The 125,125-nt window shown below is 44.2% G+C and overlaps 1 protein-coding gene and 1 pseudogene across 4 annotated transcripts; one reads left to right on the top strand and one right to left on the bottom strand.

Annotated features, from left to right (window-relative positions):
• The first annotated feature begins 27,883 nt into the window (after positions 1-27,883).
• On the top strand, positions 27,884-34,661 carry LOC140198433 (paraneoplastic antigen Ma2 homolog; annotated as a pseudogene).
• A 9,087-nt stretch (positions 34,662-43,748) lies between these two features.
• Positions 43,749-122,298, bottom strand: LOC140198103 (uncharacterized). Of its 4 annotated transcripts, none has more exons than XM_072259009.1 (10): positions 122,213-122,298; positions 93,692-93,997; positions 80,472-80,726; positions 71,169-71,285; positions 67,394-67,474; positions 59,440-59,562; positions 59,268-59,351; positions 52,996-53,100; positions 50,442-50,488; positions 43,749-46,135 (listed from the first exon to the last, which is right to left on the bottom strand). In XM_072259009.1, the coding sequence occupies exons 1-10, from the start codon at positions 122,259-122,261 to the stop codon at positions 46,037-46,039; spliced, it is 1,266 nt and encodes a 421-aa protein (XP_072115110.1). In that variant the 5' UTR covers positions 122,262-122,298; the 3' UTR covers positions 43,749-46,036. The 4 variants fall into 4 exon arrangements, with proteins under 4 accessions (XP_072115110.1, XP_072115109.1, XP_072115111.1 ...); XM_072259008.1 differs by lacking the exon at positions 122,213-122,298 and adding an exon at positions 114,693-114,850; XM_072259010.1 differs by lacking the exons at positions 71,169-71,285; positions 122,213-122,298 and adding an exon at positions 114,693-114,850.
• Positions 122,299-125,125: the final 2,827 nt, after the last annotated feature.

Below are 125,125 nucleotides of genomic sequence, written 5' to 3'. Positions count from 1 at the left end.
CAGCTAGTTAATACTTCCTCTATCTGTTCTAAACACTCCCTAATTCAATTTAAAGTTGTCCATACAGCACATATGTCTAAAGATAAATTAGCTCGTTTTTATTCTCATATTAACCCTTTCTGTGACAGATGTCATGGGGAGATAGCTTCCTTAACTCACATGTTTTGGGCCTGCCCCACTCTGGAAACTTTTTGGAAGGATATTTTTAATATTATTTCAAAAGTATTGAATATAGATATTTCTTCCCATCCTATCACTACTATCTCTGGATTACCTAAAATTTCCAGTAATCTCTTCCCTTCAGCTCGTAGATTGATTGCATTTCTTACTTTAATGGCGAAAAGATGTATTTTACAACATTGGAAGGAGATTAATGCTCCAACTACATTCTTTTGGTTTTCCCAGATGATACTATGTTTAAATCTGGAGAAAATTAGAAGTAATCTTTATGATTCTTCAGTTAAATTTGAACAGACTTGGAGATCTTTTATTCAACATTTTCATTTAATGTAACTTTTTTTTTCTTTCTCTGGCCATATTTACATTACCTTTTTGCTTTTTAACTGTCTTTAATGGAGGTCGGGTTTGAGGACGTGATTATTTTAAATTGTTTAACTCTACTTGATACCTAGTTGGCCCATTGCTTTGCTTTGCTTTTTAGTTTAGTTGCACGGTGGGTTTTTTTGGGGGTTTTTTTTTCCTCATTGACATATTTGAAAATTAGTATACTATTATATTACCTGGTTATTTTATATCTAAACTGCACTGTTTGTTCTAACTTTTTTTTGTGTATTAATGTCTCTTGTAAAGTTATATTGCAACTGTGTGTCAGTGCCTATATGGTTTACATTTTGTGAACTAATTCAATAAAAAGATTTTAAAAGAGTGGATTGGAAGACTTGCACCTTTGGGGCCCGATTGTACGCCGGTGTCGGCAACTGAAGTGTCGCGGGTGATCGATACATCGAGACCGCGGGTGCGGCTGTCGTAGATCTCTTGCACTCAGTGATCTCTGCACCTCTCTCCCTCTCCAGCAAACTCGAATTAAAGCCATGCTGCAGACTGTAATATTCACACAGTGAGCTAAAGGAATGATACCTTTCTTCCCCACTAGAGCCTGTGGCACGTCAAAGTGCTGGGTTATGTACTGTAGTTTTTGATCGACACTAGATCATGGTCTCTTTGGGGGCTTTGCTCTTGCTTGCGTGGTGGGGACTGACGCTTTGCTGGAATAAGTGGAAGGGGGGTGAGGGGGAGGTTTGATGCTTTGCTGCTGTTTGAGCGTGGAGGAGGGAGGGTGGCTTTGGGGCTCTAACAGAGTCACAGAGAAGTACAACACTGGACTGGGACCTTCTGCCTACTTAGTCCGTGCGGAAACCATTTAAACTGGCTACTCCCATGGACCTGCACCAGGATCCCAGCCCCTCATATCCTTACTATCCATGTACCTATCCAAACTTCTCTTCAACGTTGAAATCGAGCTCGTGTGCACCACTTGTGCTGGCAGCTCATTGCACACCCTCACCACCCTCTGAGTGAAGGAGTTTCCCCTCATGTTCCTCTTAAACTTCTCACCATTCATCCTTAAGCCATGACACTGGTTGTAGTCCATTCAACCTCAGTGGCGAAAGCCTTTCTACACCCCTCATAATGCTGCATACCTCTATCAAATCTCCCTTAATCTTCTACGTTCTAAAGAATAGTCCTTACCCATTTAATCTTTCCTTCTAACTCAGATCGACCAGACCCGACAACATCCTTGAAAATTTTCTCTGCACTTTCAATTGCCTTTCCATCTTTCCTGTGGGTAGGTGACCAAAACTACACACAATACTCCGAATTAGACCTTACTAATGTCTTATACAACTTTTTCTGTCAGACATTCTTTGGGGTTTTCTTCTGTTCCTGGATGTCTGCAAAGATTCATTTCAGATATTGCACTGCATCCATTTTCTGATTATTAAATGGAACCACTGAATGTGAGCCAATTACCCGTTGTGTAGTCAAACTCGTCAATGTCCTCGATGTAGTCAGCAATTTCTCATTTTTTAAAATGATTATTATCATCTGGTACTCACGCTTTATAGAAACATAGAAAACCTACAGTACAATACAGGCCCTTTGGCCCACAGAATTGTGCCGACCATGTCCCTATCTTAGAAATTGCTAGGCTTATCCATAGCCCTCTATTTTTCTAAGCTCCATGTACCTATCCAAAAGTCTCTTAAAAGACCCTATCGTATCCGTCTCCACCACCGTTGCCAGCAGCCCATTCCACGCACTCACCACCCTCTGAGTAAAAAACTTACCCCTGACGTTTCCTCTGTACCTTCTCCCCAGAACCTCAAACCTGTGTCCTCCTGTGGCAACCATTTCAGCCCTGATAAAAGCCTCTGACTATCCACACGATCAATGCCTCTCATCATCTTATACACCTCTGTCAGGTCACGCCTCATATTCCATCGCTCCAAGGAGAAAATGCCGAGTTCACTCAAGCTGTTCTCATAAGGCATGCTCCCCAATCCAGGCAACATCCTTGTAAATCTCCTCTGCACTCTTTCTATGATTTCCACATCCTTCCTGTAGTGAGGTGACCAGAACTGAGCACAGTACACCAAGTGGGGTCTGACCAGGGTCCTATATAGCTGCAACATTACCTCTCGGCTCCTAAATAAAGGCCAATACACCGTACGCCTTCTTGACCACAGAGTCAACCAGCGCAGCTGCTTTCAGCGTCCTATGGACTCAGACCCCAAGATTCCTCTGATCCTCCAAACTACCAAGAGTCTTACCATTAATATTTGACCTACCAAAATGAACCACTTCACACTTATCTGGATTGAACTACATCTGCCACTTCTCAGCCCAGTTTTGCATCCTATCAATCTCCCGCTGTAACCTCTGACAGCCCTCCACACTATCCACAACACCTCCAACCTTTGTGTCATTAGCAAACTTACTAGCCCATCCCTCCACTTCCTCATTCAGGTCATTTATAAAAATCACAAAGAGTAAGGGTCCCAGAACAGATCCCTGAGGCACTCCACTGGTGACCGACCTCCATGCAGAATATGACCCATCTACAACCATTCGTTGCCTTCTGTGGGCTAGCCAGTTCTGAATCCACAAAGCAATGTCCCCTTGGATCCCATGCCTCCTTACTTTCTTAATAAGCTTTACATGGAGTACCTTATCAAATGCCTTGCTGAATCCATATACATCTACTGCTCTTCCTTTATCAATGTGTTTAGTCACATCCTCAAAAAATTCAATCAGGCTCATAAGGCACAACCTGCCCTTGACAAAGTCATGCTGACTATTCTTAATCATATTATACCTCTCGAAATGTTCATAAATCCTGCCTATCAGGATCTTCTTCATCAACTTACCAACCACTGAGGTAAGACTCACTGGTCTACAATATCCTGGGCTAACTCTACTCACTTTATTGAATAAAGGAACAACATCCGCAATCCTCCAATCCTCCGGAACCTCTTCCGTCCTCATTGATGATGCAAAGATCATTGCCAGAGGCTCAGCAATCTCCTCCCTCGCCTCCCATAGTAGCCTGGAGTACACCTCATCTGGTCCCAGCGGCTTATCCAACTTGATGCTTTCCAAAAGCTCCAGCACTTCCTCTTTCTTAATATCTACATGCTCAAGCTTTTCAGTTTGCTGCAAATCATCACTACAATCACCAAGATCCTTTTCCACAGTCAATACTGAAGTGAAGTATTCATTAAGTACCTTTGCTATTTCCTCCAGATCCATACACACTTCCCCACTGTCACACTTGATAGGTCCTGAATCTTCCATTTTCCAAGTTTCCTTTTTAAAAAAATTCGATCGTGTCTTTCCTTGCGAAGTTTGCTGCTTTTAAATAAAAACTCGACCAGTCTGTGGACGTGCTGGCTGGTTCTTTTTACCCACCATTGCTCACGTTAAATTTTTAGTTCTAATATCTCATTCCGCTTCAACGGGTTCGTTTTAAAAATACCTCATCACCAGTGTTATGTTTCAAAACTTCAAACCATTAAGCTAACTCAAAGAAACTCACGGGTTTCTGAAAGCACAGGTGTAAACCATAAGACACAGGAGCAGAATTGGGCCATTCAGCCCATCGAGTCTGCTCCACCATTCCATCATGGCTGATCCCAGATCCCCCATCCACCTGCCTTTTCTTGCTATAACATTTGATGCCCTGACTGATCAGGAAACGATCAACTTCCACCTTAAGTATACTGATGGACTTGGCCACCACCGCAGTCTGTGGCAGAGCATTCCACAGATTAAGTAGTCTCTGGTTTAAAAAAAAATCCTCCTTCCCCCCGACAGCACCCCCCCCCATTCTAAAAGGGCACCCCTCAATTTTGAGGCTGTTCCCTCTGGTTCTGGATACCCCAGCACAGGAAACATCCTCTCCACATCCACCCTATCTTGTCCTTTCAACATTTGGTCGGTTTCAATGAGATCCCCACGCATTCTTCTAAATTCCAGTAAGTACAGGCCCAAAGCCACTAAAAGCTCCTCATATTAACCCCTTCATTCACAGAATCATCCCTGTGAACCTCCTCTGGACTCCCTCCAATGACAACACATCCTTTCTGAGACATGGGGGCCCAAAATTGTTGACAACACTCCAAGTGCAGCCTGACTAGTATCTTGTGAAGCTTCAGCATTATCTCCTTGCTTTTATATTGTATTCCCTTTGAAATAAATGCCAACATTGCATTTGCCTTCTTTACCACAGACTCAACCTGTAAATTAACCTTCCGGGAGTTTTGCCCAAGGAACTCCAGGTACCTCTGCACCTCTGATGTTTGACCCTTCTCCCCATTTAGAGAATTGCTCACACTATTGTTTCTTTTACCAAAATGCATTATCATACATTTCCCAATATTGTATTCCACCTGACATTTTTTTGCCCATTCTTCCAATTTGTCTGAGTCCTGCTGCCATCACATTGCTTCCTCGGCACTTCCTACCTCTCCACCTATCTTCGTATCATCTACAAACTTTGCCACAAAGCCATCAATGCTATTATCTAAATCATTGACAAACAATATGAAAAGTAGTGGTTCCAATACTAACCCCTGAGGAACATCACTGGTCACTGACAGCCGACCAGAAAAGGCACCATTTATCCATTGTCTCCTGCCTGTCAGCCATTTCTCTATCCATGCCAGTATCTTTCCTATAACACCATAGGATTTTATCTTGTTAAGCAGCCTCATGTGTGGCACCTTATCAAATGCCTTCTGAATATCCAAGTAAATAACAGACACTGTCTCTCCTTTGTCCAGCCTGCTTGTTACTTCCTTGAAGAATTCTAACAAATGTGTCAAGCAAGGTTTCCCTTGCCAGACACCATGCTTTGACTTATTTTAGTAGTTTCCATAGAACCATAGAACACTACAGCATAGAAAACAGGCCATTCGGCCCTTCTAGTCTGTGCCAAAACTTTAGTCCCATTGACCTGCACCCAGTCCATAACCCTCCAGACCTCTCCCATCCATGTACCTATCCAAATTATTCTTAAAACTTAAGAGTGAGCCCACATTTACCACGTCAGATGGCAGCTCGCTCCACACTCCCACCACCCTCTGAGTGAAGAAGTTCCCTCTAATGTTCCGCATAAACCTTTCCCCTTTCACCCCAAAGCCATGTCCTCTCATATTCATCTCTTGTAATCCAAGTGGAAAGAGCCTACTCGCATTTACTCTATCTATACCCCTCATAATTTTGTAAACCTCTATCAAATCCCCTCTCATTCTTCTATGCTCCAAAGAATAAAGTCCTAACCTGTTCAATCTTTCCCTGTAACTCAACTCCTGAAGACCCGGCAACATCCTAGTAAATCTTCTCTGCACTCTTTCAATCTTACTGATATCTTTCCTATAGTTAGGTGACCAGAACTGTACACAATACTCCAAATCTGATCTCACCAATATCTTATACAACCTCACCACAACATCCCAACTCCTATGCACAATATTTTGATTTATGAATGCCAGGATGCCGAAAGCCTTCTTTACAACCCTGTCTACCTGTGATGCCACTTTCAGGGACTTATGTATCTGAACTCCCAGATCCCTTTGTTCCTCCGCACTCCTCAGTGCCCTACCGTTTACAGTGTATGTCCAACCTTGATTTGTCCTTCAAAAATGCAACACCTCACACTTGTCCAAGTACCCAAAAACCGCAGCCTTAACAATAGATTCCAATATTTTCCCAACCACTGAGGTTAGGTTGACTGGCCTATATATTTTTTTTCTTTTGCCTTCCTCCCTTCTTTAAGAGTGGAGTGACATTTGCAGTCTTCCAGTTCTCCAGGACCATGCCAGGATCAAGTGGTTCTTGAAAAATCATGATTAAGGCATCTGTTATCTCTTCAGTGACCTCTGTCAGGACTCTGGGATGTAGTCCATCTGGACCAGGTGACCTATCCACTTTAAGACCTTTGAGTTTGCTTAGCACCTTTTCCTTTGTAGTACCAATGACTCTCACTTCTGCTCACTGATAGTTACAGACCTCTGGCACTCTGCCAGTGTCTTCCACAGGGAAGACTGATGCAAAGTACCCAATAGGTTCATCTGCCATTTCTTTGTCCTTCATTACTACTTCATTACTACCTTCATTTTCCAGTGGGCTGGTTTGCCCTATCATTTCAATTTTCCCTCTGATAGCTTTTTGATTTTTTTGTTGGATTTTAAATTCTTCCCAATCATCCAACCTCCCGTTCACTTTTGTTATCTTACATGTATGCCCTTTCCTTGGCTTTTATGCAGTCCTTAACTTCCCTTGTCAAGCCATATTTGCCTACCTCTGCCATTTGAGAACTTCTGTGGGACATATCTATACTGCACCTTGTGAGTGATTCCCAGAAACTTCAGCCACCTCTGCTCTGCCGTCGCCCCCACCAGTATCCTCCTCCAATCCACCTGGGCAAGCTCCTCTCTTATGCCTCTGTAATTCCTATTATTCCATTGCGATACTGATACATTTGACTTATGCTTATCCCTCTCGAATTGCAGTATGAATTTAATCTTATTATTATCAGTATCTCCTCAGGGTTCCTTTACATTAATCTCCCTAATAAGATCTGGGTTATTACACACCACCCAATCTAAAAGAGCCTTTCCCCAAGAAGGCTCATACACAAGCTGCTCTAAAAAGCCATCGCATAGACATTTAACAAATTTCCACTCTTGCAATCCGACGCCAACCTGATTTTTCCAATCCCCTTTCATATTGAAGTCCCCCATTACAATTGTGTCATTGCACTTATTACATGCCTTTTTCTGCTCCCTTTGCAATCTGAACGCCACATCTTGGCTACTGTTTCGAGACCTATACACGATTCCCATGATTTTTTTTTTACCCTTGCAGTTTCTGAACTCCACCTCCAAAACTTCAAGATTTTCTGACTCTATGTCACCTCTTTCTAAAGATGTAATTCCATCTCTTACAAACAGAGCCACACCACCGGCTACGTCTTCCTGCCTGTCCTTTCAATACAAAGTAGATTCTTTGATGTTAAGCTCCCAACTACAGCCTTCTTTCAGCCACGATTCAGTGACGTCCACAACATCATACAGACCAATCTCTAATTGTGCCACGCGTTCGTTCCCTTAATTCTGAACGCTGCACATATCTAAATACACTTTCAGTCTTGCTTTCGTTGCTTTTTTAAAATTAGGTCTCTGTGCTACAATTTAACTCTTTGCTCTGTCTGTATTTGCAGCCAATCATTGGCTTGTCCTTCCTTACATTCATATTACATCCAGCTCATCCTCAGCTCTGTCATACCGGTTCCCAAACCTTGCCTTATTAGTTCGAGGTTACTTTAAGCGAGGCGATCACGTATCACGTGGTAGCATAATGGGGTATGCAATTAATTTATTTTTACATATACCCTGTAATGATTTATTTTAACGAACAAGAATATATACAAATACAAGATGACTCAAATATTATTGAAATATCAAATACACAGCTCTGATGATGCAGTCTCGTGTAGAGGTGGAATAGTAAATTATGTTGTTAGAAAAATGCAGATAGCTATTGATCAAGTCGTGGAATTGGAAAGTCGGTGCGGGTTTCAGTTTTCTGTGGCAAAGCCTCAAGTTAGTTGTTTTTTTCCGAAAGAATCATTATACACACAATTGATCTCAAGTTATATGGTAAATCTTTTAAACAACAGTCAGTGATAAAGTTTCTAGGTGTGTGGATGGACACAAGGGTAACAGGTAAGGTATGTGAAGTAAATTCTGGAGAAGTGTTAAAACAAACCTTCACGTAATCAGGTGCTTAGTTGCGTGAGGTTACGGTGCGAGTGGGAGGTCCCTTAAACGATATCTATTGTTTTAATCAGAGCCGTCTTTTCATTATAGGCATTTTGCTTATGAGTCAGCTTCACCAGCTCCGATTTGAAGTGCTGACTCAAGAATAGAGATTCTTGAATTGATAACTAGATTATGCTGTGGTGCTGTAGTGGCGACTGCTCGCACAAACCAACACCGCTGTCAGAGACCAAGCACGGGTAGTTAATCCAGTAGATCGCGCCTTCCGATCCAAACCAATCCAATTATAGTGGTCAAATCCAAAGAATTGTATTCGATTCTTTATTAACCAGCTAGTAACACAAACAATCTTGAAGCGATAAAACTAAATAAACTAAAACTAGCGATATTAAATTTAATTAAGCCACTTTAAGAGTCAATGAGTGATTTAAAGATAATTAAGCAGTCAACAAAATGACATCATACCCAGCTGGCTCTGACTGCAGCCTAAAAAAAACAAAGAGTGAATACGTAATACAAACCCTTTTACCACGCCCCCACCCGTGACTAACTACCATAATATACATAATAAAGGCGTTACACAAATTTTATCTCATATATATAGATATATACAAATATATAATGTACACACACACATACACCAAATATAATGTTTCCTCTGGCTATTACATCGTCCCCAGTTTCAGCATTACTGGTAGAAATGGGTGAAGTACCTTATTACGAATTGTAACGTTTTAGAAACGAAACAGTAGCAAGAGATTTCACACTGAGTCAGGTTTTAATGTTAAAACTACTATATTTATTAGTATCTACTTATAATATAGAACCAGGATAAACAAAAGTTAACAGTGTCATGTGTTATATGTGTGTGAATATTACTCCCAAACTATTGAGCTCGGGGGAACAAAGCTTAGAGTTCTGAGATGGTAAAGTAGGAAAGTTCAATAATCCACGAAATAAATGATAGGAGAGAGAGATATTTGTAATCCAGGGTGAAACGTAGAGGAAAGGTAAATAAGACCATAAGACAAAGGAGCAGAAGTAGGCCATTCGGCCCATCGAGTCTGCTCCGCCATTTTATCATGAGCTGATCTATTTTCTCCTATTTAATCCCACTCCCCTGCCTTCTCACCATAACCTTTGATGCCCTGGCTACTCAGATACCTATCAATCTCTGCCTTAAATACACCCAATGACTTGGCCTCCACTGCTGCCCGTGGCAACAAATTCCATAGATTCACCACCCTCTGTCTAAAAAAATTTCTTCGCATTTCTGTTCTGAAAGGGCGCCCTTCAATCCTTAAGTCATGCTCTCTCGTACTAGACTTCCCCATCATGGGAAACAACTTTGCCACATCCACTCTCTCCATGCCTTTTAACATTTGAAATGTTTCTATGAGGTCTCCCCTCATTCTTCTAAACTCCAAGGAATACAGTCCAAGAGCGGACGGACGTTCCTCATATGTTAACCCTCTCATTCCCGGAATCATTCTAGTGAGTCTTCTCTGTACCATCTCCAACGTCAGCACATCCTTTCTTAAATAAGGAGACCAAAACTGCCCACAGTACTCCAAGTGAGGTCTCACCAGCGCCTTATAGAGCCTCAACATCACATCCCTGCTCCTATACTCTATTCCTCTAGAAATGAATGCCAACATTGCATTCGCCTTCTTCACTACTGACTCAACCTGGAGGTTAACTTTAAGGGTATCCTGTACGAGGACTCCCAAGTCCCGTTGCATCTCAGAATTTACAAGTAATCCACAGATTCCATGATGGTAAAATAAGATAACAGTGGCCGTCGATCTTATCCGTTGAATTCGTCAACACGCGAATTAACACCAAACTTAATCTGTCACAGGAATATCGTCTTCACAGGGTTTACCACACAACATACCCAAGCAAGGGTTAACACAAGTGGTCCCCCAAAATGTTCCCAAAAATCCACTCCTATGGATTATACGAAGTGGCAGCCACACATTCTTTGTCCACCGTGTGCTGACGTTTAACCCACCCTTGTGGGCATAGAGAGTTCCAAGCCTGAAGCTACCAACTGTGTGTGTGTAAAAATCTGAAGCAAAACTGTTTCAGCCTGCGACTGACGTCATAGGCCCGCCTCCTGCAGACTCTCTTAAAGAGACAGTCCATACGAAACCTGTGGGTTCGTAACATACCTTTAAATCTATGCAGTTTACAGTTAACAATTTCTGTGGGTTTATGTAAGAAGACATACAGATTCAATATTGGCAAGATTAGGAGAGTACTGGGAGCACTGCATTTGTAAGGTCTTCTGTTTTGTGTGGGTAGGAAATGAAGGGGTACAAAGTCTTCATTGTTTAATGCGGAATATCGTCCCAGGGTACACCTTTCTATCAGACCTTCATGGATTTTCCCCCTGCCTATGGTTGATTTAAGCCTTAAGAAAAATCAGGTGAAGACTGATTGTATATCAGTGGCACAGGAAGTTCAGCAAATTCAGGCAAGGCAGATATTGTGTTTTCTTCCATATCGAATCAGATGGTTCAAAAGATCAGGGACAGGACATTCAGATGTTTCAGTTTATAGTTCAAAGTTTCAGGTAACTCAGGAAAAGATTGTTAGACAAAATCGCAGTATTCACATCTGAGAAGTTTGCTAACTTTTTAGTCTTGGAATGGACCAAAGAAATACCCCCGGGTTATGTGCTATGATTCATTCTCAGTTTAGACATCAATTTAAACAGCTGTTTCAAATTGTGGGCTGGACATCTGAATTTTGGAAGTGGGTGTTGGTGGACATACTTCCTGTCTCTTTGCTCCACACTCTGCCTCAATAGGTGGCAGTAATGCACTGCATGCTGGCCTGACAACTGCCATTAAACATTACAAGAAGAAACTTAACCTCTCCATGTGCGGTCACGGAGGAGCCCAGACCGTGGTCTGTCCCCACACTTTCCACCGGCTGCACCAAGCTTCAGTGCATCCCTCAGCACACACATAGTCCTGTCACCTGCAATGTGCCAGTCAGCAGCACTTCTTTACAGGCAGGTCGCTGTGCTGCAAGACCAGCAAGTTACAGTCAGACCAAAGGACTGATGACTGATCTATGGGCTCTTTCCAAGGACACTCCTTGGAAGGTCACCAACACCAAAGAGACACACTGCTGGAGGGCTCACTGGGTGGAGACCCTGCATCAGGACAGGGGGCAGACAACAGAGTATAAAGAGGAAAGAGGGCCAGGGTGTGCAGACACCTACTGAGGGGCCGGTAGGTAACAGCAGCTGGTGGCTGATGAGATAACACAAAGGCTACCAGTGCTGGAGTCTGATAATTAAGAAAGGTGAAACATTAGGGTGAGATGAGAGCCAGACAGAACCAGGTAGTGAGATGACATGATGGGCAGAGGGTTGAAGCACCAGTGCAGGGATAAGAGATAGATCATGGGTGGTGTGGCGTTAGGGTGGGGGGGGGGAGAAACAAATCGGAAAGTAAATAAAATATTTGTATAACTCTCTGAACAGGGGGAACAAGGGTTGGTGAGTTCATGTGCCCGGAATTTGAGGCCTGGATTTTGGGGACCTGTCATTGGTTAGTGGGGTGTGGGAATCATTACTGAAGATCAAAGCTAGAAGGTTGATAGGAAGTTTGAAAGTTGATGCCCAATAGCCAATGACCCAGAAGCCTCCTGGTTTTGGAGGAGTGTCTGTGTTAGTGGGAGGGAGGCAGGAAATGACCTGTCATTGACTTGTTGCTCCGACATTCTCCAAACTCAAGGCTAACCACGGGCACTCGTATGGGCCCCAGCTATGCCAGCCTCTTGTTGGCAACATACAACAGTCCACGTTCAAAGCCTTCCCCAGTTATACTCCCCAATTCTTCCTCCACTACATTGATGACTGCATTGTTGCTGCTTCACACACCCATGCTGATCTCCTCAATTTTATCAACTTAGCCTCTAACTTCCATCATGCCCTTAAATTCACTTGGTCCATTTCTGACACCTCCTCCCTTTTCTCATCCTGTCTGTCTCCATCTCTGGAGACAAACTCTCAACCAACATCTTTTATAAACCTGCTCATTCCCATGGTTATCTCATCTATACCTCCTCCCATCCTGTCTCCTGTAAAAATGTTACATAAAAATGTCAAGAAAGTTTATTCCTTTTCCATTATCTAATGTTATCTTTAATTTCTTCTGAACCATAAAGGGCTAAAATTTCCATTGGAGTCTGCCATTCTTCTGCTGTGAATCATGTAATAAATCCATAAACATTATCTATTGTTTGCCGACTGTGATTACTTTTAATGTATGTTCTTATTTTACCTTTGTAGTTTGTACAATATACCTACATTCTTTTTTTCTTTTTTAAGATACTGGCTTGCAATCTCAGTTCAGAATTATATCACATTCTGATCAGTTTTGTACACAGGCCTCTAAATTGCAAGATTATTAATTAATGAATACTTTGTGCAAAATTCTGTCCCTATCTAGTCTGTTCAATTGAAGTGTCCAGAAAAATCAACTGTGTACTCTTTTCCATAGATATTACCTAGCCTGCTGAGTTCCTCCAGCATTTCATGTGTGTCACTTCAAGTTTTGACATGTTGTGGGTTCAGATATGCTCTTCTGCACATCACTGTTGTAATGTGTGATTATTTGAGTTACTGTCGCCTTGTATAAAAATGCTGATGACTGTAGAGCACTGCATGGACTGTCTATGGATTTCAGTCAGGCATTTGTTAAGGTTCCCCATGTAAGGCTCATTCAGAAAGTAAGGAGGCATGGGATCCAGAGGTACCTTGCTTTGTGGATCTAGAATTGGCTTGACCACAGAAGGCAAAGTGTGGTTGTAAATGGTTTGTATTTTGCATGGAGATTGGTGACCAGTGGTGTTCCACAGAGATCTGTTCTGGGACCCCTCCTCTTTGTGATTTTTTTTATAAATTACCTGGATGAAGAAGTAGAAGGGTGTGTTAGTAAGTTTGCTGATGAGACAAGGATAGTCTGGAGGGTTGTCAAAGGTTACAGCGCGACATCTATAGGATGCAGGACTGGGCTGAGAAGTTGCGGATGCAGTTCATCCCAGATAAATGTGAAGTGGTTCATTCTGATAGGTCAAATTTGAAGGCAGAACATAGTATTACTGTAATGGCAAGACTCTTGGTAGTGTTGTGGATCAGACAGATCTTGGGATCTATGTCCATAAGACACACAAAGCTGCTGCGCAGGATAACAGTGTTGTTAAGAAGGAGTGTGGTGTGTCAGCATTCATCAGTCATGGGATTGAGTTCAAGAGCCGTGAGGTAACGTTACAGCTATATAAAACATTGGTCAGATCCCACTTGGAGTACTGGTCACCATTTCTGGTCACCTCACTACAGGAAGGATGTGGATACGATAGAAAGAGTGCAAAAGAGACTCACAAGGATGTTTCCTGAATTGGAGAGTGTGCCTTTGGAGAATAGTTTGAATGAACTTGGCCTGTTCTCCTTGGAGCGATGGAGGATGAGAGTTGTCCTGATAGAGGTATATAAGATGATGAAAGGCATTGATCATATAGATAGCCAGGGCTTTTCCCCAGGGCAGAAATGGCTAAAATGAGGGTGTACAGTTTTAAGGTGCGCGGAAGTAGGTGTGGGGGGGTGTTATAGTTAAGTTTTTCACACAGAGAGTGGTGGGTGCATGGAATGGGCTGCCAGCGGTGGTGATGGAGACAGCTTCAATGGGGTCTTTTAAGAGGGCATGGAGCTTGGAAAAATAGAGGGCTATGCTGCAGAGTAATCCTACCGAGTTCTAGAGTAGGTTACATGCAGCGGCGGCGCCAGATAATTTTTCTTGCTGGTGCTACAGTGGGGCTGAATTATTCAGTGATGGTGCTGAGGGATGTACTGATTGGTAATATGTATTCGCAAGGCCAGAAGTTAGTTTCAAACATTATGTGCCTACTATAAATGCCTCTGTTGATTCACAAGCAACAGCAATTGACAGATCTAATATAGAATTGAACTGTGACATTGTCAACAGCATCGGAGACTACCCGGGCTACACAGAGCATAAACAAACAAACCAACAGAGCATCCGACCCACAGCGCACAACGTGAATCACGCACCAATCCCACAATCAGCGTCAAATGAATGCTTTTCAACTGAAAAACACAACATTAACCCACAATATCCACTGCTATTCTCATTACAAGTTCCAAGGGGACTGATGATGCGAATGTGAGAACTGCAAACACATCGACAGATACGGTGGGACGTACCTACAGAGTGGGCAGATGTTTAGTGTGTCAGGTGGTACCTGTGGAGATGGCAGATGTTTAGTGTGTGAGGAGGTACCTGTGGAGAGGGCAGATGCTTAGTGTGTGAGGAGGTACCTGTGGTGAGGGCAGATGTTTAGTGTGTGGGGAGGTACCTGTGGAGAGGGCAGATGTTTAGTGTGTGAGGAGGTACCTGTGGAGAGGGCAGATGTTTAGTGTGTGAGGAGGTACCTGTGGAGAGGGCAGATGTTTAGAGTGTAAGGAGGTACCTGTGGAGTGGGCGGATGTTTAGTGTGTGAGGAGATACCTGCGGAGAGGGCAGATGTTTAGTGTGTGAGATGGTACCTGTGGAGAGGGCAGATGTTTAGTGTGTGAGATATCTGTGGAGAGGGCAGACTGCAGAGAAGGCAGATGTTCAGTGTGTGGGAAGGGACCTGTGGAGAGGGCAGATGTTTAGTGTGTGAAGTGGTACCTGCCGAGAGGGCAGACGTTTAGTGTGCGAGGAGGTACCTGCCTGGAGAGCAGATGTTTAGTCTGTGAGTTGGTACCTGCCGATAGGGCAGATGTTTAATCTGCAAGGAGGTACCTGTGGAGAGGGCAGATGTTCAGTGTGTGAGGTAGTACCTGTGGAGAGGGCAGATGTTTAGTGTGTGAGGTGGTACCTGTGGAGAGGGCAGATGTTTAGTGTGTGAGTAGGTACCTGTGGAGAGGGCAGATGTTTAGTGTGTGCGTAGGTACCTGTGGAGAGGGCAGATGTTTAGTGTGTGTGGAGGTACCTGTGGAGAGGGCAGATGTTTAGTGTGTGAGTAGGTACCTGTGGAGAGGGCAGATGTTTAGTGTGTGAGATATCTGTGGAGAGGACAGACTGCAGAGAAGGCAGATGTTCAGGGTGTGGGGAGTGACCTGTGGAGAGGGCAGATGTTTAGTGTGTGAGGTGGTACCTGTGGAGAGGGCAGATGTTTAGTGTGTGAGGTGGTACCTGTGGAGAGGGCAGATATTTATTGTGTGGGGAGGGACCTGTGGAGAGGGTAGATGTTTAGTGTGTGAGTAGATACCTGTGGAGAGGGCAGATGTTTAGTGTGTGAGGTGGTACCTGTGGAGAGGGCAGATGTTTAGTGTGTGGGGAGGGACCTGTGGATAGGGCAGGTGTTTAGTGTGTGAGGAGATACCTGCGGAGAGGGCAGATGTTTAGTGTGTGAGATGGTACCTGCGTAGACGGCAGATGTTTAGTGTGTGAGGAAGTACCTGCGGAGAGGGCAGATGTTTAGTGTGCGAGGAGGTACCTGCCGAGAGGGCAGACGTTTAGTGTGCGAGGAGGTACCTGCCTGGAGGGCAGATGTTTAGTCTGTGAGTTGGTACCTGCGGAGAGGGCAGATGTTTAATCTGAAAGGAGGTAACTGTGGAGAGGGCAGATGTTCAGTGTGTGAGGTGGTACCTGTGGAGAGGGCAGATTTTTAGTGTGTGAGGTGGTACCTACAGAGAGGGCAGATGTTTCGTGAGGGAAAAGGTACCTGTAGAGAGGGCAGATGTTTAGTGTGTGAGGTGGTACCTGTGGAGGGGGCAGATGTTTAGTGTCTGAATATGTACCTGTGGAGAAGGCAGATGTTTAGTGTGTGCGTAGGTACCTGTGGAGGGGGCAGATGTTTAGTGTGTGAGGAGGTACCTGTGGAGAGGGCAGATGTTTAGTGTGTGAGGAGGTACCTGTGGAGAGGGCAGATGTTTAGAGTGTAAGGAGATACCTGTGGAGAGGACAGATGTTTAGTGTGTGAGGAGGTACCTGTGGAGAGGGCAGATGTTTAGTGTGTGAGTAGGTACCTGTGGAGAGGGCAGATGTTTAGTGTGTGCGTAGGTACCTGTGGAGAGGGCAGATGTTTAGTGTGTGTGGAGGTACCTGTGGAGAGGGCAGATGTTTAGTGTGTGAGTAGGTACCTGTGGAGAGGGCAGATGTTTAGTGTGTGAGATATCTGTGGAGAGGGCAGATGTTTAGTGTGTGCGTAGGTACCTGTGGAGGGGGCAGATGTTTAGTGTGTGAGGAGGTACCTGTGGAGAGGGCAGATGTTTAGTGTGTGAGGAGGTACCTGTGGAGAGGGCAGATGTTTAGAGTGTAAGGAGATACCTGTGGAGAGGACAGATGTTTAGTGTGTGAGGAGGTACCTGTGGAGAGGGCAGATGTTTAGTGTGTGAGGAGGGACCTGTGGAGAGGGTAGATGTTTAGTGTGTGAGGAGGTACCTGTGGAGAGGGCAGATGTTTAGTGTGTGAGGAGGTACCTGTGGAGAGGGCAGATGTTTAGAGTGTAAGGAGATACCTGTGGAGAGGACAGATGTTTAGTGTGTGAGGAGGTACCTGTGGAGAGGGCAGATGTTTAGTGTGTGAGGAGGGACCTGTGGAGAGGGTAGATGTTTAGTGTGTGAGGAGGTACCTGTGGAGTGGGCGGATGTTTAGTGTGTGAGGAGATACCTGCGGAGAGGGCAGATGTTTAGTGTGTGAGATGGTACCTGTGGAGAGGGCAGATGTTTAGTGTGTGAGATATCTGTGGAGAGGGCAGACTGCAGAGAAGGCAGATGTTCAGTGTGTGGGGAGGGACCTGTGGAGAGGGCAGACGTTTAGTGTGCGAGGAGGTACCTGCCTGGAGAGCAGATGTTTAGTCTGTGAGTTGGTACCTGCGGAGAGGGCAGATGTTTAATCTGCAAGGAGGTACCTGTGGAGAGGGCAGATGTTCAGTGTGTGAGGTAGTACCTGTGGAGAGGGCAGATGTTTAGTGTGTGAGGTGGTACCTGTGGAGAGGGCAGATGTTTAGTGTGTGAGGAGGTACCTGTGGAGAGGGCAGATGTTTAGTGTGTGAGTAGGTACCTGTGGAGAGGGCAGATGTTTAGTGTGTGCGTAGGTACCTGTGGAGAGGGCAGATGTTTAGTGTGTGTGGAGGTACCTGTGGAGAGGGCAGATGTTTAGTGTGTGAGTAGGTACCTGTGGAGAGGGCAGATGTTTAGTGTGTGAGTAGGTACCTGTGGAGAGGGCAGATGTTTAGTGTGTGAGGTGGTACCTGCAGAGAGGGCAGATGTTTCGTGTGGGAAAAGGTACCTGTAGAGAGGGCAGATGTTTAGTGTGTGAGGAGGGACCTGTGGAGAGGGCAGATGTTTAGTGTGTGAGGAGGTACCTGTGGAGAGTGCAGATGTTTAGTGTGTGAGGAGGTACCTGTGGAGAGGGCAGATGTTTAGTGTGTGAGGAGGTACCTGTGGAGTGGGCGGATGTTTAGTGTGTGAGGAGGTACTTGTGGAGAGGGCAGATGTTTAGTGTGTGGGGAGGGACCTGTGGATAGGGCAGGTGTTTAGTGTGTGAAGAGGTACCTATGGAGATGGCAGATCTTTAGTGTGTGAGGAGATACCTGCGGAGAGGGCAGATGTTTAGTGTGTGAGATGGTACCTGCGTAGACGGCAGATGTTTAGTGTGCGAGGAGGTACCTGCCGAGAGGGCAGACGTTTAGTGTGCGAGGAGGTACCTGCCTGGAGGGCAGATGTTTAGTCTGTGAGTTGGTACCTGCGGAGAGGGCAGATGTTTAATCTGCAAGGAGGTAACTGTGAAGAGGGCAGATGTTTAGTGTCTGAGGTGGTACCTGTGGAGAGGGCAGATGTTTAGTGTGTGAGGAGGTACCTGCGGAGAGGGCAGATGTTTAGTGTCTGAGTATGTACCTGTGGAGAGGGCAGATGTGTAGTGCGTGAGGTGGTACCTGTGGAGAGGGCAGATGTTCAGTATGTGAGGAGGTACCTGTGGAGTGGGCAGATGTTTAGTGTGTGGGGAGGTACCTGCCGAGAGGGCAGACGTTTAGTGTGCGAGGAGGTACCTGCCTGGAGGGCAGATGTTTAATCTGCCAGGAGGTAACTGTGGAGAGGGCAGATGTTCAGTGTGTGAGGTAGTACCTGTGGAGAGGGCAGATGTTTAGTGTGTGAGGTGGTACCTGTGGAGAGGGCAGATATTTAGTGTGTGAGGTGGTACCTGTGGAGAGGGCAGATGTTTCGTGTGTGAGGTGGTACCTACAGAGAGGGCAGATGTTTCGTGAGGGAAAAGGTACCTGTAGAGAGGGCAGATGTTTAGTGTGTGAGGAGGGACCTGTGGAGAGGGCAGATGTTTAGTGTGTGAGGAGGTACCTGTGGAGAGGGCAGATGTTTAGTGTGTGAGGAGGTACCTGTGGAGAGGGCAGATGTTTAGTGTGTGAGTAGGTACCTGTAGAGAGGGCAGATGTTTAGTGTGTGGGGAGGGACCTGTGGAAAGGGTAGATATTTAGTGTGTGAGTAGGTACCTGTGGAGTGGGCAGATGTTTAGAGTGTGAGGAGGTACCTGTGGAGAGGTCAGATGTTTAGTGTCTGAGTATGTACCTGTGGAGAGAGCAGATGTGTAGTGTGTGAGGTGGTACCTACAGAGAGGGCAGATGTTTCGTGAGGGAAAAGGTACCTGTAGAGAGAGCAGATGTTTAGTGTGTGAGGAGAGACCTGTGGAGAGGGCAGATGTTTAGTGTCTGAGTATGTACCTGTGGAGAGGGCAGATGTTTAGTGTGTGAGGTGGTACCTGCGGAGAGGGCAGATGTTTCATGTGGGAAAAGGTACCTGTAGAGAGGGCAGATGTTTAGTGTGTGAGGAGATACCTGTGGAGAGGGAAGATGTTTAGTGTGTGAGGAGATACCCGTGGAGAGGGCAGATGTTTAGTGTGTGAGATGGTACCTGCAGAGAGGGCAGATGTTTAGTGTGTGGGGAGGGACCTGTGGAGAGGGTAGATGTTTAGTGTGTGAGTAGGTACCTGTGGAGTGGGCAGGTGTTTAGTGTGTGAGGAGGTACCTGTGGAGAGGGCAGATGTTTAGTGTGTGAGGTGGTACCTGTGGAGAGGGCAGATGTTTACTGTGTGAGGTGGTACCTACAGAGAGGGCAGATGTTTCGTGAGGGAAAAGGTACCTGTAGAGAGGGCAGATGTTTAGTGTGTGAGGAGGGACCTGTGGAGAGGGCAGATGTTTAGTGTGTGAGGAGGTACCTGTGGAGAGGGCAGATGTTTAGTGTGTGAGGAGGTACCTGTGGAGAGGGCAGATGTTTAGTGTGTGAGTAGGTACCTGTGGAGTGGGCAGATGTTTAGTTTGTGAGGAGGTACCTGTGGAGAGGTCAGATGTTTAGTGTCTGAGTATGTACCTGTGGAGAGAGCAGATGTGTAGTGTGTGAGGAGGTACCTGTGGAGAGGTCAGATGTTTAGTGTCTGAGTATGTACCTGTGGAGAGAGCAGATGTGTAGTGTGTGAGGAGGTACCTGTGGAGAGGGCAGATGTTTAGTGTGTGAGGAGGGACCTGTGGAGAGGGCAGATGCTTAGTGTGTGAGGAGGTACCTGTAGAGAGGGCAGATGTTTAGTGTCTGAGTATGTACCTGTGGAGAAGGCAGATGTTTAGTGTGTGAGGTGGTACCTGCAGAGAGGGCAGATGTTTCGTGTGGGAAAAGGTACCTGTAGAGAGGGCAGATGTTTAGTGTGTGTGGAGGGACCTGTGGAGAGGGCAGATATTTAGTGTGTGAGGAGGTACCTGTAGAGAGGGCAGATGTTTAGTGTCTGAGTATGTACCTGTGGAGAGGGCAGATGTTTAGTGTGTGAGGTGGTACCTGTGGAGAGGGCAGATGTTTAGTGTGTGAGGTGGTACCTGCGGAGAGGGCAGATGTTTCATGTGGGAAAAGGTACCTGTAGAGAGGGCAGATGTTTAGTGTGTGAGGAGATACCTGTGGAGAGGGAAGATGTTTAGTGTGTGAGGAGATACCCGTGGAGAGGGCAGATGTTTAGTGTGTGAGATGGTACCTGCAGAGAGGGCAGATGTTTAGTGTGTGGGGAGGGACCTGTGGAGAGGGTAGATGTTTAGTGTGTGAGTAGGTACCTGTGGAGTGGGCAGGTGTTTAGTGTGTGAGGAGGTACCTGTGGAGAGGGCAGATGTTTAGTGTGTGAGGTGGTACCTGTGGAGAGGGCAGATGTTTACTGTGTGAGGTGGTACCTACAGAGAGGGCAGATGTTTCGTGAGGGAAAAGGTACCTGTAGAGAGGGCAGATGTTTAGTGTGTGAGGAGGGACCTGTGGAGAGGGCAGATGTTTAGTGTGTGAGGAGGTACCTGTGGAGAGGGCAGATGTTTAGTGTGTGAGGAGGTACCTGTGGAGAGGGCAGATGTTTAGTGTGTGAGTAGGTACCTGTGGAGTGGGCAGATGTTTAGTTTGTGAGGAGGTACCTGTGGAGAGGTCAGATGTTTAGTGTCTGAGTATGTACCTGTGGAGAGAGCAGATGTGTAGTGTGTGAGGAGGTACCTGTGGAGAGGTCAGATGTTTAGTGTCTGAGTATGTACCTGTGGAGAGAGCAGATGTGTAGTGTGTGAGGAGGTACCTGTGGAGAGGGCAGATGTTTAGTGTGTGAGGAGGGACCTGTGGAGAGGGCAGATGCTTAGTGTGTGAGGAGGTACCTGTAGAGAGGGCAGATGTTTAGTGTCTGAGTATGTACCTGTGGAGAAGGCAGATGTTTAGTGTGTGAGGTGGTACCTGCAGAGAGGGCAGATGTTTCGTGTGGGAAAAGGTACCTGTAGAGAGGGCAGATGTTTAGTGTGTGTGGAGGGACCTGTGGAGAGGGCAGATATTTAGTGTGTGAGGAGGTACCTGTAGAGAGGGCAGATGTTTAGTGTCTGAGTATGTACCTGTGGAGAGGGCAGATGTTTAGTGTGTGAGGTGGTACCTGCGGAGAGGGCAGATGTTTCATGTGGGAAAAGGTACCTGTAGAGAGGGCAGATGTTTAGTGTGTGAGGAGATACCTGTGGAGAGGGAAGATGTTTAGTGTGTGAGGAGATACCCGTGGAGAGGGCAGATGTTTAGTGTGTGAGATGGTACCTGCAGAGAGGGCAGATGTTTAGTGTGTGGGGAGCGACCTGTGGAGAGGGCAGATGTTTAGTGTGTGAGGAGGTACCTGTGGAGAGGGCAGATGTTTAGTGTGTGAGGTACCTGTGGAGAGGGCAGATGTTTAGTGTGTGAGGAGGTACCTGTGGAGAGGGCAGATGTTTAGTGTGTGAGGAGGTACCTGTGGAGAGGGCAGATGTTTAGTGTGTGAGGAGGTACCTGTGGAGAGGGCAGATGTTTAGTGTGTGAGGTACCTGTGGAGAGGGCAGATGTTTAGTGTGTGAGGAGGTACCTGTGGAGAGGGCAGATGTTTAGTGTGTGAGGAGGTACCTGTGGAGAGGGCAGATGTTTAGTGTGTGAGGAGGTACCTGTGGAGAGGGCAGATGTTTAGTGTGTGAGGTACCTGTGGAGAGGGCAGATGTTTAGTGTGTGAGGTACCTGTGGAGTGGGCAGATGTTTAGTGTTTTAGGAGGTACCTGTGGAGAGGGCAGATGTTTAGTGTGTGAGGAGGTACCTGTGGAGAGGGCAGATGTTTAGTGTGTGAGGAGGTACCTGTGGAGAGGGCAGATGTTTAGTGTGTGAGGAGGTACCTGCGGTATGTGGTCTCCGGCAATTACTCAAGGTGCCGTTTGCCGCAGACTTCCCCGCTAAACTGCCTAGTCATAGCGCCCGTCCTTCATCGTTCACGGTCCAGGTGAAATTAAAATTATTTTACACGTAAGAAAGGCTTCCAATGTTGCCAGTAAAATGAGTGCCTGATGGTGGTGGTGAGGGAAGCGTTTTGAAAGTCTGCATAGGATCAGCAAGGAAGTCAAAATAGGAAATGCCGGAAGCAAGGTAACAGACCATGAGCTAATGTAGGTCGGACAAAAGGGGAGGGGTGAGGGGGGGAGAGGGAGGGAAGGGGGAGGGAAGAACGATGGGGACAGGGAGCGGGGAGAGGAGATGGAAGGGGCTGAGGGTGTTGGTAGAGGGAATGGGTACAAGGAGGGGGAGGGGAGGGGGAGAAGAAAAGTAGGGAGAGTGAAGGGGAGGGGCAGAGGGAGAGTGAAATGTGAGAGAGAGGGGAGAGGGAGGTGGGAGGTGATTGAGGGACGGATGAGTAGTGAGAAAGAGGGGGTGAGAGAGGAAATGGGAGTGAGGGGAACAGGGTGAGGGTGGAGAGGGAAGGGGTAGAGGGACAGGGAGGGTGGGATGAGGGGGATGCAGTAGTGAGAGTGATGGAGTAGTGAGAGAGGGGAGAAGGAGGTGGCAAAAGGGAGAAATCAACCAACCCACAATAGTTTCCTGATTGGTCAGGGCATCAAAGGATATGGTGAGAAGGCAGGTGTATGGGGTTGATTGGAATCCAGGAACAGCCATAATAGAATGGCAGAGCAGACTCGATGGGCTGAATGGCCTAACAGTGCTGCTATTTCTTATGGTCCTATGATTGCTGCAAAACTCCTTCCTTCCAAGATATCACATTTATATCTGGACAAGATAAGGTTTGTGCAAGTGTCATAACAGGGAAGGCAAGATTCAAATAACAGGATCTTCATCAATTATGTAGAATCAATTACATACAATTATGTATGTTATCTCCATCTCTGCACAAAGTATGTCGTTCCATGAATTCAACCTGTTTCTTAGTTATTGGAAGGAACCTTGGATTGTGATATTATAATGAACATTGTCAATGAAAATTGCAGAGTCATTATTATGTTCAGATCAGCAATATCTGTACTTGCAAGAACTACTTTGAGGTTATCTTTAGAACTGATGCAAAAGGCAGCCTTTACAGTGAACACCTGAAAGGACGTAACCTTATCATCGATGTCAGGTTTGAACTTTGGCATACCATACCCAGATGAATGCATTAGTTCTGGACTAGACATAACTCAATAGATGAGACAGATAGTGTTGGCACAAATGATCCAGATTAAGATGGTGTGTGACACATGTGGTTACTGTGTTTCCATAATACCTGTGAGAAGAGTGAAGGAAGGATACCAAGTTGTTAGATTGCAATGCTGGATGAGGAAAAGAACATGTGATTGTTAAGGGTCTACCTAACATCAGTGAGTTTTGTAATGTTTCTTCCCCGAGGATTGTCACCTTGTCATGATGGAGAGGTCTGGGAGTCCCTGAGATCCCATGGGCAATGCCATGTGGAGTTTAACCATCTGGCTCTTAGTCGCTGGTAGTGTCACCCAAGCCATCAAGGTCAAGGGAGAGGTTACATACAGCGATCCAACCAAGACCTCAGTTGTGCAGCTGGCAGCTGAAGATGCATCACAATGGCAGTGAAGTGGAGGAAGGCTGTAGTGGTGAAGCATCCCCTATCATCTTCCATTCCCAGTTACTAAACACTGACCCTGATCTGCCAGGGACTGTGTGTGGCTGCCCATGTATCAGACTCCCCACAGTAAACAAGCTCACACACAGGTGTTCTCAATTAAGGGAATCCCCCCTTCACATCCTGGATTAAGTCCTGTTGTATGATGATAAACAAGTAGCGATGGGAACAGGATTGTGAGACCAGAATACTGTATGTGGGTCTTGGATTGGCACCTACAGTCACCTGAAGACCCTCCAATAGACAACTTTGGAGAAGATCATACACAACACAAGTGATTGCATTACTACATTTGGAATGTGTCTGGTATGTATTGGGATATCCGACATCCAGAGAAATTAACAGCATCTGGAAATCGATGTGATACCTGTAAGAATACTTTGTGAGTTATTTCATCTGGCACATGCTGAGTTGACAAGATTGGTAACAATCAAAAATAACAACATTAGACTGAGCTTTGTCATGTTCAGTGATTCAGGAATTTGTTCAACATCTTCTGGCTGGTTAGTGATTTAATCACTGTAGGTTAATGGGCTAGGCACTGAGGAATAGGTTCCTAGTACAAACATACATTAACCTCAGTGTTTGCTATCTGCATCTTTATTGCCTGGTGCCATCTTTGCTCACTTGCAGTGCTTCGTGTGCATCCATTTAATTTTTTTTTCCTTTAACCTTTACTGCTGAATTAGTAAGTGATAGCGTGTGATAAGGTTGTTCCCACAAAGCACCCAATGGGTTCTTGATCAGGACACACTCATGGAAATTGTGTGTCCTCCTTCCACTGGAGAACTATTCAGAAGCAGACTGAAGAGCTTGGGTTGGATTTACAGAATATTCAACAAAGCTGACTATTGTACTTAGAACAACAGTCCAAGGAGAACAGAGAGCCATAGTACACCCTCCTCATAATACTTGATCGGTATTTGTTTGATAGTCCCCTTCATTTGCTCCACCTGTTCTGACAACTCTGGATGATGTGGACTGAGGGAGAATCATCCAATGTTCATCAGGCAACATAGAGTCAATACAACATGACAATCCACAACTAGTGCTGTGGTCATAGAACCATAGAATCATAGACACTACAGCACAGAAACAGGCCCTTTGGCCCTTCTTGGCTGTGCCGAACCATTTTCTGCCTAGTCCCACTGACCTGCACACGGACCATATCCCTCCATACACCTCCCATCCATGTAACTGTCCAATTTATTCTTAAATGTTAAAAAAGAACCCGCATTTACCACCTCGTCTGGCAGCTCATTCCATACTCCCACCACTCTCTGTGTGAAGAAGCCCCCACTAATGTTCCCTTTAAACTTTTCCCCCCTCACCCTTAACCCATGTCCTCTGGTTTTTTTCTCCCCTTGCCTCAGTGGGAAAAGCCTATTTGCATTCACTCTATCTATACCCATCATAATTTTATATACCTCTATCAAATCTCCCCTCATTCTTCTACGCTCCAGGGAATAAAGTCCTAACCTATTCAACCTTTCTCTGTAACTGAGTTTCTCAAGTCCCGGCAACATCCTTGTAAGCCTTCTCTGCACTCTTTCAACCTTATTTATATCCTTCCTGTAATTTGGTGACCAAAACTGAATACAATACTCCAGATTCGGCCTCACCAATGCCTTATACAACCTCATCATAACATTCCAGCTCTTATACTCAATACTTCGATTAATAAAGGCCAATATACCAACAGCTCTCTTTACGACCCTATCTACCTGTGATGCCACTTTTAGGGAATTTTGTATCTGTATTCCCAGATCCCTATGTTCCACTACACTCCTCAGTGCCTTACCATTAACCCTGTATGTTCTACGTTGGTTTGTCCTTCCAACGTACAATACCTCACACTTGTCAGTATTAAACTCCATCTGCCATTTTTCAGCCCATTTTTCCAGATGGTCCAAGTCCCTCTGCAGGCTCTGAAAACCTTCCTCACTGTCTACTACACCTCCAATCTTTGTATCATCAGCAATCTTGCTGATCCAATTTACCACATTATCATCCAGATCATTGATATAGATGACAAATAACAATGGACCCAGCACTGATCCTTGTGGCACACCACTAGTCACTGGCCTCCACTCAGAGAAGCAATTCTCTACCACCACTCTCTGGCTTCTTCCATCGAGCCAATGTCTAATCCAATTTACCACCTCTCCATGTATACCTAGCGACTGAATTTTCCTAACTAACCTCCCATGCAGGACCTTGTCAAAGGCCTTACTGAAGTCCATGTAGACAATATCCACTGCCTTCCCTTCATCCACTTTCCTGGTAACCTCCTCGAAAAACTCCAACAGATTGGTCAAACATGACCTACCACGCACAAAGCCATGTTGACTCTCCCTAATAAGCCCCTGTCTATCCAAATGCTTGTAGATTCTGTCTCTTAGTACTCCCTCCAATAACTTACCTACTACTGACGTTAAACTCACCGGCCTATAATTTCCCGGATTACTTTTCGATCCTTTTTTAAACAACGGAACAACATGGGCCACTCTCCAATCCTCCGGCACTTCGCCCGTAGACAGCGACATTTTAAATATTTCTGCCAGGGCCCCCGCAATTTCAACACTAGTCTCCTTCAAGGTCTGAGGGATCACTCTGTCAGGTCCCGGGGATATATCCACTTTAATTTTCCTCAAGGCAGCAAGCACCTCCTCCTTTTCAATCTGTACAGTTTCCGTGATCTCACTACTTGATTCCCTCAATCCCATAGATTTCATGCCAACTTCCTTAGTAAATACAGACGCAAAAAACCTATTTAAGATCTCCCCCATTTCCTTTGGTTCCGCACAAAGCCGACCACTCTGATCTTCAAGAGGACCAATTTTATCCCTTACAATCCTTTTGCTCTTAATATACTTGTAAAAGCCCTTTGGATTATCCTTCACCTTGACTGCCAAGGCAACCTCATGTCTTCTTTTAGCTCTCCTGGTCCTCAATCATTTTTTACTCTTATGTGTAGCAGTGGCTTTCCTTGCTGGAACAGGCTTCACCCACGTTGAGAACATCTACTATTACTAGTATGTCTGAGTATCCTTGGCAATTTGTTCATGTAAATCACTTGCAGTAAGAGGATCTAGATGGGGTTGGAGTACAGTACTTAAGCATGTTTATTTTTCAGTATGGCTTGGATCTCTCCAATATTTGTTAAGCTTGGTGACTTGAATTACGGATTCCACTTCCACTAAGAGAATTTGCTAGTCATGTTTTCCTCTCCAACATATCCTAGTGAGTGTATCTGCAGTGCCCGTAAGGCAGCAATGTCGCTAAGGCTATCAGTCTGTGACTGGTGTTATATCTCCATGCCCAGTTGTTGTTCAAATTCCAAGCATATAGTACAACTTTTTTCTGTTAGTACATTGAACTTGCATTTCTCAGATATGCTGTATGTTTCTATGTGCTGGAGAATTCAAGTTTGTTCTCACAGATTTAGTTAATGGATTCACTTCCTTCATTTCTTTTACTCCTGTAAGGGGTTTCTTCTTTTATGTTACTGCATATGTTAGTTAAAATGGCTTCTTTGTTATGTTAAATGCTGATAAAGTCTCTAGCTAGCACTTTGCTTGGGTTATAATATAGATAACAGTGTAAATGAACCAATGGGTGTCTATGTTATTCTTTCTTGGGGTGATATGCTGTCTCATATGGCTGGGAAGCAGGGGGTTTTGGAGGAGAGACCGTGAGGACGACGGACGTGCGGGGAAAGCTCAGGCTGATCACTCCGGGTAGTCCCGAGCTGCGAGTCAAAGGGATCTGAGTGGTCCCCGAGCTCCACCGTGTCCACAAAGAAATTGAACTTTGATAAGTCTGGCGCCTTTTCCATTCCTTTTTTGTATTAAACTTCTATTAATTATATAGTTCCAGTAATATATAGAAACTGTAATACATTTAATCGTATCTGGTGTATTGTCTGTTATTTGGCAGGGTGGAGTACATCACACCAAGTTTATTTTATTACCAAGTTTGGCAAGGCCGAGGGCTGTTTCCCTAGACGGCAGTGAGCTGAGCGACCCTGAGGCTTGCCAGGGGGGCTACCATTGGGGGCTCGTCCGGGATTGGATTTTCGGTAAAGCTGTATAAGTTGCCACGTTAAGTAGTGCAAAGATGGATCGAGATAAGATTGTAAGCTGGTGTGAGTTAGAGGACGTACCAGTGAATCATGGGGTGGATTTCCGCATTTCGGGAGATGTACTGGTGCGAGGGTTGAGTTTGATCAAAGGTATAGGGGAGGTAGAACTGGTAGCTAGAAGGTGTGGTAAAGAAGTGGAATCTAGCTGGGCTTTGGTTCAGATGAGTGCTGACATCATGACGTTGAAACTGTCAGTGACGGTCGGCGTCCAGGGCCTCCACACCTCCCGGAGGAAGAAAGTGAGGAGATACCGGAGGAGGAGCTAGATGAGACCCCAGGGGAGGTGGCAGTAGCTATTGGTAGAGGGTCAGAGAGGGAAGGCTTGGCCAGGACCCGTCCCCCATCTAGGGGTGAGACCCCCGAGTTAGCAGCCGCCATTACCTCCCTGGTGAGAGGGGCCGAGGGGCCCTGCCCGATGTTGAGAATTTTCTCAGGAGCCACGCCTACCCTGGAAGTGGAGGACGGCTACGAGATATGGATTGAGAATACGTCCCAGTTGTTAGAGGCGTGGCCAAATTCGGATGAGGAAAAGAGACAGCGATTGGTAGAAAGTTTGAGGGGAGGGGCGGCTGGTGTAGTCCGGGAGCTGAGGGCGGAACGGCCCTTGGCTTCCCTGGCGGAGTATCTGGAAGCATTGGAGGGAGCGTTTGGAATGTCAGGAGATCCCTGGGAACTTTTAGCGGAGTTTCACCACATGGGGCAGGGTAGAGGGGAAAAGCTCTCAGAAAACATTTTTTGGCTGGAGAGAATGCTTACTGGGTTGTGGCATTGAGAGGTAGTGAAGGCGGAAGAAGTGGCGAGGTTGAGGATGAGTCAGATATTTAGTGGTTCCCTGGAGGAGGATGAGGTGGCTTGGAGTCTCCTATAAAAGTAGCCCCCCCTCCATCATTCGGGCAGCTGGCAGCGAGACAAGCTTGGGCCCCGACCCGGTGCAAGCTCCAATCGCAGTTGCATGTAGGCTGACTGACGAGGGGCGGAAGGCTGGCTGTGTTTTGCTTGATGCATGAATGTAGTTTGGAACCTGTTGAGGGAAAGAGAGTGGGGAAGGAACGGAAATTGCTGGGAGGGGGTCGTGTGGGTCCGGTAATGGCGGACAAGATGGGGGGGGGGGTTGAGGGAAAGAAAGTGGAGAAGGAGCAGGATAGGGACTTGGGATCAGAGGTAGGCAGCTGGGGAGAGATGGATTATTGTGAAGGGAGAAACAAAGGGAATGAGGAGGTAGTGAGGGGTTGGATTAATAAAAACCAAGACAAAGGGAATAAAAGAATAAGAAATGATAGTGGAGAAAGCTCTGAAAGTGAGGAAAATGAACAAGCTCAGAGAGCAGGTGTTGTCATAATTAGGTTTAATGAGAAGGCTCAGGGACATATGAAGAAAATTAACCCGCTTGTGCTAACAACAACTCTGGCAAATAAGATAGGGGAAATAGTATTTGCAAAAGTCCTTAATAATGGCAACTTATTGGTAAGATGTGCGAATGAGGAACAACTTGAGAAAGCACTCAAGCTAAAAGGGATAGGAAAATGCAAGGTGGAATACACTGGGAGGGTGGGAGCACAAAATAGTGGTTGTAAAGGAGTGATCACGGGGATACCAATGAGTATAAATATGGAGGAGATAAAGAGGAATATCAAAGGAGGGAAAGTAATGAATGTTCAAAGACTGAAAACAATAAAGGAGGGAGTGAAAAAGGAAAGTGAATCAGTATTGATTGAATTTGAAGAAGAAAGAGTGCCAAGGAAGGTGTTCCTGGGTTTCATGAGTTACCCAGTAAGGGTGTATGTGCCAAAGCCACTGAGGTGCTATAATTGTCAAAGGTTTGGACACATAGTTAAAAACTGTAAAAGGCAGAGGAGATGTGCTAGATGTGGGGGTGATCATGAATATGGAAAGTGTGGAACAGGAGTTCAACCAAAATGCTGCAATTGTGGAGCAGCTCATAATGTTGCATATAGTGGGTGTGAGGTTGTGAGATGGGAGAATAAAATTCAAGAAATAAGAGTGAAAAGAAAGATCACTTATGCAGAAGCTGTAAGAATGTCAAGAGGACAGAATAATGCTCCTAATGAAGAGGAAGCAATAGGGATACGAGAGATGCAACGAAGAACAAATGACAGGATTTATGTAGACAAAAAGGCTCTAGTAACATTCATTGCAGGAGTGATTAATAGTACGACTGAAGTAAAGTCAAAAGGTGACAAAATTCAGCTGGTGGTAAAAGCAGCAGTAAACCATTTAGGGTTAGTAGGACTGACATGGGAGGAAGTGAGGGAGAACCTCACTAATCAGTCAAGCCAGGAAGTGTCATGAGTTGCTTTATACTAATTATGGTGATTCTTTTGCAATGGAATGCAAGGAGCTTACTGGCCAATAGCCAGGGATTCAAGCACTTTATTAAAGAAATGGTTGTAAAACCGGATGTAGTGTGTATTCAGGAAACTTGGTTGAAACCAACTTTAAACTTTGTGGTATATGGGTATACAATGATAAGGAAAGATAGAAATCTAGGGGGAGGAGGGGGTTGTGTTATGTTAATCAAGCAAGGTATACCATATAGGGTGCTGGAAAAAGGAGATGATCAGGAATACATAGCGGTGGAAGTGTGGGAGAGAGGGGAGGGAGTGGTTATAATTAACTACTACAATCCATGTAAAAGGTTGGATTTGGTCCGCCTATTAAAGATACAAGGACAAAACAGACATAAAGTAGTGTGGTGTGCAGATTTGAATGCTCATAGCACAATATGGGGGGATCAGATCACAGATCCAAATGGAAAGGTAATTGAAGATTTGATGGAAGAAAGGGATTTGGTGTGTATGAATGATGGTAGCGGCACAAGGATAGATATAACAACAGGAACTGAGTCAATGTTAGATATTACGTTAGTGTCTAATACCTTGGCTGGCATTAGTAACTGGGGAGTTTGGACTGCTTCAACAGTAGGCAGTGATCACTGCCCAGTTTTGTGTTCAGTGGGTGAAAGAGTTGAAGTAAGACCAGGTGGTGGAACCCCAAAGTGGGTGTTTGGAAAAGCAGATTGGGGTAAGTTCCAGAAGTTAAGTAAAGTATGATTGACAAAGATTGATATTTCTGGAAATGTAGATGAATTAAACAGTCAGGTGACTTCAGCAATTATCATGGCAGCAGAAGGATCTATACCCAGGAGTAAAAATAGGATGAATAGGAAACTGGTACCATGGTGGACAGAGGAATGTTGTCAGGCAGTAAAAAACAGAAATAGAGCATTCAGGCTAGTTAAAAGAACCCATAATATACAGCATTTGGTTCAATATAAGAAAGCACAGGCAATGGTGAGAAGAACTATACGTCAAGCTAAAAGGGCAAGTTAGAGGGGTTTTTGCAACAAGGTAGGAAGAACAACACCTGTGGGAGAGATATGGGGAATGATTAAGAGGATAGGAGGAGATAGAAGGGAATGGGAATATCCAGTACTGATATCTGAGGAGGAAACTGCAGTCTCCAGTAGGGATAAGGCTGAGATCATGGCTAAGTCATTTGTACTGATACACAGTTCAGAAAATTTGTCTGAAGAAGGGAAAAGGAGAAGGGAAAGAATAATGAGCCAACACCCACGTGTGTTAAACAGGAGGGAAGGGACAGATGATATAATTGATGATCCATTTACATTAGCAGAAATGGTGAGAGCAATAAAGAGATCAAGACCAACCTCCCCAGGGAAAGATCTGATATGCTCTGTGATGCTAAAAAATCTAGGAGAAGGAGTGCTCTTGAAGTTGCTGCATTTTTATAACAGAGTGTGGGAGGAGGGAAGATTACCAAGTGCATGGAAAGAAGCAGTAGTAATTCCAATAAGGAAACCTGGCAAGGATCTGTCAAAACCCACTAGCTACAGACCAATTGCATTAACATCAAGTATATGTAAGATAATGGAAAGGATGATAACAGAAAGGTTATCGTATGAGCTTGAGAAGAGGGGGATGCTGGCAAGTTATCAGAGTGGTTTTAGAAAGGGAAGGAATTCCATGGACTCAGTGATAAGGTTAGAGACTGAAATAAGGAAGGCCCAGGCAAATAGAGAGTCAGTAGTGGCAGTGTTCATTGACATTGAAAAAGCCTATGATATGATGTGGAAGGAAGGATTATTAATTAAACTGCACAAGATGGGGGTTGGTGGGAGAGTTTTTAATTGGATTAAAGATTTTTTGTTTGGTAGAAAAATTCAAGTTCGGATTGGATCAGAATTATCAAAACAGTACATAGTGGAAAATGGCACACCTCAAGGTAGTGTGATTAGCCCGTTACTTTTCATCATTATGGTCAATGATGTCATCACAAAGGTACCAGTGGATATAGGTAGGTCACTGTTTGCGGATGATGGGGCCTTGTGGAAAAGAGGCAAGAACATGGACCATATAATCAGGAAACTACAAGAAGCAATTGATGAAGTGGTGGAGTGGGGTTATGATTGGGGATGTAGATTTTCAGTAGATAAAACTCAAACTGTATTTTTTACCAGGAAAAGAGTTGAGGTAGGGAAGAAGTTAAGGATGTATGGGGTTGAATTAGAAAGAGTTGCATCATTTAAATTTCTGGGAGTTATATTTGATTCACGATTAACATGGGCAGACCATATCAGGAAAGTTGAGGAGAAATGTAAGAAAGTAATACATGTGATGAGATGTTTGACTGGTAGGGAATGGGGAGCAAGTTGTTCAGCTTTGAAGAGAATGTATGTGGCTTTAGTGAGATCTGTGTTGGACTATGGAAGTATAGCATATGGATCAGCAGCTAGGTCTCTTATAAGGAAACTGGATGTGATTCAGGCTCAGGCCTTGAGAGTGTGCAGTGGGGCTTTTAAAATGTCACCAGTGTTAGCTCTACAGGTAGAAATGGGAATAATGCCTTTGGAACTAAGAAGGATGCAACTGATGGCAAACTACTGGACTAACTTGCAGGGGCACAATGATTCTCACTCTGCTAAAGGGGTGTTGCAGGAGTGCTAGGAAAATGGGAGGTTTCAGAGGGATACCTTTAGTCAGGTAGGGAATGATATCGCGAAAGAATGTGGAGTGTTTGATCTAAGGATAAGTCCTTCAGTAGTTTATCCGGTTGTAGCTCCATGGAAGCTTGTATGGCCTGACATAGACTGGCATTTGTTAGAGGTAAAAAGGAAAGGAAGATATAAAACAGATTTGGTAAATGCATTTAACTGTCATGTGATGGAAAAGTATAGTGATTATACTCACATTTATACGGATGATGCGAAGGAACCTGAAACAGGAGTGATAGGGTTTGGGGTGGTTATACCAGCAAAAGAAATTGGAATCAGCAGAAGAACATCTAATAAGTTAGGGCTGTTTACAGTGGAGATGCTGGCAGTGTTGGTTGTGTTGCAATGGGTGCAGAAAGCCAGACAAGTCAAAGCATTGATATGTTCAGATTCATCCTCAGTTCTAACAAGTTTATGGTCTTTTCACACAAACAGTCGGCAAGATGTACTTTATGAAGTCCTTCAGTTAGTTACAAGAATTGCAAATCAGAGAGGTCAGGTAAAATTTCTATGGGTTCCAGCACATGTCGGGGTGAAGGGGAATGAGAGGGTGGATGAGTTGGCAAAGAGGGCGTTAAAGAAAGAAAATATAGAAATGCACATTAGTATCAGTAAAGCAAAGGTTAAGTGTGTAATCTGGGAAAAATTCAACCAAATATGGCGAGAAAGATGGGACAGGGAGGGGAAAGGGAGACATTTATATCAAATACAAAAGAGTGTTGCAGGTACTAGGGTAGGTAGTGGAAACAGAAGAGAGGAGATTGTGTGGACTAGGTTAAGGCTGGGGCATTGTGCATTAAACAAAACATTGAAAATGATAGGGAAACACCAGACAGGATTGTGCGAGGAATGTCAGGAAGAGGAGTCAGTAGAATATGTAGTTCTGTGTTGCAGGAAATATGGGATACAGAGAGAGATGATGAGAATTAAACTAAGGGAGTTGGGGGTGCAGGAATTCACATTAAAAGGGTTGCTGGGCATACGTGAGAGAGCACAAGTCCGGGTATTTTTAGTGTTCTTAAGGGGTACAGGGTTTTTTTTATAGGATATGACGGATAAACAGGAATAGAGTACTAGGATGGTCAAAGGTGGGAGGGTAAAGTGTAGGTGTGTGTGTGTGTGTGCGCGCACGCGCGCGCACGCATGAGCGAGATTGGGTGAAGGGATTTAGAATATATGTCTAGTGCACATTCCGGAGCAGAAGGTGGCGGTAATGCACCATTAAGCTGGATGCCAACCGCCGTAAAACAAGACACAGACAGGCAGACAGACAGACAGACATTCGGGCAGCTGATGAGAGAGGTGCGAGAGGAGGAGAGCACTTTGGGCCGGAAAAGGGGCTCGGGCCACTGGGAACGGTCCGCAGCGGTTCAGGAGGTGGTAGCTGAGTTGAGAACCGAGAAATCCAAGGGGTCCCAGGGGGTAGGAACCCCCCGCTTGAGGGGATGGACAGGGAGAGTACCCCCTTCGGGGGACGGCCCGCACCATGGTCTGGGAGTGGGGGGCATCCCGGGAGGAGAGGGGCGGCGGGTAACCTGTGCTATAACTGTGGGAAAGAGGGGCATTTCCGGCTGGAATGTAGGTGGCCGGGGGTGTGCTACAGCTGTGGGGAAGCGGGTCACTTTCGGAGGGATTGTGAGAGACAAGGCGCCCTGCGGAGGGAAAGCCGACGGGCCACTAGAAAGGGAGAGATGTCGGGAAACTTAGGAGAGGCTCAGTGAGAGAACGGACTGGAGTCTCAGGGGGAACACATTCCCAGAAATCAGCCATGGGACCCCCGAAAGCCCAAGCCCTTATTCTGGATGGACCGGTGGGGCCCCGTACCAGCGTGTCCCTAGGGATAGAGGGAATCTTTGCAAGAGCCATCCTTGACACAGGAACGCAGGTTACCTTATTGTACTGGTCATTCTACAACAAATATCTGAAGCATTTGCCAGTAACCCCGCTTCATGCGCTGGAGATTTGTGGTGTAAGTGATGGTGATCACCTGTATGATGGGTACCTGTCAGTGAGATTGGAATTCTCGGAGGGCGATGTAGGAGTGTCGGAAGCCCTTGGGACGTTGGTATTGGTTTGTCTGGACCTGGTGGAAACCGGTGGCACTGTCCTGCTGGTGGGGACTAACTCCCCTCTAGTGCGACAGCTCCAGGGACCCTGTAAGGAGAAGGCGGAAGAGAATTTTCTGAAGACCCTCTCCGTACACCCAGTGTTTCGAGCAGTGTTCGAAGAAGTGGGTGACTCCCAAGGGCTGGATCCAGAGTGCAAACGAGGGACGGTGTGGTGGACTCAGGCGAGGCCTAAGGTGATACGGCCAGGGGAGGTGGCACTAGTGATGGGGACCCCCAGATTCCCAGGAGTACCAGCGGGTGAGGCCCTGTTAGTGGACGCCCCGGAAGACCTTGAAGGGGAGTCCTGGTTCCCGGCTGGAGTACTGGTGAGACCTGAATTGCAGAGGCCCTCGGTTGTTCAGGCATGCCGGATGGGGGTGATTGTAACAAACACAACGGAGAGGGAGATCACCTTTAAGCGCGGGATGCCTCTCACGCACTTGTTCCCGGTGACGGTGATGTCCAGCGCCCCCATGAAGCCCACTGGAGGAAAACTATTGGAGAACAGGGGACGGCTGACCGAGGAGGCCTTTAATTTTAAAGACTCCCCTGTACCGCCGGAGTGTAAGAGTAGGCTGGTGGAGAAGATGCTGAAATTAGGAGATGTCCTTTCTCAGGGCGAGTTTCATGTGAGATGTTCCAAGAGCACTCGGCACACTATCTGGGTGACAAATGACACCCCGTTTAGAGAAAGGTTGCGGCGGATGGCCCCAGCAGATGTGGAAGATGTGCAGCAGCACTTGCAGCTGTTGAAGGATGCAGGGATTATCGAGGAGTCCCGGAGCCACTATGTGTCCCCCAAAGTAGCGACTGGGAAGAAAAATGGGAAGGTACGCATGTGCGTGGACTATAGGACCCTGAACCGGCGCACTGTCCCGACCAGTGTACGGTCCCGAGTGTTGAAGACGCGTTGGCCTGTTTGGGTGGGGTGCAGTGGTTTAGTGTCTTGGATTTGCGGAGTGAGTATTACCAGATTCCGATGAGTGAGGCTGATAAAGAGAAGACGGCCTTTATCTGCCCCCTGGGATTTTTCCAGTTCGAACGAATGCCCCAAGGCATATTGAAAGCCCCAGCCACCTTTCAGAGGCTCATGGAGAGGATGGTGGGTGATATGAACCTGCTCGAGGTGTTGGTGTATCTGGATGACCTGATAGTGTTTGGATCTACTTTGAAGGAACATGAGGAGTGGCTGCTGAAGGTGCTGAGTCGGCTGAAGGAGGAAGGGTTGAAACTTTCCCTGGATAAATGCCAGTTCTGTAAGCCGTCGGTGGGCTATGTCGGACACATAATCTCGCGAGATGGAGTGGCTACTGATCCGGCTAAGATAGCCGCAATGACCACCTGGCCGAGACTCCAGAAGGTGAGCGCACTGCGCTTGTTTTTGGGGTTCTGTGGGTATTACCGGCTATTTGTGAAAGGATACGCTAAAACAAGTCACCCCTTGAACCGGCTGTTGTGTGGCTATCCACCTGTGGGAAAGAAAAGGAAGAGAGACCGAGGGCCGGAGGCAGGAGGACACTTGAACCCGGTGGAGCCTTTTGGATTGAGGTGAGATGCTCAATGTGAGGAGGCGTTCCAATCTCTGAAAAGGGCGCTGACACAGGCCCCGGTGTTGGCTTTTGCTGATCCCTGGAAGCCGTATGTGTTACACACTGAAGCCAGTCACGAGGGTCTGGGGGCTGTCCTGTACCAGGAACGGGGCAACGGATTGAGGCTGTTGGCGTTTGTCAGCTGAAGCTTGTCGCCATCTGAGAGAAACTATCCCACTCACAAGTTGGAGTTCCTGGCGCTGAAATGGGCGGTGGTGGACAAGTTGAGTGACTATCTATACGGGGCCAAGTTCGAGGTGAGAGCGGACAACAACCCTCTCACTTATCCTGACCTCGGCAAAACTGGACGCTACTGGGCATCGGTGGTTGGTGGCCTTGTCTGTCTATGAGTTCAGCCTGAAGTACCGGCCGGGGAGTCGGAACATTGATGCAGATGCTCTATCTCATCGGACGCATGACGAGTCGGACACGACTGAGGAGTGAGAGAGTGTCCCTGCCCCGGGAGTGAAGGCCATGTGTCAATTTGCGAGCGATGTGGAAGCAGGAGCCCCGATGGGGCTGAATTGGGCAGTGGATCAATTGGGGGCTGATGATGACACGTTACCCACTGTTTACTGTAATTTGACTGCTGTGAGGAACAGGCAGTTGCCAGAGTTGAGCCCCCAGGAAGTGGGGGCGGCTCAGCATGATGACATGAACATTGGAACTATCTGGTACGCGGTTAGACAGGGTGATATGGCTCAGGCGGAGAAGGCAAAGCACGCCTCAGTGCCCCTACTACTGAAGGAGTGGCCTCGGTTGAAGCTGAAGAATCAAATCTTGTACCGGGTCACGTCACCCCCGGACCACCCCAGCGCTGGCAGCTGGTCATGCCTGAGAAGCATCGGAAGACCGTGCTCCAGGCACTACATGATGATTCCGGGACTTGGGGGTGGAAAAGACCTATGGATTACTCAAGGACCGGTTTTACTGGCCCCGGATGAGGGGGGAGGTGGAAGAATACTGTAAGAAATGCAGTCGATGCATCAGGAGGAAGACCTTGCCTGCGCAGGCGGCTCCTTTGTCCCACTTGCAGAGTGCGGGACGCATGGACCTGGTGTGTATGGATTTCCTGTCTGTTGAGCCAGACAGCAGCAACACCGCGAATGTTTCAGTCATCACGGATCACTACACTAAATATGCTCAGGCATTTCCCACTAAGGACCAGAAAGCGACTACAGTGGCGAAGGTGTTATGGGAGAAGCACTTTGTTCATTATGGCCTCACCCGGCGGATCCATAGTGATCAGGGACGGGACTTCGAGAGCAGGTTTATCCATGAATTACTGAGTATGCTCGGGGTCAAGAAATCCAGGACCACCCCCTATCACCCGCAGGGTGATCCTCACCCTGAGAGGTATAACCGGACCCTGCTGGACATGCTCGGCACTTTGGAGGTCGGACAGAAGAGTAAGTGGAGTCAGCACATTGCCCATTTGGTTCACTGTTACAATTGTACTCGCAACGATGCTACGGGGTACTAGCCCTATTATCTGATGTTCGGACGGGAAGCGAGGTTGCCCATTGATCTGTGTTTTGGGACTGAAGCGGGTGAATTACCTTCGAAGCCATATCTGAAGTACGTGTCCGATATGAGGAGAGAGTTGAAAAGGGCATACGAGTTGGCTAAGGCGGCGGCCACCAAGCAGAATCAGAGGAATAAGAAGAGGTATGATCAGAAAGTAAAGTTCGCCCAAGTATGGTCGGGAGACCGGGTCCTTATCCGGAATTTAGGAATACCTGGTGAGCACAAGTTGGCGGATCGCTGGGCGGCCACCCCCTGTGGGGTAGAGAGTCAGATGCCGAAGCTACCTGTTTACCGGGTGAGACCAGAGGATGGGAAGGCACCTGTCAAGGTACTCCATCAGAACCACCTGTTGCCTCTGGGTTGAGAGGTGCAGGTAGGCCAAAAACCCGAATGGGAATTTAGGACTAGTACAAGGACTCTGCGAGGGCACGGCCCACTACGAAAGAGATGGGGCCGGTCCCCACCCTAGAAAGGGATACGCCATCGGAAGACGATAATTTGGATGTGTGACATCTGTTTCCGTTCGCTAATTCCCCGGTATCCGGAATTATGATGTAGTGGCCATTACAGAGACTTGGCTGGCACCAGGGCAGGAATGGATTCTCAATATTCCTGGATTTCAGTGCTTTAAAAGGGATAGAGGGCGGAAAAAGGGGAGGAGGGGTGGCATTACTGGTCAGGGATACTATTACAGCTACAGAAAGGGTGGGTAATGTAGCAGGATCCTCTTTTGAGTCAATATGGGTGGAAGTCAGGAACACGAAGGGAGCAGTTACTCTATTGGGGGTATTCTATAGGCCCCCTGGTAGCAGCAGAGATACAGAGGAGCAGATTGGGAGGCAGATTTTGGAAAGGTGCAAAAATAACAGGGTTGTTATCATGGGTGACTTTAACTTCTCTGATATTGATTGGCACCTGATTAGTTCCAAGGGTTTAGATGAGGCAGAGTTTGTTAAGTGTGTCCAGGATGGATTCCTGTCACAGTATGTGGACAGGCCGACCAGGGGGAATGCCCTATTAGATCTAGTACTAGGTAATGAACTGGGTCAGGTCACAGATCTCTCAGTGGGTGAGCATCTGGGGGACAGTGACCACTGCTCCCTGGCCTTTAGCATTATCATGGAAAAGGATAGAATCAGAGAACACAGGAAAATTTTTAATTGGGGAAAGGCAAATTATGAGGCTATAAGGCTAGAACTTGCGGGTGTGAATTGGGATGATGTTTTTGCAGAGAAATGTACTATTGACATGTGGTTGATGTTTAGAGATGTCTTGCGGGATGTTAGGGATAAATTTGTCCCGGTGAGGAAGATAAAGAATGGTAGGTTGAAGGAACCATGGGTGACAAGTGAGGTGGAAAATCTAGTCAGGTGGAAGAAAGCAGCATACATGAGGTTTAGGAGGCAAGGATCAGATGGGTCTATTGAGGAATATAGGGAAGCAAGAAAGGAGCTTAAGAAGGGGCTGAGAAGAGCAAGAAGGGGGCAGAGAAGGCCTTGGCAAGTAGGGTAAAGGAAAACCCCAAGGCATTCTTCAATTATGTGAAGAAAAAAAGGATGACAGGAGTGAAGGTAGGACCGATTAGAGATAAAGGTGGGATGATGTGCCTGGAGGCTGTGGAAGTGAGCGAGGTCCTCAATGAATACTTCTCTTCGGTATTCACCAATGAGAGGGAACTTGATGACGGTGAGGACAATATGAGTGAGGTTGATGTTCTGGAGCATGTTGATATTAAGGGAGAGGAGGTGTTGGAGTTGTTAAAATACATTAGGATAGATAAGTCCCCGGGGCCTGACGGAATATTCCACAGGCTGCTCCAAGAGACAAGAGAAGAGAATGCTGAGCCTCTGGCTAGGATCTTTATGTCCTCGTTGTCCACGGGAATGGTACTGGAGAATTGGAGGGAGGTGAATGTTGTCCCCATGTTTAAAAAAGGTAGTAGGGATAGTCCGGGTAATTATAGACCAGTGAGTCTTTACGTCTGTGGTGGGAAAGCTGTTGGAAAAGATTCTTAGAGATAGGGTCTATAGGCATTTAGAGAATCATGGTCTGATCAGGGACAGTCAGCATGGCTTTGTGAAGGGCAGATCATGTCTAACAAGCCTGATAGAGTTCTTTGAGGAGGTGACCAGGCATATAGATGAGGGTAGTGTAGTGGATGTGATCTATATGGATTTTAGTAGGGCGTTTGACAAGGTTCCACACGGTAGGCTTATTCAGAAAGTTAGAAGACATGGGATCCAGGTAAGTTTAGCCAGGTGGTTTCAGAATTGGCTTGCCTGCAGAAGGCAGAGGGTGGTGGTGGAGGAAGTACATTCAGATCGGAGGATTGTGACTAGTGGTGTCCCACAAGGATCTGTTCTGAGACCTCTACTTTTCGTGATTTTTATTAACGACCTGGATGTGGGGGTAGAAGGGTGGGTTGGCAAGTTTGCAGGTGACACAAAGGTTGGTGGTGTTGTAGATAGTGTAGAGGATTGTCAAAGATTGCGGAGAGACATTGATAGGATGTAGAAGTGGGCTGAGAAGTGGCAGATGGAGTTCAACCCAGAGAAGTGTGAGGTGGTACACTTTGGAAGGACAAACTCCAAGGCAGAGTACAAAGTAAATGGCAGGATACTTGGTAGTGTGGAGGAGCAGAGGGATCTGGGGGTACATGTCCACAGATCCCTGAAAGTTGCCTCACAGGTGGATAGGGTAGTTAAGAAAGCTTATGCGGTGTTAGCTTTCATAAGTCGAGGGATAGAGTTTAAGAGTCGCGATGTAATGATGCAGCTCTATAAAACTCTGGTTAGGCCACACTTGGAGTACTGTGTCCAGTTCTGGTCACCTCACTATAGGAAGGATGTGGAAACATTGGAAAGGGTACAGAGGAGATTTACCAGGATGCTGCCTGGTTTAGAAAGTATGCATTATGATCAGAGATTAAGGGAGCTAGGGCTTTACTCTTTGGAGAGAAGGAGGATGAGAGGAGACATGATAGAGGTGTACAAGATAATAAGAGGAATAGATAGAGTGGATAGCCAGCGCCTCTTCCCCAGGGCACCACTGCTCAGTACAAGAGGACATGGCTTTAAGATAAGGGGTGGGAAGTTCGAGGGGGATATTAGAGGAAGGTTTTTTACTCAGAGAGTGGTTGGTGCATGGAATGCACTGCCTGGGTCAGTTGTGGAGGCAGATACACTAGTGAAGTTTAAGAGACTACTAGACAGGTATATGGAGGAATTTAAGGTGGGGGCTTATATGGGAGGCAGGGTTTGAGAGTCGGCACAACATTGTGGGCCGAAGGGTCTGTACTGTGCTGTACTATTCTATGTTCTATGTAAGAGGCTCATACAGCCGGCATTAGGGGAAGAGAGGCTGGAACCAGAACCCGAGGCAGAGGGTCACAGGTGCCGAGGGGTCCCAGTGAGGGTGAGGGTCCGACAGGTAGGCCCGGGGTGTCACCTGTGGTGTTTGAGCCGGAAGAGTCAGCAGAGGAGGTACAGAGGTCTCAGAGAAGTGGGCACCCCCCCCCCCTCAGGTGAGGTTGACCTATACAGCGCCGGGAGAACAGGGTATGATCTCTACAGCCCTGGGAAGTTATGTCACTGCTTTCCTAGGTTGGGTTTTGTGTTTTGCAAGGAGCAATAGTGAACTCTGTTGATGTTATTCCTCTGTTAATGCCGTTTTATTTGCTGGGGGAGAGTGTAAAGGGTTTTTTCTCTTATGTTACTGCGTATGTTAATCAAACGGCTTCTTTGTTATGTTAATCTTTTATGTTACTGCGTATTTTAATTAAAATGGTTTCTTTGTTATGTTAAATGCTGATAAAGTCTCTATCTAGCACTTTGCTTGGGTAACAGATAACAGTGTAAATGAACCAATGGGTGTCTATGTTATTCTTTCTTGGGCTGTTATGCTGTCTCATATGGCTGGGAAGCATGGGGTTTTGGAGGAGAGACCGTGAGGACGACGGACGTGCGAGGAAAGCTCAGGATGATCACTCCGGGTGGTCCCGAGCTGCGAATCGAAGGGATCTGAGTGGTCCCCGAGCTCCACCGTGTGCACGAAGAAATTGAACTTTGATAAGTCTGGCGCCTTTTCCATTCCTTTGTATTGAACTCCTATTAATTATATAGTTCCAATAATATCTATAAACTGTAATTCATTTAACTGTATCTGCTGTATTGTCTGTGATTTGGCGGGGTGGGGTACATCACAAAGTTTGGTGGGGCCGAGGGCTGCTTCCCTAGACGACAGCGAGCTGAGCGACCCTGAGGCTTGCCAGGGGGGCTACACTCCTTTCTGTTCTCTGCTTTTTCCCTGCCTCATCCGCTGGTCCATTTCCACAGCTTTCATCTGTGTCCATTTTGCAACAGCTTCTACATTTCAATACAGCCGCTGCAAAATGGACACAGATGAAAGCTGTGGAACTGATGGAAATTGTATGATCTCCATTAACTCTTGTACCATCTGGCCACTTTTGTTTGGGGTTCCTGGAGCTATAAGAAATCCTCTTTGCCCCATAGATTTCCAAAATTGTGAACAACTCCGAAACCCTATTGTGAGTCTGTGTAGATATGACATTTTTTTCCCTCCTTCCATCCCAATCAGGGTTTTTAATTGTGTCTGTTGCAGAGAGGTACCAGGAGCCATACTTGCTGATAACTACACTTCATATTCAGAGACAATAACTCATTCAAACATTCTAACATTTTAAATCATCAAGGAGCTATCTTGTAATTTGTCACAATTTTCTTTTTCCTTTCTCACTTTTTCAGTTAACACACATATGTATTCTTTAGGCTCTTCAGTCTTTATTATGCTGACATTTTTACTTAACACATTCTCTCTTAGTTGTGATAAAACTACGAAGGTCCATTGGGCTTTCTTCTTTTCCTCGGGCATTCTCTGGATTTTACCCAATGCCTTGTTGGTATCATCCACCTGATGTATTACATTAGCGACCTGGCGAATATTACATTAAAGTCAGCATTGATGGTATATTTTGTTCTGATTTCCTCACCAGTCTTATCTAGTTGAATCATTGAGCGCGTATGCTCAGAAAGTGTCACCATATTGAAGAACAAACAGATCTGAGGAATCAGGTACACAGACATCCCACCTCTCCCAGAAGCTCCAGGGAGTCTCCCGCATATTGATCGTGGCTCCCTGACTTCCACAAATTATATACAATATCCCGGAAATCGATTTTTTTTGAGAGGGAGAGGAAGAGGAAGAGCGAGAGGGAGCATCCTGATCAGTCTCGCTTTGTGCTAAGTAGACCTATCAGTTTTCTCTGTGGGTGGGCTTTACAGACAACCTCAAAAATAATGACAGTGTTGTTCGCTGCACTGTTTGCAACAGTGACTTTTCTATTGCCCATGGTGGATTAAAATGTAAAAGACATGCTGAGGTGAGTTTAACAGGTGTCATTTGTTCATTAGTATAGCTAATGTTATTTAAACTAGCTGGCTAGCTGCTAAGGAGCTACCCTATTGATGTCCTACGTGATGAGGCCAAACTCCCTGTCGATTTGCTTAAAGTTGTAATAGAATGAAAAAATGACTCCATGATAATATAAATATATTTTTTAATGTCACATTTGCTGCATATACCCAACTTGGTTTTCAGATTAGACAAAATCACTAAACAAAGTATTACATACACCCTTGGAGGTTGACGGGGGGGGGGGGCACGGGGGTGCTACCTCCCTGAGATGAGTTGAGTTTTTGCAGCGTGGGATGTCTGGAAACATAATTTGTTGGTAGTGGCAAAACTAAACTACAAAAGAAAGAAAGTGGCGTCACAGGTAGATAGGGTCATAAATTGAGTTTTTGGCACATTGGACTTCATTAATCAATGTAACCAGGTGACCATTCATTGTTCTTTTTATTGTTACAGTGCACTTAAGTATTCACACTGGCAATGCTAAAATAGTTGCTTATGCCTTTAAGAGAAAGCAGTGATGTCATCATGCACCTGCAGAGTCAGAAAAGGAGTTAGTGTTCTAGAAAGAATGTCAAGTACCAGATGTATGGTGAGGAAATGTGTATAATAGGAGGGAGGAGAAGATGGCGGTGCAACATAGCACACGCAGCCGTTCCGAATTGATATCGTATCTGTGAAGTAGGATGCCATGCACAATCCTGATTTGATAGAGACAGACATGAAGAAGCACGGAGGAACATCTGAAATGCCTGCTTCGCTGCCGCTGCTACTATGCGATCGAGAATCTCCAGAGGGAAAGCCCCAAATCCTCCGCTTTGCCTGTTGCAACGGCCGGGGTCAAAGCGCTTGGCGGAGATGGTGCTCAATGCATCGGTGTTAGGAAGCTGGTCGGAGGCTCAGAGTTTTCGGATGGACTCAGAGTCAGACTGTGGTCGGATGCTTCCGGGATGCTGCATCGGCAAGTTTGCGGCGCTGGAGGTTTACCGTCTGCGTGAGATGATGGGACTTTTGAGAGACTTTGAGACTTTACCGTGCCCATGGTCTGTTCTTATCAAATTTCAGTATTGCTTTGCACTGTTGTAACTATATGTTATAATTATGTGGCTTTTATCAGTTTTTCAGTCTTGGTTTGTCATGTGTTTCTGTGATATCATTCTGGAAAAACATTGTATCATTTCTTAATGCATGCATTACTAAATGACAGTAAAAGAGGACTTCGTGTCCTCATAATCTAATATTTGATAATATCCATGCAAATTCATTTATACTTGTTTGTAAATCAAGAATATCGATGATTTGGCATGTTTTACATGTGGATGCTTTAGATTTTTGCGAATAAGTTATTGGCACTGGATAGCATGGTTGTGCAAAGTTCCTTATCGGTTTAGTAGGTTAGTCCTTCTTATAATTTAACTACAAGACAATATATTGTAAACGTTTTTGTGAAAGTTTATTTTTGTTCATGACCAAATGTGAATGTAATGGAGTAATGTGATAATCTCTGTTCATATAGTGTGAGCAAGAATTCGTTTCAGGGACTAGACAATGCGTGTTTGGAAGTGAGGTATTAGTGTGCCGAAGTTAGTGTACCTCTAGTTAAGATGAGATGTATTTTTTCATATTTTTGATATCGTATACGTACAGGGTTGGTGGGATCCTAATGTTGGTTTGTATTTTTTTTTAGAATTGGTTTTATATATTTTGTTTTATAGATTTTCATACTGCAGAAGTTACTAGTTGATATACAAGGGTGCGGACCAAAATTAAGCTGAGATTGTAACAGCAGGAAATGTGTTATTTTAAATATATTTTATTTTTATTTTGATACCCTCTTTCTTCATTAAAACACCTAAAACAGATAAAGTAATTGATGACCTGAAAAACTATTTGTTGTGCTTAGTGTGTATTTTTCCCAGGCTACAAAATCAATGTATTGAGTATGAGAGATGGGATGTTATGTTGAAGTTGTACAAGACATTGGTAAGGCCTAATTTAGATTAGATTATGAAGACACGCAATCCTCTTTTTATTGTCATTTAGTAATGCATGCATTAAGAAATGATACAATATTTGGATTACTGTGTGCAGTTTTGGTCACCTAGCTACAGGAAAGATGTAAACGAGGTTGAAGGAGTACAGAGAAAACTTACAAGGACGTTCAAGCAACACACACAAAATGCTGGTGGAACGCAGCAGGTCAGACGGCATCCATTGGAAAAAGCACAGTCGACGTCTCAGCCCGAAATGAGGGCAAGGGTGCTTCTTCCATCTGACACTGACCAAGTAATACATTCTAACAGTGTTTTGAAAGAAACAATGCTGAAATAATTTGTAATGCTGTAACATTGTGCTTCAGATAACAGTGCCATTCCATGGAAGTGAAGGCAAGTATTCGCTCTATTGATGGACAAAGTTTTTCCTCTGGTACTTAAGTCCAGACTAACACCCATCATATCCATTTTGAAGAGTCTGAAGCAAATCAGATGTAGCACCCTGTTCTGAGTTAGTAGTAGCGAAATCTGATGATTCTTCATTATTCTAAAAAGAGCAAAGCATACTTGTTATATGTAGGGATCAACAGTTTCACCCAATTGCCAGCAGTAAATAACCATACTGAACAAAATAGATGGTGGGAGGTTTACAACTATCCTAGTGACCAGGCAAGACAACTAAATGCTGGAGGAGCTCAGCAGGCCAGACAACATCTATGGAATAGAGAACAATCAACATCTTGGCCTGAAACATCGATTGTACTCTTTTCCATAGATGCTGCCTGGCCTGTTGAGTTCCTCCAGCATTTTGTGTGTGTCACTTAGATTTCCAGCATCTGGTTACTTTCTCTTGGTTGAGCTTAGTAGCCAGATGCATTGTGGGGAATATTCTAATAAAAGCAACCATTTTAAGAAGGGAAAGCAGATGTCGTCTGCATGGATTTTCAGGAACAAACAAACCATTAGTCAGCAAAATTAAGGTGCATGAAAGTAAAGGTTCATATTTGACTGGGGTAGCAATAGACTAAAAACAAGAAACATAAAGGGGGAGGTGTGGCCTGGGGGCAGACACTGCCAACCCTGACACACCAGGCAAGGTGATTTGATTCCAAACAATTAGTTTGTTGATCATTACAGAATGTCTCTCTGGGACTTCCCACTCCATCCTGTCTCACGGCCCCTTTACCCAACCATGATTCCCCTCTCCTTGTCCCCTTCGAACTCTCAGTCCACAATAGAGACCCATATTAGAATCAGGTTTATCATCACTCATCTATCATGAAATTTCTTTTTTTTTTCAACAGTAGTAGTACAGTGCAATATATAAAATTTGTGTAGTTCTGTGCAAAGGTCTTCAGCAGCCTAGGTATATATATATGCACCTAAGAATTCTGCACAGTACTGTATGTGAAAATGTCAGAGCATGTTCAGTAGTAATTAGCAAAGGGTACAAACTCCAAGTTTTCATAATGAAAAGCATAGAGTACAAAGGCAGGGATGTTATATTGACTCTGGCTAACTGGTAGACTCCAACTGGATTATTATATCCATTTCAGGGACTGAGACACCATAGAGAGGACGTAAAGTAGTATTTGCTGGAATTAGTTCATGAATGATGTATTCAGAGTGCAAGGTTAGATGGTGAACTGCCATTTGCTATGGAGCAGAGAAAGCTGAGAAGGTATTTCAGACGTCTGTATAATATCATGAGTGACCTAGTTAGGTTCAGTGGAGCACAGCTGTTACCCGGGCAGATGTTTCAATGGACAGGAAGTACAATTTGTTAAAATGGGTATAGATGCACATCAGATCATAAGAGACCATAAGACTACCAGAAGTAGGAACCGAATTAGGCAATTCAGCCCATCAATTCTGCTCCACCACTCCATCCTGTTGATTTATTATCTTTCTCAACCCTTTTCTTCTGGCATCTACCCGCCACCTTTGATGCCCTGACAATTCAAGAACCTGTCAACCACCTCTTTAAAAATACTCCATGCCTTGGCCTCCACAACTGTCCATGGCAATGAACTCCACAAATTCATCATCTCTGGCTAAAGAAATTCCTTCTCATCTCTGTTCTAAGAGGATGACCCTCTATTCTGAGGCTGTGACCAATGGTCCTGGACTCACCATCTATAGGAAATATTCTCTTCATATCCACTCTATCTAGCTCTTTCACTATTGATTAGAGTTCAATGAAATTACTCCTCATTCCTCTAAACTCCAGCAAGTATAGGACCATAGCCATCAAACGCATCTCATACATTAACATAGTCATAGTCATACTTTATTGATCTCGGGAGAAATTGGTATATTCGTTACAATTGCACCATAAATAATAAATAGTAATAGAACCATAAATAGTTAAATAGTAATATGTAAATTATGCCAGTAAATTATGAAATAAGTCCAGGACCAGCCTATCGGCTAAGGGTATCTGACCTTCCAAGGGAGGAGTTGTAACGTTTGATGGCCACAGGCAGGAATGACTTCCTATGACGCTCTGTGCTGCATCTCGGAGGAATGAGTCTCTGGCTGAATGTACTCCTGTGCCCACCCAGTACATTATGTAGTGGATGGGAGACATTGACCAAGATGACATGCAACTTAGACAGCATCCTCTATTCAGACACCACGGTGAGAGAGTCCAGTTCCATCCCCACAACATCACTGGCCTTACGAATGAGTTTGTTGATTCTGTTGGTGTCTGCTACCCTCAGCCTGCTGCCCCAGCACACAACAGCAAACACGATAGCACTGGCCACCACAGACTCGTAGAACATCCTCAGCATTGTCCGGCCGATGTTAAAGGACCATTTCATTGCCAAAATCATTCTTGTGAATTTACTCTTAACCCTCTCCAATGTCAGCACAATTTCTTAGATAAAGGGCACAATACTGCTCACAATACTCCGTGTAGTCTGACCAATGCCTTAAAATGCCCCAATCTTATATTCTAGTCCTTCAAAATGAATGTATACATTGCATTTGACTTCGTTACAACTTACTCAACTTCCAAGTAAACCTTTCAAGCATCCTGTACAAGGACTCCTAAGTCCCTTTGCACCTCTGACATTTGAATTTTCTCTCTGTTTAGAAAATATGCTGCACCTTCATTCCTTCTACCAAAGTGCATTTCCCTACACCGTTTTCCATCTGCCATTTCTTTACCCATTCTCCCAATCTGTCCAAGTCCTTCTGGAGACTCATTGCTTCTTCAAAACTACCTGCCTGTCCACTTATCTTTGTGTTGTCAGCAAACTTGGCTACAAAGTCACCAATTCCTTCATACAAATTATTGACATACTGTATAATGTGAAAAGAAACAGTCCCAACAACCACCACTCTGGAACACCTTTAGTCACCGGCACCAGCTAGAAAATGTCACCTTTATTCCTATGCTTTTCCTCTTGTCAGACAGCCAGTCTTCTATCCATGCTAGTATCTTTCCTGTAATACCATGGCTGTCATCTTACCAACAGAGCCACCCCACCCCTCTGCCCACTTATCGATACAATATTTTCTTGGATGTTAAGCTCCTAACTAGGATCTTTCAGCCACAACTCAGTGATGCCTGTAATATCATACCTGCCAATCTCTAACTGCGCTACAAGATCATCTACCTTATTCCGTATACTGTGTGCATTCAAAAATAACACCTTCAGTCCTGTATTCATCACACTTTTTGATTTTGTCCCCGTTACACTTCACCTCATCCCATTGATTGCAACTTTGCCCCAGTATCTGCCTGCCCTTCCTCACAGACTCAGTACACAACATTTCAACTTGTATAGGAACTGCCCCATCCTCGGCTCTATCACTCCAGTTCCCATCCCCTGCCAAATTAGTTTAAACACTCCCCAACAGCTTTAGCAAATCTGCACAAATGATTTTGGTCCATCTCCAGTTCATGAGTAACCCACCGTTTTTGTACGGGCCCTGCCTTCCCCAGAAGTGATCCTAATGATCCAGAAATCTGAAAGCCTGCCCTCTGCACCACTTCCCCAGCCACTCATTCAACTGTACTATCATCCTATTCCTGTCCTGACAAGCAGACGCTAGGGGTACTCTAGAGATTACTACCTTGGAGGTTCTGATCTTCAGTCTCTTCCTTAACTCGCTACACTAACTGTGCAGGACCTCTTACCCCTTTCTACTGATGTGTCAATGTGCACCACAACGTCTGGCTGCTCACCCTCTCTCTTGGGAACTTTCTGCAGCCACACAATCTCATGACTGTCATTGTAACTATAGAGTCTCTGATGACTATTGCTCGGCCTGACTTTACCCTTCTCGGCTGGGCCTCAGATCCGGACAGAGTGCCACTGGCCTGGCAGCTCTGCTGCATCCTGATAGGTCATCTGCCCTCCACCCAGCAGCAACAAGGGGCACACTTGTTAATGAGGGGAATGGTCAGAGGGGAGCCCTGCACTGACTGCTTCCTCCCCTTACCCTTCCTGATGGTCATGATTATAGTTGGAACTCATACTTGTAGCGTGGTTAAAACTGTATTAGTCAAGGCTTTGAGAAGTGTATTATTCAGACAAATAAGGAAAAATAACTTGCAAGTCAGCGGGTGGTGGGGCGCAGAAAGCAGTGGAATGAAACTCATGGGATTTCTGTAATAAATCTAATGAGCCAAATGGCTTCCTTTTGTATTTTAAGAATTCTATGAAACTGCAGATTTTAGAAATTAAATTATCAAACATTTGATACATGCTCAGTGATATTGAACCCCCAAACCCACGCTCTGGCCAAAGCCTGATTTGCATCTTTCTTTTATAAATGCACATTAAACTGGCCTTGTAACAGAGCTCTAGACAATTGCAGACATTTAGATGATAACATACCTGTTGTCTTACTTCAATGCTTGTATCTTCGTTTCTGTCTATAACAACTAAAATACACCATTATAAATTTCAGATAGTTAACAATTAGCCTTGTTTCTCATCATCATTTTTCTGTGGAAAAGTCAGATTTGACTCAATCTCTCATATTTTGGTCCAGGTCAATGTGGTTTCCTTATAATTGTAGTTGAACGTACTGTGGGGATCTCAGGGACAACTGACATTTTCCTCATTTTGTGGGGCTGATTTCATTGGGTGCACTATGAAATTATACTCATGTGGTCTGTGACTTTATTTGGATATAAACTCCTGGGCTCAACAGAGCAGAGAATATGGATGTAGAGTAGTGTCCTGTTGTGCCAGGACTCTGGAGCAGGTGATCCAGGCAGCGGCTCCTTTGCTCCATGTTGGCAAGGGGTTGCGGGTTGGTGCTTATGTGTGACAAGGTTGAAAGAACATAGCAAGCTGGGGCTGGGGCTGGGGCTCAAAAGCTAGAGGTAAGGAACAGAAACTGGTGATATGGTATGATACTTTCATAACTATATTATTTAAAGTCTCTGAGGTAGCAGATCCACTTTGTACTGCATTGTGGCAGGGCTTGGAAATACCATGAAGACATCTGTGGAAAGTAGAGAGATACAGGACAAATACAGAAATTGGTGGAAAGCATTGTCCCAAATCAGCAGTTGGAGATGATGCAGTGAACCAAACCATTTCTCCATTTTCAAACCAAGGAGTTTAGTCTCCCTCTCTTCCACAGTCCCACTCACCCTCTTTGCCCCCCTCTATTCTCAGCAGCAGGAGCTTGTTTCTACAATCCAGGTTATTCACAGGTCAGGATCTTTTCATTCCCAAAATTGAGTTTGATAAGATGTGTCAAGACAGAAGCCTGGTATAAGACCATAAGACAAAGGAGCAGAAGTTGGCCATTCCGCCCATCGAGTCTGCTCCGCCATTTTATCATGAGCTGATCCATTCTCCCATTTAGTACCACTCCCCCGCCTTCTCACCATAAACTTTGATGCCCTGGCTACTCAGATACCTATCAATCTCTGCCTTAAATACACCCAATGATTTGGCCTCCACTGCCGCCCATGGCAACAGATTCCATAGATTCATCACCCTCTGGCTAAAACAATTTCTTCGCATCTCTGTTCTGAATGGGCGCCCTTCAATCCTTAAGTCATGCCCCCTCGTACTAGATTGTGTAGTGATTGTGTAGCCTTGGGGCAGGCTGACCTGCAGTATCACCTTCAGGATCAGGGTCTGTGGACAGTGAGAGTCTTTAAACAAAATGGGAATTCAGGGGAACGCGTAGTGGCCTTTGGTTTCAGGGAAAGTTGGATACACATGTGACTCGTAATAAAGACTTCTAGCCTTGTCCATTTGCTAACCCCAAGAACAGGTATTTAGTGCAACAACCTGTGCTAGGGATTTGACATTTCTACAATGACATTGTGGGTATAAAGGAAAGGAAGATAATGTACTGAGACAATTTCTTCACAACTGTTCTACTTTAAAAGTTAAAGACAAAATAGTGTAACAGGGTCCTGAATTACCCCTATAGACTGTGCTTTTGAAGAGACAGAGAGGTATTTACCACCGATATCTTGTTTTGAAAGGAGAGAGAGACAAGGACTAACTGTTGGACTGTCACTTTAAGGCACGAGAAAGAACTGGCTAACTTTTGGATTTCTGCTGAGTTGGAGATGGCACCGGGCAGCTTGTAAGTTGCTATGGTGACCGAAGGCGGTGTTATTTGATGGACAATCGATGTTATGATTTTCTGGCAGTGTGTTTATACTTCTCAAAGACATTTGCTTGCTTGTGCATTTCTTATACAGAGAAGGAGGAGTTATTTGAATGACAGTTGATACCCAGTACGGGTGAGATAAATAGGAGGTCAGATGATATAGACCTCAGACACATGTTTTGGACACTGAATGAGCTTTGTTGTGCCCGCAGAAAAAGTGGGTTTTTGGAGGATCGATCAGGCAGATCGATCAGTTGGCTCTTGCAGCGAAAAGAAACGAGATTGATTGGTGATGAGTTGTCCATGTGTCCACCCTTGCCTGGGTGATAGCTCCACCACAGAAAACTCCTTTGTTGTGGTCACAGTCGGTGACTTCTAAAGGATTTCAGAGGACAATGAGAATATCGAGGGCGTCAACACACCTGAAGACACAAATCTCTCCCTCTCTCTCTCTATCACTACTCAATTCAATACCACGAACTGAACTGAACTTTACTCATCATCGTAAGACTATCTTTTTACCCCTAGACTTGAAGAAGCTTAGTTTTTCATATATATTTCCCCACTTACTGATATACTTATTTATATATAATCATTGCTAACCTGTTTGATTTATCTACATTTATATTACTTTATTGCATAGTTACTAATAAATATTATTAGTTAATGGCAATACTGGACTCCAAAGTGTTTTCTATTTCTGCTGGTTCTTTATTCCCATCACGGGTTACGTAACAACAGTTACGTAAACGTTTTTATTTCCATTCTGAATTCTTGTGGAAGTGGAAAGGATTTGATACTTACGGCATTTACAGTGATGTGTTGCAAAGAACACAGACATAATAACACAGCTGACCAATAGTGCAATCGGTATGCTCCATTCTAAGATGCTGGTGTGACAACTTTGATCTGAAATTGTGTGACAATGAAACACTGTGTAAGTTGAATGTGTCCCAATGCAGCATTTATTTAACACCTTCACCTTGGTAAACCAACCCAAGGAATTTTTTTTTCGGAGCATTAGCAAACCAACGCATAAAATCTTCTCAGGCTTCCAGGTGGGTGCAGGTGTCAATTTTAACCAACATTTCAATGTCGTATTCCACAATCTTCATCTAGATGATGCCTAGGCATGTCTAGCCTTGTGGAATATATACTGAAATCTCGTTGTCCGTCCCTCACAATTGGCTAATTATCAGTTGACCCACATTGTTTAGAATCATATTCCAGTTCTTACTTAGAGCGAGGCTCACATCTTTGTTCAAATTCTTATTCTTGTCTTATTTCAATGGCTTCCTTCACCAGGCAGTCCCAAAAGCCATTGGCATGGCACAGTAGTTCTGTGCCATTGAAGTCAATCCTGTGGTCATTGCATATGCACTGTTCTGCTACCGCCAATTTCTCCAGGTAACCCAAACAGATACACTTCCTATGCTCCTTGATGCAGGTTTCCACCGTGCGTCCCGTCTGGCAGATACACGCTCCTCCACATTCACAGGGTGTTATGTAAATGCCAGCCATCCTGAATCCCAGGTCATCTTTGACCCTGATAAGCTGGAATCTGAGCTTCCTTATGGGTCTGTTAATGGTATTTATCCAATATTTCATCAGAATCCTGCTGATCCTTCCAGAAACTGTGGAAATATCAGGAAGATGGATGGTAGCTATGGGTTCCTCATTGGCGTTAGGTTTCCTGGTTTTTCCACTGGCCCTGTTAAGGGCCCGATTGATTTCTTTTGCCTTGTAGCCATTCTGTAGGAATATTGTGCGTAATCGTCTTAATTCCTCATACAGATTCTCCAGGTGCGAAAGATCTTCGACAGTTGACCAAAGTAGGAAGAACTGGTATACGTTGGGAGGCGTGACGGTGGCTGTTATTGTCATGGCGTAAGTCTGTGTGAGTGGGCTTCTGATAGGTGCCTTGCCTGAGGCTACTGTCTAGTTTCTTTCGTATTAGAATGTCCAGGAATGGGAGGCAACTATTTATCTCCATCTCCATCGTAAATTGAATGTTTGGGTGTATGTTGCTCAGATGGTCGTGGTACTATTGGAGTGCCTGGAGTCCATGTGGCCATACTACGAAGGTGTCATCAACATATCTAAAGAAGCATTTGGAGCTCAAGGGCGATGAGCTCAGAACCCTCTATTCAAAAGTCCTCCATGTAGAAATTAGCAATAGCTGGCGACAAAGGCAAAAGCAGAAAGCTGAATGGCTGAGCACTAACCAATCAGAAAGAACAGATGAGGGGAGTTGAGTATATAGACCAACAGACTAGACATTCCCTTGCATCATCGCTGATGAAGATGGCGGAGTTTGTCATTGAAATATCAGCTAAAATTGACACCTAGACCCGGCTGGAATCTTGAGAAGAATTTATGTGTCACATGTGCTGGAAAAGCACTAGATCCCTTTTCATTGGCAAAGAAACTTGACAACAAATTACAAAAGGAAATGTTATGAAATACCTATGGGCTGGACACCCCACATTCAGCACAGTTAAGTACACTGTAACAAATTGCGAAGGCTGAACTGAATCAAAAAATAGACAAGTAACGGACATACTAGTCTGTAACCATTGCCCCAAAGTCCTTCGTGCCTGGCTAGATCTTTGCCCAAAACGACACACCAGGAAAGCATAGTATGCTAAATAAACAAAAGCCAGGGGCTATAGGGGTCCTCTTTATTGATTCTGAGCTCCATAAATTCCCAAGGCGAAGACAAAGAAGCCTCCTGTTTACCACAGCCTCCCTCAGCTGAGTAATTAGAAAAATTCACATTGAACACCACTTGGAAATGTGATGGAGTAGAGCAAGGAGACAGAATCTACTCTGGTCGGGGTCTTCAATGTCCAATAGTATGGCATCAGGATTGACCTCGCTGAAGGAGTTCATAAGCAGAAAGCTTGTACCAGGGTTGTGGCAAGAGAAAAGGGAACCAAGGTGATGCAAAATCTCTTCAGCCTCATCCACATAAATCAGTAAATTGGTTTCTTATTTTCTCATGTACTGAAGTACAGAGAAAAAATAATTTTGAATCTCATCCATACTGATCATTGTATCAGTGCATTGAGAGCAAGTGAAAGTAAGAACAGATTGCAGAATATAGTGACCCAGTTACAGAGAAAGCGCAGTGCAGGAAGACAAGGTGCAAGACCAGGACAAGGCTGATTGTAAGGTCAAAAGTCCATCTTATCATACTAGAGGGCCATTCAGTAGTATTATAACAGAGGGATACAACCTGTCTTCAGGTGTCCTGGTTCTGGTTTTCAGGTTTTAATATCTTCTGCCAAATAGAAAGGGGGGCTTGGAGCAGGGGGCAGGGATTCAGATTTCTGGATCATTGGGACTTCTTTTGGGGCAGGTGTGACCTGTACAATAAGGACGGGCTGCACTTGAATCCCAGGGGGACCAATATCGTGGCGGGGAGATTTGCTAAGGCTACTGGGGAGAGTTTAAACTAGAATTGTTGGGGGGTTGGGAACCGAACTGAAGAAACTGGGGAAGAGGCGGTTGGCTCACAAATAGAGAAAGCTTGGAGACAGTGTGTGAGGGGGGATAGGCAGGTGATAGAGAAGAGACGCGCTCAGACGGACGGTTTGAGATGTGTCTATTTTAACGCAAGGAGTATTGTGAACAAAGCAGATGAGCTTAGAGCGTGGATCAGTACTTGGAGCGATGATGTGGTGGACATTACAGAGACTTGGATGGCTCAGGGACAGGAATGGCTACTTCAAGTGCCGGGTTTTAGATGTTTCGGAAAGGACAGGGAGGGAGGCAAAAGAGGAGGGGGCATGGCACTTTTGATCAGAGATAGTGTCACGGCTGCAGAAAAGGTGGACGTCATGGAGGGATTGTCTACGGAGTCTCTGTGGGTGGAGGTTAGGAACAGGAAGGCGTCAATAACCTTACTGGGTGTTTTTTTTTTATATATATAGGCCGCCCAGTAGTAACAGAGATATCGATGAGCAGGTAAGGAAACAGCTCCTGGAAGGGTGTAATAATAACAGAGCTGTCGTGATGGGAGATTTTAATTTCCCAAATATCAATTGGCATCTCCCTAGAGCAAAGGGTTTAGATGGGTGGAGTTTGTTACGTGTGTTCAGGAAGGCTTCTTGACACAATATATAGATAAGTCTACAAGAGGAGATACTGTACTTGATTTGGTCAGGTGTCAGATCTCTCAATGGGAAAGCATTTTGGAGATAGTGATCATAATAAAGTCAAAAGTATAAATTATAATTCTATCTCCTTTACAATAGCATTGGAGAGAGATAGGAACAGACAAGTTAGAAAAGCGTTTAATTGGAGTAAGGGGAATTATGAGGCTGTCAGGCAGGAAATTGGAAGCTTAAATTGGGAACCGATGTTCTCAGGGAAAAGTATGGAAAAAATGTGGCAAATGTTCAGGGGATATTTGTGTGGAGTTCTGCATATGTACGTTCCAATGAGACAGGGAAGTTATGGTAGGGTACAGGCACCATGGTGTACAAAGGCTGTAATAAATCTAGTCAAGAAGAAAAGAAAAGCTTACAAAAGGTTCAGAGAGCTAGGTAATGTTAGAGATCTAGAAGATTATAAGGCTAACAGGAAGGAGCTTAAAAAGGAAATTAGGAGAGCCAGAAGGGGCCATGAGAAGGCCTTGGTGGGCCAGATTAGGGAAAACCCCTAAGGCGTTCTACAAGTATGTGAAGAGCAAGAGGATAAGACGTGAAAGAATAGGACCTATCAAGTGTGACAGTGGGAAAGTATGTATGGAACCAGAGGAAATAGCAGAGGTACTTAATGATTACTTTACTTCAGTATTCACTGTGGAAAAGGATATTGGTGATTGTAGTGCTGACTTGCAGCAGACTGAAAAGCTTGAGCATGTAGATATTAAGAAAGAGGATGTGCTGGAGCTTTTGGAAAGCATCAAGTTGGATAAGTTGCCGGGACCGGATGAGATGTACCCCAGGCTACTATGGGAGGCGAGGGAGGAGATTGCTGAGTCTCTGGCGATGATCTTTGCATCATCAATGGGAACTGCAGAGGTTCTGGAGGATTGGAGGGTTGCGGATGTTGTTCCTTTATTCAAGAAAGGCAGTAGAGGTAGCCCAGGAAATTATAGACCACTGAGTCTTACTTCAGTGGTTGGTAAGTTGATGGAGAAGATCCTGAGAGGCCGGATTTTTGAACTTTTGGAGCAGTATAATATGATTAGGAATAGTCAGCATGGCTTTGTCAAGGGCAGGTCGTGCCTTACAAGCCTGATTGAATTTTTTGTGGATGTGACTAAACACATTGATGAAGGAAGTGCAGTAGATGTAGTGTACATGGATTTCAGTAAGGCATTTGATAGGTACCCCATGCAAGGCTTATTGAGAAAGTAAGGAGGCATGGGATCCAAGGGGACATTGCTTTGTGGCTCCAGAACTGGCTTGCCCACAGAAGGCAAAGAGTGGTTGTAGACGGGTCATATTCTGCATGGAGGTCGGCGACCAGTGGTGTGCCTGAGGGATCTGTTCTGGGACCCTTACACTTTGTGATTTTTTTTAAACGACCTGGATGAGGAAGTAGAGGGGTGGGTTAGTAAGTTTGCTGGTGACACAAAGGTTGGAGGTGTCGTGGATAGTGTGGAGGGCTGTCAGAGGTTACAGCGGGACATTGATAAGATGCAAAACTGGCCTGAGAAGTGGCAGATGGAGTTCAACCCAGATAAGTGTGAAGTGGTTCATCTTGGTAGGTCAAATATGATGGCAGAATATAGTATTAATGGTAAGATTCTTGGCAGTGTGGAGGATCAGAGGGATCTTGGGGTCCGAGTCCATAGGATGCTCAAAGCAGCTGCTCTGTGGTTAAGAAGGCATACAGTGTATTGTCCTTCATTAATTGTGGAATTGAATTTAGGAGCTGAGAGGTAATGTTGCAGCTATATAGGACCCTGGTCAGACCCCGCTTGGAGTACTGTGCTCAATTCTGGTACGCCTCAGTGCAGGAAGGTTGTGGAAGCCATAGAAAGGGAGCAGAGGAGATTATACAAGGACGTTGCCTGGATTGGGGAGCGTGCCTTATGAAAACAGGTTGAGTGAACTCAGCCTTTTCTCCTTGGAGCGACAGAGGATGAGAGGTGACCTAATAGAGGTGTATAAGATGATGTGAGGCATTGATCGTGTGGATAGTCAGAGGCTTTCCCCCAGGGCTGAAATGGTTGCCTCAAGACATCACAGGTTTAATGTGCTGGGGAGTAGGTACAGAGGAAATGTCAGGGGTAAGTTTTTTTTAATGCAAAGAGTGATGAATGCATGGAATGGGCTGCTGGCAACGGCGGTGGAGGCAGATACGATAGGGTCTTTTAAGGAGACTTCTGGATAGGTACATGGAGCTTAGAAAAATGGAGGGCTATGGGTAAGCTTAGTAATTTCTAAGGTAGGACATGTTCAGCACAACTTTGTGGGCTAAAGAGCCTGTATTCTGCTGTTGGTTTTCTATGTTCCTAAGTAAGAGAGAATGTCTGAGATCAGGGAGGGCCTTTGGTTATGTTGGCCGCTTTATCAAAGGAGCAAGAAGTGTAGACAGTCTATGATGAGGAAGCTGATTTTTGTGATATACTGAGCTGTATCCAGTTTTTCCTGCAGTTTCTTATGGTCATGGGCAAAGCAGTTTCCACACCAGCCTGTGATGCATCTTGATAGGATGTTTTTCATGGTGCATCTATAAAAATTGGGGAAGTGCCACATTTCTTTCCCCTCCTAAGGAAGCAGAGCCATTGTGCACCTTCTTGGCCATGGCATCTACATGGTTAGACCAAGACAGGCTATTAGCGAGGTTCACTCCTAAGAACCTGAGGCTCTCAATCCTCTCGACATCAGCACTTTAGATGTAAACAGGAGCGTGTGCACTCCCTGAAGTCAACAACCAGCTCGATTGTTTAGCCAACATTGAAGTAAGGCTTGTATATCCACAGAAAATAACATGTACTGATTGCAGATTAATCTGGGTTTAACAGTGGTGATGGGAGTGGCCACATCACGCTGTACTTGTGATTTCAAAACATGCTGAGTACACAGAAATGCCAATGTTTGCAATGTTAGACTCACTGTTTTCCTGAATCTCTTCCTTTAGGAGAGTGAGTGAAATGGGGATTATAATGAAACCACTCATGGCAATGAAAGGTTGAGATCCTGTCAAATGTAAATGATATAATTTAGTTGCAAGTATTGTTTTACTGTTAAACCTAGAAATTTTGTACAATAGTGAACTGTTCTTTACCTTTTTTGCCAAGGAAATTCCCAGTAAAGGAGCAGCCAAATTTCAGAATGACAATGGGTGTAATTATGGCCAAAAACAGAGCAGAGACTGTGCATAATGCAACAACAGATATAAAGACAGCACCTGGAGGGAAGATTCAACAATACTGGTTAGTAATTCAAAACACATTTAAATTTCTTTCAAATTCATATTTCGAGGTTCTGGGTAGACCTTGGGAGTAGGTTGTAACTCCTGGAAAAACAGGTGGTGAAAATTCCAAGGATTCAAAAGATTCAAAGTTTATTGTGTACAGTTCTGGTCACTGAATTATAGGAAAGCTGTCAACGAAATTGAGAGAGTACAGAGGAGATTTACTAGCATGTTGCCTGGGTTTCATTTCCTAGGTTACAGAGAAAGGTTGAATAAGTTGGGTCTTTATTCTTTGGAGCGTAGAAGGTTGAGCGGGGACTTGATATGAAGGGGATAGATAGAGTTGATGTGTATAGGCTTTTTCCTTTGAGAGTGGGGGAGATTCAAACAAGAGGACATGAGTTGAGAGTTAAAGGGCAAAAGTTTAGGGGTAACGTGAGGGGGAACTTCTTTACTCAGAGAGTGGTGGCTGTGTGGAACGAGCTTCCAGTGGAAGTGGTTGAGGCAGGATCGGTGTTGTCATTTAAAGTTAAATTGGATAGCTATATGGACAGGAAAGGAATGGAGGGTTATGGGCTGAGTGCAGGTCGGTGGGACTCGGTGAGAGTAAGAGTTCGGCACGGAGTAGAAGGGCTGAGATGGCCTGTTTCTGTGCTGTAATTGTTTTATAAAGGATATATGCAATATACAACTTTGAGATTCGTCTTTTCCACAGAAAGCCACAAAACAAACTATGGTACCAGTTCACAGAAAAACATCAACCCCAGCCCCGAAATGCAGAAAACAAATCACACAAATGGCAACGTATATCATACACCTCTCCCCTACGCGCAAAGGGGAAGAAGAAGGAATGATCAAAATCACAGAAATATAAAACGCAAAATCAAAAGAGCCAATATTCAGTTCAGCTTAGTATTCATTACCTACAGGCTGCAAAGTTGTACAAAATAGTAACAGATAAAGGAGCTACCAGGAAATACTGTCTAATCTATAAACTGCAGACCCAGAACTTCGGTACCATCCTCTGTCAGCATGGAGGGAGAGCGAGGTCATTCAAGTGCAGGGAATTTTCCATTGGGAGCAGTGAGCAGGGGGGGTGGGGGGAAGAGACCGTCAGATGCGAACAACTTCCTCCGGCAGCAGCAAGCAAGAGGCTGGTATCAGGTGCTGAACACTTGCTCACATTCCTCACTCGCCTCGCTGTTTCAATTCTCTTCAATGCACTCATCGTGAGATTGGTGAAAAATAGTGTTGATCTTGGGCTCGTGCCCATTTCTAAGCTTCTTGGGCGCAAGGCCTCCCACTACCTTCTTACAGACAGCAAAGCACCAGGAAATGCTTCCATAGTGACACAAGACTCAGCAACAATGAAAATTAGTGACATTTGCAAATCAGAATCCTTATGACTTGGCAAGGGACCAACTGGTGATTGTGATTTCATACACCTGCTGTCCTTTCCTCAGCAATTTGAGGTGTGGATTTGGAAAGAAATGTCCTTCTAAAATATCAATGTGAATACAGTGTGGGACAACCAAAAGAATTTTCTTTTTTTTGTAATTCATATTTTGTTGAGTTTCATCATCAAACAAACATTTCCATAGGATGTATTTCAGATACTATACATATATATCATATAATCATATTTGTCATAAATCTTCACATAATATTTATCTGAAGTATACTGTTATAAAAAGAAGAGGAAAGAAAGAACAATCAAAAGAAGAAAACTATGTACAGAGTAGGGAGTGATTTTTTTTACAACATATTCATTGATTGTGAGAATAAAATCAGGCCTATGAGATGTTATGTAGTTAAACCATTTTTCCCAGTATGAATAAAATTGTTCCAACTTATGATTAACAGATGTTGTTATCTTCTCCATTTTGTAAATGTCCAGTGTAATTTCCATCCATACACTTGAAGTTGGGCTCTCCTGTGATAACCATTTCCTGGTAAGGGTCTTTTTACCAGCCACCAGCAGTACATCCATTAAATATTTATATTTATCTCTTTTTAACCATTCTTGAGGTATATACCCAAAGTATATGGTCTTACTCTCTAAGTGTATTTATCTGTTAGTATATCATTGAAATTTGCAGAATATAACTTAATGGATCTACTCCCTGAACAAATAAGAATCAAGAAAAGTGAATAATAAAAAGAAAGGTAAGGAGGGTGTGGTTCCAAGGCTGGGGCCTCTAGATGACCCTGGGTTGGGCTAGAAGAAAAGTCTAGCCATGGGGGATAGCCCCTCCTACCTGTGGGTTGAGGGCCCCCGCTGCACTACCTATAAAAGTAAGTAAAAAAAAAACTATGTCTATTACACAGAAATGATTTCCCTGTATATTCCTCCCATGTATATATTCTCATTTAGGTGGAGAAAAAGGAATGAATAAATGATTTTTTAAAAAATTGAGTAATATAAAATCCACATTATAACACGTATTTCTCGAGATAGGTATCTATTTTTGCTTCTGTTTAGTTTATCAGCACTTTTAAAGTTAGCCAAACCTTATGGCTCTTCTGGAGGAGGTGAGGGCTACCCTTGGAGATCTGACAGTCTTTTCCTAAAGTCTCGTCCTGCTCCTGTCCCCTGCTTTCTAGGTTCTCTTACTATTTCCCAAGCAGTTCGGGATAACTGCTCAGCCAGAGTTTCCCTCAGTTTGACCACGCTAATGGACAGTCCTCTGTTCTTCCTGTCTGTAGTCGCCTCTTCCACCGTCTGATATAGTCGCATCCCTTCTTGGTAAAATACCCTCAGTTTAGCAGGGTACGGGGTTTGGAATTTAATCTTTTCTTGCTTTAATATTCGTTTTGCTTCGGAATATTCCTTCAGTTTCTCTAGGACCACCGGGGGATAATCATGATTGAGGTATATTAACTTCCCGTTCCAAAACACCCTCTTCTTACCCCAGGCCCTTCGCAGAATCTTCGCCTTTCTCTTGAATCGAAAGAATCTAAGTACAATGGAGCGCGGTTTATCTTCCCTGTCTCCGGGAGGCCACTGGACAAGCGAATGGTGCACCCTTTCAATTTCAATCTCCGTAGTCTAAGGAATCTCCAGCGCTTCCCGCAGCAGCTTGTCTACAAAGTCCATCATTGACAATCCCTCCGCTCCTTCGGGAACATTATAAATCCTGATATTTTTCCGTCGTGATCTTCCCTCCTGGTCAAGCAATTTACTTTCCTGTTGATTTAATATTTTTATCGTCTTACTTAGTACCTGTTCCACATTTTGCACGCGATCTTCCACCTTCTCAATTTGAGTCTCTGCCACCGCTATTTTCTGATTGACATTGGCGAGCTCTGACTTTATATCATTGAGTTGCTGCTTTATATCTTTTTGGACTTCCCTTATCGCTTCCAAAATCCTTATCATATTTGCCACTTCACCTGCACGAGGCCCATCATTAGCTTCGCCACCACGCGCACGTGTAGGAGAGCCGCACGCTATACCTCTCCCTTCCACAGGCTCCGCAGTGGTGCTTTTTTTTTAAATCTCCATTCTTTCTCCCCATTCTTGCCCCCCTTATCAATTCAGATATTTTCGAAAGATCTTATATTTGATGGATTAACGGGCAAACGTGTGTTTTTCCGGCGGAGCTGTAGATTTAAGCTGCCATTCTGAATGATGATGTCACCGCAACCCCAACCAAAAGAATTTTCATTGGTAGGTTGAAGCATTAAGAATAACATCTGGACCTGTACATTGCTTTGATCTTCTTGACAAAGATAGTTTTAGCCCGATCTAGATACCCTTATTTTTGTCTGAGCCTAAACCTTCTTACATGAGCAGATGAACTACATACATTCTCCACAAGGATTTGGAGATGAACCCAGTAATTATTATTCCATTGCATTTTTCACTTTCCTACTAATCATTCTACTCCTTACTAAATAGTTTTCTCCTTGAATGAAAAATGCAGAATAAGCTTTCAAATTTTGAATACAGGTGGTCCCCGTTTTCCCAACGTTCGCCTTACGACAGCTCGCTATTACGAAAGACCTACATTAGTTACCTGTTTTCGCTAACCGAAGAGTGTTTTCGCTTTTATGAAAAAAGGCAGTGCGCGCCCCGAGCAGCCAAGCTCCTCCCCCGGAACTGCATTCTAGCCGCCATTGCTTAAACATGAGTCTGTGAGCATCTGTGCTTTATCTCGATTTATTTTGTGCTTCCGTTAGCAAGATGAGTTCTAAGGTATCGGAAAAGCCTAAGAGTAAGGGTGTTACACTTAGCATAAAACTGGACGTAATTAAGCATTTTGATCATGGTCAATGAAGGACATTGACGGCGCGTTGAACTTGCCTGTGTCCACCATTTGCACTATTGATACGCAGAGAGAGAATCTTGAAAGCTGCCCATGTTACTGTTGGTTCTGCTCGTAGCAAAATGTCTCTCTTAGTCGGCATCGGATAATGGATAAAATGGAAAGTCTATTGCTTGAGTGGATTGATGGGTGTACAAAGCGTGGTGTTCCCTTAAGTTATCTTATACTTAAGGAGAAATCAGTCAGTCAGTCTTTCTAATAAGCTGAAACAGAAAGCACTGGCTGATGGTGATGAAAGTGTTGTGAAAGTGGAATTTAAAGGTAGTTATGGGTGGTTTGATCAATTTCTGAGGTGAGGGCAGCTTCATAGTTTAACATTTATCGGACAGAGTGCTTCGGCTGATACCGAAGCTGCCGAAAAACTCCCAGCAAAACTGAAGAAAATAATTACAGAAGGTGGTTATTCGTATAAGCAAGTGTTTAACTGTGACGAAACTGCAATTTATTGGAAAAAATTAACGAGCAAGACATTTATTTCGATAGGAGAAAAGCAGGCTAACGGACACAAGGCATCGAAGGACAGGTTTACCCTAATGCCTGTTATGAACGCCACTGGCGATGCTGTCCTTAAGCCTCTACTTGTGTACCATTCAGAAAATCCCAGGGTACTTAAAGGCGTTGATAAGAATACGCTTTCTGTTGTGTTCCGTTCACATCCAAGCGGTTAGAATACCCAAGGGATTTTTTCTGAGTACATGAGTGGATACGTTAGTCCTTTTGTTGAAAAATACTGGAAAGCTCAGGATAGGCAATTTGTCGCCTCCACCTAATGAACTCCTCAATTTGTACAGGAATGATGAACCTATTGCAAACAAGTTCAGAAAGAACATCAGACAATACAATTACCTCTTCCAAATGACATCCTTTGGTGAGAAAGAAGTCATTCCAACTAGGAATTGATGGAATCCTTCTGTGATTATCCAAGGCCAAATCCATCATTACATTGGACATTTAATTCCAGACCCAACCCAGCAAGCCTGATTCCTTCAAGTTTACTTCATGGATATTTAATGTTCATTCTGGTCACATATTTGTCTTGCTATGCGTCTTTCTTCTTTAATAAGCTGAGTTTTCCTTCTTTAATTTCCAAATCAAAAAGATAGCAATAGCATTCAAGAAAATTTAATGTTCATTCGGGTCACATCAGACTGCACTACCCTTCTCTCAAAGGGTGCCCCAAAGGGTCACCCCGTTATCTAGTACAGTGTAAAATTGGCAATCACCGATCTTGGAGATGCTCTCGACAGGCTAACAGTCTCGATGAGAAATGGCGTTTGGAGAAAACTGTGTCCCGAAGCAGTGAACAATTTTAAAGGCTTTGAACCATCAACAATAAATAGAGCAATAGTGACTTTGGCTAAGGAGGCTGGGTTTGTGGAAGTTGACGAAGATGATGTTGAAGAGGTTTTGGCATCCCATGACCAAGAACTGACAGATGAAGAGCTGATGTAATTGCAAGAGGAAAGGATACGAATCAAAACCGAACGCAGTAGCAAAAGTGAGGTTGTCCAGGAACTGATCAAAGAACACTGAGGCTGTCTACAAGAAGGGTCAGAACCGTCACTATTTTCTGAGGAGACTGAGGTCCTTTAACATCTGCCAGACGATGCTGAGGATGTTCTACAAGTCTGTGGTGGCCAGTGCTATCATGTTTGCTGTTGTGTGCTGGAGCAGCAGGCTGAGCGTAGCAGACACCAACAGAATCAACAAAATCATTCGTAAGGCCAGTGATGTTGTGGGGATGTAACTGGACTCTCTCACGGTGGTGTCTGAAAAAAGGATACTGTCTAAGTTGCATGCCATCTTAGTCAATGTCTCCCATCCACTACATAATGTACTACATTCAGCCAGAGACTCATTCCACCGAGATGCAACACAGAGCGTCATAGGAAGTCATTCCTGCCTGTGGCCATCAAACCTTACAACTCCTCCTCTGGAGGGTCAGACACACTGTGCCGATAGGCTGGTCCTGGACTTATTTCATAATTTACTGGCATAATTTACATATTACTATTTAACTAATTATTGTTCTATTACTATTTATTATTTATGGTGCAACTGTAACGAAAACCAATTTCCCCCCTGGGATCAATAAAGTATGACTATGACTAACTGAATGTGAAGCACTTGCGTGAGATTTTCGCTGCGATTGACAGCGCGGCAATGATTGCAGAAAAGTATGACTTTAATTTTGAAGGGGCACGTAGGTTTAGGGCATATTTGCAAGATGGTTTGAGTGCTTACAAAGAACTGTTTGATAGAAAAATGTGTGAGGCTAAGCAGACAAGCATACTGTCATTTTTCAAGCCTTCGACATCAGCCACAGCAGACGACGAACCTCAGCCTTCGACATCGAGGCAGGCAGACATAGAAGACGTTAGTGACCAGTCTTCTGTACCTCCCACCACCGCAACCTCAGCCTAACACACCATCATCAGTGTGCTCGCTGTCTTCCCAATTCCGGTAAGTGAAACTACACTGTACATACATTATTTCTACTTTATATAGGTTTTGTATTTTTGTGTTATTTGGTATGATTGGGTAGGTTATTTTTTGGGTCTGGGAACACGCAAAAATTTTTCCAATATAAATGCAAGACATTTTTGTGAAAGTGGAACTTAAAGGTAGTCATGGGCGGTTTGATCAGTTTTTGAGGCGCCGGCAGCTTCATAGCTTAAAGATTACTGAAGAGAGCGCTTGTGTGAGACTTTCGCTACACTTGACAGTGCTGCAATGATTGCAGAAAAGTATTTCTACTTTATATAGGTTGTGTATTTCTCATATCATTCCTGCTTTTACTATATGTTAATGTTATTTTAGGTTTTATGTGTTATTTGGTATGATTTGGTAGATTATTTTTTGGGTATGGGATTGCTCAAAAATTTTTCCCATATAAATTAATAGTAATTGCTTCTTCGCTTTACAACATTTCGGCTTACGAACGGTTTCATAGGAACGCTCTACTTTTGGATAGCGGAGGAAACCTGTATTATATTTAAATACACATTTTCCATTGCATCAATTATGAATAGGCTCTTGATTAGCCAGGGCATCAAAGGGTATGGGGAAAGAGGCAGGGGAATTGGGATGACTGGAAGAATTGGGTCAGCCATGATTGAATGGCAGAGCAGACTCGATTGGGCGAATGGCCTGCTTCTGCTCCTACATCTTATGGTCTTATGGTCCAATTTGATGTACTGAAGATTGTGTTATTCTTGCACTAACTGGAATTGATTCCCCTGAGGAGTAACCTTATACAGGTTATAAAGTCATGAGAACACATTCCTTTTCCAGGGTAAGGAAATCGAAATTTAAGGTTTCTGAGATTCAAAGAATATGTGAGGTGCCAGTTTTTCCACATAGAGGGTGTTAGACATATGGAATGAGCTGCCAGAGGAAGTGGCAGAGATGGGGACAATAACAATTCACAAAGGACATTTGGAGAGGGTCACTGAGCTTGAGAGGGATATGGACCAAACACATCTTTGTGCTCATACCTTTAATCGCAATCCAGGAGATGAGGGCAATGAAGCTACCAACAACAGACAAAATGTTGCAGTTAACGAGGCTCTGAAACACTACAGAGAAATGAACAATAACATTAGAATGGCTTAATTCCACTTCAACCTACTTGACAGCTATTTATAAATATGAATAAAATGTACACAACCATCATCTCAGGTAATATTGAAGGGACCTGGGTGGGTAAGATTGACAGTGACAGTGATGGCTCATAGATTGTTATGAAATACAAAGCTAACACTCACTTTTACTCTCCCAAATTCACTTTTTTTGTCTCTTATGCTTCACTTTCAATAAAACACTAGGTGCACCTGGATTATTCATTGTTTAAAACCATTAGTTTCTCTGCATCTTCCTTCCTTTCCTCTTTCTTGTTGAACCAACCTCACCAAACATCTTCCACTGCCTAGTATGAAAACTTCTCTAAACACATGCTGATAATATCCAACTCCCAATCACAACACCATTTCAGAGCTCTGTTGGTTCATAATCCTAACAGTGCCCCCTTCTCAAATACAGCTCCTACCATTTACAAATCAGACATCACCATTCTGTATCAAAACTCATTCATAAATATTAGCAGACCATCCCCAAGCTCCACTACCTCTCCAAAGACATGTGACACGAGTAAACAGTTAATGTTTTGAGCCGAGACCCTTCAGCAGGACGGTCGACTGTTTACTCTTTTCCATAGATGCTGCCTGGCCTGCTGAGTCCCTCCACCATTTTCTGTGTGTTGCTTGGATTTCCAGCATCTGCAGAATTTCTGTTATAGGTGTTAGGTGAAACCAGGAGAGGGAGAGAGGTGAAGTAAAGAGCTGGGAAGTTGAATGGTGAAAGAGATAAAGGGCTGGAGAAGGGGAAATCTGATAGGAGAGGACAGAAAGGCATGGAAGAGAGGGAAGGGAGAGCAGCACCAAGGGGAGGTGATGGGCAGGTAAGGAGATAATGTGAGAGAGGGAAATGGGAGAAATGGGAATGGGGAATACTGAAGGGTGGGGCGGGGGGGCTTTACCAGAAGTTCGAGAAATTGATGTTCATGCCATCAGGTTGGAGGCTACCCGGAAGGAATATAAGGTGCTGCTCCTCCAACCTGAGTGTGGCCTAATCATGACAGTAGAGGAGGCCATGGACTGACATGTCAGAATGGGAACAGGCTGTAGAATTAAAATGCGTGGCCCCTGGGGACCCCGCTTTTTCCAGCAGATGGAGCAGACTCCCGATCTATGTTGTGCCTCACCAATATACAGGAAGCTATACTGGGAGCACTGGACACAGTAAATGACCCCCAACAGACTCACAGGTGAAGTGTTGCCTCACTTGGAAGGACTGTTTGGTGCCCTAAATGATAGTTGGGGAGGAGGTGTAGGGGGAAGATGTAGCACTTGTTCCGATTGCAAGGATAAGTGTCAGGAGGGAAATCGTTGGGGAGGAATGAATGAACAAGGGAGTCGCATAGGGAACAATCCCTGTGGTAACAGAAAGTAGGTGGAAGGGAAAGATGTGCTTGGAGGTGGGATCCCACTGAAAATGGCAGAAGTTATGGAGAGTTATGTGCTGGACACAGAAACTGGTGGGGAGGTAGGTAAGGAGAAGAAAACCATATCCCTGGAGGGGTGGCAGGAGATGGGGTGAGGGCAGACGTGTGCGAAATGGAAGAGATGCAGGTAAGAGCAGCATTGATGGTGGAGGAAAGGAAGCCCCTTTCTTTGAAGGAGGAGGACATCTCCGTAATTCTGGAATGAACTGTATATCTACATGCATATTCTGCATTGTTGTATTTTTACTGCTATTCCGTATGGGTTTGTTGACGTATGGGCAGGAACTGAGCATTGTGTCGTGGGGGTGGGGTGGGAGGAGAGGTGGTGGGTGTCAGGACTCTTACTGCGTGATTGATATTTTGTCTGTGTTTACTGTGTGTGACTGTAGTTAATGTGTCTTTGCACCTTGACTCCTAGTAACGCTGCCTCATTTGGCTGTATTCATTAGTATTCATATATAGTTAAATGACAATTAAACTTCAATTGAGTTCAAGTAAACTGAATTGAATTGAATTGAAAAGCCTCATCCTGAGAGCAGATGCAGTGAGGATGAAGGAATTGAGAGAAAGGGGATGGCATTTGTACAACTAACAGGGTGGGAAGTATATTCCAGATATCTGTGAGAATTCACCCCTCCCCACTGACCTCCCTGCTGGCACTTACCTTGCAAGCTGAACAAGTGCTATACCTGCCCCTATACCTCCTCCCTCACTATCACTCAGAGCTCCCAACACTTTCAGGTGAGGTGACACTTCATCTGTGAGTCTGTTGGGGTCATCGACTGTATCCAGTTCTCCTAGTGTTCCCTCCTGTAAATCAGTGACACCCAATGTAGATTGGGATCCCACTTCACCGAGCACCTATGCTCCATCTGCCAGAAAAAGTGGGATCTCCCAGTGGCTAATCATTTTAATTCCACTTCCCACTCTGACATGTCAGTCCATGATCTTCTCTACTGTCGTGATGAGGCCACACTCAGGTTGGAGGAGCAACACCTTATGTTCCATCTGGGTAGCCTCCAACCTGATGGCATGAACATCGATTTCTCAAACTTCCAGTAATGCCACCTCCCCACCACCACCATTCCCATTCCCTCTCTCATGCATCTCCTTACCTGCCGATCACCTCCCCCTGGTGCTCCTCTTCCTTCCCTTTCATCCATGGTCTCCTGTCCTTTCCTATCAGATTCCCCCTTCTCCAGCCCTTTATCTCTTTCACCAATCCTAACTCTTTGCTTCACCCTCCCCCCACTCCTGGTTTCACCGATCACTTGTGTTCCTTCCTCCACACCCCTCACCTTCTTACTCTAACTTCTCATCTTTTCTCCTCCAGTCCTGATGAAGAGACTCGGCCCAATCATCGACTGTACTCTGTCCCATAGATGCTGCCTGGCCTGCTGAGTTCCTCCAGCATTTCGTGTGTGTTGCTTGGATTTCCAGCCTCTGCAGATTTTCTCTTGTTTCTGAGGTGAAATATTTTGAATGTATTTGTCTTAATGTATTGTCTTATTGCACTGGGTACAGAACAGGCTATGAGACCCACAACATCTCACCTATAGTATTGATGAGACCCACAACATCTCACCTATAGTATTGATGAGACCCACAACATCTCACCTATAGTATTGATGAGACCCACAACATCTCACCTATAGTATTGATGAGACCCACAACATCTCACCTATAGTATTGATGAGACCCACAACATCTCACCTATAGTATTGATGAGACCCACAACATCTCACCTATAGTATTGATGAGACCCACAACATCTCACCTATAGTATTGATGATCTGCACTCCAGAAAGGCTACGAACACCATGCTGTACACATATGCATTTCTGCCAATGAAAATGATCCATCATGTTTCACAGATGCCTAGTTTTAAAGCTGCCAAATCTGTTCTACTGCAAGTCAATCCTATTCAGCATGCTTGCAGAGAAACACAACATGATGGAAGGTGCAAAGACTTGCCTTCACAAGGCCTGTGTGGCACTCACTTCCACTAATACTATTGTCGGCAGAAGCATCCACTACAGGTAGATTAGGAAGGACAAAGCCAAGTCAGTTTATCCCTCCCATGCCCCAGACCCATTCTGACAGCGATATCATTCTGGCTAGCTGGTTGATTTATTGAGGTGATACCCAGCAAAACTCGGTGATGGATATTGAAGCCTCACAACCTATTCAACATTGGACACATACATTACCTTGCTTTGATTTCTTCTCCAAACATGACAGAAGCAAGAATCCACTATAAGATACCAAAGATGATACCAGTCCTGTGATTGACGCAATAATAATTATAGAGTCTTTGCCAGAAATACCTGTTATTGAAATATTCACATAATAGAACAGAGTCAGAGAGTTATAAACAACAAAAACAGGTGCTTTGACCCAACTTGTCCATGTCAACCAAAGTATCTTAATGAGATGGTCCCAGTTACCTGGGATTCCCAACCTGGGGTCAACAGAACCCTTGGCAAATTCTATTAGTCCATGGTGTAAAAAGATCCTGAACCCCTGCTCATAATCTTTTCTATACACATACCTCTCTGAATGTATTTTACATTTTGTAATTGACTCTACTGCTTTATCTGACACCTTGATCCATATACCCACCCCCTCAAGTGTGAAACACCTTTCTCTCAGCTCCCCCAAGCCTTTCCCTTCTCACCTTAAACCTATGACCTCTAGTTTTAGACTCCCCTACCTGGAAAAAGACTGCGACAATCCATCTTTCCTATGTTCCTCCTGATTGCTTTTAAAATTCTATTAAGGTCACCCACCTGATAGTCTTTTTGCCAGTGAAAAGAGTCCAAGCCTATCTAATCACACAATTTAAAAAGGCATTTGAGAAAATGACCATTAGTACTCCCATATTTCAATACAGACCATTTGGTAGACTCATCTGTCAGGAAATTGAAATTAAATTAGGGTTGATGTTGCTTCAAGTCCGTAATGAATGAAGGTTCTTGTCTACTGCATTACTGCAACTGAGTTATCATACCTCCAAGAATGCATGGTGAATGTGGTCTATTCAGCGATGCCTGCATTAATTTAGTTGGTTATTCAACTCATCACAGATCTTGGTGAATTTATATGTAGTTATAAAACAAAACCTTGATCTATCCAGTGTATTTTTAGAGAATGTGATGATTTATATGATTTCACTGTTGCAATTTGTAAGAGGAAGATTTAATCTGCTGAAACAGAAAATCTGATTTGTTAATAATGGTTGAGAAATAAATATTCTGGAGCACAAGAGTGAACTTAATCAGAATCAGGTTTAACATCACCAGCCTACATTGTGAAATTTGTTGACTTTACAACGGCAGTACAATGCAATACATTATAATGGGATAAAACACTGAATTGCAGTATGTATATATATGTGCCTTCAGGCTTCTGTACCTCCTTCCTGATGGAAGCAATGAAAACAAGGAATGGCCTGGGTGATAGGGTTACTTCATGATGGACGCTGTCCTTTTGATGCATCGCTCCTTGAAGATGTCTTGGATACTACAGAGGTTAGTGCACATGGTGGAACTGGCCAACTTTACAACTCTCTGCAGCTTACTTTGATCCTCTCCTTCTCTATTGAAAGAAGCACCACACCCAGGGCCATGACCCAGAAAGCACTTTTGGGATTACATGCTTACCTTGCAGTATTTGTAGGCCAATGGGGAAAAACCTAACATCATGTCTTTTGTGATTGGCTGCCAGTGACTAGTGGTTTTCCACCGGGGTCAGTGTTGGGACCACTTTTTTTTTTATGCTGTGCATCAATGATTTTGATGATTTGTAGATGACTTTGCTGCCAAGTTTGCAGATGATACAAAGATTGGTGGAGGGGCAGATAGTGTTGAGGAAACAGGTAGGCTGCAGAAGGACTAAGACAGATTAGGAGAATGGGCAAGAAAGTGGTAAGTGAAGTGCAATGTTGGAAAATATGTGGTCGTGCATTTTGGTAGAAGAAATAAATGTGCAGACTATTTTCTCAATGGCAAGAAAATCCAAAAATCTGAGATGCAAAGGGACTTGAGAGTCCATATGCAGAAACCCTAAAAGTTAACTTGCAGATAGAGTCGGTGGTGAGGAAAGCAAATGCAATGTTAGCATCCATTTCAAAAGGTCTAGAGTGCAGAAACACGGTGTGATGCTGAGGCTTTGTGGAGCACTGGTGAGGCCTTGCCTTGGATATTGTGAACTGTTTTGGGTTCCTCATCTAAGAAAAGATGTGGGAAGAGATGTACTGGCATTGAGGGGGAGGGGTTCAGAGGAGGCTCGCACGGATGATTCTGCAAATGAAAAAATTATCATACGAGGAATGTTTATTGGGTCTAGGTCTGTACTCACTGGAATTCAGAAGGATGAGGCTGGATTCCATTGAAACATTTCAAATGTTGAAAGGCCTAGACAGAGTAGATGTGGAAAGGATGTTTCCCATGGTGAGGAAGTCTTGGACAAGACGGCACAACCTCAGGATAGAGGGGCATCCATTTAAAACAGAGATTTGGAGTAATTTCTTTAGCCAGAAGGTGGTGAATTTGTGGAATTTAATACCACATGTAGCTGTGGAGGCCTGGTCGTTGGGTGTACTTAAGGCAGAGTTTGATAGGTTCTTGATTGTTACAGGGAGAATGCTGGGGAATGGGGCTGACGAGGGGAAAATAAGATCAGCCATGATTGAATTGGGGAGCAGACTCAATGGGACAAATGGCCTAATTCTGCTCCTATATCTTATGGTCTTATGAGTGTCTCTGATGCTTCACTCCAGACGAGCTAAACACCTTTCATGAACACTTTGAAAGAGAGAATAAAACGAGACCTGTGTGAATCCCTACAACACCTGGTAACCCTATAATTTGTCTCAGAGGCCAACATCAGAACATCCTTCATGAGGACAAGCCTCTGCAGAACTTCAGGCTCTGACGTACCTGGTAGGCCACTGAAAACCTGTGCCAACCAGCTGGTGGGATTATTGAAGAACATCGTCAATCTCTCACCGCTGCTGTTGGAGATTCCCAGCTGCTTCAAAAGGGCGACCATTACACTGGCGCCCAAAAAGTCTGGGTGAGCTGTCTCAACAACCAATGCCCAGAGGTACTCATATCTGCTCTGAGGACGTAGACACAACAAAATCTGCAGATGCAGCAATTTCAAGCAACACACACAAAAAATGCTGGTGAATGCAGCAGGTCAGGCAGCATCTACAGGAAGAGGTACAGTCGACGTTTCAGGCCGAGACCCTTCATCAGAACTAACTGAAAGAAGAGATAGAAGGACATTTGAAAGTGGGAGGAGGAGGGGGAGATCAGAAATGATAGAAGAAGACGGGAGGGGAGGGGTGGATCTAAGAGCTGGAAAGTTGATTGGCAAAAGGGACACAGAGCTGGAGAAGGGAGAGGATGATGGGACGGGAAGCCTGGGGAGAAAGAGAAGAGGGGAGGGGAGCCCGGAGGGTGGAGAGCAGGCAAGGAGGTATAGTGAGAGGGACAGAGGGAAAAGGGGGGGGGGGGAAAAAAAAAAATATATATATATATTAAATAAATATATAAGGGATGTGGTGTGAAAGGGAGGAGGGGCATTAACAGAAGTTAAAGAAGTCAATATTCATTCCATCAGGTTAGAGGCTACCCAGACAGAATATAAGGTGTTGTTCCTCCAACCTGAGCATGGCTTCATCTTTACAGTAGAGGCCGTGAATAGACATATCAGAATGGGAATGGGACGTGGAATTAAAATGTGTGGTCACTGGGAGATCCCGCTTTCTCTGGCGGACAAACAGTAGGTGTTCAGCGAAACGGTCTCTCAGTCTGCGTCGGGTCTCACCAATATATAGAAAGCTGCACTGGGAGCACCGGACGCAGTATATCACCCCAGCCGACTCACGGGTGAAGTGTCGCCTCACCTGGAAGGACTATCTGGGGCCCTGAATGGTGGTGAGGGAGGAAGTGTAAGGGCATGTGTAGCATTTGTTCCACTCACAAGGATAAGTGCCGGGAGGGAGATCGGTGGGAAGGGATGGGGGAGGGGTGGGAGACGCGTAGGGAACGATCCCTGCGGAAAGCAGACGTGGGGGGGAAGGGAAAGATGTGCTTGGTGGTGGGATCCCGTTGGAGGTGGCGGAAGTTACGTTGAATTATATGTTGGACCCGGAGGCTTGGTGGGGTGGTAGGTTAGGACAAGGGGAACCCTATTCCTAGTGGGGTGGCGGGAGGATGGAGTGAGAGCAGATGTGCGTGAAATGGGGGAGATGCGCTTGAGAGCAGAGTTGATAGTGGAGGAAGGGAAGCCTCTTTCTTTAAAAAAGGAGGACATCTCCCTCGTCCTGGAATGAAAAGCCTCATCCTGAGAGCAGATGCAGCGGAGACGGAGGAATTGTGAGAAGGGGATTGCATTTTTGCAAGAGACAGAGTGAGAAGAGGAATAGTCCAGATAGTTGTGAGAGTCAGTAGGCTTATAGTAGACATCAGTGGATAAGCTGTCTCCAGAGACAGAGACAGAGAGATCAAGAAAGGGGAGGGAGGTGTCGGAAATGGACCAGGTAAACTTGAGGGCAGGGTGAAAGTTGGAGGCAAAGTTAATGAAGTCAATGAGCTCACCATGTGTGCAGAAAGCAGCGCCAATGCAGTCGTTGATGTAGCAAAGGAAAAGAGGGGGACAGATACCAGTAAAGGCTTGGAATATGGATTGTCCCGCAAAGCCAACAAAAAGGCAGGCATAGCTGGGACCCATAATGGTGCCCATGGCTACACCTTTAGTTTGGAGGAAGTGGGAGGAGCCAAAGGAGAAATTGTTAAGAGTAAGGACTAATTCGGCTTGACGGAGGAGAGTGGTGGTAAAGGGGAACTGGTTAGGTCTGGAATCCAAAAAGAAGTGAAGAGCTTTGCGACCTTCCTGGTGGTGGATGGAGGTATATAGGGACTGAACATCCATGGTGAAAATAAAGCGGTGGGGGCCAGGGAACTTAAAATCATTGAAAAGATTCAGAGCATGAGAAGTGTCACAAACATATGTGGGAATGCCATCCCCTTCTCACAATTCCTCCGTCTCTGCCTCATCTGCTCTCAGGATGAGGCTTTTCATTTCAGGACGAAGGCGATGTCTTCCTTTTTTAAAGAAAGAGGCTTCCCTTCCTCCACCATCAACTCTGTTCTCAAACGCATCTCCCCCATTTCACGCACATCAGCTCTCACCCCATCCTCCCACCACCCCACTAGGAATAGGGTTCCCCTTGTTCTAACCCACCACCCCACCAGCCTCCAGGTCCAACATATAATTCTCTGTAACTTTCACCACCTCCAATGGGATCCCAACCAAGCACATCTTTCCCTCCCCCCTTCTTTCTGCTTTCCACAGGGATCGCTCTCTACACGACTCCCTTGTCCATTTGTCCCCCCCATCCCTTCCCACCGATCTCCCTCCTGGCACTTATCCTTGTAAGCGGAACAAGTGCTACACATGCCCTTACACTTCCTCCCTTACCACCATTCAGGGCCCCAGACAGTCCTTCCAGGTGAGGCGACACTTCACCTGTGAGCCAGCTGGGGTGATATACTGCATCCGGTGTGGCTTTCTATATATTGGTGAGATCCGATGCAGGCTGGGGGACCGTTTCGCTGAATACCTATGCTTTGTCCGCCAGAGAAAGCAAGATCTCCCAGTGGCCACACATTTGAATTTCATGTCCCATTCCCATTCTGATATGTCTATTCACGGCCTCCTCTACTGTCAAGATGATGCCACACTCAGGTTGGAGGAACCACACCTTATATTCCGTCTGGGTAGCCTCCAACCTGATGGCATGAATATTGACTTCTCTAACTTCCATTAATGCCCCTCCTCCCCTTCACACCCCATCCCTTATTTATTTTGTTAATATATTTTTTATTTTCCACCTTTTTTTCCTCTCTCTCTTTTTGCTCCCTCTGACCCTCTCACTATAACTCCTTGCCTGCTCTCCACCCTCCAGGCTCCACTCCCCGCATCTCTTTCTCCCCAGGCTTCCTGTCCCATGATCCTCTCCCTTCTCCAGCTCTGTATCCCTTTTGCCAATCAACTTTCCAGCGCTTAGATCCACCCCTCCCCTCCTGTCTTCTCCTATCATTTTGGATCTTCCCCTCCCCTTCCCCCTTTCAAATCTCTTACTATCTCTTCTTTCAGTTAGTCATAATAAAGGGTCCCGCCGGAAACGTCGACTGTACCTCTTCCTATAGATGCTGCCTGGCTTGTTGCGTTCACCAGCATTTTCTGTGTGTGTTGCTGAACTGTGATGAAGTACTTTGAGAGGTTGGTCATGGTGAGAATCAACTCCTGCCTAAGCAAGGAGCTGTACCACTGCAGTTTACCTATCACCAACATACATCTGCAGTGGATGCAATCTCACTGGCTCTCTACTTAGCCATGCATCACCTGACAACAGTAATACCTATGTAAGGCTTCTGTTTATAAATTACAACTCTGCGTTTAACACCATCATGCCCTCAGTACCAATCGACAAGCTCCAAACTTGGGCCTCTGTACCTCTGTTTTCAACCGGATCCTTGACTTCCTCAACAGGGAATGACTGTCAGAATAGCTTGGAAAGAATGGTCTAGTCTCTCTACACCCATAAATGTGTGGTGAGGCATATGTCAAACACCATCTATAAATTTGCCGATGACATAAATATTGTTGGCAGAGTTTCAGATGGTGACGAGGAGCAAGATAGATCAGCTAGTTAAGTGGTGTCACCACAACAACCCAGCGTTCAATGTCAGTAATTCCAAAGAACTGATTGGGGACTTCAGGGAGGGGAAGTCGAGGGTACACTCATCAGTCCTCATCAAGGGATCAACAGTGGGAAGGGTGAGCAGTTTCAAGTTCCTGGGTGCAACATTTCTGAAGATCTATACTGGGCCCAGCACATTGACACAATTACAAAGAGGGCACAACAGAGGCTACATTTCATTAGGAGTTTGAAGACACTTAGTATGTCACCAAAGACACTCACAGATTTCTACAGATGTACTGTGGGGAGCACTCCAACTAATTACATCACCGTCTGGTATGGAGGGGTCACTGCACAGGATCATAGACAACTGCAGAAAGTTACACACGAGCCAGCTCCATCATTGGAACTTGCATCCCCAGCATCGTGGATACCTTCAGATGGCAAATCTCAAAATGTGGTATCCAGCAATAAGAACCCCCATCACCCAGGACATGTTTCCTTCTCATTGCGACCACCAAGGAGGTCGTACGGGAGCCTGATGGCACATATGCAATGTTTTAGTAACAGCTCTTTGACAACAACCATAGAATTTTTGAATGGAAAATAAAAATAGGTACACTAAATCATTATTTTTGTCTATTTTGCTCTCTTTTGCACTTATTATATAATTACAGGTTCTATTTTTTATTATGTATTCCAATGTACTGCTGCTGCACAACAACATATTTCATGACATGTGCCAGTGATATTAAACCTGGATCTGATTCTGAGTGAGATATTAGAATGAGATCTGAACCCACAATCTGGAATTCAGAGGTGAGAATACTGCCACATCAGGCAGAGCTGACACCAAGGGAAAGGGTCACTGTGGGCAATAAAGAAAAACATTACATTGATTCTCGGGGAACTATCAAATAGAACTGTCAGTGCCTCACTTGTCGAGAGCCTATATTAAGGACTGTGAGCAAATTGTCAATCGATGGAAAGTTGCTGAGGGCATGTTTTCATTGGGTGATACTTCAGTACATTCTCATGAAGTTAAACCAGTACTTAATCTACTTACAAGGGATGCTGATACTATAAGAGTTAAATCAATGAGTTAAAAATTTTCCGAGAAAGAAAAAGAGGCCTCTTGTGATTTTAACGATGATATACAAAACAACTGCTGTCATCATTTATCGAGGAAAGGAGAATTCTTCTTCAAGGACTGAATCTAAGAATGGTTGAAGATATTAGAATCACCTTCTCCTGCTCTTGGTGATCCATTGTGTGTGCACAAGCACAGGAAGATGTACTGTAGGTATCAAAAGCCGAAAATATCAGGTAATTGTTCCAACTGAGCCGCTGTCTAAATATTTTTGGTAGGGAGGAAGAAATAGTCAGGACTGGGAACAAATCAATGAAATTAGTCATACGTGGTACACAGAGTGGGTACTGACTGATCAACAGTGTGTTTATACTACATGTTATTTTTGTACAGGTGCATTATACTGTAGGCCTGAGCTTTATTTTCTCTGTACATTCTCTACAGAGAGTCTAAACCCCTGTTTACCCAAGTAGTCTCTTATCCCATCCAATACTGGCAGTGAATTATTTGTTCTGACACACAGAGCCAATCAGGATGTGATCATTCTTCCACAGACTACATGATAAAAGAAAGTGAAAATCAATCAGTCTCCCAATTTCCAATCACTGTAAAGTAAGTTCAACACAAAAGACTAACAGAGGGTTTTGTCAGAGTGAGGAAGGGTGACTCCTTCTGGCTGGGTAAGAGGATTGCCAATTAGCTATCACTTAGAGAAAGATGAAGGGTAATCAGGAGAAATTGGTGGAACCTGAACTGTTCTGTGACAGGGATTGGGTGAGACGATGCCCAATGATCAGGATAAAAACAAAAAAATCAGTCAGTCTCCCCATTTGCAATCCCCGTAAAGTAAATTCCACACACAGACTGATTATGCATTCCTGCCAGGTGCAGTGCTGTCATATCCAAGAAGCCTGATATCCTACACTTACTGTCAAACCTGCCCGGTTTGTAAGTCGCTTGAGCCCTGATAGCTGAAGACCAAGGAAGCTCTGCTTCAGCATTCTTATGACAGAAAGGATACTAAACAAATCCATATGACAGTTGGTGACGGTGGGGTGCCAAGAGAAAGGTTTGGATATGAAATTCAGAAACTGCAATATTGTAAGACCAAGACGCAACAGATTCTACAGATGCTAGAAATCTAGAGCAACATACACAAAACATGATGGAATGATCATCAATTTCTCTTATTTCCCATAACCACACACTGTTTCCCGTCAACCTCCACTGCTGCCCTTTGTTTTCCCCTTTTTCCAGTGGCCTCTCACCTCACTTCTTCCCCAACACTGACCTTATGACATGTCCGTCACCTCTCTCTGGTTCCCACCTCCTTCCCTTTGTTTCATGGTCTACTATCCTGTCAGATTCCTCCTCCTTCAGCACTTTACTGCTACCACCTTGCTTCTCACATCATTCCCTTTCATCCCTCTTCTCATATTTCCTGCCAGCTCATCATCCTCCCCCTCCCCCAACTTTATATTCTGGATTCTGCCTCCTTCCTTTCCAGTTCATTTCCTTCATATAGTCTGAACTCCTGAGTTGTTCCAGCACTGTGTGTGTGTGTGTGTGTGTGTGTGTGTGTGTGTGTGTGTGTGTGTGTGTGTGTGTGTGTGTTGCTCATGTTGTAAAACTAATTGAATTGCCCTAAACCACATTCCAAAGTCCACGACATAAACTTTTACAATATTGTCTATAAATTAAGCTTACCTGGGGGATTTAAAGTGTAATTTGCCTGCACAGAGCTGACAGGATTGGAGGCAACACAGGTGTACGTTCCACATTCACCGGTCAAGTCAGTCAAGATGATGAGGCTTCTGTTTTCATTAATTAACCAGTGACGCTGGGACACTTCCCTTCCATTTCTCAGCCATTCATATTTCTGAGGTTTTCCGTCAATCTCACAGGTGAGTTGGATGGTGTAACTGGGGGCACTGTAGCTTATCAAAGCTTTCGACAGCTTAGCTAAAGGGAAAAATACTGATTAATAAACTACTATATTTCATATAAAACACCATCCCCTTCTCTCTAGTACTCCATCTCCACTGCATCTGCACTCAGGATGAGGCTTTTCATTCTAGAACTGAGATGTCCTCCTTTTTCAAAGAAAGGGGCTTCCGTTCCTCCACCATCAATGCCGTATCCCTTCCATTTCACGCACGACTGCTCTTACCCTCCTCCCGCCACCCTACCAGGGATAGGGTTCCTCTTGTCCTCACCTACCACCCCAATAGCCTCCGCGTCCAGCACATAATTCTCTGAAACTTCCACCATCTCCAACAGGATCTCACCACCAAGCCCATATTTCCCTCCCCCACCCCGACTTTCTGCTTTCCACAGTGATCACTCCCTATGCAATTCCCTTAATTCCCTTGTCCATTCATCCCTCCCCACTGATCTCACTCCTGGCACTTATCCTTGCAAGCAAAACAAGTGCTACACCTGCCCCTACACCATCTCCCTCACGACCATTCAGGGCCCTAAACAGTCCTTCCAGGTGAGGCAACACTTCACCTGGAAGTCTGTTGGGATCATATACTATGTCCGGTGCTGTACTTCAGTGAGACCCAACGTAAATTGGGAGACCGCTTCACCGAGCACCTACGCTCCATCCACCAGAACAGGCGGGATCACCCAGTGGCTATCCATTTTAATTGCACTTTCCATTCCCATTCCGATGAAGCTGTTGGAGGAACAACACTTTATATTCCATTTGGATAGCCTCTAACCTGATGGCATGAACATTGATTTCTCAAACTTCCGGTAATGCCCCCCAACCCTCCTTTCTCCATTTCCCATCCCTTTTTCCCTCTCTCACCTCATCTCCTTGCCCACCCATTGCCTCCCCCTGGTGCTCCTTCCCGCTTTTTCTTTCTTCCATGACCCTCTGTCTCTTTCACCAATCAACTCCCAGCTCTTTGCTTCACCTATCGCCTGGTGTTTCTCTCTCCCCTCAGCTTTTTTATCTCTCCAATCCTGCGAAGCTTTTCGGCACGAAACGTTGACTGTGCTTTTTTTCCATAGATGCTGCCTGGTCAGCTGAGTTCCTCCAGCATTTTTTGTGTTGCTTAGATTTCCAGCACCTGCAGATTTTCTCTTGTTTATATTTTATCTTTCTTTCCAAATTAGCCCTCACTGGTTGAGTTATGAACAAATAAATGCATTTTACAGTATGATTGTGGATCAACAGAATACTGTAAACCATAAAAACATCGGATGATAAGACAGTTTGAAATTGGAACCAGTGCTTTTGATATGTAATTTGAACAATTTTCCACCCAAAGGACATTTGAAATTTACTTCCACAAAAGGCAAATGATACCAGTTCAAACGTTGTTTCTAAGTTTGTGAATTTACTGCTCGAAATTTGCTGCTGCCACTACACAATGTTACCAGCAGGGGGCCCTCCAGCAGGCAGAGAGATGAGACACCAGTAAATGTATTGATAAAGGCCTTTTTATGGAATGGCAGTCAAGGCTATTTTTCTGTTTTAAGTCCTCAGTCCATGGGCTCCTCACTCCACGGAAATAATGACTGGGGAAAGGAGAAACTGTTATCATGACAATCCTGGGTTTGGCTCTCAATGGCTGTGTGATTGAACCCAACATTTTAATGACAGTCCTGACGAAGGGTTCCGGCCCGAAACGTCGACTGATTGTTTCCACGGATGCTGCCCAACCTGCTGAGTTCCTCCAGCGTGTTGTGAGTGTTGTTAATGATAGGCCTCATTTATGGGTACACCTGAAAACCTGCAAAGCCTGCATGCAGGGGAGATACTACCAGGTTCCAATGAAGGACAAGGGATTTCTACATACTAGTGACAAATCTTTAGTGAAGAAATTAATTCCTTGTCTCCAAAAGGATTTTCTGTTTTAAATACCCAGTCAGTCCCAAAAGGTTAGAGAGAAGTGGTACAGAAAATTTAATAGGAGGGATCAGATATTCGGTCTTCAAACCGGTCTTGCCGTTCAATACAATTATGTCTGAATTGCTATTTTAAACACTGTTGTTCTATCCGTGTGTTTTGAGTGTGTTTTGAGTGTCTAGAAATCTGTTACTGCTTTCTAGAATATATTCAGAGACAGCTCGCAGAGTGAAATTTCACAGGGAACCAGCATGGGCTGCGTTCCAGGGGTGTAAAAACACACAACTTTTAATTTCTTACCCCATATGCAAAGACTATAGCATCTGGTTCCAGACTCCCAACAAGGGGAAACAGATCCCTGTGCCCAGTGTTTCTTGATCTCAGAATTTTATGTTTCAGGTTCAAGTTTTGTTTCTTCTGACTGTACATATATCCAAACAAACAGAACAGCATTCCTCCAGACCACAGTGCACCCATAATACATAATGTATATCACACACACAAACTTAAAATAATATTACCATAAATAATAAACTATCATTCAAAAATACATACAGATAAACTGTACAGTAAAACAGTTCGCTGTCCTTGTAACGAGACCTTGGTGGTAGCCAGGTATTCGTTAGATTTGTAGTTAGGGTTCACCTCACAGCCTGAGGGAAGAACCTGTTACCCTTGTGACGCCAAGCAAAGCTATCAGAGGATTGATGCGAATGAGGGAGATAAGAGAGACAATGGAGAAACGTTTAAAATGCTAATAAGAGAGGAGAGAGGAATTAATGTTAAAGAAACACAATTCAGAATATTGACAGACCGGTTGCTTTGAACCTGAACTGTTTGAAGTTTGATGGACAGGTGATACCCCAGCAGGGGGATAAAAAGAACAGGTTCGCTAAGGCACGCGACACCACGAGATAACGAGACCCTGGAAAGAGCGGTGTGCCCCCACAAGTTGGTGAGAGTTTGGAGGTCCAGTTCGCGGGAACCGACCATAGGCTCACAGGGTGTAAAGGTACGAACGGCGGGAACCTGGTGTGTGTGTCCGCCCTTGTCTGGGTGCCGGGTTCGCCGCGGAAGAACGATCATATCCGGAACGGAGGGGTCACAGTCGGTGACCACAGTGGGATAGAAGACATCAAAGGTCTGCCTGAACCAAGAAGTGTCTGCCCGAAACCAACTGTGAAGACATCAAAGGTCTGACTGAACCAAATTGCATTCCCCCCCACTTTCTCTCCAATGACACAACAGCGATTACTGCAAACTGTACTAAGCTGAGTTGAGCTGAGCTCTGCATCACTTAGTAGACAATAGACAATAGGTGCAGAAATAGACCATTCAGCCCTTCGAGCCTGCACCGCCATTCTGAGATCATGGCTGATCATCTACTATCAATACCCGGTTCCTGCCTTGTCCCCATAACCCTTGATTCCCCTATCCATAAGATACCTACCTAGCTCCTTCTTGAAAGCATCCAGAGAATTGGCCTCCACTGCCTTCTGAGGCAGTGCGTTCCACACCTCCACAACTCTCTGGGAGAAGTTCCTCCTCAACTCTGTCCTAAATGACCTACCCCTTATTCTTAAACCATGCCCTCTGGTAATGGACTCTCCCAGCATCTGGAACATATTTCCTGCCTCTATCTTGTCCAATCCCTTAATAATCTTATATGTCTCGATCAGATTCCCCCTCAATCTCCTTAACTCCAGCGTGTACAAGCCCAGTCTCTCTAACCTCTCTGCGTAAGAAAGTCCGGACATCCCAAGAATTAACCTAGTGAACCTACGCTGCACCTCCTCCACAGCCAGGATGTCCTTCTTTAACCCTGGAGATCAAAACTGCACACAATACTCCAGGTGTGGTCTCACCAGGGCCCTGTACAAATGCAAAAGGATTTCCTTGCTCTTGTACTCAATTCCCTTTGTAATAAAGGCCAACATTCCATTAGCCTTCTTGACTGCCTGCTGCACTGGCTCATTCACCTTCAGAGACTGATGAACAAGTACTCCTAGATCTCTGTATTTCTCCCTTACCTAACTCCACACCGTTCAGATAATAATCTGCCTTGCTGTTCTTGCTCCCAAAGTGAATAACCTCACACTTATTCATATTAGACGCCATCTGCCAAGTTTTTGCCCACTCACCCAGCCTATCCAAGTCACCTTGAATTCTCCTAACATTCTCATCACATGTCACACTGCCACCCAGCTTAATATCATCAGCAAACTTGCTGATGTTATTCACAATGCCTTCCTCTAAATCATTGACCTAAATCGTAAACAGCTGTGGTCCCAATACCGAGCCCTGTGGCACCCCACTAGTCACCATCTGCCATTCCGAGAAACACCCATTCACTGCTACCCTTTGCTTTCTATCTGCCAACCAGTTTTCTATCCATGTCAATATCCTCCCCCCAATGCCATGAGCTCTGATTTTACCCACCAATCTCCTATGCGGTACCTTATCAAATGCCTTCTGAAAGTCAAGGTACATCCACTGGATCTCCCGCGTCTATCTTCCTGGTTACATCCTCAAAAAACTCCAATAGACTAGTCAAGCATGATTTGCCCTTGGTAAATCCATGCTGGCTCGGCCCAATCCTATCACTGCTATCAAGATATGCCGCTATTTCATCTTTAATAATGGACTCTAGAATCTTCCCCACTACTGATGTTAGACTAACAGCATGATAGTTCTCTGTTTTCTCCCTCCCTCCTTTCTTAAAAAGTGGGATAACATTAGCCATTCACCAATCCTCAGGAACGGATCCTGAATCTAAGGAACATTGGAAAATGATCACCAATGCATCCACAATTTCCAGAGCCACCTCCTTTAGTACCCTAGGATGCAGACCATCTGGACCTGGGGATTTGTTAGCCTTTGGTCCCATCAGTCTACTCATCACCGTTTCCTTCCCAATGTCAATCTGTTTCAGTTCCTCTGTTACCCCATGTCCTTGGCCCATCCATACATCTGGGAGGTTGCTTGTGTCTTCCTTAGTGAAGACAGATCCAAAGTACTTATTAAATTCGTCTGCCATTTCTCTGTTTCCCATAACAATTTCTCCCAATTCATTCTTCAAGGGCCCAACATTGTTCTTAACTATCTTCCTTCTCTTCACATACCTAAAAAAACTTTTGCTATCCTCCTTTGTATTCCTAGCTAGCTTGCGTTCATACCTCATTTTTTCTCCCCGTATTGCCTTTTTAGTTAAGTTCTGTTGCTCCTTAAAAATTTCCCAATCATCTGTCTTCCCACTCACCTTAGCTCTGTTCTACTGTTAAGACTGATCATTTTACCCCTAGACTGCGATAGAGCTTGGTTGATCCCTATTACCCTAGTTCTGTGTACATGTGTGTATTATCATTGCTAACCAGTTGCATTTATATCCTCATGATTAGAACACTCTGTTACTTATTTCTTTAATAAAACTTTATTAGTTCCTAGTAATCCAGACTCTAACGAGTGGTCCATTTCTGCTGGTTTGGAAACCCAGTTACGGGGTACGTAACACCCTATCTAGCCATCCTAGTCCTGACAACCTCTAACTCCGTGCTGATGATAGTGGGTCAAAGAGATTGTGTGATGGTTGGTAGGGGTTCTCAACAACACTTCGGGTGCCCAGTCTACAACGCTCCCAGTAAAAGTCACAAACAGGGGACAGGGAGTCTCCAATGACCCTCTCAGTGTTTTTTTTCCTATCCTCAGTAGGGTCTTGCAGTCTGATGCTTTGCAGCTTCCGTACCATAAAATGATGCAGCCGGACAGGACACTCAATGGTACTCCTATACAAAGTTCTTAGGATGGGGACAGAGAGCCTTGCACACCTCAATGTCCTCAGAAAATATAGATGCTACTGCACCTTTTTTAAAACAATTTTTCATGTATTTCAGATATACAAATAAACAATAATAATAATTAAACTAGTGAAAGATGTCCTCATGTTTTTCATCAAAGGAAAAGAAATACAAAATTTCACACACATCACATATTTAACAAGGAAATAAAAACACATCAGAAAAAAAACCATAGAAGCACTCAACAACATACAGCTATTTCAAAATGACTGTGCACCTTGACGTCCAAGAAACTCCAATAAAGGTTTCCACGCATTTTCAAGTTCTCCTCCCCTTCCTCTGGTTAGGTAAGTCAGTCTCTCCAATGCAATACCAAGATGCCATCTCCTTCACGCATACATGTATTGAAGGTATATCAATTTTTCTCCAAGATAAAGCTATCTTCCTCCTGGTCTGCAGGAGTCTAAAGTCAATTAGAGTTGACTGTTTTGAGCTAACAGTAAAGTTCTTTGGATATATACCTAGTACACACATTTTTACTTGGTGAGGCACCTTCACTCCAACAATCTCAGATATAGTCTGAACAACTGTTTTCCAGTATTTTTTTAAAAATTTTGGACAGTCCCATACAGAGTGAAACAGAGTACCATTTTCTTCTAAACATTTAACACAGGTGTCCGGGATGTCAGGGGACCAATGGTTCAGTTTAACCAGAGTAACATAAGCTCTCGTTAATCATTTGTATTGTAATAGCTTCATTCTCGTGTTAATTTATTGCTTTGGGGCTTTTAAGCATGCCATTTCCTACTCAGTTTCTTGTATGCCCTCCTGAACATCCCAGTCTCCATGCCTCTAGCCCGTAAATGGTGGACTCCTTATCATATGACATCAAAGCTGTATGGAATAAAGAAATCTGACTCCTCCCCTTTAGGTTTAGAAGTGTGAGATTTTCAAGATGTGATAGGGATGATTCAGATATTAAATGCTTATATTTTGATAATATGAAATGTTTCAGTTGCAAACATTTTAAAAAATGTTTTTTTTAGTGATAGGGTATGTTTGACACAATTGATCAAATGTAATAAGATTACCATTCATATAAAGGTCCTCTATTTTCTGCACACCTTTGTCTGCCCAGATTCTGAAGCCACCATCTGCTCTTCCTGCCCTGAAGTATGTATTGCCCCATATTGGGGAGAAGCGAGGAATGGGAGGAGTATCTTTAATATGCTGATGTGCTTTATAGCAGATGTCAATAGTATTTTTGAGGAAAGGGTTCTCGGTTGTTTAATGGAAGGTTTGATAATGATGTCTGTTCAATATTCACCCAGGCTGGAAGGGCTTCCATTGAGAAATAAAACATTGCAGAATGTAACTGAGCAGACCAATAATACCATTTCAAGTTCAGGAGCCGGAGCCCTCCCCTTTCATAGGGCAGGTATAGCAGCCTAGGTCTCAGTCTAGATATTTTTATTATTCCAAATGAATTTACTGAAAATACTATTAAGCTTATCAAAAAATGATTTTGATATTGGGAGAGGAAGTGATTGAAAAAGGTATAGAAATTTTGGTAATATATTCATTTTGATCATGTTTATACGGCCAGTCATTGATATGGGCATCGTTATCATCGATCCAATGTCTCCTTCACTTCGCCCACTAGTAGGTCATAGTTTGTTGGGGCGATCGTTTTAATTTCAGGGGTAATTTTGACACCAGGGTGGGTAAACCCTTCCTTTGCATTTATAAACAGGGTTTTTATGACTGGTTTCAATCTTTCTTCTTTGTTCGAAAATAGTACTGATGATTTTGAGTTGTTAATATTATAACCAGAGAACTGCCCAAACAATTCAATCTGTTGCATTAAGTTTGGAACACTGATGGATAAATTTGTTTAAAAAAGGAATCACGTCATCAGCATACAAGGATATTCTATGTTCCTGTTCTCCTAACTAGATGCCTGACAGGCCTGTCTGCGTTCTTATTGCCATAGCCAGGGGTTCTATGGCCAGTATAAACATCGGTGACAAAGGACATTTCTGGCGAGTAGATCGCTCCAAGATGATTGGTTTAGAAACTATACTATTTGTTGAGACACTGGCTATTGGGTTTGTATATACAATCTGAATCCAGTGATAATACTGCTGTATCTTTAGCATCAAATTTTTCATGAATTATGTTAAGAACTCTTCTAATATTGATATCGAATTGATATCGTATTTGTGAAGTAGGATGCCATGCACAATCCTGATTTGATGGAGACAGCCATGAGAAGCACAGAGGAACATCTGGACAAAATTCTGAAATGCCTGCTTCGCTACCACTGCTACGGCGCGATCGAGAATCTCCGGAGGGGAAGGCCCCAAATCCTCGGCAGAGATGGCGCTCGGTGCTCGGTGTCAGAGAGCTGGTCGGAGGCTCGAAGTTTTCGGACGGACTCGGAGTCAGACTGTGGTTGGGTGCTTCCAGGATGCTGCATTGGCAAGTTTGCGGCGCTGGGAGCTCATGGCAGGCAGGGTTTTCTTCCTTCAACCGTCTGTGTGATATGATGGGACTTTTGAGAGACTTTGAGACTGTTCTTACTGTGCCCATGGTCTGTTCTTCTATCAAATTACGGTATTGCCTGTACTGTTGAAACTATATGTTATAATTATGTGGTTTTTGTCATTTTTTTTTAGTCTTGGCTTGTCTTGTGTTTCTGTGATATCATTCTGGAGGAACAAATTGTATCATTTCTTAGTGCATGCATTACTAAATGACAATAAAAGAGGACTGCGTGTCCTCATAATCTAATCTAAAAAATATTATGGAATCCTTGGCGTTTTTGCACAAAGCCATTCTGATCATTATGAACTATATGTGTTTATAAGGATCTAATCTTCCTGCTAAGCCTTTACAAAGTATATTTGTGTCCGATCCAATCAGACTTATCAGTCTAAATGAGAAGCATTCTGTAGGCGGTTTGCCTGCTTTCAAGATCAGCGTTATCATTGCCGGCCTTAAAGAGGGAGGGAGAGTTCCATAAGATTCGTCATATATATTTAAGAGTGGGACTAGTAATTTTTCTTAATGTTTTGTAGAATTCAATTGGTAGGCTGTCAGGTCCTGGAGCTTTACCACTATTAATATTTTGGATAGCCTGGGATATCTCTTCAATTGTTAAACCTCTATCTAACTCCTTTTTTGCATCTTCTGTCTGTGTCTGAAATTAAAACTGATCAAGAAATGTGTCCCGTGCTTCTGAGGCTTGGGGGCATTCTGATCTATATAAATGTTCATAAAATTCTCCAAAACTGTTATTAATTTCCAATGGGTCTACTGTTAGGCTTCGTGAAGAGGTTATTATACTGTTAATTGCTCTATCAGACTGTATTTTTTTAAAATTCTCCATGCCAAGAGTTTCTCAGCTTTTTTTCCTTGATCATAATAAGATTCCTTCAGCCACATTAAACTTTTTGCAGCGTTATCAGCAGATAATTTATTATATTTGGCTCTCGAAAGTAGATCTCTTTTTTTGTTGGATCATCCCTTTCATTTAGTTCTATCTCTAAAGACAGAATTTGTTTCTACAAAGTTTCTATCACTATTTTGTTGTTTGGCCTTGGAGCTTGTACGTATAACTAATGATTTCCCCTCTAATATATGCCTTGAACGCCTCCCATCTCATGCTGGCACTAGTTTGACCTGTATTTAACTCAAACTATCTATTTTAGTTCCCACAAATTTAACAAAGTCTGGGTTTTGTAGCCATCTCACCTGAAATCGCCAGTTAGGGGGACTGTGAGTAAATTTCTCCAGAAGAATACTTAATGAAATAGCAGCATGGTCGCTTACTACTATGCTATCATACCAGCAACTTTTAATCTTTGATAAGAGCTCTCTTGAGACAAGAAAATAATCAATACAAGAATGAGATTTACATGTGCTTGAATGACGAGTATCCTATTTTGCCAGGGTTTTGTGGATATAAATTTGGTTGAAGTATGGAGAGAACAATGTATTGTTTTAGTAATTTTCTAGTTTGTGCCTTATAGGTATCACAGCCGTAAAGTGGACACAGTAAGGAGGAAATCTTCAAAAAATTTAGGATTGTCATTTGGGCCATATACTGTATACTGACTAGGTTTAGTGTGAAAGAGGATATTACCTTGCGTAATAACATACCTTCCGGCTGAGTCTTGGATTGTTTTCATAATTTGAAATGGTATCGTTCTATGAATAAGAATAAGTACACCTCTAGCATAGTTGTTGTATGTTCATATATTACTTGGCCTGGCCATCTATTCCGTACCAATTTAATATCTGAGTCTGTCGGATGGGTTTCTTGAAGAAAAATTATTTTGGACTTAAGCTATTTAATCCTATTTATAACCTCTTTCAATTTGGTTAACTTTAGTCCCCTAACATTCCAGCTTGTGACTTTTATATTAAAGATATTCTGAGTGCTCGTTTATTCCATATATAGTACATGTCAATTATACCAAAAATAGGAGCAAGAAATATTACTGCTGTGTTGGGTGCACGACATACATAAAGGAAAAAAACATGTACATTTACACATATAGACATTTGAACTCTTGAATTCCCCCTCCCTTACTCAAAACAAAACTATAGGGCTTGTGCTGATCCACTCTATGGAGGAGCAGCTAAACTATGCGAACCTAACCCCATAGGCAACTAGTGGTGTCCACCAACCATGCACCTTATTACATCTTGAACATTACATACTTAACCCACTTAGCGTAAAAATAAAATCAAAGTAGCCACTGAACTGTATGCCAATATTGCCTATTATAGATGTTCATTCAGGTCCATGGAGTCCCATCTCAATAGAATTAAGGTTTCAACAAACAAAAATGTTATAAGTAATAAAAATAGGCAAAATAAAGCTATTCTGGTGGCATTAGCAACCTCTTAAATACAGTATCTTTTCAAGAATAGAATAAACGAGGCTAAAGTGGCAGTTCTAGCAAAGAAAAATAAAGGAAGAAAAAAAGATGTCTTTTGGGACTCAGTGTAGGCTTATATCTGTTAAGCAGTCAGTATCAGCCGATTCTCATGGGTATGGAAGTGAACAAATCTCACCACTGCCTTAATCAGACCCCTCAGGTGTGTCCTTGATGGAAATCTTCCGCCTCTTTTGGTGATGAAAACAGGTGTATTTTCCCATTATTGAGGGCCCTCATCTTGAATGGATTATGTTGAAATCCACAGAACGTTCCTTTTTCGATGAAAACTCCTCTGACCGTGTTGAACTCATTTTGCTGTCGCGTGGTCTCAGCTGAGAGGTCCTGAGCGAAGAAAAGCTTGTTTCCCTCATACGTGATATTACGCTGTTTAGTGGAGTGGAAATCAAACTCCTGATCTTGAAATTTTAGGAACTGAATGAGAATCGTTCTGTTCTGGTTTGGTTTCGGTGGTGCTAGAGTCCGGTGAACTCTTTCTAGAATGAAGGATCTGTCGGTGTCCAGCTCCAGCCAGTGCGGTACCATGTTTTGTATGAACTCTAGCAGTGGTTGGTTTCCTTCAGCACTCTCCCGGAGGCCAAACAACCGCAAGTTTTTCCTTCGACTCCAATTCTCCAGGTCTTCAGTCTTGGATTCCAGGTAGGTGATTTGTTTCATGGCATTGGTTAGTTCAGTATTGTTCCTTTCCAGGTGCTCTTCTGCCGTCATTATTCGGTTTTCGGCCTCTTCCATCCGTGTGGTGTTAGAAGCAACATTTCACTTCACCACCAACATATTGTTTTCCAAGGCAGCAACAGAGCTGGCCATCTTACCCAGGCGGTCATCTATACTGTCCAGTTTGGATCCAAATCCTCCAAACTCAGAGCAAAGTAACTTTAGTTCAGCTAGCACCGCTGTTAGCTCCGCCACGCTACTAGTAGCTTCCTCGTCTGTTCTGTCGATGAAGTGTTGATTTTCGGTTTTTGGAAGCTGCATCTTCGGGTGAAGATATCGCAGTCCTTCATCGTAGTCATTTTTGGCAGAGTCCAAGTTCAGTTGGTATTGTTAACTTAGGGTTTTAAATTTGTTTAGTGCAAGGTTGTATGATGCCTCCACGTTAAGCTGCCACCTCGGTTCGTGGCTCCATTGCACCGCCCCCCCCCCCCCCCCCCCCATGGCAGGATAATCGCTGCTGTGCCTTCTTGGCTGTTACTTGTTGGGGTTTACTCATCTGCGCTAAATTGAAGCTGTGACCTGCGACTAATGTTGTGATGAGGCCACACATAGGTTGGAGGAACAACACTTTATATTCCTTTTAGGTAGCCTCCAACCTGATGGCATGAACATTCACTTCTCAAACTTCTGGTAATGCCTTCCAACCCACCCTCCACCTCTCCATTTCCCATCCCTTTTTCCTTCTTTCACCTCATCTCCTTGACAGCCCATCACCTCCCTTTGGTGCTCCTTCCCCCTTTCCCTTTCTTCCATGGCCTTTTGTCTTTCACTAATCAACTTCCCAGCTCTTCACTTTATCCCTGCCCCTCCAGGTTTCACCTGTCGCCTGGTGTTTCCCTCTCCCCTTGCCAACTTTTCAAATCAGCTTCTTTTTCCCCCTCCAGTCCTGACAAAGAGTTTCGGCCTGAAACACTGACTGTTTTTTTTCTCCCCCATAGGTGCTGCCTGGCCTGCTGAGTTCCTCCAGCATTTTGTTTGTGTTGCTTAGATTTACAGAAACTGCAGATTTTCTTTTAGAAACAGAAAACCTACAGCACAATACAGGCCCTTCGGCCCACAATGCTGTGCCGAACATGTCCCTACCTTAGAAATTACTAAGCTTACCCATAGCCCTCTATTTTTCTACGCTCCACGTACCTATCCAAAAGTCTCCTAAAAGACCCTATCGTATCTGCTTCCACATCCATTGCCGGCAGCCCATTCCACGCACTCACCACTCTCTGCATTTAAAAAAAACTTACCCTTGACATCTTTGTACCTACTCCCCAGCACCTTAAACCTGTGTCCTCTTGTGGCAACCATGTCAGCCCTGGGAAAAAAGACCCTTTGGGTTCATCTCACCAGGACAGAAATACATGGTAGATCACAATTCCATAGCAACTCCTCAGGTGGGAGAGTAAATATATATGCAAATACTACAGAGGCTGACTGAACAGCTATTTATTTTACTAATGTTAATCTTCTGGGTGAAGAAACTAATTTAATTTACAACAGTATCAATAATCAAATCCTGTATGTACAGTTCCTGAGCAAATGAGTAAATAATTCAACAGCTTCAGCATTTTCAAGATACACAAAGTGAATACTTACCGAAGAGAAGCAATTCTATTGTAGTTGTTCTTCTCCCATCTACATCAAAATTATAAACACCTTGATCCTCAGATTTTATTCGATCTACCAGCAGACAGCCAGTAGAAGCGTTAAACTGTAAACGGGATCTGAATTGTTCATTTGATTGCTCCACAGGTTCATCTGGAACGTAATCCAAAATAGGAACACAGCATATGTTGCTGCCAGTGAAGGTCCATAAAATTTCACTCCTGCTGAGATCACCTTGGTGTTCAGGATCCAGAAAAACCGATGAACCAATGGTCCCATTTACTACTTTCCATTTCTCTAATTTGGATTAAAAAAAGAAAAACATTCTTTGAACTCTGGTGGTAAAATTCTGATTATTCAGCAGCATAACTGAGGTACAATCACAAATCACAATATATTATATCAACAGACATTTATAGAATGCCATCCTAGAATTTTGGAACTTGGCCATGTGGAACCAGAATTTCCATCAGTCATGTCAACCAAGTTAATGGGTTCATCCACATCGCAGAACAGTAGAGCCAGGAACAGGCCCTTCGGCCCACGATGACAAATGAAAAACTCTGTCCTCCGGCCAGTGCCACCTCAAGCCGGATGTTAATTTGTCCACTTTTTTTGTGTCTGACTAAAAAAAAAACTTGTATAAACTACCTCAGATATACTTAAAAGAGTGGTAACTGAAAGCTATAAAAGCCATTAACATATTATTATATGTAGTTGCCGTTGTCAACACTGCTGCTTATGAACCATACGCAGTGTACGAGTCACGTCAGCACGTCTGAGAGGGTCAGCCTGCCCAAGGCTGCAGTGGAGTGTGGTTGACTTTTTTGTTCTTGTTTCAAGCCCCTCAAGAAATGCCGAAAAGAAAGACTATACTTAACCATGAATGGGCCAAAGAATTTAGATTTATTGCTAAAAGCAGAAAAGATACCTTTCATGTTTTTTGTACACTATGCTGTTGTGATGTGGAGATTGGCAGTAAGGGAAAAAGTGCAGTTGAACGACTCACTACCATAGATAAACATAAAGTTAACACTTGTACTGCCGGTACGTCATCATTGTTATCATTTTTCTCCCCAGCTCAATTAACTCAAGGTGACAAAACCTTAGCTGCAGAACTGTAAAGTGTATCATGCTGTGAAGCATCATCAGTCACACAGAAGTGTTGATTGTGGAGTAAAAGTTGACAAAGAAATATACAGTGACTCATTGGTAGTGAAAGGTGTAATGTGGGAAAACTAAAGCAAAAAGCTCTGTGTGAAAATATTCTAACACCGTATTCGGTACAAAAAGGGTATGGAGGGATATGGACTAGGTGCAGGTCAGTGGGACTAGGCAAAAAAATGGTTCGGCACAGCCAAGGGCCAAAAGTCCTGTTTTCTGTGCTGTAATGTTCTATGGTTCTAAAAGCATGTGGAGTCTATCAAAGAACATGGCTTGCCCTTTCCAGTAGCAACTGATGCTTCAAACAAAGGTGCAACAAAGTGTTTCCCAATACTTCTGAGATACTTTCATTTTGAGAAGGGAGTGCAACATGTGTTACTTGAATTTTACAGTGATAACAATGAATCATCAGGGGACATAACAAATCAGCTGCTGGTTAAACTAGAGACGTCAGGTCTGGATCTGAATAAAGTGTCTGCACACACTGCTGACAGTGCAAGTGTAAACTATGGAAAACACAACAGTGTTTATCAAAAACTGAAAATGGCTCAAAAGAACATTATTGCTGCAAATTGTTTGGCCCATATTTTGTACAATGCAACAAGATTTGCTACAAGAAAACTGGGAATTAATGTTGAAAATATTGTGCTCAAAGTAAACAACCATTTCAGCATCTCAGCTAAAAGAACAGCACAGTTAAAGGAATTCTGTGAATTCGTGGATGTTGATAATTGTAATCTGTTACGGCATGTTGTGACTAGATGGCTCTCTCTTTTGCCATCTATTGACAGAATATTTAAGTGCTGGGAAGTCCTAAAAAGTTATATTCAGTGTCTAGGTGAGGAGGAGTGTCCCAAGGTACTGTGGCAGTGCTTTGGAGATAAAGGAAATGCCTGTGAATCATCAGAAATCTATTTCTTCTTCCTCAGTCACACTCTTAAATTGTTCTCAGACATTATTGAAGCACTAGAAGCCAAGCCATACAGCAAACTTGAGAAAAGAGTGAAGGACTGTTTTTATTTGGCATTGCAGTGAACACCAAGCTTAGCCAGCTTAGCCCTGATGTGTCTAAGAAATGTGAAACAGACTTCATTGTTTTCTATGAAAGACTCAAAGTACTTAAGTGACAGGTATGACTTCTCTGAAAACAGCTTTCATAACAAAGTGTCAAAATTGAGCCTAACAAGTGCCATACCTTTTAGAGAATTCTGTGATGTAGTCAAAGCCTGTAACCTTCAAGATATTGATATGGATGAATTATATGAAGAGTATGGGATTGTGGAGGCAATTATCAATACTCCTAAAATGGTAGATAGCCATAGTGAAGAACATTATCTCAAGCTGTTCAGTAAATCTGAGGTCTCTTTTACAAACCTGAAGAAGGTGAGTGCTGATATCTTCTCTATTCCATGTAGCAATGCTCACACAAAATGAGTTTTTCCAATGATGACCTCAGCTTGGAGAAACAACAGAAATCATCTGTAAGTGGACTCAGTCAAAGCAGAGCTCCAAATATGTAACTACTTCTCAGAAGAGTGCCCAGCCATGTACAAAAAACTCCTGGCCAACAGAGAACTCCTGGAAATGCAAGTAAAAGGCAGTCCATGGTAAGTAGGCTACTTCATTTAGTTTGTGAAGCAAGTTAATTTGATTAGCATATCTGCTTCAGCAGGAGTAAAAATGAATATCAATTTCCTTCTGTTCTTTATTTATACTGTATGAATGTATGTATGTAATATGCAGAATGATGAATCATTGAATAGGAAAAAGGGCTCTGCAGAAAATCACTGATTAATGATGAAATAGCTAGGTTTTTCATGGATTTATATAGACAAAAAAAAGTTAGAATTTTTATTTAATAAGATAACTAAAGTGATCATTTGTTTGCATTTGTTGTTTTTGCAATTCGGTTTAAATTTTATAAAAAATACATTTTTTGAAATATATATGTATTAACCTATGACCACGTATGCAATGTCCTCCTTTTTGGAAATTTGGAAGTGGCCACCCTACCAGACAGTGATGCAGCCTGTCAGAATGCTCTCCACGGTAAATCTATACAAGTTTTTGAGGCATGTACACCTTATACCACTACATGCCAAACTGGTCCTTGCTGATTACAATACTCACCTCCCATTCGTGTGTTTCTTCATTAAAATCAATGTACTATTTAACCCTGTGTGCCTGTGAATGTAAATCTTTTAGACTCCTGATTCTTGTTGGGGTGAGGGCGGACCGGCAGCTAGGGTGGCCATTTCCAAATTTCCAAAAAGGAGGACATTGCGTACGTGGTCATAGGTTACCATATGTATGCACACAGTGTTTCAAAAAAATGTAGTTTTATAAAATTTAAACCGTATTGCAAAAACAAATGCGAACAGATGATCACTTTAGTTACTTATTATAATTCTAACATGATATTTTTGTCTATATAAATCCAGCAAAAACCTAGCTATTTCATCAGTGATTTTCTGCCAGAGCCCTTTTTCCTATTCAATGATTCATCATTCTGCATATTACATACATACAAACTTTGTACATGCATACAGTATAAATAAAGAACGGAAAGAAATGAATATTCATTTTTACTCCTGCTGAAGCAGATATGCTAACTAAATTAACTTACTTCACAAACTAAATGAAGTAGCCTACCATGGACTGCCGGGTATGGATGTCCTGTTTTTGTATTTCTGCCCTTAAAAGCTGTGATTCCGAGCGGGTGGGCAGCGGCACTCGTGTGCTCTGCAGCAGCCAGTGTAGCTCCTCAGGTTAGTACATGAGCGTATTTAGTAAGTATCTGCACCCCATGAGGTGGGAAACTGGAATTCATTGCGGGGGGAGGGAAGAGGGGATGGAAGGGGTGTAGATACAATCACTTTGAACTGTGTAGTTAAACTCGAGACTTGCTGACGTTACTCGTACACTGCGTGCGGTTCACCAGCAGTGTTGACAACGGCAACTACATACAATAAAAATACGTTATCGGTTGTTATAGCTTTCAGTTCCCACTGTTTTAAGTATATCTAAGGTAATTTATGTAAATTATTTAGTCAGACCCAAAAAAGGACAAATTAACGTCCGGCTCGAGGTGGCCAGACTGAGGACAGAGTGTTCAAAAGCCGGACGTCTGGCCTCCATACCGGCAGTGCGATTTACAACGGAGCCACGTACTTACCTGCAACTCCGAAAGACAGCACAAACCATAAAAAAAAACATAGAAAACCATATCCAGTGCTGCGAACCCCTGACAGGGTGCTCGCAAAATATTTCAGATTTTCGCCGTTTCCCCTACGTCACCCTATTATCGCGAGGTTTTCCCCTTTCATAACTAGGCTTTATTCATGATAAACAAATAGAGAGGAAGAAACAATGCAAACAATAAAATTTTGCATTGGTGATCAGTACATTCAGAACTGTAAACTTTTATACAGTTACTTGTCAGTGCGGCGCAGGGCGGACCGTCTCACGAGCTCCTCGACTCGGTGACACAAGCCCGGGCTAGCGGCGTGCGGGGCGATGCTGGAACAGCTTGGGAGGCTAAAATTGCTTCTGCCCTCTCCACCTCTGCCAGTGCCTCGACCAGCAGTGATGGTGATGTCAGGTGAACATACTGCCGAAGGTGCTCCAGCGTCACCTCCTTTACCAAAGCGTGTAGGGCAAGCTCTTCCTGGACCGCGGGAGGAACTGGGGGTAGCTATGCCGAGCACAGTGGCGGAGATCTGCTGCAATCGCCCCAATGCTTTCTCCCGCACGGCGCTGTGTACAGCCCAGTTGTTCCTTCATTGCTTACTCTAATAGACCTTCGCCGTAACGCCGCCCCAGTGGTGCTACATGGGCCCCGTTTTATTGCGATAAGTAAATAAAACACAAAGCTGGCGCTAAGAGCCGAGGAGAGAACCCACTCAGTCACATACAGACGGGGAGGTGATTATTACACGCCCCGGTTATAATTTGGGTGACCTACAAGCGCATAACTTTATAACCCCAGCTAAAATATAACAATAAATAAATTTGAACGTCCCACCATAATCCCATGATAATAAGAAAGAGTAAATAGCGCTGGCCAGTAGGAATGCTGGACCAGGATGACGAACACGACCACGAACTAATTAATTACATTAAACTTTATTGTCATTGTGTCATTCAGGCCTTAAGCAATGTGACTGGGTGTGTGAGTGTTTTCTCCCTGGGTCATAGTTACCTATCTGTTGTTTTGTAGTTGTTACAATAAAATGGCTGTTAGTTAAATGAATTCTTCTCGTCTGTCATCATGGACTGAATGCTCACCACAATAGGAGGGATGATTGATAAGTTCGTGGCCTAATTTTAGAAAACCTAGCACATTTATTTTTCAACATAGTCCCCTCCTACATTTACACACTTAAACCAGCGGTCGTGAAGCATACAGATCTCGGACCTCCAGAAAGTGCCACAGATGGGTGATTGAGTAGGTTCGTGGCCTAAGGTCACGAACCTCCTTCTGCATCAGGGGTCCCCAACCTTTTATGCACTGTGGACTGGTTTAATATTGACAATATTCTTGTGGACCGGTCAACCGGGGGGGGGGGGTGGGTAGGGTTGCCAACGGACAGGAATAGCAGTCAAATACGTTGGGTTTACCCCGAGAAAGACTACAATGACCATGAAGCCTCGCGTGGGCACCAGTGCGCATGCGTATACCTGCCGATCCACGCCGATCCACCCCCCCCCCCCAATCGTTTTTGGCGATTGTTTTTCCGGGGGGTAGGGGTGTTAATCACGACCGGAATATAGGTGATAAGTGGCTAATACACTCAATTTCGTTTCTAAAAGGGTTTATCTAACGAATTTAATATTAAACACACAGCGCATATTTTCCTTGCATGAATATAGTGATAAGTCAATTATCAGGGGAGGTCAGGGGTGCTTGAAGTAAGTGTTGAATGAACTTCCAGTGGAAGTGGCAGAAGCAGGTTCGATATTATCATTTAAAGAAAAATTGGATAGGTATATGGACAGGAAAGGAATGGAGGGTTATGGGCTGAGTGCAGTTCGGTGGGACTAGGTGAGAGTAGCGTTCGGCACGGACAAAAAGGGCAGAGATGGCCTGTTTCCGTGCTGTAATTGTTATATGGTTATATAAGTCACTTATAAGTCAATAGCATCATAACATTTTAAGTAACGTTTGGATATTAAACACACAGCGCATATTTTCCCTGTATAAACATATAAAATCATTGCAATGCACCAATATCACTGAATCAGTGGGAGCCCTGTGTTGAATACTTGTTTTCCTGCAACAAAACGGTCCCATTGAGGAGTGATGGGAGACAGCGATACTCGAAGGGGATTCCTTATGTCCAGTCTATTCCGCAATTTAGTTTTCGTTGCATTCATTGCAGAGATATGTTGGAAATGGAAGCAACATTTTCAGTGCTTTCGGGGCTATCTCAGGATATAGTATTCAGCCTTGACTTTGATCCAGAATGCCGGCAGAGATGTTATGTCAAACATACTTTTCAGCCAGCCGTCATTTGCAAGCTCGAGGAGCTGATCTCCTTCCTGCGCTGACATGGATGACGCGCGTGCATTTAAGCTCAACAGTGAGAGTGACAGGGAATAAGGTGCAGCTGACTCATATTGTCAAATCATACCGTTTCCTCGCAGCCCAGTAGCACATACTTTGCGGCCTGGTGGTTCAGGACCACTATTCTACATCATCTCCTTCGACCTTAGGCCACGAACTTATCAATCACCCCTGAGGAATTATTAACTGATGAGGTATTAACTTCAAAGTTCCTGCACAATCACTCAAAGAGTTCAACTACATGTGTATATAACGAGAGCCGTTTCACTTATCTCCGTCTACCACAGGCCACGAACTTATCAATCACCCCTGCTGTGGACACTTTCTGGAGGTCCAAGATCCGTATGCTCCACGACCACTGGATTAATTTGCATTTTGAGATCCAGGAACTCTCACCACAGCCTAGAACATAGAGCAATGGTGAAAAAGGACACTGGCTGCAGAGAAAAAGCAGTTTTTTTCCAACTGCTTTCATGTTGGACCAACTGGCTGTCTTAATAAATTGACAAGGAGCTCTACCATTTGCATAATATTTTACTGCTCAGTTTGCACATGTAAGCTTGATATTAAATGGACGTGCACATACCGCAGCTCCTGATGCCAGTCACACACCTGGATCACATTCCTGATAACACTTACTCACATTCCCATAGCACTCCTAATAACTGGTTCTGGATAAACATATACCCACATTCCCATTACAATCTTAGAAACACATCCTTCCTGTGCTCTGGATTGTAGCTCCAATTTCATACCTGATCTCAGCTCCGTCTTCCCATCCTTGTATACTGAGGCTATGCCCGCTTAAGGCTCCCCCACTATGGGAAATATCTTCACATCAACTCTGTCTCGACTTTTCAATATTCGATACATTTCAATGCACCTTCCCCCCCCCCACCCCCACATTCTTCTACACTCCACAAACCCACAGCTGTCAAACACTCTTCAAACGCTAACCCTTTTCATTCCTGAGGTCATTCTTGTTGACCTCCTTTGGTGCCTCTCCAAGACCAGCATATCCTTTCTTAGATAAGGGGCCCAAAACTGTTCACCATATTCCAAGTTTTGTCCAACCAATCTGTTATTAATTCTCAGCATTATTTTCTTGTGTTTATATTCTAGTCCTCTCAATATGTACGCTAATGTTGCATTTATCTTGCTTACTACCGACTGAACCTGCAAGTTAATTTTGAGGATATCCTCCACTAGGTTTGCACCTTTGATTTCTGAATTTGATCCCTGTTTAGAAAATCATCTACATCTTTATTCTTTCTACCGAAATGTGCAACTATACACTTCCCTACACTGTATTCGACCTGCCACTTCCTTGTTCAGTGTCCTAATCTGTCAGTCCTTTTGCAGACTCCCTACATCCTCAGCTGCACGTTTAACCACGTCTGCATGTTTTTACACATTGAGTTGCTGTCCCTTGTTTGGCTGATCAGATATTTGCATTATCAAGCAGGTTTACCGGATAAGGTGGCTAAGACAAAGGTATAGAATTCCAAAAAAGGAAAGAATGAACCTTGTGAAGTTAAGAGCCATGTGGAAAAAGGCAGCAAAATTAATGAAATTTTGAGTTCTATTTTGATTCTCGGACACAGAATCAGTACAGTCATTTGTCAGAATCAAGTTTATTAAGACATAAAATTTGTTGTTTTACAACAAAGATATAATACTTTAGAAATTACAAAATAAATACAAAATGCAAAAATAAAGTAAAAATAAGGCAGAGTTCATGTGTTCATGAACTGTTTCTAAATATGTTGGTGGAGGGAAGAAGCTGTAACTAAATCATGAGTGTGGGTCTTCAGCATGAAGAGGGCATGCCTCGAATGTTGTGGGCACTTGGTGATCAACACCCAAAGGGGTCCAATATCCTCGCGGGCAGGTATAATAGAGCTGTAAGGGAGAGTTTACTCTGATTTGGCATGGGAATGGGAGTGATAGGGCTGAAGAAGAAAAACAGAAATAAATCAAAGATAGTGGGCAACAGAGATGATAGAAAGGACGGGCAGGTGATGAGACATAATCACAGCCAGTGGGATGAGTTACAGGCAATAGAGGCATGGTGCAATTAAAACAGAAAGCAACAAATACTGGACTGAAAGTATTATATTTGAATGCACACAGCATAAGAAATAAAATAAATGATCTTGAATTTCAGCTACAGATTGGCAAGTATGACTTTGTCGCCATCACCGAAACTTGGCTAAAGGATGGCTGAGATTGGGAGCTATATATCCACGGATATACAGTGTATTGGAAAGATAGGTTAGTCAGCAGAGGGGATGATGTGGTCCTGTGTATAAGAAATAATATTAAATCATTAGAAAGAGATGACATAGGATCAGAAGGTGTAGCGTCTCTATGGATTGAGTTAAGAAATGACAAGGTTAAAAGGACCCTAATGGCAGCTGTACACAGGCCTCCAGACAGCAGTCGGGATGTGGATTACAAATTACAGCAGGAGACAGAAAAGGCGTGTCAGAAGGGCAATGTCATGATGATCGTCGGGGATTTTAACATGAAAGTGGATTGGGAAAACCAGGCCTGTATTGGACCTCAAGAGAGGATCTGTAGAATGTCTATGGAATGGCTTTTTAGAACAGCTTGTTTTTGAGCCCACTAGGGGATCAGTTGTGCTGGATTCGGTGTTGTGCAAGGATCTGGAGGTGATAAGAGAGCTTAAGGTAAGGAACCCTTAGGGAACAGTGCTCAGAATATGATCGAGTTTACTTTGAAATTTGAGAAGGTGGAACTAAATTCCAATGTCAGTATTTTAGTGGCATGAGAGAGGAACTGGACAAAGTTCACTGGAAAGGGACGCTAGCAGGAAGGACAGCAGAGCAGCAATGGCTGGAGTTTCTGTGAAAAATGAGGGAAGTGCAAGACAGGTGTAAGGGGGTTTCGATTTTTATGTTACTGCGGAGGTTAATTAAAATGGCGTTTTTGTTATGTTTATCTGTGGAATGCGGCTTTGTTGTGCTTTAACGCTGAGAAAGTTTGCGCTAGCAGCTTATTGTGGTTTAGTGTGTGATAAGAGAGTGCTATTAACCAATTGGGATAGTTGTTATGGTTTTGGTGTATTTGAAGATACTGTATGCGCGGGGTTTTGGGGCAGAAGGCGGGTGAGCGAGACAGAGGATGGACCAGGTGCTGTGAGTCCGCTAACGGGGTCGGACCCCGAGCGGGACGTTCGGCGAGGAGACGGAGACGGAGACGGACTCGTGTGGAGCGTCTGGTCGACCACCGTTGTTGGTCCCAGGCGGCCGGTCGAGGTGGTCCGAGGGGTCACAGGGTGAAGAAGAAGGTCCTTGAGCTCCAACGGTTTTGTGCACGAAGAGATTGAACTTTGATAAGTGTGGCGCCTTTTATTTTCCTTTTATATTTTATTCTCTTTTAATTATATAGTTCCAGTAATATCTATAAACTGTAAATCATTTAATCGTATCTGGTGTATTGTCTGTTATTTGGGCGGGGTGGGGTACCTCACACAGCATCCACACAAACGAATTACCCAGTTTGGCGGGGCCGAGGCTGTTTCCCTAGACGACAGCGAGCCGAGCGACTCTGAGGGTAGCCGGGGGGGGGGGGGGGCTACACAGGTATATTCCAAATAAGAAGAAATTTTCAAATGGAAGGATACTACCGTGGCTGACAAGTGAAGTCAGAGCCAAAGTAAAAGCAAAAGGGAGTGCATACAAGGAAGCCAAAGCTAGTGGGAAGATAGAGGATTGGGAAGCTTTTAATAACTTGCCAAAGGAAACTAAGAAGGTCATTAGGAAGGAAAAGATGAATTATGAAAGGATGCGGGCAACTAATATCAAAGATACTAAAAGCTTTTTTTTTAATGTATATAAAGGGTAAAAGAGAGTCGAGGGTTAGATATTGGACCAATAGAAAATGATGCTAGAGATGTTGTAATGAGATGCACAGAGAACTGAATGCATATTTTGCATCAGTCTTCACAGTGGAAGACATCTGCAGTATACCGGACATTCAGGAGTGTCAGGGAAGTGAAGTATGTGCAGCAAAAATTATGACTGAGAAGGTGGTCAGGAAGCTTAATGGTCTGAGGGTGGACCTGATGGAATGCACCCTCGGGTTCTGAAGGAAGTAGCTGGAGAGATTGTGGAGGCATTAACATTGATCTTTCAAGAATCGATAGATTCTGGCACTGTACCGGATGACTGGAAAATTGCAAATGTTGCTCTGCTATTTAAGAAGGGTGGGAGGCAGCAGAAAGGAAACTATAGACCTGTTAGCCTGATATCAGTGGTTGGGAAGTTGTTGGAATCAATTGTTAGGGGTGAGATCACGGAGTACCTGGAGGCATATGTCAAGATAGGCCAAAGTCAGCATGGTTTTTCCTGAAGGGAAAACCCTGCCTGACAAACCTACTGCAATGTTTTGAGGAAATTACAGGCAGGGTAGACAAAGGAGATGCAGTAGACGTGATGTCCTGGATTTTCCGAAGGCTTTTGACAAGGAGACCACCCCTGTCTGCAAATGGAGTAGCAGTAATTTTGTGCTGCTCTTAGTTTTCTTTCTCTCCCCCTAGCTTAAACTTTGAATTTAACATTTTTATTTGCTGATTCTTGAGGGGGAATAATATTCTGTGTCTACGAGGAGTGGGAAGAACCTGTCTGAACCTAGTGACAAAGGTAATGGAAAGGAAAGATGCCAAAGGTCTGATGAAATGCCACCATGAGCTGAAGATATCGTTTGGAAACGGAATTCAATTGAAGACCAACTGGAAAAGAATAGTAATGAAATGAAGCCATTTCTGGGAAAACTTAAAGACTTGGAAACTCAAGTTATTACACATGAAGAGGAATTGAAGATAACTAAGCAAATATTGTTTGAAGCTACAACCCATTTGGAAAGATATCAAAGTAAGATTATAGACCTGGAAACTAGGTCTCGCCAAAAGAATATACGAATAGTCGGACTGCAAGAAGGAGCTGAAGATGGAGATTTAACTGCTTACATTGGTAAGCTTTTTCATACTTTATTTCCTACCATTTTATCACAGCTGCCTGCTGTAGAAAGAGCACACAAAGCGTATACTTCGAAATTTAAGGATCCAAATAAACCAAGATCTGTTCTGGTTTGTTTTCTTCACTTTAAAATTAAAGATCAAATAATGTGACAGGCAAGGAAACGGAGAGATTTTAGATTTAAGGAGTCCGAGCTCCATTTTTATGAAGATTATCTGAGGGAGGCAATGGAACAAAGATCAAAATTTGCTTTGGTATTGAAACAGGCATATGATAAGAAACTGTTTCCTTCTCTGCATTACCTGACAAGAATTAAAGTTTTTCCTCCCAACTCTCCTCCTCGTACATTTTTTGATCCAAAAGCCACACTGGACTTCGTTTAGACTATACCTGCCATCGCTACCGAATGAGCTATCTTAAAGTTTGTTTGGTTATCTGTATATTATTCGCATTTTGGAAAGAAGATTTATGAAGGCTATTTGGATATTCCATTGAGAGACTAATAAAAGAAGGAGATTTGTTCATTGTTGCATACTATGGGTTTTCTTTTGGAAAGAAGATTTATGGTTCAAGTATGACTGTTTAAGTGGTCATTCGGAAATTCGACTGAGAAGATAAAGGGATTTGGTTCTCCAACCTAATACCTGGATTGATTTTTTTTGTTTCTTTCTTAATTAATTGGTAGATTTTTCCTACTAATAGGGCTTCTTTTTTTATATATTTGGGAGGGTTTAATTACTTATGATATTATTAATTAGTATTTTTGAAAATTTAGCTTGGTTAAACATAGTATTAACGCAGACCGAGTGAACTGTGATTGGTCCACTTGGGAGCATCGCTTTTCCCCCTACGCTGCAGTAGCTTCCCATTGGGCGACTGAAGACTCCGGATGATGCTCAAAGTGTTCTCGACAACCTGCCTTCCTCTGCTCAGGGCTAATTAACACACTGTTTTCTTTTTTCTCTTTTTTCTAACTTGCTTTTCATTTTTTTTTTTGGAAAATGAAGAGAAGAGGGCGGCGTGACACAGCGCGCAGCCGCCCTCTCCGGAATGAATATCGGTTATCTGTCAAGTAGGATGCTCAGTGTCACAAGCCCGGGCTTGCGGCGTGTCGGGTGATACTGGAACGGCTTGGGAGGCTGAAATTGCTTCTGCCCTCTCCGCCTCTGCCAGTGCCTAGAGCCGCAATGATCACCTCCTTTACAAAAGCGTGGAGGGCAAGCTCTTCCTGGACCGCGGGAGGGAACTGGGGGTAGCCATGCCAAGCACAGTGGCAGGGATCTGATGTAATCGCCCCAATGCTTTCTCCCGCAGGGTGCTATGTACAGACCAGTTCTTCGTTCATTGCTCAAGGCTGATTTATACTTCTGCGTTAACTCGACACGATTATCTACGCGCGTTGTGAGCATTTATACTTCTGCGTTGGTGTGTCTGCATCGCTCTGCAATTCCGGCACGTCGCACATGCGCACACACCTGCCCGTGCAAGGCTTCATGGTCATGGTAGTCTTTCTAGGGGTAAAGTTTAAAGCGAGCATCTTTTTTCGTAAAAGCCAAATGTGTCCTCCATAATTTTGGAGGTCTGTAAAGCTTTATGGAACGTGTGGGGATCTCACTGAAACCTATCAAATCAATTGAAGTCGCTTTTTATTGTCATTTCGACCATAAACTGCTGGTACAGTACACAGTAAAAACGAAACAGTATTCCTCCAGGACCATGGTGATACATGAAACAACACAAAATGACACTAGACTACAGACCTACACAGGACTACATAAAGTGCACAAAACTGTACAGGGGAGTACAATAGATAATAAACAAGACAATAGGCACAGTAGAGGACAAATTACAATATAATAATAAATGATGTAGATGTCAGTCTAGACTCTTGGTATTAAGGAGTCTGATGGCTTGGAGGAAGAAACTGTTGAACAGTCTGTTTGTGGGAGCCCGAATGCTTCGGTACCATTTGCCAGATGGCAGGAGGGAGAAAGATTTGTATGAGGGGTGCGTGGGATTCTTCACAATGCTGTTGGCTTTACGGGTGCAGCGTGTAGTGCAAATGTCTGTAATGGCGGGAAAAGAGACCCCAATGATCTTCTCAGCTGACCTCACTATCCACTGCAGGGTCTTGCATTCTGAGACGGCGCAATTCCCGAACCAGGCAGTGATGCAGCTGCTCAGGATGCTCTCAATACAACCTCTGTAGAATGTGGTGAGGATGGGGGGTGGGAGATGGACTTTTCTCAGCCTTCGCAGAAAGTAGAGACGCTGCTGGGCTTTCTTGGCTATGGAGCTAGTGTTGAGGGACCAGGTGAGATTCTCCACCAAGTGAACACCAAGAAATTTGGTGCTCTTAACGTTCTCAATGGAGGAGCCGTCAATGTTCAGCGGAGAGTGGTCGCTTCACGCTCTCCCGAAGTCAACAACCATCTCTTGTTTTGTTCACATTCAGAGACAGGTTGTTGGCTCTGCACCAGTCCGTTAGCCGCTGCACCTCCTCTTTGTATGCTGACTCGTCGTTCTTGCTGATGAGACCCACCACTGTCGTGTCATCGGCAAACTTGATGGTGTGATTCAAGTTGTGTGAGCAGAGTAAACAGCAGTGGACTTGATAAGGTAGATGTGGAGAGGATCTTTCCTCTGGTGGGGGCATCCAGAACTAGAAGGCACAGCCTCAACATTGAGGGGCAACCTTTTAGAACAGAAGTAAGGAGGAGTTTCTTTAGCCAGAGAGCAGTGAATCTGTGGCATGCAGTGCCATAGACTGTGGTGGAGGCCAAGTCTGTGGGTATATTCAAAGTGGAAATTGGTAGTTTCCTGATTGGTTGGGGCATCAAGGGATATGGTGAGAGGGCAGGTTTATGGGGTTGAGTGGGATCTGGGATCAGCCATGACTCCACCATTAGGTTAAATGGCCTAATTCTTCTCCTATGTCTTATGGTCTTATTCTCTTTGCCAATGTTTAGCTCAGTAAGGGTCCAAAAGCACTACGGCAAATATTTTCTATCACGGTTGGCTTGAGTTGTTCTGCGATCCAGCAATTCATTTGCAAACGTTTCATCCCCATACGAGGTGATATCATCAGTGCGCTGTTAATTCTCTATCATTCTGCATTCCTAATGTTCATGATACGAAAGCATCTCGAACAATCTGATGTTAAGAAACAGCAGCTTGGCAGTTGATCATTTTCACATGTTCGGAGATAAGAGTGAAAAGTTCATTTTGCTTGCCGTTCGTACAAATCAGGGCATTGAGGTCGTAACAGGGTAAACGTGATCAGAATGCAGAGTAAAAAGTTACAGAGAAAGTGTTATGCAGGCAGATAAGAAAATGAAAAAGGCAGAGTGTGAGGTTAGGAGTCCACTTTATAGTACAAGCGATCAATAATCTTAAAAAAATTCTTGGATAAAAGCTACTCTGAAGCCGGCAGTGCAGGTTTTATTTTCTGGTGGAGAAAATTGAGGGGGGGAGGGGGAGAGGCATACATCTGAAATGTTCACAGGCACAAGGGTGCTATCCAACGGTTATCGGCTGAGCTGCATAAAGAACGTATTAGGTCATTAAAATCAATGAGCCAGCATGGTACTCTGAGGAGGCTGAAGCGAGCTGGTCTGTGCAGAGTAGAGAGCATCCTTACACGCTGCATCACTGAACATGCCCTGTGGCAGGCAGGAAGGCTCCACGATATAGAGTCCCAGTACATCATTGGCACCAGACTACCCGCCATCAAGCATGTATCAAGTTCAAGTTCAGCTTATTGTCATTCAACCGTACGCACATGTACCGCCAAACAAAACCATGTTCCTCTGGACCAAGGTGCACAACACAGTACACGTAACTCATGAAGTCATATTACTACAAATAAATCAATAAAAGTTAAAACGTGAACAGTGTAATGCTACTGGCACTTAAGACATGATGAGAGCAGGGTGGTGGTGTAGGATTTTGTGAATAAAACATGCGACAGTCATTTTATGTGCTTAACAAAAGCTGCGGCCCTTTACTTCCATTACGAACAAGCGGAAAGCGGCCGCCTTACATTGGAGTGATTTGAGTGTGTGAATTAGAAAGGGTCCAATGTGGTATATATACAGAAAGGTGCTGGAAAAGGGCCAGTAATATCATGAAGGATCCCCAGCCACCCTGCCCACAGACTGTTTGGCCCACTCCCATCAGAGAGGAGGCTACGTAGCATCCATGCCAGAATCACCAGTTATAAAGTGTTACTTTCTGCAAGCAGTAAGGCAGATCAACACCTCCACCACTTTATCATTTCATGTACAAACCCTCCTGTGCCTAGCGTCACTGTATGGACATAAAATCAATGCACAGTATACAATCTATCTTAGGTATTTATAGTTATTGTGTTTATTTTGTGCTACATTGGATAGAGAGTAACAATCATTTTGTTCCCCTTTACACTTGTGTACTGGAAATGACATTGAACAACTTGGATCTTGAACCTAGAATGGAAGTGCAGTGGCTAAACGAGGAGCAGAATTAGGCAATTTGGCCCACTGAGTCTGCTGAATTATTCTCTCTCTCAACTCCATTCCTTGCCTTCTCCCTGACTAATCAAGAACCTATCAACCTCAGCTTTCAGTGTACCTAATAACTCGGCCTCCACAGCCAACTGTGGCAGTGAATTCCACAGATTCACGATACTCTGGCTGAAGAAATTCCTCCTCATCTCAGTTCCATTGAGTCTTCCGCACTGCCGGAAACAACCTCTCCACGTCCACTCTATCTAGGACTTCCAGTATGATAGGTTTGAATGAGGACTCATCCATTCTTCTGAGCATCAGCAAGTATAAGCCCAGAACCATCAGACGGTCCTTATACATTAACCCTTTCATTCCTGGGATCATTCACATGAGCCTCGTCTGGCCGGTCTCCCGTGCCAGCACGTGCTTTCTTAGGCAAGTGGTCCAAAACTACTCACAATGTTCCATTCAATGCAGAATGTGGGATGATTTCACGGGAATACACAAGTTTAACAGGCTAAGGATGTTTTCCAAAGTGGAGGGGAATCTGGAATTAAACAAATGAGGAATTCCTTTTCTCAAGAGATCCTAAATATATGGAATTCTCTATTACCAAGAGCTGTGAGGTGGAGTCCATCAATGTATTCAAGGCCAAGGTGGACAGACATTTAGGCAATGGTGGAGGTTGATTGTCAATAGGGAAAGTCTGGAGTTGTGAGAAAGGGTAGAAAAGTGAAGTCAGGATTATATCAGCCATAATCTACCTGAATGACAGAGCAGATTCAGGAGCTGAAGACCCAACACCTGCTTCTATTCCTCCTACAACCAACTTTTAAAGATGAGTGTTCATCTTTCAAATTTTTGGTGACTGTAAGTACTATAAAGTGTGTGATTGTGCTTACTGTGTTTTTCTACACTTGTCCCCAGGAGAACGCTGCTTTATATTTGTGTATGGTTGAATGACAATTAAACTTCAACTTGATGGTCAGAGGCAAAAAAACACATTGGCAACATTTGTACAGAATGAACATCCTAAATCAGAAGCCAAAACGCTGAAGGCACAAGAGGAATTGAAGTATGCACTAATACTTCTGCATCAACTCATCGCCGCAAACCCTACGCAAAGGTGACGCGGAACCCTACGCGAGAGCTTGCGTTGCTGCGACACGCACCTCTCCCAAAATGTAACCGCGCGTCGCAGCAACGCAGAACGTAACAACTATGATTGGTCGGCTTGGTAGCATCATATGTCATCCTACGCTGCAACACTCACAACACACCGGAGGAACTCAGCAGGTCGGGCACCATCCGTGGAAACGATCTGCCAACGTTTCAGGCCAGAACCCTTTGTCAGGACTGTAGGGGGAAGGGGCAGAGGCCCTATAAAGAAGGTGGGGGGAGGGTGGGAAGGAGAAGGCTGGTCCGTTCCAGGTGAAAAACCAGAAAGGGGAAAGATAAAGGGGTGGGGGAAGGGAGGCAGGAAGGTAATAGGCAGGAAAGGTGAAGAAGGAATTGGGGAAAACATAATGCATAGTAGAAGGAGGCAGAACCATAAGGGAGGTGGTAGGCAGCTGGGGGAGAGGGCAGAGTGACATAGGGATAGGGGAAGGGAGGGGAAGGGAATTACCGGAAGTTGGAGAATTCTATGTTCATACCAAGGGGCTGGAGAATACCCAGACGGTGTACGAGGTGTTGCTCCTCCAACCTGAGTTTGGCCTCATCATGGCAATAGAGGAGGCCATGTATGGACATATCCGAATGGGAATGGGAAGCAGAGTTGAAGTGGGTGGCTACTGGGAGATCCTGTCTGTTTTGGCAGACAGAGCGGCGGTGCTCGACGAAGCGGCCCCCCAATCTGCGTCGGGTTTCACCGATGTGGAGGAGGCTGCACCAGGAGCACCGAATGCAATAGAGGACCCCAACAGACTCACAAGTGAAGTGTTGCCTCACCTGGAAGTACTGTTTGGGGCCCTGAATGGTGGCAAGAGAGGAGGTGTAGGGACAGGTGTAGCACTTATGCTTACAGGGATAAGTGCCGGGTGGGAGATCCGTGGGGAGGGACGTGTGGACCAGGGAGTTGCGGAGGGACCGATCCCTGTGGAAGGCGGAGAGGGGTGAAGAGGGAAAGATGTGCTTAGTGGTGGGGTCCTGTTGAAGGTGGCGGAAGTTGCGGAGGATAATGTGTTGGATCCGGAGGCTGGTGGGGTGGTAGGTGAGGACAAGGGGAACTCTGTCCCTGTTTTGGTGGCAGGAAGATGGGGTGAGGGCCGGAGTGCGGGAAATGGAGGAGATGCAGGTGAGGGCATCACTGATGACAGCAGAAGGGAAACCACGATCCTTAAAGAAAGAGGACATTTGAGATGTTCTGGAACGGAAAACCTCATCCTGGGAGCAGATGCGGCGGAGACGGAGGAACTGGGAATAGGGAATGGCATTTTTGCATATGGCGGGGTGGGAAGAGGTATAGTTGAGGTAGTTATGAGAGTCAGTGGGCTTGTAGAAGATGTCAGTGGACAGTCTGTCTCCAGAGATGGAGACTGAGAGATCGAGAAAGGGGAGAGAAGTGTCCGAGATAGACCAAGTGAATTTGAGGGCTGGGTGGAAGTTAGAAGTAAAGTCGATGAAATTAACAAGCTCAGCATGGGTGCAGGAAGCAGCACCAATGTAGTCATCAATGTAACGAACGAGAAGTTGGGGAGCAGTACCAGAATAGGTTTGGAGCACAGACTGTTCCACATAACCAACGAAGAGGCAGGCATAGCTAGGGCCCATGCGAGTTCCCATAGCTACACCTTTGGTCTGAAGAAAGTGGGAAGAGCCAGAAGAGAAGTTATTGAGTGTGACAACCAGTTCTGCCAACCGGAGCAGGGTAGTGGTGGTGGGGAACTGGTGAGGTCTATTATCCAGAAAGTAGCGGAGGGCTTTGAGGCCTGCCGTATCTGCTCCGAGAATGAGGTTTTCCGTTCCAGAACATCTCAAATGTCCTCTTTCTTTAAGGATCGTGGTTTCCCTTCTGCTGTCATTAGTGATGCCCTCAACCACATCCCCTCCATTTCCCGCACTCCAGCCCTCACCCCACCCTCCCGCCACCACAACAGGGACAGAATTCCCCTTGTCCTCACCTACCACCCCACTAGCCTCCGGATCCAACACGTTATCCTCCGCAACTTCTGCCACCTTCAACAGGACCCCACCACGAAGCACATCTTTCCCTCTTCACCCCTCTCTGCTTTCTACAGGGATCGGTCCCTCCGCGACTCCCTGGTCCACACATTCCTCCCCACGGATCACCCACCTAGCACTTATCCCTGTCCCTGTAAGCTCAAGTGCTACACCTGTCCCTACGCCTCCTCTCTTGCCACCATTCAGGGCCCCAAACAGTACTTCCAAGTGAGGCAACATTTCACTTGTGAGTCTTTGGGGTCATCTATTGCATTCGGTGCTCTCGGTGCAGCCTCCTCTACATCGGTGAAACCTGACGCAGATTAGGGGACTGCTTCGTCGAGCACCTCCGCTCCGTCCGCCAAAACAGACAGGATCTCCCAGTAGCCATCCACTTCAACTCTGCTTCCCACTCCCATTCAGATATGTCCATACATGGCCTCCTCTATTGCGATGATGAGGCCAAACTCAGGCTGGAGAAGCAACACCTCATATACCGTCTAGGTAGTGTCCAGCCCCTTGGTATGAACATAGAAGTCTCCAACTTCTGGTAATTCCCTCCCTCTCCCTCCCCTATCCCCATGTCACTCTGCCCCCTCCCCCAGCTGCCTATCACCTCCCTCATGGTTCCGCTTCCTTCTACTACCCATTGTGTTTACCCTATTCCTTCTTCAACTTTCCTGCCTATCACCTCCCTGCTTCCCCTCCTCCACCCCTTTGTCTTTCTCCTTACTGGTTTTTCACCTGGAACCTACCAGCCTTCTCCTTCCCACCCTCCCCCCAGCTTCTTTATAGGGCCTCTACCCCTTCCCTCTACAATCCTGACGAAGGGTTCCGGCCCGAAACGTCGACTGATCGTTTCCACGGATGCTGCCCGACCTGCTGAGTTCCTCCAGCGTGTTGTGAGTGTTGCTTTGACCTCAGCATCTGCAGATTATTTTGTTTCTATCCTACGCTGCAATAGCTTCCCATTGGGCGACTGAAGGGCAGGGAAGGAACTCTGGCTTCAATGCTTTCCATAAAGCTTTGCAGACCTCCGAAATTATGGAGGACACATTTCGCACGAAAAAGGACGCTAGCGTCTTGTTTACCGAGACTACCATGACCATGAAGCCTAGCGCGGGCAGGTGACTGTGCATGCATGTGTGCACGAATTGCCGAACGACGCACGGACACCGAGGCACATACCTTCGCCGTAACGCCGCTCCAATGCTGTTACAGGGGTCCCGTTTTATTGCGATAAGCAAAAAAAAACAAAGCGAGCGCTAAGACCCGAGGAGAGAACCCACTCAGTCACATACAGACGGGGAGGTGACCATTGCACACCCCGGCGACAGTTCGGGTGACCTACAAGCGCATAACTTTATAACCCCAGCTAAGATGTAACAATAAATGAATTTGAACGTCCCACCATGATCCCATGAACGCATTTTAAAATAAGAATAAATAGTGCTGGCCAGTAGGATTTCTGGACCGGGTTAACGACCACGGCTTCACCCGAACCCCACAACCACGAACTAATAGTTGAGCGCTTACATTTGGACAAATTTGTCAATAGGTACTAAGATGAGAATATTTTTTCCACCGTCCCGTGGTGGTTAGAATCTTACCTGAAGTTCCTAGTGACAGCAACAGAAAGAGCGAGAGGAAATGAGAGCAGAACAACATGTCGAATTACTGATGCGATATAAATTACTCCAAAACACTGGAAGTAGAGTAAATACTGAAAGGCTTTTATTAACAGTAAAATACGTCCTCGTCCAAGCTGTGCCCGTCCTGGACTGAGGGAGGAGCAGTGACACAATTGCTTTTATTCAGGGTACTGTGGGAGGAGTCACAGGAGCGGTGAGCAGAGGAGAATGTCCAGACCGGAAACCCAATTACAATTTTTGTTTGGTTTACCACAATTACCAAATAAAGAGGAAACCAGTAAAAATGGAAATTCCATCTCAATGTTTTGCTGCGTGGTGGTGTGGGTAAGAGTGGCAGGATTAGGAGTATGAATATGCATCAGTATTCGCCTCTGGTGGTTTCTTTGTTCTCTACTATGTTTTATTTCCAATCCGAACCTCAACAACGCCCCCCGCCCCGCTGTCGATTTCCGCTTTGGGGGCATAATTCTCACTGGCGATATTAAGTAAAATATGCAAGTCGGGGTCCGCAGTGCCTGCATAACAAAAGTTAAATATCTGATTGTAAGCTGGTTTATATTTAATACACTCTTGAGAAAAGATATTTTTTCTCAAAGTCAGGAGAAGATGGCGGCGTGACACAGCGCGCGTGGCCTCTCCAGTGATGAATATCTGTAATCTGTCAAGTAGGATGCCGTGCACAATTCTGATTTGATGGAAGCAGACTTGAGAGCACGGAGGAACATCTGGAGAAACTTCTGAAATGCCTGCTTCGCTGCTGCTGCTACTGTGTGATCCGAAATCTCCAACCGGGAAGGCTCCGAATCCTCGGCTTTGCTTGTTGCTTGGCGGCCAGGGACGGGATCGAAGCGCTCGGCAGAGATGGTGCTCGGTGCTCGGTGTCGGAGGGCTGGTCGGAGGCTCGATGTTTTCGGACGGACTCAGAGTCGGCTGTGGTCGGGTCCTTCCAGGGTGCTGCATCGGCAAGTTTGCGGCGCTGGAGGTTCATGGCAGGGAGAGTTTCTCCTTTCTACTGTCTACGTGAGATGTTGGGGCTATCGGGACTTTGAAACTCTTTTTTACCGTGCCCATGGCAGACATCCCACCCTGCAAAAATTTATTTCAGGGAGGTAGCATCCCCACCCCCGGCAACCCCATATCCACCCAACCCCCACCCCCCGTCGACCTCCAAGGGTGTATGTAATACTTTGTTTAGTGATTTTCTCTAATCTGTAAACCAAGTTGGGTATATGCAGAAAATGTGACATTAAAATATGTACTTATATTATATTATCATGTTTATTCTATTACAACTTTAAGCAAGTCTACAGGGAGTTTGGCCTCATCACGTAGGACATCAATAGCGTAGCTCCTTAGCAGCTAGCCAGCTAGTTTAAATCAGGGGTCCCCAACATTTTTCACATCGCGGACCGGTTTAATATTGACAATATTCTTGCAGACTGGTCGACCCGGGGGTGGGGGGGGGGTGGGTATTAAACGTGACTGGAATTTAGGTGATAAGTCAACTATAAGTCACTTGTAAGTGGCTAATACACTCAATTTCAATTCTAAAGGCGTTTATCTAACGAATTTAATATTAAACATACAGCGCATATTTTCCTCGCCTGAATATAGGGATAAGTCAATTATAACAGTGGTCCCAAACCTCTGGGCCGCGACGAATGCAGCGGTACAGCGGTAGCCAGAATGCACCCAATGCATCTTTAAGAAAAAGGCCGAAATAAACAAGCTAATTGATTAGGTGCCGCCCGGTACGTAAATGTCAGCCCAGGTCAGGGACAACACAATTGGCAATCGCTTCTGATCTGGGCCGCCATTTACGTGCCAGGTGGCACCTAATTAATTAGCTTGTTTATTTCCGCTTTTTTCTTAAAGATGTGCTGGGTGCGTTCCGGCCACCGCTGTATTCTTCACGGCCCGGAGGTTGGGGACCACTGAATTATAAGTCACTTATAAGTCAATAGCATCGTAACATTTTAAGTAAGGTTTGGATATTAAACACACAGGGCATATTTTCCTCGTATGAACATATAAAATCATTGCAACAGCAATATCACTGTCAGTGGGAGCCCTGGGCTTGTTTCTCTGCAACAAGACGGTCCCATCGAGGGGTGATGGGAGACAGCGATACTCGAAGGGGGTTCCTTATGTCCAGTCTATTCCGCAATTTAGTTTTCGTTGCATTCATTGCAGAAAACTCCGCTTCGCAGCAATATGATGTTGGAAATGGAAGCAACGTTTTCAGTGTTTTTGTGGCTATCTCAGGATATTCAGCCTTGACTTCGATCCAGAATGCCGGCAGAGATGTTATGTCAAACATACTTTTCAGCCCACCGTCATTTGCAAGCTCGAGGAGTTGATCTTTTTCCCGCGCTAACATGGATGATTCACCGAGGACATTCACAAATGGGTCACAGAATGAGGAAACGTGCAGCTGACTCATATCGCCAAATCATAGTGTTTCCTCGCAGCCCGGTGGTTGGGCACGAAGAGAGACCAATCAGGATGGTTGCTCTTACTCTCAAAAAAATCTATTTCTGGGATATTGTATATAATTTCCGGGTGTCAGGGAGTCACTATCGATATGCAGAAGACTCCCAGAACTTCCGGGAGAGGTGGGATGTCTGGAAATATGCAAGTTGGGGTTCGCAGTGCCTGCTTTACGAAAGTTAAATATTTGATTGTAAGCTGGTTTATATTTAATACACTCTTGAGAAAAGCTATTATTTTTGGTAGCACGTGCGAAGTTATTAAATTACACTCGTAAACAGCAATGGAAAAGTGTATTCAGTTCAGAGGCGTAGATTATGCATTTTAAATTATGTTGAAAGAAACCAAGGTTGTTCTTGTCCTTTTCTCCAATTGTTTTTATGCAAATCCTATATTGGTTTTTTCCTACAGTATTTGTTGAGAATGACTGCTCTACTCCTGCTTGTGTGTGTGTGTGTCTTTATCGGCTATGAATATTGGTGCTCCAACTGCATAGATCGGTTATTTAGCAACGACCGCCAGTGGGTTTCGGAATGCCTTAACTTATTGCTTTATGGTACAAAGGAAATACTAATTTTTACAGCAGCCAGTCTTCAGACCTCAATGTGGATTGTAGATTGAATTTAAACTGCGGCTCTGAATAATCTGCATTTTGGGGGTTGGTTGCAGACAAAGAAACACTCTGTTTGGTCGCAGAAGCCTGCATGTGTATGAATGCAGCCCCGGGTTGGTGGGAATTAACATTTATTTTGGGTGCCTGGAGCGTGGGTGTTCAGATGGAGGTGTTTCAAAATTATATGAAATTCAAAGGGAGCAGTGTAGAAACATTGTGACTATAGAATTATCCTGCTGTTACCTTTGATCTTAGCTTTTAAAAATGTTATATAACATTGGCAGGCCTCTCCTTCCAAGAGTGCCTCCGATGCTGAATGATGCCTGTTGCTCGTTTTTTGCTAAACATATCCACTAGCTTCAGTGTCTCTGTGGTGACATTGTTCACTTTACAACACTGCTATGGTAAGCAGGAGGGACAGAAGCCAACTTTCTGACAAATGTGAGGTTCTTGAATCGCCCTGCACAGCCCAACCCTGCCTCAGCAATAACACTATGGACCATGTTTCGCATGACCGCTACCATGGACTTGCCTCTGATTGTCTTTTTTTTGCATCATGATTATTATGCACCCTGGTAACAGTTAGGGTGACCCACAAGCAAATTAACCATATAACCCCAGCTAAAATGTAACAATAAATGAATTTGAATATCCCACCATAATCCCATGAACGCATAGGCATGCTGGACCGGAATGACGATGACAACCCCACAACCGTGCCCCGTCCCACCACGAACTAATAACAGAGCGCGTACATTTGGACAAATTTGTCAATAGGTACTGCAATGATAAGATAAGAGCTCCCACCGACGGCAACAGAAAGAGCCATAGGCAATGAGAGCAGAACATGTCGAATTACCAAAAATGGAGATTGAAATAACGGGGAAAAATTTCAGTTTCTCGGTTTTTTTTTGCTGCATGGTGGTGTGGGTAAGAGTGGGAGGGATTAGGAGTGCGGATATGCATCAGGTTATTTCTTGCCTCTGGCGGTTTCCTTGTTCTCTACTTTGTTTTATTTCCAATCTACACCCCAACCCCCACCCCGGTCGATTTCCGCTTTGGGGGCGTGATTCTCACAGGCGACATTAAGTAAAATGTGCAAGTCGGGGTCCACAGTGCCTGCGTTACCAAAGTTAAATATTTGATTGTAAGCTGGTTTGTATTTAATAAACTCTCGAGAAAAGGTATTATTTTTGGTAGCTCGTGCAAAGTTATTAAATTACACTCGTTAAACAACAATGGAAAAGTGCTTTCAGTTCAGAGGCATAAATTATGATTTTTTAATAATGTTGAAGGAAACCAAGGTTGTTCTTGTCCTTTTCTCCAATTGTTTTTATGCAAATCCTATATCCGTTTTTTTCCCTGCAGTATTTGTTCAGAATGACTGCTCTACTACTGCGTGTGTGTGTGTGTGTCTTTGTGCCTTTATTGGCTATGAATATTGGTGCTCTAACTACATAGATCGATTGTTTAGCAACGACCCCCAGTGGGTTTCGGAATGCCTTAACTTGTTGCTTTATAGTATAAAGCAAATACTAATTTTTACAGCAGCCAGTCTTCAGACCTCAATGTGGATTGTAGATTGAATTTAAACTGCGGCTCTGAATAATCTGCATTTTAGGGGGTGGTGGCGGACAAAGAAACACTCCGTTTGGTCGCAGAGGCCTGCATGTGTATGAATGCAGCCCCGAGTTGGTGGGAAGTAACATTCATTTTGGGTGCCTGGAGTGTGGGTGTTTAGATGGAGGTGTTTCAAAATTATATGTAATTCAAAGGGAGCAGTGTAGAAACATTGTGACTATAGAATTATCCTGCTGTTACCTTTGATCTTAGCTTTTAAAAATGTTATATAACATTGGGTCTGACAGGCCCCTCCTTCCAAGAGTGCCGCTAATGCTGAATGATGCCTGTTGCTCGTTTTTTGCTAAATAAAACACTTCTATATCCGCTAGCTTCAGTGTCTCTGTGGTGACGTTATTCACTTTACAACACTGTTATGGTAAGGAGGGACAGAAGCCTGCTTTCTGACAAATGTGAGGTTCTTCAATTACCCTGCACAACCCAACCCTGCCTCAGCAATAAACACTATGGACCACGTTTTGCACGACCACTACCATGGACTTGCCTCTGATTGCCCGTCTTTTGCATCCTGGTCTTGTTTTTGCAGTTCTTTCACCTCCTCGCTTCAGAGTCCTGTATATTTTATGTGATTTACTGTATATGCTGTGTGTTGTCTGTATCTACATACCTGTTGGTGGAATCGTGGATATTGAGAAAGGTTGTCAAGTGATGCAGCAGGCTATCCTTTAGAATCATTAAAAATTTGAGTGGAGATATGATAGATATGAGTTATTGAATTGAATTGACTTTATTACTTGCATGGCTCACATACATGAGGCATAAAATCTTTACATCTCTGTATAAATGTGCAATGTATAGTAATTTGTAATAAATAGCATATACAACAGAACAGTCAATATAACATAGAAATACAATTGTATCAGCATGAATTAATCAGTCTGATGGCCTAGTGGAAGAAGCTGTCCCTGAGCCTGTTGGTCCTGGCTTTTATGCTGCGGTACTGTTTCCCAGATGTTAGCAGCTGGAACAGTTTGTGGTTGGGGTGACTCAGGTCCCCAATGATCCTTCAGGCCCTTTTTATACACCTGCCTTTGTAAGTGTCCTGGGCTGGGCCGTCTGCACCACTCTCTGCAGAGTCCTGCGATTGAGGGTAGAGTTCCCATACCAGGCAGTGATGTAGCCAGTCAGGATGCTCTCAAGTGTGACCCTGTAGAATGTCTTAAGATTTGGGGACATATACCAAACTCCTTCAACCATCTGAGGTGAAAGAGGCGCTGTTGTGCCTTTTTCACTATAGCCAGTATGTAGAGACCATGTGAGATCCTCGGTGATGTGGATGCCGAGGAACTTGAAGCTGTTCACCCTCTCAACCCCAGATCCATTGATGTCAATAGGGTTTGGCCTGTTTCCATTCCTCCTGTATTCCACAAAACTGCTCCTTAGTTTTTGCGACATTAAGGGAGAGGTTGATTTCTTGACACCACTGTGTTAGTGTGATGACTTCTCAAATAATAATGAGGCTGCCCACAGAGATTAGGCCAATCACTGTGGTTATCAGCAAATTTAATTAGCAGATTGGAACTGTGGGTGGTGAAACAGTCATTCGTAAGCAGAAAGTAAAGGAGGGAGCATAGGACACAGTCCTGGGGGGCTCCTGTGCTGAGAGTCAGAGAGGCAGAGGTGAGGGAGCCCACTCTTACCACATGCCGGTGATCTGACAGGAAGTCCAGGATCCCACTGCACAAGGCAGGGGGAAGGACGAGGTCTCCGAGCTTCTTGTTGAGCCTCGAAGGAATTATGGTATTGAATGCTGAACTGTAGACCAAGAACAGCATTCTCACATAAGCAGCCCTCTTCTTTATTTGGAGAGGCCAAAGATATAAGGATACAGTAAATGGTATGATTGACTCTTAGGATATGCAGAAGAATATTGTGTAAGTCCACAGCTCCCTGAAAGTGGCAACACAAGTAGATGGAGCAGTAAAACCAAAGCAATTGGCATGCATACTTTCCTCAGTCAGGGTAGAATGAGAACGTCATGATGCAACTGTCTAAAACTTTGGTTAAGTCACATTTGGAACATTGTCTGCTCAGAATAGGACGTATGTGGAAAGGGTGCAGAAGAGTTTTACCAGGATGTTGCCTGGACTGGAGAACATTCGCCATAAGGAGAGGATGGATTGTTTACAGAATATCAGAGGGGCAAATTGTTAAAGCATATAAAACTATGAGGCATAGATAGATTAGAAATACCATTTTCCACACCGATCACTCTCTACGCAACTCCCTAGTCCATTCGTCCCTCCCCACTGATCTCCCTCCTGCACTTATCCTTGCAAGCAGAACAAGTGCCACACCTGCCCCTGCATCTCCTCCCTCATCACCATTCAGGACCTAAACAGTCCTTCCAAGTGAGCCAATATTTCACTTGTGAGTCTGTTGGGTTCATCTACTGTATCCGGTGCTCCAGGCGATTGGCCTCTTGTAAGTGGGTGAGACAGTACATAGATTGGGAGACGTCTTCACCTACACTCTGTCCGCCAGAAAAAGCAGGATCAACCAGTGGTCACACATTTTAATGCTACTTCCCATTCGCATTCTGACGTGTCAGACCATGGCTTCCTCTACTCCCACCATGAGGCCACACTCAGGCTGGAGGAGAAACACCTTATTTTCCATCTGGGTAGCCTCCAACTTGATGGCATGAATATCAAATTCTCAAAATTCTATTAACTGCCCCACTCCCCTTCACCATTCTCCTTTCCCATTTCCCTCTCACACATTATCTCCTTACCCTGATGAAGGATCTTGGCCTGAAATGTCAACTGTTTTCTCTTTTCCATAGATGTTCTCTGGCCTGCTGTGTTGCTCCAACATTTTTCTGCATGTTCCTTGGAATTTCTTCATGTAGCAGCTAGTAAATCTTTAGATTCTTCTCGCTTTTAAGGGTGTGGAGATACTGTCATTGAGTTCAATCAAAATGGAGATAAATAGATTTCTGGACAGTGAAGAAATATAGGGATAAGGGACCAGTTCTGGAAAATGGAACTGAGAGATAGTAAGTCATTATCTTGATGAATGGCACAGTCCGAAAAGGCTAAATTTCCTGTTCCTATCTCTAATGTTCTAAAAACAGTCAGTGCTTTTCACAATTAACAACTAAAATTATGGTATGCAGCTGTGTAAACAAAGACTAAATAGACAGTTGTGAGCCAATACCATTTGCCTAAGCAAACAATTAAAAAGGTTGTTGAAATACCACCGAGCTGTGTAAACACAACTAATAACTTGAATCTTCAGATATGGATTTGTTACTTTGAACTTTGACTTTCATTCTTGGGACTGACAGCAAGTATGCCATGTGAAAATCTACAGGAAATACATGCCAGGACTTGCCTAATTAGATAGAGTCTAATGATGATGGATGACGTCAACAACAGCTGGAATGTCAACAGTGAAGGATGTCAAATTTCAAAGTAAAATCTATTATCAGAGTTCGTACATGTCACCACACAAAACCCTAAGATTCTTTTCCTGCGGGCATACTTAGCAAATCTATAGTACAGAAACCGTAAAGATCAGGAACTGTTCACTGCAAACAAACTGTGCAATTGCAGATATAAATAAATAGCAGTAAATAATGAGCATGACATTACAATATAACAGAGTCCTTAAATGAGTGGAGCTATCCTCTTTTGTTCAAGACCTTGTTGGTTGAGGGGTAGTAACTGTTCTTGAACATGGTGGTGTGAGTCCTGGGACACCTGTACCTCCTACCCAACTGCAGCAGCAAGAAAAGAACATGGCCTGGATGGTGAGGATCTTTTGATGACGGATGCTGCTTTCCTATGGCAACGTTTCATGTAGATGCGTTCAGTGGTTGGGAGGGATTTACTTGTGATGGGTCCAGGACAGGCCCTTTGAGATACTGACACCCAGGAATTTAAAGTTACTGACCCTCTCCAACCCTGATCCTCCGATGACTACCAGCTCATGGATTTCTGGTTTCACTGTCCTGGAGTCAGATGGTGCCAGTGTACATCGGTGACTCTCTGTGGGCTGGAGGAATTTGGATATCAAGAGTTAGCGGGATCTTGATCAGCTGAGTAAATGGCCGACAAATGGGAAATGGAGTTTAATTCAGATAACTCGCAGGTATTACATTTTAGAAAGTCAATTCAAGATAGAACTCTCACAGTGAAGGGAGTGTTGTTGAACAGAGGAACTGTGAAGTTCAAGTCCATGGTTCCATACAAGTAGAATCATAGGTAGAGTGGTGAAGAAGACTTTTGGCACAGCAGACTTCATGAGTCAGGGCGTTAACTGTGAAGTTGGCCAGTTATGATGCACGAGAGGCTGATGAGGCTGTAGTTAGAGTATTGTGTTCAGCTTTGGGTCATCTTGCTATAGAATAGTATTATTAAATCAACAAGAGTGCCAAAAATATTTCCAATGATGCTGCCAGGACTCAAGGGACTGAGTTATAGGGAAGCGCTGGACAGGCTTTAATTATTTTCCTTCGTAAGAGAATGAGAGGCGATCTTACAGAGGTGCAAAACATAATGGTGGACATTGATAGGATGAATATATTTCTCCTATGATTGGGAATCCCCGAACATGAGGGCTTAGTTTGAAGTTGAGAGGGGAAAGATGTACTTGGAACTTGAGAGGCAACTGTACTATTTTTAGAAAGAGGGTGGTACATATGTAAATTGAATTGTCAGAGGAAGTGGTTGAGGCAGATACAGTATAATAACAACTTTTAAAAGGTAGTTGCTTGGGTATGTGGACAGTAAAGGTTTAGAATGCCTTAGGCCAAACTTGAGCAAATGGGACTAGTTTGGATGAGTATGTTGGCTAGCAGGGAGAATTTGGGCCAAAGAACCTGTTTGCCTACTGCGTGACTCTATGAACAGTAGTAATCCATTCAAATTGAAACAAGTTATTTTCCCACAAATGTTTCAATTAGAATGAACTGAGCCTTGTGCTCTCCAAAGCTCAGGTTGAATTTCTCTCAGGCTAATTGGCTCCAAACCTGACTGCAGCCTTGGTCCAAACATGAATCCAGAAGCTAAAATCTAGTGGTGAAGCACTATATTTGTCTGCTTTGACGTCAAGTCAGCACTTCAAGTAAAAATGGTGATAAGGGGAAAATGATCCAATTATTGCCACAGAGAGCTGGATATTGTGTTTGGTGGAACTCAATTATCCCTACCTTGGAGGTCACTGCAGGAGTTCCTAGGCTCGACCATCTTCAGCTGCATTCCTTCAAAATGTCAGTAGTTGAGATATTACTGAATGTTTCATTCCGTTCAAAATTCCTCAGGAAATGATTGCATGCAGCAAGACCTCGGCACCATTCAGGAATGGGTGATAAGCTCTCTAAGCAATCATCATCTCCAGTCAGAGACTGCAGCAACCTACTCTTGATATTCAATGGGATGACATTACCAAATCCCCTACTCCCAACGTCCTGCAGAATCACCCATTGATTACAATCTCAAAGGGGCCAGCCACCTGCAGTTTAACTCTGTTAATACAGCACACTCAGGTCGTTGATGGTCAATTGGCAGATTTTCTGGACTTTGTAAAAAGCAGCTTTTTGTTTAACGTTACACAGCTTGATATTTATTTTTTCCAGTAAGGTTGCACTAGAGCTCTGGTGATCTAGTCAGAGCATAGGAACTGGGGGTTCCAGTGAGTTGAA

This window comes from Mobula birostris, chromosome 5 (genome assembly GCF_030028105.1).
Source record: "Mobula birostris isolate sMobBir1 chromosome 5, sMobBir1.hap1, whole genome shotgun sequence".
Lineage (NCBI taxonomy): Eukaryota > Metazoa > Chordata > Chondrichthyes > Myliobatiformes > Myliobatidae > Mobula > Mobula birostris.
The sequence above is the reverse complement of the archived record's forward strand: the minus strand, read 5'-3'. Positions and strand labels throughout refer to the sequence as shown.

What these genes read in the sequence shown, in the direction of transcription:
- LOC140198103 (XM_072259008.1), bottom strand. Translation starts at nt 114,750, where the DNA reads ATGTTGTTCTGCTCTCATTTCCTCTCGCTCTTTCTGTTGCTGTCACTA. An exon ending in CTCCTGGATTGCGATTAAAG is followed by an intron (nt 59,563 to 67,393) that starts GTATGAGCACAA and finishes TCTTCCCTCCAG; the next exon opens with GTGCTGTCTTTATATCTGTT. An exon ending in GAATTTCCTTGGCAAAAAAG is followed by an intron (nt 59,352 to 59,439) that starts GTAAAGAACAGT and finishes TACATTTGACAG; the next exon opens with GATCTCAACCTTTCATTGCC.